General features: G+C 34.5%; 1 protein-coding gene across 1 annotated transcript; it reads left to right on the plus strand.

Annotated features, from left to right (window-relative positions):
- The first annotated feature begins 5,937 nt into the window (after positions 1-5,937).
- Positions 5,938-110,075, plus strand: LOC140752466 (uncharacterized). The gene is made up of 2 exons (XM_073086785.1): positions 5,938-6,190; positions 106,810-110,075. Exons 1-2 carry the CDS (start codon positions 6,071-6,073, stop codon positions 107,521-107,523), a joined length of 834 nt encoding a protein of 277 aa, XP_072942886.1. The 5' UTR covers positions 5,938-6,070; the 3' UTR covers positions 107,524-110,075.
- The last annotated feature ends 34,104 nt before the right edge of the window (positions 110,076-144,179 follow it).

A 144,179-nucleotide genomic window follows, 5' to 3' on the forward strand; every position in this document is an offset into this window, starting at 1 on the left:
CTTTATTTTTCTTAATAGAAAGTAGTATAAGTTATTTCTGTCGGCTTCAAAGCATAAAATACTACTTTGCATTGAATGCACCTTTTGAAGAGGCAGTTTCAGGGTTCTGTAACTATAATCTTGAGGACAAAACCATGGTAAAAGATAAAATAGTCATGCGATTAGCGTATTGAAATTAATATTAACTTCTATCCATGATTACGTATGAGTGGTAAAATAAAATTGATTGCATATATGTATACTACCTTTACCTGATGGTAAGTGGCTATTGACGCCCATGCACATCTTTAATTAACCCTAGATTAGATTAGATTCCTATCTAAAGTCGGGCACAGACGCGCCACTACCCTTGAGAACTAAGTTGGAATGCCTCGAAAAAGTATGTCTCCTTTAACAAGCTCTTCAAACCAAAGGGTTCTGCCATCCTAAAAACATTTTTAAATAACAGCAATGTTAAGCACTGCTGTGTTCTGGGTTGGTAAGGGAGTTTGGCAATGGGAGATCTTCCTGTGGACTAAGTATCCCCGGGGAGCGTACCTACCTTACTCCAACAGTTATATGCAAGGTGTTAAGAAACAACTTTGCTAGGTGATGTGGTAACTTCCCGCAACTCGTCAAGAGATGGCAGCACTAGACTGTAACGAAATATTCCTACTTAACCTTCAGGTGTAATAATGCGTCTGTGACCTTAGATACGACTTTAGTCCTATCCAGGGTTGATACCAAATATCCATGGGCGTTAGGGCCCACTTATTATCAATTGCAAAAGCGTTAACTATTTCATAATTATAAAAATAGCATATCATAAAAGCAAAAAATCGGACTGCCTAAAAATATAGCGTATTTAACTCCTTCCGTAAAAAAACACATCATATTTTAAAATCCATCATGCGGTTTAGGCTTCATAGCACGCCAAAGAATGAGACATACATACGCACGAAAAATATTACCCTCCTTACTTGGTTAAAAAGTGCTGTTTAATATTATATATAAACTCTCGTGTCACAATGTTAGTTACCGTACTCCTCCGAAACGGCTTTACTGATTTATACCAAATTTTATATGCATGTTCAGTAGGTCTGAGAATCGGCTACTATCTATTTTTCATACCCCTAAGCGATAAGGGTTGTTCACCCTTAACATTTTTTTAATTATATGGTAACACAACTTTTGCTAGTTAATCAATAAAAAAAACTATCGGGAACCATTTCAAACTTTCCATACTTTTATACCTTTTCGCAACACCAAATAGATAGACATTCCTGTTTGTTTTATAGCTATAATATAGCAAAATACCGCGACATCTGCCGCCCGCATCTATGTTTTAATGCATATTTATTACTTGCGAAATAGAATCCGTCAGGTGGGCAGATCTAATTGTTCGTAACTCTTTTTATTAACGAAATATATGTGGGTAATATGTTATTAAACGAAGACGGTCGACTTTGAAAGGTTGCTTCAATTCCGTTGAAGGATTTTGGTTTTAATAGCAATTTGTATGCAGAATTATATGATAGGTGGTCTGCCACCCATGGACAACTTTTTTATAAGATTAAAGTGTAGGAAATATCTAGCATCTGTAAGCAACTTCATTATATGAAGAGGATTTTAGGTACATACATTAGGTACATGAAGCCTTTCTCAGATGTGTTGCCTCTGCTCTCCTGGAAACTAGAGGCTAGATTTCATACACTCTTGAAATCATATTTTTGACTCTTAGAGTGCAGATTTCCTCATGATATTTTCCTTCACCATTAAGCAAAATTAGTAATAAGGTTTGTTTAGCATGCACATATCTTTTCAGAGACGCGTGTCTGGGATGCGAACTCCGACACACTGAGACAGCTAATTTCTAACCACTAGGCTATCACTGCTTTTTGAATCGATAATTCCACGGCCGACGTGGTGAGCCGTGACCATGCCGGTCTGATGCGCACTAGGTTCCGGATTCGATTCTCGGCCAGACGGATTTCTAAATGATGAATTTGGGTATCTTTTCCGGTTCTAAGTGTTTGTGTATTCATCTCCCAGGACACAGGGACTCCTTGTGTCCATGTGTGATAGGTATCATGTCAAAATGTGGTATGAAGCTTTCATTGCCACATTTTGACATAAAGTCAGGGTGTTTCTTACGCCATATATCCATGTTAGTAAACTATGTCATCATTAAGTGCGATTAGTCTATCATAACAGGAGTTGAGGAAGCGATAAGAAGTTGCAACAGCATCCGTTTCGTGGAATCTCACTTAATATCCTCACTCACGTGGATTATAAAGATTATCTTAATATCTACACTTGATTACGTTGTTTAACGTGTGATGGGCTGATCGAAATAAGTACTGGTTGGTTCTGTACAACTGAACCCTATAGCTAAATCTGCTTTTTCTGTCGGTTTGTCTCTTACTTTTATAATGTTGTTTTCATAGATATTATTGTTAGAGACAATATTTAATACTGGTGTATGATTAAAGTGAATAAAAAAATCTTTTGAAAAAGCCCTTTCATTTAATACCCACATCATCATCTTATATATAAAATTCTCGTCTCACAATGTTAGTTATCGTACTCCTCCGAAACGGCTTTACCGAATTTCACCAAATTTTATATGCATGTTCAATAGGTCTGAGAATCGGCTACTATCTATTTGTCATACCCCTAAGTGATAAGGGTTATTCACCCTTAACATTTTTTTATTTATAAGGCAACACAACGTTTGCCGGGTCAGCTAGTAATATGTATAAATAATTTGTCTACCATCTTAAGGCGTCCGCCATGTTGATTTAAGTTGACGTCACTAAGCTTATAAATTTCAGTTTAATCAATTGATTTACTCTTACATACTCGTACATCCAAGCTATCTATCACAGCAATTTGAAATAAAAGCTAGTTAAATGTAATTCGAAAAATCAGGAGCGTCGAATTGGAACCTGGAACTCCAGAGTGGGCGACGGTAATTATCTAACGTTATCTAACCAGTAAATGCTAAAGTATGACATAATACTAAAATACTATTTATGTTGGAAATACCTACTGGACCCATTCCAATAATAATTATTTCCCTATCGGAATATGACATCATTCTATTTCTTAATAAACTTATTTTTCTATTCATCCCTACTATAACTCCTTACCTAAAGGTTGTCTGGAAGAGATCGCTGGTTAGCGATAAGACCGCCTTTTGTATTGTCTTTTAAATTAATTGTTTATTTTTTATATGTATCTTCTTTTATTGGGTACAATAAAGAGTATTGATTTGATTTGATTTGATTAGATAGACAGTAAGTTCTAGTCACTATTTAAGAAATCAAATAACGTTTGGGAAATGTACAGATTAAGGGGAAAATAATCATAAAATAATATCTTATTGCGTGTAGCTATCCTAAATAAAAAAATCTAAAATTATTTAAGTAATAAAATACATTGAAAACTGGTAGTTTTGTTTAATAGAACTAACTGATGAGCATGCATCCGATTTATTTTTAGTAAACAATGCCATCATATAGATACGTATCTGTAACCAACCAATCAAATAAAACAAATAACGCCTCGAAAAAGTAATATGCCTGTTCTGACTAATACGCGACTGTCCGCGTATGACGTCTCTTCTACGTCACGCGTGACCGCGAGGAGACATTTACAAGAACAAGGCGTCGTCGGTCACCACGTCTCCATATATTGCGTCGCGTTTCTGATCCACATTCGAGCCCTTTCCGCGCCATACGTAACTTCTGCATGACCTGTGACTTCGGTAATAATATAATAAAATAATATGTATTTATTTATATATTTTATATCTCATGGTCCACATGGTTGTGTGGTCAAAATATTGATATCCATATCTTTATTATTTATGCATTTTATTTATGATTATTATGAAATCACGCTGCTGTTATAAATATTCAATTTATTATTTGCTCCACATTAGTGTGTTAGATGATTTTGGGAATGAAAGGTTTAATGTATATATCGTTGGTTTTGGTATTGTCTGGGTGCTTTATCTCTTGGTGTATATCATCGACTATGAGTGCATAGAACATGCGACTTAATCCGAGCGAAGTCACGACCATAACCTAGTGAAACAAATTGAAACAATAGGATGTCATTAAACTTTTGCAACGCGAATTGTTTTGTAATTTGAAAAACAAACTTTGGCACAGTACGTAAGTACATACATAATGTTGTAAAGAGCATCGAACCTGCGACTTTTATCAGTCACCATCCGTCTGCCTTTGAACGACCTAACTTACGCAGATTAAGTCTATACAATTAGATATGTTTATGTATCGTATTAATTTTATATGTAAGTATTCATAACTAATAAATACTATGAATTTTGAACTCCTACAATAGATGTGTGAATTTGAAGTTTACATAGCCACCCCCGATATTGGAATTACAAATAAATTTTAAATTATTACTTATTATTATGAAATAATAACGGCAGTGATAGCCTAGTGGTTAAGAAACGCGGCCTCTCGATCGAGGGGTCCGAGGTTCAAATCCCAGGCACGCACCTCTGATTTTCAAATTTATGTGCGTATTAGAAATTAATTATCACTTGCTTAAACGGTGAAGGAAAACATCGTGAGGAAACCTGCATACCTGAGAGATTTATAAAAAATCTTAAAGGTATGTGAAGTCTACCAATACGCACTTGGCCAGCGCGGTGGACTATGGCCTAATCCTTCTCATTCTGAGAGGAGACCCGTGCCCAGCAGTGGGACAGTAATGGGTTGATGATGATGAAATAAATTATATGAAATTGGTGATAGAAGCAGCAAATAAGCATTCAGCGACTGATATATGGTCACTGGACTAAACAGTCACCGCCCGTGTACATATGAAATCAACCAGATAAGATTAAAGTTTACCCGAGATTGACTAAAATGCGATGCTATTGAAGCTATACAAGCATTTCAACTTAGTTGTTGAAATGCCTGTGTAACACACCCTTCAAACCAGAACACATAACTTCGTGGAGTCAGATATTCGAGATCGATCAGTTTGTTGCTGCGTGGACTAACATGGAACGCCTCATAATAATCGTGCCTATAAATCATAGCCTCCCATCATATTATAATCTTACTACACGTATAATAATAATAATATATTCTTATATAGCCAGTTTCATGTTTTTTGCAATTATGATTGCAAGACTATGGTCTTGTACTAGGATTACTAGAGTCGTGGGTCTCATGGACACATAAATACTCAGATCCAGAACATTTTTAACATTTTCACTAGAAGTCTTTCCCGAGATCGAACCCAGAACCCTTTGCGTATTAGACCAATAAGGCGACTGTGCCACAGCTTAAGTTGAACAACTTCAAATAAGTTATAAAATATTGTAGAAAATCCATCCCGCAGACATCGTAAAAAGTTTCAGGAGAACGTTAACTTTTATAGCATTCAAACGTAACGTTTGAAACTAACATAATCTGAGCATAGTCGTAAGTACCTACGCAATCATACGAGGCGTACTAAAATTTGCATGTAAAACGTGTACAGTATCAACACAAGTCATTATGGAGATATGCACATGACGCGTGCGGTCGTGACGAGGTCCGCGGCGCGAGTGCGAGGCGGGGGGAGGGCGGGGCGCGTGCGCGCCGCGCGGCGCGGGGGGGGAGGCAGGCCCGAACAGCTGAGCGGTATATTGACAGCACTCTGCACGTTGCCGAGCAGTTAGTAGGTTCTCTGACATTGCGGAGTACAAACGTAGCCGCCAGCGATCCCGATTATGCGACTCGCCCCGCTTCAAAACTGAGCGGACGAGCCCGCTGAAATTATGACTTTTGGACCGTTCGCCGGCGAAGAAGACAGCGGCAGATCGTTAGTTCTAGACCGAGAATTAATAATAGTGTCCAGATATTGGGAGGTTTTCGGCGTAACACCTGCCGAGAGGCTCCGGTCTCGGTACGAGCACAGGCTGCTTTTTTTCGGACTGCAATAAAAACTTTTTGCGATACATTGAACTTGAACAAATTAGTCTTTAGTGTTAAGTGCAAAACGTGAACTGTGTTTTTTTGTGTTTTGGTTACGGGGGTTTTTATTTTTGGATTAACGCAAAATGGTCCCCCAACAAGTTTCGGATTTAAGATCGTCGACGCCGACGTCGAGCGGCGTCCCCGTGTTTGGGTCGCAACTAGTCGACAAAAATTCGTCGACACCCTACACTGATGCTACTCAGGTAAGCTATTAAAGATTAATTACAGTGAAGTGTTTATAAACATCGAAAATTATCGCCCGAAAAAGTTTTACGCGAACGCATAAAATTCGGAAAAAGTTATAAAATTGTCTCAGCGTCAAAAAAATAATTAAAGCATATTATTTTTGGTGAATTTGAATTATAAATAAATTAATTAGAGCATATATTGACAAAAACAAAATTTAAAGAAAATTCTAAAATTATGCAATATAAAATAATCTAAATATGCAGGCAGTAAAATATTCCAATATTCAGCAATAATTATATTTTTTTAATATTCCGTATTTATTTTTTCTGGAATTGTTCGTTATACGAAAATAAATAATCACCATTTCATAAATCCCTAATTAAATTATTATCTAAATTGTACAACAATCAAAATAAACAATATCGTTGATATTATTAAATAAGTAGGTATAAACAAGTATTTCCTTGTACATTGATAACAAATAAATTACTAAAATATTTTTTAAAACCAATATATACACTGAAAGATCAAAATTAAATTGAAGTGAAAAATAAAATATATATTAATGTAAATGAAATAAAAAAAAACTTTGATTAAAAATCTAAACGTAAATTTAAAGTATGCGGTAACCATAAATAAAATCTAATTTGTGTATGAACACAGTATTAATAACGTAATTATTTTGAATTGAAGTAAAAAGATGCGACGGAAATATTTCAGTGGCATACAAAATGAGAGTACCTATAAATAAAAATAACGCGTAGTACCTTTATCACTAGGAAAACGATCAAAACAAGCTAAAACGCATTACAATACTGTAAACATGTTTTCAAACCCATATCTGTCCTTACCGATTTCAATTCGACGAATAACCAATGTCACTTCTGGAAAATCTTTTTTTCTGACGTAAAATTAATTTTGTACGTAAATGCGCCGTATCGATTTACGGCAGCAATTTATTAACGTATATAATTATGCTGACGTTATATATTTAACCAATATTTTAATAGGCTGCACGCTTGTAATTTTTATTCACGAAATGAATAATATTTAATTCATGACATGAATTTTTGGTATTAAGAATTTTCCTTATTACATCAATACACCTTAGCAAAAGGAAAATACATTTGTTGTAAGTAAGGAAAATGTTTGAAAATTAAATGAGTCGCATAAAACACAAAAATGGCCTCAGATTGGTGCTAATAGTATTATAAAGTTTAATATGCTCTGACGTGACCTATTAAAATATAAATCTCTTACAATCGTTACGAATTTAAAAATGAAAATAATGGGAACATTATAACAAAATTAATAACAAAAATGACCCAAAAATAATGTGATCACTTATAATTATTTTTTCAATTTACATTTACTCATTACGAAATATTCGATTTAATCCACATACCTACATTGAAACCTAAAGAAATTGAGCTAAAACACGAAATGAAAATGTTGGCAGCGTTCAATGGCGAAGGGGGAATAAAAGCGTGGAGTTTTTAAAATCGGTGCGAGGCAATAGCTTTTAAAAAAGGGTTGGGTCATTATCGGCCAGATAATCTTAATAAGCACCCATTGGCGCACGCTGCAATTAATGCTATTATACATCCTGAAATTCAATTGCTAAACGGGCTACCCACTGAGAATTAATGATATGAACGCATGCTATGCGGAAAACCCAATGAAAAATCGCTAAAAATCGCATAAAATCCCAATGTTACTACGTGACTAATTTTTATAGAAGAAAAAAGTGTTAGTCATTGCTAGTGAATTTAAAATTATGCGAAGAAGCGGCGAAATATTTAAATAAGTAATATTTCGTTTCTGTGTAACTACGGAATGAATAATAAGTAGATATCGAATAAAACGCAACGATAAAAAAATTATGTTAGTAATAAATGCGAAATAAACAAAAATATAAGTTCATTTAAATTCTACAAACATGTCGGCATATATTAAATTGTTTGAAAGGTACTTGCTGACAGGTTTTTAATATTCAATCAATCATAAATTGTAATCTATACTACTCTGTAAATATTATTTAAAAAACCTTAGAATATTAAACATACATCTTAAACTGAAATATATTAGGTACTATATAGAAAATAAATAAATGTAAGTAAAAAGCGATATTTGCATACATTTCGTAAAATATTTAGATTTGCGGAATGAAAGTGAAGTCAAAGTCATATCTGTAATCTGTAGTTGAATTTCACAAAATATTGTGCAACAAATTATATGCTTCTAATCACGTAGGCTAGATTCAGAGTAGTGCTAACACTTATACCTTCCTGCGTCGAGAAATGATTACTACGAGAATTACATACGGAGAACCGATATCTATTATTACAAGAAATACGAAGCGGTTTAACAAATTCAGCGTTCGTAGCGAGCGGAATCGGAAACTATTAACATTTTAATCGAAATGGAAGGATAAAGTTTTATATCTGCGCTCTTAAACTCTTAGATTAGTCAGATTAGCTGTATTCTCTAAATGAGAACGTAATTTCAGGAAGGAAGGAGTTCTGAGAAATAAAGATAAAGCAAGTGTATGTTGACAATTATCCGTTTTTATGTGGGACAGAAAGTATTTGAGCGGATAAGGATTCCGAGGATTTTCTTCTATTTTCAAGTGATAAATAATAAATCCTATATAAATGCCAGATAAAATAAGAAAGGTGCAAAGTTCTGCGATGATACCCACTCGGTCGCAATCAGTATAGTGACGTAGGAGCTGCGTAAATGTAGGGAGCATTGACACTCGATATAATTTTTTTCGTATTATCGCATAAAACACATTCAATCACGCGATAGCGTTCACAAATGAAGCTATAGCAGTCAAAACAATCGATAAAATAAAAAAAGGTAATGCACGATTTTATTGCGAGTCGAGGATCGAGCGAAATATCCGTAAAATGCGCCGGCGAACCCAGTGAGTGCATTAACATTTCAATGTCAACTCGTAATATTTTTAGTCATCCTCTTGGCTTGTGTGAGTGGCCTTTCTCATGTACACAGCTAGCGGGGTTCATGCGCGTACGTGCAAATGTGTGTGTGATACGCGTTCACTACTAGGAAATGTTAATCTTAGGTCATTCGCGCCGCTGATTTCAACGAGCTTATTCAGGAAAACAAATTTCGTTATTTTTTCTAAAGCAGTTTTTCTTGACTCACGAAAAGTAGTTTTAATTAAATTACCGCACATTCAACACAAAAATTCTAGAACCGCTTTTTTACTTCGATAGGGCAAATTCTTTTCAATTAGCTACGAAGGTGGATTAACCATTTTTTATGTCCAGCTCGTACTTGTAACATAAGGAAGCGATTAATTCCGATTGTATCATTCTGTAACAGTTTACACTACAATGGTGCAAGTAATTAGAACGATTTCAATAGCAATGAGATGATATTGTCTAAAAAAGCTTAATTGTTCATCAGTCAATACGTAGATACGATTGACAAATGGTTGTAATTAATATTTTTTCAATCATTTACGAGTGGGTACTGAACTTGTTAAAGTAATAGCCCGTCTAAAGCGTTATATGGCGGAAAGTTAATCTGGCTATCAACAAATTTATTACCACACTAGGTTATAAATACAACAATACGGCGTGCAATAAAAAATACGAAAAGGGCGGAGTTTCGGACGGTTATAATCCGAACAGGCGAGCTACGGGTTTGTGTCGACTAAGTTTTTGTTGTGTTTTTTACTCGACATGTAGCGAACTCGAGTATGGCAACAGATCTATTTCCAAGGTTGCACCGCGCCTTGGCTTCATTTATTACTGGAATTGTGATTGTAACGTTCTCCAAACCGATTGTTAGATTATAAAGATCGACTGAAAAACTCGCCTCGCCTGCTTTTAATTTACTTTAAACACTTCCTTGAAATAAAAGGCACTTTGCGCGACCAAAGTTAACTTTTTCTTCGTGCCTGTCTGCTATAACGCCGATTACAACTCCTACTCACGAAACCTCCGTTTGGGTATTTAGTGAATTCTCATTAGGTTAGCTTAAACTTTTAGATTAGGTCTGGACTCAATCGATAAGATCGTTCTTGAATTTTCTACAATCAATTCGCTAAACGCGAGCTTATCAGGTAGCTTTAATGCTAGAACTTGATAAAAAGAATAAGCTTTTCTTAGAATTAAAAGCTGATATTTACCAACTTACGCATTAATTACTAAGTTATTCTGAGGTAATTAATTTACCGTTCCTAACGAAACTAAACGAAGCATCAAAAATAAATTAAAGGGTTCCAGACTGACCCCTTTCGAAATCAATTTCGTGTGAAACCTTTCCTCGACATTATCGTTTAAGTAAGGAAATTTATGTACCCTAATGCGATCTTGGCAGCTCGGTGGAAATCAACGTTTGATTGTAAAATACGTGCCTATGTCGGTGAATGCAATTTGCTTTACACTTGTGGGTGGTGTTTTAATGGTGCCATTATGCTGGAGAACGGCGTTTGTTGCACAAGAATTACCTCCGTGCAGACAGATATTACCTGGACGTTTGTTTGATATAAAAAATACAATAACAGTTCTGTTGTTGCATACAAAATTGACATCATATCCTCTACAATCTTTAATCAATTTCGCTGTACGTTATTTCCATTTCTCACTATTTCACTCTTTAACAATTAGTTTTTGTGTTACAATGCCGTCTTATATTATGGAAAACGTTAAAAGTCTCGTACAAATGTTGCGTGTTGACTTAAACTTCTACTCGTAGCTTCAGGAACTTGGAGCAAATATTTTTAATTTCAATATGGCTTTGCGGATAGCACCTTAACTTTATCCGACGTCTGAACTTGCGAAACTCGTGCCGTGACATATGAAAACAGAAAGTCCGGTACAAATAGCAAATGGCAATAAATTCGCTGTAGCTACGTTGACGCCGGCTGAAAATCGCAACGGCCAAGTTCCAGGCGAAACAACAAAACTCGACTATATATCTTTCAATTCCGTATAAGCTTTAGGTTGCTGTTTAATTGCAAACAATGGCTTTAACAAATTATTTTCGGTATCTAAAAGCATACATTCTTACTATATATTATTTTAAATTCGTATCTGATTTACATTTTTCGTTACCTTAGATTAAAAACATTACTTTTCTTTTTACTGGTAATGGAATTAGATACCAATAATTACTTGTAGTTACATCTCTGGTTTACTATTTTAATTTAATCTTATATAAAGTAGGTTTTGGGACAGAAACGGTTTACTGTCGTTAAAATGTACTGAAGTAAATTGCTCGACGACGGTTCGAAAACTCTGGATCAAAGTAATATTGAAATGTTATAAGTAAGTCACGACTCGACTTTAGAACTAAGTCGGAATTACTCCGATTGAAATGTCTTTACAGCTATGATTGTTGAGGAGGCAATAAACGGAATGAGGTCATCAGACACTCGAATAAGCAACGCGAAAACTTATTACCTCTTGATGCTTGCCCTATACTCTGAAAGATCTCATTCACTTCGAATCTTACCCCATTTAGCAATTTATATATTACTGATTGTATCCCCTAACTTTCTAGAGTGGCCCCGACTTTAAGCCTCTGCTGGGTTGATTAGGTGTTTTTGGTAGTCCCAAGTTTATTGTACAAGTTTGATTGGAAAGTAATGGAAGGTCGTAGAAGCATAAAACTCGCATTATCGCTGTTTTCTTTCGTCCAGTTGTTAACAATAGATTTGTTGGTCCAATCGTTTCGGTTGTTTTTCTAACGATTACTGGTCCTTTGGCGTTCTTATAAATAGTTCGCATTCAATTACTTGTCATTGGTTTTGTGAAGCCTATACCTAAATGTTTTTATCGTAAGTGGCAAACAAGAATTCGATCTACTTCTTGTCTACATTTAGCCTTTCTTAAATACCAAACTAATTCTTAACAACCGTTTCATCGTGACAGTGGTACCAATTTCCAGAGAGGAGTCAAACGGTAAACTACCTACTCGTTTGTGTAACGAGAAATTTAGCCTCGCCTTTTATAACAGCTGTCTGCCGTGGAGAAAATATGTCTAGTATTTTTAATACAACGTCGTTTGCACAATTATTTGCTATCTCGCCGGCGAGGGATTTTGAATTCTCATCCATGTAAAATTTATGTTGAGTTTATTATGGTATAACTTGATAAATTGCTTTAGTTTATCCCTCGATTTATTAAAACGTTGTCATTTTATTTTCGCCAAAGTGATACTAGATATTTTGATCACATATTTTAGTATTTTTTATAGTAGTAATAGCAGTAATTTAGTATATCAATTTTAACTACTCGTATTTAATTATATATAGTATATTGTATGAGATAAAAAAGGTAAAATATATATCATACTTTGAGGTAAACTTTCATAATTAGACTTAAAATATTATTCTGTTGACGCGTTACCGTATCAGTAACATCACAACTAAAGCTTTAAGCTCCCATGTAATATGTCGGCGTCGTTTGAACTTTTGAAAATAAAATGTCGACCACCCTATAAACTTGAAGGTCACTTATTACACCAAGTGAGTCAGGATCGTGACAAGCTATGTATTTGTTCCATATATTGAAATTACTGTATGTAATAACGCTTTATATAAGAATTACTACAATAGTATTATCGCAATCAGTTTTATAAATGTAGCTAATCTTGAAAACATTACTATTTAAATTATATAGGAAATGTTCATGACCACGAATACTTGAGGTGTAAAAGGAAGCAGTATTTCATTTCAAATTTCTTTAAATCATAAACATGAGTACGTAAAATCCTTCAGAGATGATCCGTCGTTAATAAACGTCCACGTCCCTTTAATTTGGTGCCACGGAACACCGAAAGTCATAAAGTTTACGACTCTTTCAAATTACAAGACGCCCTGTCCTCTGTACTCTCAAAAAAGAAATTTCTTGTCAGAGATATGTCGGAGATTTTTATCTCCGAGTATATAAAAGACATGTAAAAGTCATCTGTCCATCAACTTTTATAAGTCCACTGCTGCAAAACGGTATCTTGTTGAAAAGGTATTTTACTGTAGTCACCGCGCTTGGTCTTGTATTAGTGACTGCAGTAGATGTACATATTCACAGAAATATAATGTTGCCTATATCGTAGACCATGACGGGAAGGGACCGAGTGGTACTATTCCAACACCACACGGCATTCTCATACTACTTGGTAGTAGCTACTCATAAACTACTATTGATGGGAAAAGTTATAGTGATTTAAACACAACAAAAAAACTTAAAAGCTACGTAGCTACATCGTATAAGTAACACAAACTACTGAATACTTACTTATTTAGTTAGCGTAGTAACATGATTATGCAGTATGCACTGCTTTGGACTTAAATTATTTAATTTTAGCTTAATGTCGCGTGTGCTTAGACAAATTTGTATGAATCTAAAAATTCCCTGAGCGTCAACCTATTTCTCTTTATGGCCCCTTCGTTATCAGCTCCTTGGTTTTATGGCGTAATTAATTCGTTTATACGGCTCATTGCTAGCTCGCATTTTTTTCCGCTCTTAAATAATAAGCTTTAAAGTGTTCGGTTAACTACACCTCTTTTTGTAATATCTTGCGGAATAATTAGTTTATGTAGTCTTACGGCCATAAATCTTTGTGGAACACAACAGCGATAAAATCGTCCTTCTAAATGACAAATGAATCGAGTTTTTATGTTCAAATGTGATGTGTTTTAGATATCTTGTCAGCATGTGTTCGCTACTAAAACATTTGAACTGTAACTTTAGTTTTATTTATAACAGTGACTGAATCTAAGCAAAAAAGTGTTTAAAATGTCGAGAATTGGTTTTTTATTACGTCTTTGTTTTATTTGATAAGTGCTGTTACGAGGATTGGACGTGATGGCTATGTGAAAGTAAATCAAATGTCTACCGAATCTATTTTTATTTATACTCATATTACTGAAATTGGCGTACCGAGCGTAACTATCATTAATCTAGATATTGAAACCGTCTTCAACGTATAGTAACCCGAGTTGCTAAAGAGTACGTGAATTGAACGAAGCCCCCTACGGTTCGGTAGTTACATTATGCTTGAGAAATCGACTCTGACTCTGCTATAGCAACAAACGGGTCCTAGCCTTAGACGAAACCGGTTTCAATTGAACGAAATAAAAGTTCTAAAGGTCATTGTCGACGGAGTCGAATGGATTCGCTCGAACGGAGAAAAAACGGTGATATATCTAATTCCTTTATTAAAAACCTTTTCAATGATTTCAATAAGAGCCGAGTTACCGATTCAGCGTGGGATCAAGCTTTCGAATTGTCTAATATCGCTGTAACGAAAACGGGGCTGGTAATTAATTTGTTGTAAGTCGGCGGAGTTGATAGCTTTATGGATTTAATGAAGTTAATACCAGGAATGGAAAGATTGAGATTAATCTGTTATTATTATACGAAAGCACTATAGGAATCATGGTCAGTAATTTTGAAAATCACACAGCCACTAATAACCGTAACTCACATCATTGTTGATTCGTTTTATAATTCTAAAGAAATAATTGAACTTATTGTGTTTAAACATTATTTGATATCGTAGGTTTCACATTATTTTAGATTTGGAAATAATGGTTCATTAATACTGAGTTGAAAAGTCTGGCTTAGGCCCGAAAGGCAGTTAATGGAATTACTTAATTTATCTCCGTCCGTAATGAGTTTTTAATTTCAGTATTAAAACAGATTGCTATTTTGTTCTCTTTGAAAATGTTCTCCGTCTTTATTGGATATTGATAATTTACTTTACAACTCTATTTAATTTTATGTTAGTTTTGCATTTAGTTAGTTTAGTTTAACATTACGTGGAAATTTATTATAATTGAAAAGTTTTTGAAAATTTTAAGTTCGATCAACACCTGTAGATTATTGAACTTTGGCACATAAAGAACAGATTTTATTAATTCGTTCTTCGATCATCCGCTTGTGTTTCGAAGTCCTTTTGGAAATTGAATTTGCTGAAACAATTACTTAAGCAGAGAACAAACATACCATTTACATCGTCCAATAACAAACATCGTGTCGTCACCGTCGTGTTCGTACTCACGACGCCGTCCAACTTTTCTTGTCCCACAACTTCTTCCCCGATATTCACTCGCTCCCGTAATCGTGTTACCCGTTTAACTTGTGGACAGCTTCTTTTATACAATTAGCCTCTTATTGAATTGGAAAAAAGTCTGCCTTTCTTGCGTTTAGCGAAGTTCTGCTGAAGGGCTCTTTTGGAAACTTTTCAATTAGCACTTGATTCTCAAAACTTAAACCCAAAAATCAACGTTTATTTTTCTCAAGAAAATAAGAGGCTTAGATTAAGAAACTGTATTATGGAATAAGCTCGAGAGAATTATGCAAAAGACAGAAGTAAAATTACAAGTTTCAAGACAATAAGGCATACAAATCCCTGCCCTGTGAGAAAAGGTAGGACGGGCAATGAACATTCATAAAATCCCAGGTAATAATTATTGCTTATCCGCCCTGAGTCTTATACTTTAATACTCTTTTTATGCAGTTCCTTTATGATTATACTGTTCTTTAAGAAATTTAGGGTTTTTGCTAACAGACTGAAAAGGTTTTGGTTTATGAGCGAATTCAAACTTTAATAATCCATATCTTATAAATTCCTTGATTACTGTCATCATTTGACTATTATGACTAACAAAAAGAACGAATCTTTCATTCTGATAAGAGGGATTAGTCTTAACATTCCATGAAGTAAACCACTTCAATTTCAAGATTAAACTTTCAGTTAAATCTTCTTTAATAAAATTGGGCTTGTTATAAACCAAATGTACGGTCCTCTTTCATACATTATTTATTTTAATTAGCAAATAGCAAAGCAAAATGGAGCCAATACAAAATTCTTTGCACCCAGCTCTAGTGGCGTGTTTCGTGCTGAGCATTCCTGTTTAAGTTAAAATTTAAACACATTGCAACTAACTACGAAAAATCCAGCCAGGCGCGATCCTCGAGAGACTCGGGTTCCGTCCATTTGTTTCATAAATTTTTAAGTGCAACGGGATCTGGTATGTGAAGAGAAATCTTAGGACTTGTTCCACTACGTCCGAGCAAAGAGCAAGGAAAGAGATAAAACTAGCGACATATGACACGATTATTGTCAAAGATTAGCTTACAAATACCATGTCTTGGAAAGTACTTTAATTGACGTAAAAAGAAATGAGGTGACTACGCCTATACAAATTTTTGTAAGTTTTGTTCGAACTTTTTGAAACTGCAAAATTTTTAATCGCTTCAGTAGTTATAGTCAGACAGTTCGAGTAAGACGGCGAAAAGCTTTTTGTTTTCATTCTGAGCAAAGTAAATTTCTAGTTTTAATCTTCTTAAAGCATTTGCAGAGTTGAAGGAATTTTATTTAACTGTAACACTTTTGGTGTTAACGTCTTGTTACTAATAGCCTTTAATTATATACTTATTAAAAGGATTCTCAGACTCTGATTCTACAATTTCTATCTTAATAAATTGTACCCAAGACATTTCATTTATCATGTTTTTGTCGTCTTTAAAAAAAGTTTCTCAGATTGGAACGTTTATCATTTGTAAAGAGTATTCTCCCCAACAAACAACACATGATTTTGTTTCTCCAAATTATTTCCGCAACCCCAAATGGCTACGGCATTCGGATGATCTACATCGCGCGTAGCGTGACTCCGAAACGAACGGCAAATCCCTGGATGCCGACGAAATTAATCACCCGCCTCGAATTTCCTTACCGGGTCTCCAAATTCCCTATTAACTGAACCGGCGGGACAATTTTTTAAGTCAATAAGGATCTTGCTTATCACAGTTTTTGGGGCGAGCGTTTTTTGTTGCCAATTGAGGAAAATTGAGAGGGTCATGAAATATGTGTATTAGCAGAATTAAATAATGATATTTTTTGATATATAAATTAAATATTTTTAATAAAATATATTTTGGATACATATTACTTAGTATGTTTACAAGACAAGGCAATAAAGACACACAAGGATTCTAATATCAAGGTTAAATATTTGAGGAATATAACAATTTTAACCACATGATAAATACCATCCTTATAACAATATATAATTTATAAACCGCAAATATCATATTCAAATACATATATAATATTTGGCTTTTAAACACAGTTATTGTCCTACGATCTTTTACTACGTATACTAATTACGCATAAGCTCAAGCCGTGTAAACAAACAAACCACAAGCCAGACTCTTTCCTAATTGATTTGATTAGGTAGAAAAATAAATACAGGATTAGCTACAGGAATAATATTGTCCTTAGGGAATTACGCCAGGCCCGTCACAAACGTAATCATTATGTTTTGAGAATTTAACTTAGAAATGGTTGTAACTTTTTAAACACTTTTTAAGCTTTGTGTGTTCATCCTTCATGTATGTTACTGTTATTTCTATAGATTTCAATTTTATTGGATCGTGTACAATTAGTATAAACTTCATTTATTTTTTATATTATAATCAAAGTCAATTATATTAATTATATTTATTTTATAAATCAAAGAATTTGCTTTTAGACATCTTTGACTATATTGATTTATTCTTCATTTAAAACAATAGCCAAACCGTATTAGACTGATATATTATTAGAATGATATAATAGGTCTGATGGAACCTAAATATGATTATTCTAATGTCAACTTATTGAATATAACTACGAAACTACAAGTAGGTAGCTGACATACCCTACGGAATCTTCGTATTTTATTAATACTCGGTACTATTTACGCGGTACGATGTTAGATACTTCAATTAGAAGGTTTATAGTTTACAGCGAAAGGAACGGTCTAAGTCATTAAGAGATATAGGCAGACAGGTCAATACTATTCATTGGCTGGTTGTTAGCTGAGATTTATTTACATGGCCATTGCTACTGACCATAAAACTACGAACGAAATTGTCGTTTCTCATTTGGGGCCTTGTTTGACTGTCTTGATAAGAAAAGAAATATTAACGATGATATAGTAAAATTAATTGAAACATATGTAAATATTGTTGCAAATAGTAAAAGAACTTTCGCTAATACTAGGAGTACCAATTTCTACTTCTATGTTTATCGCCATGAATAACGTGATTCGAGATAACCGTTTAGAGTTAGTAGAACTCCTTTAGTTCGATTGCAGCGTTATAGGGTGATAAATTCACGTATATCTGCTATATAAGCAGTATTTGCGTTGCCATTTGCCAAGAGTATTTTAGTTTAGTCTTCAAGGATAACATCTCATCTATGATTGAGATTCTTGAGTACTTGTCATTATAAATTTGCTTTTTTTTATATTTCGGTACTAGCATCGTTCGTAGCTTATAGTTAGATCGTCTTGAGTAGGACAGTTGATACTAGTCTCGTTAGTCTAATAGCTGTTCCATCAAGTTCAGTTACAATAACATAATTAGGACGAACGATTTAATAATCATTACGGTTTGATAAACAAACGGTACTATTTGCAATACGCCTCCTAATAGTTTTGGTGATAACAACCATATTTCATTTCTCTATTCTATAATATTTTTCTCAATGGTAAATTGAGAAGTTTAGAATGGTTTCTTTGTTAGGTATCAATAGCAAACATTTTATTATCAATAATACCTACAATAGGGTTCATTGTAAATAGTTATGAAAAAGATGATGCAATTACCACATGCAGCACATGCATAGTTGCATCATCCCTTAAATGATGTGTAAACATTTGTAATCTGTTTACGTTGATAACTCATTTTTATCGCTTCATAAACTACTAAGGTGACATATAACTATGTTAGCTGAGCTTGAATATTTGTAAGCTGTATGTTAATTAAGAATTAAATTATTAAAAGGTAATCCACAAATTTCGTAAACCTTACCTAAGAAAATATTATCTTTAAATAAAAACATCGCCTGACCGCTAAGAGCTTTTAGAATTAGTTTTGGTGGTTAAACTTTATAGACCTAGTAAAAGACTGATCGGTGTTATATCTGCTTTAATTACCTCTTCGTGGTTCTGAACTTCAGTCTTATTGATACTTACTCTGTTCTGGATATCCAAGTGATTAAATCGAAGTAACAGTCCTCTATGGGAACTTCCTTTAAAAGACATAAAATGTTCATCGGATTCCATGCCTCCATTCAAAAGTTATGTCCGGGCAGACATAAAAACAAAATTGAGAGCATCCTTTTAGGAAGTTGGGCAATAAAAATTGCTTTCGTTCTCAAAAGACTGTTCGAATGTTATTGCCTGGAGAACGTATGTAGCATTAAATTCGCCTAACGTGCCATCAAATTTATATAAAATCTATCCATTACCATTAATTCTAAAACTAACTTTAATGTTCGAAAGTTATATCGCATCCAGGGTGAAATACTGAAACGCGCGTACAGTACAGTAAAAATAACTAATAAAAATTATATTTCGTAAACGTAATAATACATGTATATAAAATAATAATTTATATGAAAAAAAAAAACACCATTATAGGGACGATTAAAATATGATAAATCGCGATCAAGGAATCAACATGGATGGATGAATTTGTTAAGAGCAATTAAAGAACTTTTTCAAACAAGTAAATTAAAAGACACGGTTGTATCTTAATAACATAATACCTACTCAATAAATCAATATGAAGGTGTCACAAACCAGTCTGGTAGGTTACAGGAGATAAGATCATACGATGCACTCCTTAAACGTTGATTCATCTCGAAGCATTGTCAGTTCTTTTTTAATCGACGCTGATGGTAGTCTACGTCAAGTTGAAGACAATGCAGATAAAACAAAAGAAAAAGTTGATTAACCTGATGTCTTTAATAGGAAAAAGAAAAATGTTAACGTTAAATCAGAAAAGCATATTAAATAAGTAGAGGAACGTCGGTTTATAATATGCATGCTATCAAAGATGGACACAGATAAAGAAATACTGTTTCATAATAACTTTACCTTTGTTATATTCAGATTACCACTTTAAAGCATATAAGCAGCGATAAATTTGATTAATAAAAGAATAATCCAAAATTTTAAGTTGATCCTCAAAATTATTGACCAGCAAACTAGTTGAAGGTCTAACAGTTAAGCTCTTGGAGTGTGACCAGCAGATGACTAACAGGAACGAGTTCAGACAGGACGCAACATGTCATACGAACCGGTTATACGTTATCGTAGAGGTAAACTTGAGTAGGTATTGTTGGACTGACCCACACTTTTTATTGATAAGTTCGGTTATCTGCGTATGGTTTCAACGTGCTCTGAATACTACTAAACTACACGTCGTATCGGCTATTCTTAAAACTGATTATTCTGGGATCGTGTATTGTAGAATTTAGAACAAAGAGGTTTAATTAATTAAGGCCACAAATGGTTCTCACATTCGTCAAAATTAATAAGTCCAATCATAATCAGAGTCACATCGTAGTCAAGATTAAATTGCTAATAATCATAAATATTATTATAGGTTGTATCACATTTCACTGGTTATTATAATATTAATTTCAAGTAAGGTATAAACATAAATATTTAATTGAAAGTCCAGCGAAAATATCGATAATATGCGTGACACGACGAAAAGGTTATCATTGTGCTTTGCATTGTGATTTCCGGGTTAACAGGACCGTTAACCCGGAAAGGTAAAATCTGAATCTTAAATATTTGCAACCTAATCAACTTTGTAATTGTTCCGTAATTTATATGTTTATATTACGTAAAAATATGTTTATTAATATAAAATACGAATAAAATAAAATTAATATAAACTTAAAGCATGGCACAGAAAATGTTGTACCACACAAAGTTCATATTTTATTGCACATTACAATAGAATTACGAAATGGTTTATACTAAATCATTCAAACAACATTGTACTTTGAAAGCTTAAGTGAGTACAAGTTTAATAATAATGAACTAACAGATATATAGTATTGCGGTAGACCAAGCAACCTGGATTAGCAGCTATTAAGTAGTTAGCGTGCAAACCGCTTATTATAAACAAAAATTATTACATATTACCTCGCGAACAAGTTCAAGCAAGTTGCTCGAGCATTAATGCAAATAGAAGGTATAAGTATTCTAGTGGTATATGTATGACATTTCCGCTAAGTTACGCTTGGCACTGCGTACTGTTTTAGTAATTAATGCATTTAACCGTACACTACTATTTTCATAACAATACAAGTCAATAGATGAATCACAAACCTTCTTAGAACACTTGAAAACAAATGGACACATGATTCCATTAAATCAGAAACTTCAGTTGTAATGTTTATTTTATACGTGCGGTTTAGTGATACACTTTACGTTGAGCGGGTAACTAAAATCAATTTCTTGAACGACCGGGATTTCGTCATAATCCGGTTAGAAGGACCATCTTGAAAAGGATCGAAGGAAAATGATAAAACGTTATACCGTTTTAGGAAGCGATTACGATGCCTGTTATAGTTTCTTATTAAATTTGACTTACGTTGTTAAAAGCAATAAAGCCCATGGTGATATAGGCGTGCCGGTAGAAGGAAGCGTTACACGTGCAATAAATACAATTATATGACCTTGAACTTAAAAAATGTAGTTGTTTGCCTTAAACTGGTGTGTTCTCGCCTCGGGGCGATTGTATGAGGGGCAACTCTCGTCCGCAGCTTGTTCATGACAAAAATATATTAAGAGGCGAGATTTGAGAATTTAAAACCCTATTATTTCACGAAGTGCCTAAAACGAATGGTGCTCGAGTCGGTATAGAATTTTTAACAATATTTCTCACGCGACCTGCCTAAGGAAAGTTAGTGCTTATTCCTTTCACTACACTCCCTTTGTTACGCCATACAAAATCTATTATGGAACGTAATTTATCTAAAAAGAGATTTTCAAAGTTCCGAGCGTTGAAAGAGTTTTTGAAATCGGCGGGAGCAGTTCCCGAAGTTTCTTCTTCGTTACAAAGTTATTATTGTTTCTGACAGTCTTGTTAATGAAGAAAATTGACTGAAAGTAAGAGAAAACCTACATTTCAGACGTTGAACCTTTAACAATTGGATGGGGAATGGTTTTTTTTTAATTAGTGTCTTTTGTTTTCATTTCGTTTTGTATTCGGATTGGTCCATCCGAAATGGTCGGATTTTTAATTTCGATTCGTACGTAGAAAGATTTTATTTGTACATCGCAAATTAATGTTATACAGGCACCTGTAATGAAAGCTATATTACAAATGAGTCTCGCTTTATACTCAATTTTCAATAACGCGAAGCGGGTCTCGCTTTTGGGGCCGTAATTACACATTCACAAGCCGAGAACGTTCAAATTCTGTTCTTAATTGACGTCTGAGACTTCTGTTTTATGATATCAGCAACGACGGCTACAATTAAATATTTACCATTTATTCAAACAACCTTTTTGATTAGAAGCACCGGATTGTTCCCACTTAATTAAGAAAATGTTTCACTGGGAATACTTGTTAATATTTATTATTACACATTTGCGTTAACGTCAAAGGGTGAAATGTTTCTTTGGAAATTATTATCAATAAAGTAGCTCGATACTTGGAAATTTCGTGAAATGGTCCTAAGCAAAGATCGTTTGATTTTCCTTAATTGGGTCACTTACTGGAAATAGGGCCCTAATATAAATACTGCGTACATTTCCAAAATTATATTTTCCTTAAGGAAATAGCAAACTTCGATCATAAAGACATTGCTGATAAATTGAAGACTGTTTATTTGGAGTAAAAGGTAAGAATAGTTTTGTAAACGCAACAACATTATAAAACTGTCTATCTACTGTTTGCACAAGAGAGTTCCTCAATAGAAATGTTTAAACGAGAGCTTTTCGTTTACGAATAATATTTACGAAACGCCTTTTGACAGCTTTTAACATAAAACCAGTTTGTTGACGTTTTTAAAAGAGATAAAGCCAAGGATATGGCTCCAAAGATTAAATACACATTCTGAGCCAAAACATCCATTCAGTCGGAAAATACACGCAGACTAGCACAAATATCTATCTGCCAATATTACTTGGCCGAACGGAAATCGAATTCGAGACCCTTCATGCGAAAGGCAATTACAATGTCTGCTGAGATAGCTGTTAAATACTTGGCTAAGGTAGTATTTTACAGTTAATCTGATTTAATAGGGCGTGGAACAGAATAATTTAAGTCGAGAAAATTGCCCAAAAATTTGAATGCGAAATTCGGCGACCGAAAACCGAGCCAAGTAGCAAGAAATTTCAAACATACTTCGCGTTGACATGATTTTAAAGCAGCGAGTAAAAAAGATAATTCCAAATTCCTGAACGGGCGAGCTCGGATATGTAGATCAGTTCATGCTGACGATTTATGAAGAAAGCCGAGCGAAATATGGCGTCGTCGCGACAGTTTCCATTGAAACTTTTTTTACTGCTCCCCCCTTTCGATGGAAGATAAATTTGCAAATAGAGCACGGAAGACCACCCGGCTTAAGGAATTTATACCCAACTGTATTGAAATGTAAATAACTTGCCGTAAAGTTGTTTTTCTAGACAAGGATACAGGTACGTGTGGAAGCGGTTCCGTTCGCTTTGAATATTTAGGAGCTCCTGAGTGCACCGCTAGAGCAGAATGTGTTGGCTCTGAAAAGGCCGATAATTTTATTCAATTACTATTTACGGCCGTGTTTCCGTACATAACACATTTTCCAATACATTAATCCAACCGGGGAAAGATTTACCTAAGGCAATAACGCTATTTCATCTTGTTGGTTTATTTGCCAAAATAATGTTTGGTTTTATAGTAAAGTACGGGATAATATTTTATTTATAAAGTAAGTTTTTGAAGTATTTATTGCATTTCAAAATCACTCAATCGTTATTGAATATTGACGGGTAAAATGACATCAGCCATTACATAATTAACCCGTCATTATAATTAATGGTTTTATAACTGTATTATTTCATAACTCCTTCAATTTATAGAAAATCATCTCAATAACTTTTTATCGTTGGTAAATATGATGATGATGATGTTGGTAGAGATTACTATCCTTTAAATCTTAACTCATATATATGACTGCATTTTTGAACCAAATCCCTGTGTTTTTCTATCTTTCCATCTTATCTCCGTGCTTTAATACCGAATTCATCTGCACGTTCTCCTGAAATTACTGTTACACGAAAAGTCCAGGAACTCCCAACTCCCTCTTGGCAGATTTTTACGGCGCGGTAAAAGCTACCGAAGTTAAGTTCAGTTCAGAAGTAACTCGTTACTCCCGGTAATACGCCGTCAATATTTGCTCAGTTCCTCTGGGATTCTGTGAACTGCATCTATAGAAGGTAAGTACAGCTTTTTTCTTATTACGCAATCTGATCAGGATTGGTACTTACAGAAACTAGTTCAGCTATCGTCGGGGTTGTTCTGCAAATGATTTTAAGTCGGGATAAGTTGATCTAAAGCAATAGAAACCAAGATTAACTGTGTTTGCAAACTTATTGGCATTCTGGCTTTTATTGATTTAAATATTCAGGAATGTTTTACTCTTTTAACCTTTGGCCCTGCGAGGCGAATTCTTTAGGGGTGCCGTCTGGGTAATTCATGAAACCTTTTTACTGACATATGCCCCGATTGTTTGATATATGCACATATGAGAAAAAAATGAAACTCTAGTTTCACACGCCCAAGGTGCCTTTAAAAAAATGGTCACTTGGAAAAGTGTAACAATTTTGAGAACAAAGACGTTAGCTTTATATAGGTTATCATAGATGTAGACGATACCTAGATACAACCAGATAACGATAAGTCAACAAACAAACCAGCAAGTGAATCCACTACCGACCACCCCGTTCAGTTGCGACTCGTTATCGCTGCCAGTAATACACCGCTAATATTTGCTTTGTATCCCGCCGGGATGCTGCGATGGACCGCACACTGTACAAACACTGTCCACTGTCTTCAGATGCATCTGTTCTATCGGGAATTGTGCTAATAGAGAGCGTAAAGGACTTGAATTCGATTTTCTGTGCAGACCAATATGGTTTTGAAATTGTACACAAATATTCTTGTTTAGTAGTCTAATTTTATTGTAGTTTAACGTTACTTGGAATTCTAATAATATTACTGTGTCTTTTGGATTACAATCTTCGGTATTGCACTCAAGTTCAAATCTCAGACATAGTAATACTAAGTAATTTAATTTTAGTAATGAGTATATTCAAAATAGAATACATAAAAGCAATAGATATAAAATAGTGCTAGTATAAATTAAATTCGAATGATGTGATACGTATATGTATAAATCTTATAGATTACAAAATCGCATGAATGATACATCATAATCGTGTTAGATGATCTAATAATATATTTATATTACACAAAGTAATTTGTAATAAAGTCGTGCATAACTATTATTGACGGACGAATGGACGCGAAACACTCACATTTCAAGCACTTGACTCAATGGTGTTACGAGCCCGTAGATAGTTTTTATTAAGCGCATGTGAGCTATAAATTCTACATTTACAACGTTGAAAACTCGACCACTTTGTTGGTAGGCTATAAAAAGTTCAATTCGCACAACAAAGTGTCGGGTGCGGGCTCACGTTTGGCGAATTGCATCTGCGTCCGTTTTGGGGCAAACTTATTGATTGGGTGCATCGCATCTGGCGACAACGGTTCCCGGCGAGAATGCGCTCCACGTCAAAATATTCAAGCAAGAGAATCCCATGGGATCACCAACTTCCAGACTCAAAGAATTGTCCAAGTCACTCCGAGTTTCGGATATGCTTCGAATATCAACTCCGTGTATTACATTCTGTATTGAACCGTAGCTCCCGCTTCCTGACACGAGTCACGCAAACAGATGATAACACTAATCGGACTTGATTATTGTGACATCGTTGCGAACTGTTTAAAGTCAAGAGTCTGTTTCGAATTCCAAATACATCGTAAGCCAGAAGGTTTACGAGATAGAACGTCTCATCGACCGTTCGTTTCGGTTTACGGAGTCTATTGACTCTGTAATGCGACTCATTTCCCGAACACACCAGCTTTCGGGATAAGAAAAGTTCTGACATCCTCTTCTGAGTGGAAATGAAAGAAAGAGGCCCTTCGCTCGAGTACGGCGGCACTAAACTTAATACCTTTGATCTAACAACCAAAAGTTCGAATTAACTTGAATACAAAGACAGTCAAGGCCATCTGTTCGCTAAGAATCGAGTAACTAATTTAATGAAACAAGTTTAATGAGAATCTCGTTTAAAGCAAAATACAGTTGAGAATAATTTTTGTTTAATTGTTCTCACCTTTTGTTGAACTTCATTATAATGCTTATGTGTATACGTAACTATGGCTATCGAGTAACGCGTTCGAAGTGCGTGATGAATCATCAATCATAATGCCTTGTTTGCCCTTTTCTGTAATGCCGTTATTAATGTGATTGCATAGCACCAGTACGCTCCCTGTCGACTGTTACAATTTCTTTGCTTGTATTCGATCTCGTTCCCCCATTGTTGATTCGCTCGAGTCAGCATATCAAACAATTTACTTACAAGACGTCTATGATTTCTTTATTACGACCCCTTTTATCCTTTTCTCCGCCGGCTCTCGCCCGCTGCGAGAAATTTCCTTTCTACTTCCTTCTGTATCGCTCGGCAGATAAGGAGATATTGAATTTTGAAACATAAGGTTTCCTTTTTATCTCTCTCGCCATGATTCCCTGTGTATTTACAGTACGCTGTGTAAACATAAAGCTGTAGCGAGCGAGTGGCCTATTCAGTAAATTGGCATTCGCGTCGCGCTCCCTTACATTTCGCCCGAAATTCGTTTAGATTAAAAGGGATCACTGTTGAGGTATTCTTAAAACAGATCCGGTGGCATAAGCCGCATTACGGAAAAGAACTGCGTGCTAGTACGCGGTACGGTAAAGCTCTTGCGGTAATGTGTTTATAATTATATGTCTCAGTACGTTTCGCCGGTCGTGACAAGTATGTATAGTCTCGTGTGCATCTATTTGTCGTGATCACAGTAATGGCTTTCTGACCGTGAACTACAACGGGAATCGAATGGCGTCGACGGGAGAGCGGCTGAGTGTGCAATAATGTAAACGTTATACGATATAGGGGCTATTATCTATGTAATTAAATCCCTTGGTAGTGTTAAACGACCGTCCACGGTTAGGCATGTAATAAACAGTCGGTTGCTTGTTACTGCGTTCCCATGTGCATGGGAGATGCACGCTTCCACATTTAGCTCCGTTAGGACAAATATAGTGCGTTGCTCTGGAATTATCCGCGCAATACACGGAAAATTACTGTAGTGTTTACGGAGTCTTTTTTGTTCTCACACTCATACGTCTTATATGATTGCTGTTAATCTATCGTGATGTCATTATGCAATTATAATCAGTTCGCGGATCTGAAATGCTTGTTTCTAGGTATAGTTTTGTCATACTTTAGATAATGATAACTCTGTCGGTGTATAGTGACACTTGACGTTACATCTATTATCTAGAGTATTATATCCTGTACAATAATATGTGCTGAATTAGATTGGAATATTTTTAGTATGACAATCATAACTATTCATACAATTTCTTTATGTTACACATATATTCCTTCAGTTATTGTACCGCAATGTAGATTAAATGGGTTTGAACCTTATTTGCATTAATTTAAAATTTAGTCTCCAACTAGAGCGACAATTTTAAAGTTGCTTGATACCAAGCAAGCAATATCTTGTTTGTATCAAAAGCTTTGTCGAAATCCAATTTAATTAAAATATCTTTTTGTTGAACTTAAATATTTAAATCGAAGCTGTGTTAGTAAAATTTGAAATGAAATTTCAAATTCGACTAGCAAATGCTAACATTAACGATTCAAATGTAAACTATTCAACAAAAGTCATTGAGAATTAGAAGCAATTATAAACATTGATTTAACTAAGCGTTTACACAAACGAGACCGAGTTTTATCATAATCACATGCTGAAGGAAGGATTTATGTTACACTTGGCCAGTTTAACTAGTTGCTGCTATTCGTAGAATACATCTAATGTAGCTAACTAGTTAAAACAAAATTATTGCTTAAATTTCAAGGGATACATCTTATCAATTACTTCTTGGAAATACCATGTTTTTAGAATTTTAAAATTTATTTAACAGAATAAGTGCTACCGCTATTAAGTGCTTATACTTTCTTTAATATATTAAATCGAAAATGTACTTAATTAATATGCGAGTCCTTATTAATAATGATGATGAAATGAGGATATAAATATTAAAAAACTCCAAAAATACTTATCTGCGTATATTGGCAGGTTGCAATCTAAAATTCACCATTAGAAATCCAATGCAATCAGAGCGACGTAATAGTATGTTCTGCGTAGTAAGAGCGGCCACGGGCGCTCAGTTAACACGTGGAACTTCGCGATGTTCTATTTCCGTATGGCATCGACCGTTGAATTTGTAAACTCTTACTGCTTTATTTCGTGGCTCATTAATTAGGTAATTTGGCTCAGCTGCACATATGGTACTAGCATGTATACTCTCTGATGCGTACATAATATTTTTGGTAAATCAAATTCTCTCACTTTGTAATTCTTTGATAAGTTCACGTACCTAACGTTCTCTTTCTCGTACCTAATATTTTTTATCACATTGTCATTAAAACTAAATCTCCTGTCACTGTTATTTTTAAAAACGGTTGAGATTGTTTCACTGACTTTCATTAACGGTGGTGTTGACAGATGCTAAATGGTCAACTATTATTAGAAAATCTTAATGTTTGTGTACAGTTTGCACGGAAAATTGGCTTTCAATCAAAACTATGCTGACCAGACAGACAGACGCCAATATTACTTACTATCTATCGACAGGACTTCGGTTAAAATGCAAAAGATAGCATGCTCAACTAGCTATGCAAGAACGAAAAATTATTTTAACCTTTACCGGATTCAGAGACGGCTAGTTCTTGATGAAATTCTTTACCAATGTTGAATTATTGTATAGATTTTGTTAAACATCTTAAATATTCCGTTTATTCGTATATTTTCAATGTAATGGTAATAACGCTTGAGTCAGTCTTAAAAAGTCAAGCGATCGGACTTGTCTGACACGCACAAGGTTCTAGGATGGATACCTGGTCTAATTGATATCTTAATGATAAATTTAAATTTCTCTCCATGGTCTACATTTACTTAACTTATCCTTTTCTTATCTTTGGCACGCACGATACAGGAAATTATACTAGTAGGTACTATGCTTAAATATTCTAGAAAATATTAATATAAACCATTCTCTTTATATGCAGGTACGGCTATAGTTTGTTAGAGCGATATGGGTACTATATTATATATTTTACGTGGTATTCGCGTATATTTAACACTAACTTTTTAAATATAAGATTTTTCGTCACTTCTTTACTTCAATTCTCTCCTTCATACTTTTTAATCCCGACGTAGTAACCAACTGGTCTACATAACTTGGCACTATTTTTAATAAATTTGCATTGAATGACCCACAGGAATGAATATACGTAACATTTCTAGAATGCTATATGATGGCGTGAATCATAGTGTCAATACATTCAAGCACTACATTATTATTTACATAGACGAGCCACGTTTTGTCATTAATTAAGCCTTTTGTGTATTCATGATCTTAAATCATTGTCATTGAAAGTGTTATTGCTTTTCCTTGATTGGTATCGGTTTATGTTCTTTCCATATTATCGAAAATCATCAAATAAAATTGGATTATTATTATATGCCGCTCTTCTTCATAATAATTAATTATACTATCAAGACTTATTCTTATGTAAACCAATATTTCTTAACAATTTTCAATGCATGGGTAAAGGGAGTATGTTGGTCTTAACACTTTAAATACTTGGCTTCTTTCATTGTAGTTATTTTAAGATAATCAGCTTCTGAAACCATAAGACTAACAAGGCCTTATTAAGTGAACTACATTATGAATATAAGAGCAGTCGTCTTTACTAATTTAATATTATGTAACGTGGCCTCCTTCAAGTATATGAGTAAACATCTGATCGGATTGTTACTATACATAGAGAATTAGTTCCTAGATTTAGGAACTTGTTTCACTGTAGCGAAGACACGAGAAGCTATATAAACCGTAAATGATTGATTAATTAATTGTTTGGTAATGAAATATATACCAATATGATTACCAAAAAAACTTACCAAATGTAATAAAAATATCCATTTTTATACTCGTGTTTTGGTCTCAAAGCAATTTGATTTCTTTAAAAGACGCTATTTAGTTTCTTCTTTCAAGTTGTTAGTGAAACATGTAATATCTTTGAATTCGATTTCAAGAACACTGAAGTCTTTAGGGAGTCTCGAATTCGCTTCGCAGTTCAAGGTACCCTTCGCAAGTGTCAAGATCTGAATCCTCTAAACCCCACGCGTCTAGCCATTCTCAGTCCAATTTCTCGTTATCTCGGTAAAGGATTGGTCGATACGTTAGAGAGGAACAGCACGATCAGAATGCCGATAAGACTGGCTGGAGCGTGCCAAAAGTCGGATTTATTATGCTAAAATTGGAAATCAAAAAGTGGATGCATTTCGAATGGTGAACGTATTCGCTGATTATGCACTGTGAACCATTCGATAACTGAATTATTGCTTCAGACAAGATCTGCTAGTCGGTAAATGTTTTTCATGGCCACATGTAATTACTGGTTTACTATCAAGTGGATATTGAACAGTGCTCTCATAAAGCTGCATCCATTCTGCAGATGCTTTTATGACTACTTCGGTCACTGCATTTATGTCATCTTTCTATCACAGTTTATGTCCGACATATTGTCGATTTGGATTCACCGCCATTTGGGGAAAACCCATTCTATTTTAAACGAGCGGCTATCTTTCGAATGGGTGGTCATAGAGTTTTTACATGCCTACTTTATGACTAAAAATGTTCGTCATTGCGTGGGTACTTTCCCAATTTGTTACAGTGTCTATTGCTACTTCTAATCATTAATAATGTACGTTATTATTATTGAAACAACATCTTAACTTCTTGTGCCTTACTGTAAGATTCAATTACATTAGTTCTTGCATAGTCATTAGTTGTATTGGATCTAACGACATTTACCTTTGATCCTTTCAAAACTCAACGCCGCTCTGTTATTTGAAGGATGAATATGTTAGAGTTAGACAGAATATTATTATACATATTTCCAGTACATTCTAGCCATAAAATATTTTCACATAACTCGATAAACTGCAGGACAAATCCATCATAACAATCGTATCGTTACATCATTACACGCGCTCTCCTGCGCCGGTTTTATTAATAAACAGCCACGTGTGCGATAGACGCTTGCGCTTACGGCGTGTTTATATTGATTAGTTTAAAGCGGATTTAGCGGGATCGTTTGTTTTATAATGATTCGCCAAGTACGAGTTGAACTTGCAAATCGAGGCTTCCGTACCACCAAATGTTCATTATTTTTTACTTATGTTCATTATTTTACTTATTTATATGACGTACAACAATACTTATTTATATGACGTACGGTTTATCGATTTACCAAAAAATACCCGGTTTGTTATTTATATTCATTTTATTTTTAGAATTTCTTGTTATAGCGGTCACCGTTATGCATTCCGAAAAATTCAACAGTCTATCTCGGTTTTAGAGATAGAGCCCTATGACAGAAGGACAGACAGCGGAGTCATAGTAATAGGGTCCTTTGTGTACGGAACCCTAAAAACTACGACTCAAATGCATGTTTATCTTCTGGGTTCGATTAGGTTTGAAATCATAATTGCAGTTAAAATATGCAAGTCGAACTTGTTTTCTGTAGATTATATGAGTAATTTAAGTAATGTTAAAAATAAAGTAAACTACTGTTAAAAGTACCTAAATTTATAAATAGAATTAATGAAACATAAAAGTACAGTCACTGCGTATATATCTTTTAATTATATAATGTAATATACATGTCTAACTAATTCTATAATGTATCTCCAATCTACATATCGATCTATATCGACCTTAGGTACGATTATTTATAATAAATAAAGAAACTTATATTCCAAATACCATTCTTACATAAAAATAACACGTAAATAAAAATCATTAGAAAACGACTACATCAATTTTACCTTCTTATTATGTCATCTTAAATCATTATAAGGATTCTTTACAACTTAATTCGAAGCGTTCATATTTCATTTAAGACATTGGACATTAAATTACATTGTTTTGTTGTTTTGACTTAAAATACGACTAAAAGTTAAAGTTACTACCGCTAAAACCTCCCGTTGTGAAACCGCTGTCTCTTATGGCCACCCGCTGGGCGTGGTAACGTGACCACACGCGATCATATGTTAGATATCGTAGCTTACTGTAATATGATATCCTATATTTAGTTGATACACATTAAATGTTGTATGTCAAATTACACGTGAACTTTTGTAACCGTGTATTGGGTGTTTAGGGTCTAAGTTTAGTCATTTTGCGCATAGAACACTTGTATCATCTCCATCAGTAATTCCAGTATCTAATGTTTCATAAAATTATTTTAGTTATTCATAAAAAATACATACAGATTTTTTATTCTTGGTAATATTATATTTTAGCAAACTATTTTAAAGTTTGCCATTATTGTTACTAGCCTAAATAATCAAAGAAACAAATTTATGTTGATAGTCGTGGCCTTAGATGAAAAAATATTTACCAGTAAAATAATAGTAATATTCTGTGTCTTAAGTGTACTTGCTAAGTTGCATAAAACATTATAATAATATTACGTATAATATAACTCAATGACTCTTATGTAATCTAACAACATTGTAACCACCAGTTAAACAAATAATTAGAACACAAACAAACAGATACAGAAGTCAATATAGGAATAGCAAAACTAATATTTAAATGGTAGCACCAAACAGTGGTTCATTGTAGTGGTATCTACACGGAATCGATATTGAACTCGCTGACAGACAAACATTGTTAGCTGTAGATAAGCCTGACTTTGTAAACCGGTGACTTTGTAAACGATTCCATACAAAAAATCAGCGCACAAATGTCGCAAAAACTGAGTATCAAATTAAAAGTGCAATCAAATTGATCGTTTTTGATTAAAACTTAACACTGCAATTATACAAAGCTCTAAAATCTATTTGAGATAAATTTTCAAAACGATGTAACCATACACTAGCACGAGCAAATACTTTACAATTTATATCATACGATATGAGTCGAGTTGATAACTCGACGCAAAAACATGTACTTATTTTGTTTACATGAACGTAACTACACGTGTTAATTTTGGTAGGGATATATTACGAGCACTTCGTAGTGATGTTTATTTATATTCTAGACACTTTGAATAGAACGTAGATTTGTTAGAAAATGTGGTAGTAGTTTATTTTGAAACATATGTTTATATTATTACATATGACGCTTAGGACGATGCAGTTGCGAATGACGTCTTGAATGATAAACGTGTGCGGTGTGTAGGTAAATTGATGTTCTTCTTATATTGTATTTAATTACAATTCTGATATGATTAAAAGTCAGATAAACATTACTCACAAATTGCATATCCAGCCTAATCGTTAATACTTATATAAATACTCAAGAAATAAAAATTATTTATCGGGGATTTACCGAATTACTTGTATAGTTTAGTGTTTACTGTTTTGTAAAGATACTTGTTAGGTGGTTGCAGCTCTATGGTTAAATAATAATATGGTGATATTAATGTGGTATCTTAAATCCTCAGAAGTGGCAGGATAAAAATTCAATAATTCCAAACATACCTATACCTATAAAATTTAGTTATTGTATTCAATATGGTTTAGTTATATAATAATTGCATATAAAATAATAAATTTAACCTACAAAACGATTTTAGTAACCGTTTTCCTGAATGACTTTTAATGACATCCTTATTTAGGATTCTTCACGAAACAAGAATTGTAACCGAAAAAAATGCCCCACTAAGCAACAGAGCAGGTGATGTTATTGTAGGAGGTAAATTACCTGCTACATTTTTTTGCTTTTATCTATGAGGAAGTGATTTTGCTTTGTGAGATAGAAATGAGGTCGTAAAGTAATGAATGTTAAGGTCTATTGTTGCTGCAATAAAGTTTTAGGGTTCCGCAGGAAGCACGAATGGGATCATATAAACTAGGAGACGTTAAGGCCCCGCTTGTTTTTGGGGAAGATAGCAGGAAACGTTCTATATTTCATATATGTTTACGTGATGTCGTTTCATTTATTTCTATGTGGTTCCGATGTATTTCCGATTACCGTATTTTTTGCTATCTTCTAAAGGAATCTCACCTTTTTTTATTACAGTAATGTAATTCGTTTGGTTGTAGACTAGTATAGCTTAACATTTTCAAGAAATACTAAAGGTCTAGTAGTAAATTCTTGATTACTATTGTAGTACAATAAATGCTTAATGTTTATTACTTTTCAAATGTCGATAGATTTAAATTTAATAACCTTTAACAATCCATTCTTCAAATAAAATTTTCTACATCTAACTTAAACTATTATTGAGTTTAGTTGCTTCAGTGTCGAGCATTAAATTTTAAATTATTCCTTCAATGGCCGTATCCCTAAAATAAGTTACTTCGTCCAAATTAAGTTGCTTAATTATAGCACTTTGTATTTAACTGTAGCCAAAATGTAGATAAATAGCCTTCACGTGGTCATGTGTCAAGTACACGGTTGTAAAAATATTCGTGTTTACAACGAATAAATTAGCTAGCACTACTATGTTACTACGTTAGAATAAAAACTGTTGCCAAATAATGTAAATACAAGTTTGGCGGCTCACGGCTTGCGATATGTTATGACATTATAAATAATTTGATTAACGATAGGAAATTCTTAAGCAACTATTTTACGACAGCGCTAAACTTCCGGATTGTATCCTCTTCCTTCATAAACGCTTTATTGTAGCTATTGCGTGTATTGTCTTGTTATTTCTTAACAACAGAAATATAATAACAGAGAAGGACAAAACATTTATGTTCAAAGGATGTAAACTATGAAAACTTCTAGAATATTAGCAGGAATTTATATTGATTATAGAAATAATATGCGTATTATATATTCATAAATGCATATATCCAGATTAATCCAAGCAGTTGAACAGAAAACTCAGATTTATTTCAATCATGCATTCATCGTTGATCTGTGAAACAGCTGAGAGGCTATTATGGTCGATTAGTGTTCATTGCCTCTTGGACTGATTCTATAAAAAGGACAGTAGGTACCAATGATTCATAACCCTTAATTGAAGCAGTTCATCTAGATCATGTTATTAAACTTGTGACTTGATTTCACATATTTTGTAGCTTAAATTTTATTCTGAGTTTTTCTTACTTGTCCTACTAAGGATTTTTTATGAACAAAGCAATCCATCGAAGTAGCAAATGAGAACTTACATTACTAGCCTTAAACAAGCAACTGATCTTAATAAGTTTTGTTTAAACTTAATCATAAATAGGTTGCCTCTGCCTATCACTAAGTTAATTTTACCTAATATCAAAATTCAACTGACAGGCACAAGATCCAACAGTGCATAGTGACGACATTCATATTTTTAATAATTAATACTTCCTCGATTCCCTGTTGGAAGTGAAAGAAATCCACAAGTCCCACTTTTACTAAGCTCATTTCCATTCTGACGTTACGTTCACTTATCTTGGCCTAAGTAAAATATCTTGTCCCACGACTCGGAAAGATTAAGAAGTTTCGTGGAATTTGTAAGTTGCAGGATTCCGGGGTAAGCCGTGATATTGTTACGGGGTGAACTTAAAAGATTTTTTTAAGTTTCCTCATCAAGGGATAACGGATTTTAAAGTCTTTTGCTTTAATTGTTTGAAGAAGTCCCTTTAGCTTTTTAAGTTACTTCAATGTCATTTATAAATTGATTATGGAAAATACTTTAAATTTATTATATGACGTCTTATCTGTATAAAGTGCTTCATTGCAGATATTTAGCAATACAAGAATTTGTAGACTACTCTTCTACGTATACATGATTACACATCTGTAAATAGTTGACCATACAAACATTTTTGTAATGAATTCTGATCGCTTTTGCATAGTCTACACATCTGTATTTTGTTGCTCTTACTATGTTATGTTTATGTTTCATACAAATTACTGTATAAATATGTACGTAAACTCATTTCTCTATAACGATGCTCGCGCTCAGCCGAGGGTTCAAATAAATAGTTTATCTTTCCTATGTACCTTTCGCAAAATCCTGTTTACGATCTAAACTGCAAGTAGCCGAACGCAACGAAGTGGATCGAGAGCTAATGCAGAACGAAGATATGATCCAAAACAAACGTATCAATAGATTGATCGAACCACGTCTGTTATGAAGCAGAATTATCCTTGAGGTATTGTTAACAGTACTATCTCGACATTAGCTTTATGTGAGCAGATTAAATCAAGTGCCGCTTCATATCGATCGATGGTTAACTAACCGCTGTGTTTACGTCTACATAATTCATAGGCGTCTAGCGGTATATCGTCTTGTCACACCACAAACTGACTAATGTTATCTAAAAAAAATAAAGGTCTATTATGATACTGAATAATTAGCACCTTCGCTGCTGTTATTTGACTTCTTTCACACTGACTTCCATAGTTAACAGGACTTTAATAAGTTGTTTATCATTGTTCGCATATTCAGCTACTCGTTTCTTGGTCGCAGTAAAACAGGTCCTATAGTACCATTTCCATCTTTCATCGTCCCGTCATCTAATAGGGATTCATGAGCTAGAATACTTATAGCTTTTGTGTTTACTGCCATTTGAATATTTTCCTCTCTACCCTCGCTTTTATTACACATACACTTAAGCTTTTACTAAAGTCTGTACACATTTTACTAATACTTAATTTGAAAAGTTACCAGGCAATAAATTAACGTTAAGTACTAAAATATCAGCTTCATACAAATTGTTCTGCTTCTGCAAAATGTTCGGTAACTTAGCCAGCACTACGTAAATAACTAAAGACTAGTTCGGATAGATTACCGGCATTGTTATTAAGTTCTTGCAATGAAACTTCATTAACAAGTTTACAAGCGACGACGTTGAGAAATGCAATAAAAGGGGATTGTAGTTCCTTAGTAGGTTGTGATAACAGTAATAAAGTTTACTTCATTTAACAAGTAGCCCGGTGTTTCTGACACATTTTATTCGCTAGCCGCTTTACTCAAACATTTGCACCAGTCAGTTATACCAAGCAGTATTTGCAGATAGATAAGGGCACTAGCAAGGTTGCAAGGCTCACCACAAATGTTTGCTCAAATAATATTTTCTTGTGAGCCCCCACTTGATGTCGACATCAAATTAAACAAGTTTAAACCGAGACCGCTTTTAGAACTCTGATAAAAGCTTATGGGAGTGATGACAAAACAATCATTATCTTTTTGGAATGAATAGCCTTTTTAAAGGCTCTTTTAACGCAGCGAATAAAAATATTACTTTATTAATTTAGTATTGAAATGATTGACATAAATGATAGGACGAATAGTAACGAAATTCTGACTTCGCGCTATTTTACAAACTTCAAAGTAATAAGACGGTTGAATTTCCAGTGTAATAAATTATGTAAGGTTCAATCACATTACTTTCCCTGTTTCACAAGAATTCAAGAATACCTTAAGTATTAGTCATTACGAAGGGGGACTCCAAATTGTAGGTTGCGAATCGAACCACCTGACTCGGCTTGGATAGCACATTTTTTTACACTTGAGTAACTAAAGCAAACATCTGTTTCATACAGGCGAAATTTCTGAACAGTTGTCCGATGTTTTTACCTTATTTGAACATCTGAATAAACAATTTGTTTTCGTTTGCGAGCACGAGACGTGGTTGCGATAATTCCTGCATCGTCTTTTGCGACTGTTTCAATATTAATAAATTTAATATTTTTTTCTACCTTTCATGTATTCCGCCAGTAAAAAATGCTTCTAGGGCCAAGTACTTCTGCATTTAATAACGTGATGCACTATTTCATACATAAAGTAATAATTATCTGTAAATTATTTCGTGCTAGGGAGAGTAAAATCTTTCTACGTGAGGAATAAAGAATTATTAAAATAGAACATTCTATCCACTCTAAATGGATAGACGTCAGTGTTATAATGGACAAAGGAACCAATAGCGAGAGACAAAAGACCCATCCTTTATTCAAAACTGATTCTAGCTTTGAGGGATTTTATTTATTTACAGCAACATAATAGGGACTAGAATGGCGTGGAAGCCGAGCGAGACGATGAGGGCTGTAAAGTGCGGTAGCGTAAATAAAAAAATGAAGCAACGAAAAATGGTTTTTAAACGAAAACATAGTGAAGGAGATAAGGACGTTTTATTGTGCCACAACATAGGGGCGGACGACAAAACATATGACAAAAAACAGAACAGTAGAGGCTGCTCCCATATCACGTTACGTAAGAAATCTTTCCGAATGTCGATGGAATCAGAGAAAAGGAAAGTAGCATAAATAATTTATACCCAATAAACTTAACAACTGGTAATTTGAAAAACTTTTAGGATGATATAAATATTTAAGGACGAAAATTAAGCACGAAACATTAAATACGCCGTCTCACTTAAACGATCTCAACGTGATCGGAATACAAGAAGAAGTCATTTAAACGACTCCCAAGGTGGTATCAGATGACACGGTGTGTATTTTCAACGCTAGGATTCATGCTGCATTTCTATTTCTAAAGAATTGAGATATCTACTTGCAGTGAAACCTAGCTCATAAAATATACAATACATTATTATCTGAACCAGAGCCCGTAGCATATGAGGCATATATGATATGTATCTAATAGAATAATACATCAAAACGTTCTGTACCTATCTGATGTACGAATGCTTCTACCTGTCTTCATCAATAATATTTTTTATGAAGCAAGTTTCTTTCTAACATTGTCTAATATAGTCTGCCAGTTTGTGATTGATGTATTTTGAATTCTCTGGAGCTTTGAAGGATTCTTGTTCGTTAAATTTCGTAGAGTCCTTAAAATACGTGACAGATAATAGGCATTGATTTTATAGGTACGTCTCATTTATATTTATATGACACTTCTGTTGTTATTGACGTTGATTTTCCTCCAGAAACTATACTTTGGCGATATATTTCGTAATACTCTTAACAATAAAAGAACTCTTACAAACAAGCCCGTTCAATCGCGGATAAACATCAGCATAATCAGTATTTATCACGCAACAATAAAAGCGATAAAGATAATCTTGTAATCGATTTATCTAATGTCGTCACTCGAACGAGAACTAATTAAAAACCGGACATTAAAAAAATGGACTCGTCCAGCTACTGAGCCGACGAAAAATAAAGGAACCGGGCTCCCGTCCGGGCAATCTCGATAAAATTGTGTAAGAGGATTAAAAGATTTATTGTGCAAACCTCTTCAAAGGAAATTTTCGGATGTTCCCGTTTTATTTTGTTCGTTCGCTTCTACGTTGTCTGGTTTTGTACGTGCCGTCGCATAACTTAGTTGAAACGCTTAAACGCATTCGTTTATTTAGCTCGTTGATGTTAATGCCTACTTGTTTACTGTTTATACCTTCTTCTTTCGAGGCCTTATTATTTTTTAAAGCAAAAACGCTTATCGCGGTTTTAAGAGGCCACTTAAACGCATAATGATGGTCACTTCTTTAAGTGGCACCTAAAACACTCAGAGATATCAGTTACGACATTTATGACGAGGCATTTGCGTATTTAATGATATATTTTATTTCGTCTAATAACCATTCGTTTTTAACATGCTCTTACTTTGTAAAAGAGACTACGATTCAAAAGAAACTTGTTAAAATCTGCTAATTAACGTATACTATGCTCTTGGTACGAATGTCTATCTGTAATCGAATAACATCGTCCGGAAAGCCGATTGCCGAGCGAGTAGAGCCACGTACAATTGCTAGTAACGTAATAATGTGCGTGATTGAACGAACAGACGTCTTTAATTAATGTCTTTACGAGAACTTCCAGGCTAATAATAAATTCTCTCTGTTGCAGGTAAACACTAGCAGTAACCGACCGTTCAGTAAGCGAAAGCGAGTAAGTGTTGCCAGATGGTATTAATGGGAGTAAGTTCGTGTATTTAGAGAAACTTTATAACTATGATGATCCAAACTATAAAGCTAAAGTTATAGTAGTATGTACAAAATGAAATGTATTATAGAATATTCGAAATATGGGTACTCGTTTTCGTTTACCTATGATTTTGTGTGTGTTTATGAATTGTTGGTGTTAGCATTCCCATTAAAATATTTTTTTAGTATAAAGTAATACATAATTATAGTTATTTTAATCATATCAGTAATCTTATACAAATTGAGTTCTGTCGATTAAGTGCAATTTATTTTTTACTAAAAATAATTAAAATGTATTATTAACCATACATTTAATTTTCTTATTTATGTTATGATTAAAAACTTTAATAACAATTTTAATATTGGAGACCTTGCGAGTTTTATTACTTGCCTTTCCCACAATTCACCCAGTACCTTTAGAGCTAGCAACACAAACCGTATATCACGGCTGTGTCTCGCGCTGTTTTATATCGAGTCCTTTATATTACCCGTGGAAGCTATTACCTTTCCTAAGTAAACTATAACGATAAATTCAGAGCCACGCCCCTACTCTTTAACAATTCATGTCGGTGCTTAGTAGTTGTTAATAAAAAAATATTGGACTACTATTTCTTTTCGCAACGTTCTCTTTATACGCTTTTAGTTCTAATCTTTGTATTATCTTTAAATCAAATTTATTCCTCAATTGCGTTCTGAATTCACGCATATGTTTTAACTTCACAGTCGGTTACCTTATCAAGTCATTTGAAACTAATTAAAGTAATTCTAGTAGATGTGATGTTAATATTTTAAACATCGGTAACTTAATGCTTCTTAGATCAACGTCAAAATAATCATCACCACCGGAAATGAATTTTGAACTACTCGACGTAAACCAGTTCTGTCTTTAAACCAATTAGGTGTAATTAATCGATGGAAATTGAAACCAATTCTAACTCTTTGAAGTTACCGCTCGACCGGACACCCAGGTTGAAATTTAAGTGCGATAATCCTTATTATGATTATTCAGTATCATTATTAATAATATTCTAGTCACCACTCTTCGTATAGGTTTCTTACTTAGTACTATATAATTATCTCTATAGTTAAATTATGCGTTGGGCATTTTATGGACAGTTGTAACATAACAGGTTTATCGTTAAATATAACATCTAGTATGTAGATAATATGTATCTATATAAGGCTTCCTCCTTCCTATTATTTAAGCATACTACCAACTGCAAAGTAACAAGTCGTATTAATCACAAGGCTAGCGCTTCCAGTCTCCCTTCTCCAGTCACTAACGAGACCTAATCTAGGTTTAGCGTTAAAATATTATTTGTTTCCTGCTCTACTGTTTTAAGTGACATATTAATTCGTTCGTCGACTCTTAAGTAGGGACTTCCTCATTAACTGTTTTGTTATTATTTATTCTGGCGCGTCCACTTAACATCGCTCCAGAAGCAGTCACCTTAATATTTTAATAGGTCCGTTTGTCTCTATTAGGTGTGCCATTTATAGCTCACGTATCGCCGATAGTTAATGACAGTAATGATGGCCATCTCGCACTTGGAACTGATGTCGCTGGTGATAAATTGTTAATAGTCATCCCGAACTCAATATCAAATAAGTCGTAAATAAGATAATTAAGGAAACGTTTACCCGACAGTATAAAATCGTTTGTTCTAATGGTCGGTGACAGACGCGCCTTAGTCTAAGATCGTCTAAACTGATTAAGATAGATGCAATTAAAGTGTCTCTTAAATATTGCAGACAGAAAAATAAAATCAAAAGCATTTTTGAAAGTGTCTGCTCGATAAGGATGAAAGTTTAGGCTAGACTAGACTTAGTAGTTAGCAATATAATGACGCCAATGCGATCCATCAGTAATTGGAACGATACTACGTGACGCGTAATAAAAAACGTAATTTCAACCAATGTTACTTAATGCCTGCGAAGTGTCAGCCGAATTTGTTCTGTTCTTATTTCGACCGCCTTGAAATATTGTGAAATTAGCACAGATGACCGCACTTAAAATCATATAGTAATTTGCCAAGCGGATAAAATTATTAAAATTAAAGCATTTTAAATTCCACACAAATATATTATGTCACGGACGCGGATGAGGATGTATCAAACATAAATAAATAGACTGTCACGAACAGCCTCGCGCAGGCAATTTGCTTTGGGAACTTTCAGAATTTTTATTTTATTCAACTTTGAACATTTCGCTGGCCGGCGGCTTTAGCCTGATTTAAGTGAGGCTTTGGATACATTCGTGGACGTATAAAGCATTTTTAAACTAGAAAATATTATTTAAAGCCCGTCATTTTTATTCTTACACTATATTTTACCGTTTCTGTTTAAAACTTGCTTCATTAATATATTATAAAGGAAAGCTAATTTGGCATTATCACAGAATAAAGTTTAAAGTGAAACTGCGTCATTAGGAAAATTAATGAAGTTGGCTGGGAATTCACAAAGGATAATTATTGAAATGCGAAGTTCAAAGGTCCTTTCGAACATATTTTTTGTATAGTTGTAGATACAGAAGTCACACTATAATAGCATTGAATCTTCAATCTTAAGTAATTAAAACAAGTTGAAAAGTTTAGTTCAAATGGAGGCAAGAATCTATTAATTCACTGTAAGATGCTGAAATAAATCACTCCAACCAACCTCCAGCTCGTTGAGATTTAGATGATACTTCAGAGTTATTCTTAAATTAAAATTATTCCGAAGTTATTAAACTTGCTATTCGAAACGACAACATAATGTTTAGGCTTCTACGAAACTCGATCCGAAGATAAAGATCGGCCCAGACAGTTAAGAATTTATTTAAACCTTTTTAGTTCTTTTTAACATAACAAACGATTTTATAATCTTATTTTCTATAAAAGTGGAGTGCCACGTCTGCTCAGTGAAGTGATCGTTATGAAGAGATAGGGGTAAAAATATAGATAGACAACCCTTTAGATCTAAATTTTTTCCCTCTGAAATTATGTAGTATAATGAACCAGCGGGAAGTAAGTTAGCATTAAGTATTCGCATTTCCAGAGCTGTCTCTGTCGAGGCAGTTAAAATTTCACTTGGCTAAGCAAAATTTTCTGTCCGCTGCAAAAATCTTCCCCTTTTAGGGAGAGGGGAGCAGCGAGCGAATTCTTGCATAAAATTTACATCGAGTGGTCCATACAAATTACCATTTCACTTCTTACTCTGATTAAATGTTGTAGAAAAAATATTGCTCTCTAAATGGAAGAGAAAATTCTCGGTTTTCGACTCATTAAAAATTGATGTTTTGTTTTTTTTTTTCACCCGCCGGCGTCCGCTAAGGAGTGATCCCTTAGTTTTACGTTTAGACGTTTTCCGGCTCAAGGCTGTTTCTTTTCGTGTTTACGTAATTGTTTAATTTGTTTTAATCACTCGTTTAAATGTACTGCGGAATTAAATTGATTAAGGACCGGGCGGACGGCACGTAAGCATTTAAGCTTACATTCGTACCGACAGAAAAAAATAAAAGCTTATTTCTGACCACAAAAGAAAAGGCTGTGTAGCGTGTCCAATAAAAACAATGTAAAACTTGGCAATGGTTGATAAAGATTCTTCCAAAAAAGGTGTGTGTTACAACGTCTTTCGCGCATAAGAGTGAGAAAACAGTAAGAGGAGAGTAGAGATATTTGGCAGGCGTCTACAAGCTAATGATCCCCTTGATTGCGGTTAAGTGTCGCTATAAAGCGCCTTGATGTTGCCAACTAGGAAAAAACAGTTGCTCCTCTAAAGTGACTATTTTTCCTGGCAGCCAACCGATATTATGAGACAATTGCCTTTAGTGGTCGAGAATTGATGCTTTCCTTTTCCAAACACACTGACTTTTATCGAGTGAAATTGTGTATGCTGATAGAAAAAGTTTAGCCCATTTTGGATTTTAACATGTCATTTCATCTAAATTATCTACAGAGACCAATATTGAATGACGTTTTCATCAAAGTTTCTCACAAATAATGTTTATTTATAAACATTTCAGTAAAAGTTACTGTTCAAAATTAATTTAAGTTAAATCGTTTTCAATAATGATGGACCAATAAAACGCTACAACTTTGGCCGTGTAGTTGAGACTAGTTCGATCCAATCTAAACTCCAGCACAAACAGATCCAACAGGCTAGACCATTTATTTATCTGAAACCGCAAACAAGGCACCCACTCGATTTCGCAACCGGTCTTCCGAGAGCTCAATGAGATCAAAATGATATTTGCAGCAAAAACACCAGGAGGAATAGCGAATACGGAAATCGTGACGGACATTAATAAGATGAAATAGATTTTTAGCCGGCAGCTAGTCGTGAAAGTCATCTGCTACTGTCAGATAACTTATTTGAATCTCTGCCCTTCGAAATAGCTTACGGCAGGAGAGGCGGGAATCAATTCTGAATTTATAATTTAATTTAGCGGCGGTCGTTGTTACGAAAATGTTTAATTTGGCTGCCCGATACACCGGAGACATACTTTTGCGTTGTTCTTCCGACTCAGTTATGGAACAAGGCTGCCTCATCGTGACTTTACTGGATTAATCATAATTAAAATTGACTTGTAATGAAATTTTGTATCATTCAAAACGGCTCTGTTGTTTTTCAATTTATAATTCTGTAAATTAAATTAATATTAGATTTGATTTACAAGCGTGCTTAATTTTGGGACTAATTTTAAAAGACTCCTATTTATTATGAAGAATATACTAGATAGCAGACTCATAAGAGTTCAAATGTGTTACTGAAATTTAATAAAAAAATACATTTATATCTCTTAAAGGCTTTTGAAATCAAACAAAATCAATATCCATGAGTATTTACTTCTTAATTTACGTCAGCACTTACAAATAACATCATTAAAGAATCCAATTAACAATAACTTGTTCAGTGGCCACAGTACCCGCGAGTGGGGTTCCACAAGGCGTAATTTTTGGCCCGACTTTATTAAAAGTTGATGCCGGGAGGCGGGAACGTTACGCCACTTTACCAAGTAATATAATACTTTTGCGTTGGTCGAATAAACGTTTCAATATTCAGAGGCTTCATTAATCACAGTAATTGACGGGAAGGGGACTTGGACCGATATCTGGCCCCGCTTCTGTATCGCTCTCTGTTTTTATTTCGAGATGACAAATATTTAACGCGCATAATTTGATAATAGGGAGCTCAGCGACGTTAAGTGTGACTGATCGTCTTTACGCTATCCAATATCAGTATCTTAATACACTTCCCTTTGCAATTGTTTTTTACTGAATACAAATTATTTCTTCATGGGAAACTTTCGAAAGAATTATTAATGTTTGTGCCTATTATAGTTATGTTTCATAAATAAAGATGAGTATTAATGATGTTGTTAATAACAAATATTGCTTTAATTGCACATAATTAAAATAATAGAATTATATTATGAAGTTATATGATTAACGTTACGTTATTTTTATGGACTTGTAAAACACATAATTGAATCTACTTTCAATTGATTTTAATGTATAGATATTTTTTGCTCATTTCTACTTCATAAAAGAGGAAAGCTGAACGTACTTTAAGTCTCTTAGCTACATTTTAAATATGCTTTAAGGATTAACGGGAAACGTCGCTTGCAAACATTTCCATGACATTAATATTTATTCAAAATCTGAACCTTTTTGTATCTCCGTCTGTTAATTCCGTCTCTACTTACAATCTAAAAGGATATTATCACCTCTTAGCGAATTTAATCTCTCGTGTAAAAGCATCCATTAATCATTAATGGGGCATTCATCATAAATCAGGACACCAGACAACCCTGCAGAATCTGTCTCTGTCGTGCAATCTGTTGCTATTTCTTTCTGGCTTTCCACATTCCGGACTAAATGGGGACCTGGAGGATTTGCTTGACAAATTACTTTTTCTCTCTCCTTGTTTATAGGGGGTGGGGGGTGTTTTTTACAGTATCGGCAGAGTATCGGTCTGTTTACGGCGAAGTTTGCCGTAGTCATTTGGGACCGATTTTTATTAACTTTCAAGGCTTTGGAGGAGGAAAGTTTTGTGCGCCTTTTTCGTTTAACTTTACGTTCCGTGGTTTTACGGCCGCACGTTTGGTTTTATCACTTGTTTTTAATACTCATTGATTGGGTATGGGGCGAAATGTTTTGGACGAAGTTTCGAGAGTTGATTGAGAGTTGTCCTTGTTACTGGCAACTTATGAGAAGTTTATCTTCTACTAAACTTATCTTTGTGCTTAGCTCTGAGGGTAGTTTGTTTTTTACTTTAACCTCTGTCTCATCTCATCTTTGTCTCTAAATAGGTTTATCATTTTTATGAAGATCCAAATTAATAAATAATGTGTTTTACTAGCACTATATTCTTCGTCTATTTTTCTTTCATACTAACAATAATCTTTTCAATAAACTTCCCTTAACAATCTAATAACCACCCTAATATTTATGTTAGCTGTTAATATTAAATATAAGGCGAAACACTAAGTTACATCTATAAGGCTTTACTCTAACTTATTTCGTGCAATAACAAAGGTTTCGTAATAATAATATTCGCGTTGTAGGACTGGCTCTCCTTCAGTGTGTCCTAATAAACCTTCAACCATTTTGCCTACACCTGCGGCTACGTAGTTAATAATACCATTCACAAACCAATTTTCTCTGTCATAGCAATATTTTTGTTTGTAAGTCTGTCTGTAGTACAAACTTAGTATTCTTGGTTTCAAGAATAATTATTAATATCAAAAAGATTTTTTTCTTAGTGCGACGGTTTTATGTGATTGTCATAACTAGTATTTATATAGGCGCTTATCTAAACGTAAAGTAGCAGACAAGTACCTGATAATGAATGAATGCCGCCTATAAACTCTACCTTTGGCTTAGGCAGCTTTGAGAACAAAATTAGAACGCCGTAGGAGTCTTCCTTCTTACACCCCTCATGTCAATAATATTAGTCAAAAGTTATTTCAGAATAAATACTGTTATATTACTTCCATCCATACAAATGAATACGGGAACAAGTGCTAGTTATACCGACTTCTTGCCACAACGCCAATTATCCTCGTTTTCAATTAGTGACGATACATTAAAGACGTTTGAAACCCAATCAGTAGCAAAATGTCCCATTACGGAGACGATAATCGTAAAATTACATCTTCATTGTGCCTATAAATTATGTACAGTAATACAAAACCAACTTGACTACAATGGGCAACGTGGTAACACGAGCTCGGGTATCATGTGCAGAGGATTCTCGCCTTTGATTGCAGGGAAAAGGGGGGTAAATGGCGTGAGGTGTTTTTGTGGGAGAGACAACTTTGCGGGAACGTGTATCTTCTTGCTAGATTCTGTGTGGGTGGTTAGAGTAAAGTATTGTACGCAGCACATTTCGAAAGCGTTTGCGCAAGGTATTAAGGCGTTTCATACGGTGAACGGTATGTAACGATTCTGTATATTTCAATTGTGGTTATAATATTTTTTGTTAATGTTTGTTACAATTAAATATTCTGAATAAATCTGGAAATTCTAAAATAAATGACAAATAGCTTTATATTTAAAACAATTTAACTGTTTAAACAATCATCTGTTTGCTTGATATTAAGTTTACAAAGTATTTATTTTTAAAAATAATATGTAAAAGAATATTTTGTTTCATTTTTTACATAATTTAGCTTTTCAGTCATAATTATATTAAACTTATAAACAATTAACAAACTCTATATTTCATAGTATCAAAAAACGCTCATTAACAAAAGACGCCGCGTTTCACCCGCCGCTTGACTGTAGCCCCAGTTTTCCTGATAATGGCTGCGTTGCCCAATTATACAGATTGGAGTCAAATTAAATTTTGCTCAACTCGGGATGTCTCTTGTGGAATCGAGTTAGCCTGATGTAACGTCGCCGATTTAATTACAGCTAAGTTTAAACCCCTGAAAACTCCGTTATGGGGATGCAGGGTTCTGTCACATGTAGGAATGCAGGGGTGCCTTAGGGGTATACAATTTTAATACGATTGCGATACTCTAGTTCAAGTGCGTGAATGATTGTAAAGCTTAATTTAACGTGAGGTAAATTTGAAGTAAAATTGTTAAATGAACTTACTTGTGACCAGTACCTATCATGAGTTTTTAAAACATCCCACAATTTTACGTTACGTTTACTCAATCCATTATTCTGTTCCGTTTGCTTCAGTAGACTGAGTAAACGTAACAATAAGTAGTGCTCAAGTGACGATGAACTTTTTGTCTACCTCACATGTTCGCAAAAAAGAGAGACAAAACATTAAGCGCCATTTTCTCAATTTAGACATTTAATGTTACGTTACTGACACTATTACGTATTTGCTCACATATTTCCAATCAGCGCCCCCACCGGACTGTATCAGAACTGATTGAAAATATATGGGAAATTCGTAAACAAATACAAAACAGTAATTTTCATAAAAACGTTTCAATAAAACTCATACTTATCATACTGTTTTAGTAATAATCAAAACAAATTAAAGTTCATATTTTTGTAGGTTGCGGACAGTAAATAAATTTTTCAAATTATTTTTTTAAGTTTTAGTGAAGATAAGCGTAAAGTAACGGTAGAGAGCAGACCAGTTCGAATTTGATTTAGCAGTGGCCTATATTAAAGTAACCTAAAAATGAGATTTTGTATTATAATTTCAAAACTAAATGAGCCGTTTCAATATTTTAACTACTCGTAGTCGGAATAAATTACCATATTTACATAATTTACGCAATAAATGACCCAGTAAAAATTATGTTACAGTTTTGTCCTACTAAGCTGTCTATACCAGGAAATGTGGCAAAAATATATTTCAGATATAAAAACGTAGCCAAAAAACGAAAATATACTTTCTTAGCTATAATTTGTCAATAATTGGTCAAGTGTGAGTCGAATCGAAAAGAACCCATCGTGGTTCTGTACCACCAAATTTTTATTTATTTTTATTTGGTATTTGTTATCGTAGACGTAAATGCAATGTGAACATTTGCAGGGTCTTTTAATACGGTTGAACCATAGATACAGCGATAAATGCCAAAAAATATGGCCAATTCATATTTCTTGTATGGCCACTTGGTTGTTTTTACTTTTAGAATTTATTTTTATAGTGGTCAGCATTATATGTACTCTATAAAATTCAAGTGTCTATCGATTACGGTTCAAAAAATAGAGCCCTATGACAAACTGACAGACAACGGTGGCTTAGTAATAGGGTTCCGCTTTAACCCTTTTGGGTACGGAACCCAAAAAACGAATATACTTTCTCGGCCATAATTTGTCAAAAAAAGACTCACGTCCGAACATGATATTAATAAGAAAAGAAATATACTGGCAGGTCAGGCCCCGTAATAAATCCCAACTTGGCAGTGACCAGAGCCAAGTTCAGTTTCCTGCATAAATTTTATCTGAACTTTTACGATTCGTCTTTATATCTGAATATAGGATTGGTTTTCTATCGACTGCACTCGTTTTATAATTTTTATTCATGACTTATAAAGATGCTTTATGAAAAAGTGACACGAATGAATTGAGTATAACTAAAAAAAATTAATAAATTCAACACTTACATGCTTTGCATATTTAGCTATATTTAAATCTTTAACGAGGTCAAATATTTTAATATTTATTAATATAATTGAATGAATAATATAATATAATTATAAATTTATAATTATAATTTTCGATCTTTTGAAAAACGTATAGAATCGTTGCTTCATTTTAGATGTCACACTTAAACTATTAGACGCACTTATAACTTTTAGTTTAATCAATTCGCTTGTGTATAGAATATTTAATGGTAGATAAGTAAGCATGATACTATTATAAAGTATGATTCTATATTCCACTGCGTAGACTGGCCTGCCTATGTCAAAATCGGCTTATAATATCGTCATAACATTTTTCATATTAATATTAATCGCGTTTTTATGCGACATCGACCCAAGGATTATTTGTGCATCGATTAGCAACTTGCCCTTCTGTTTAATATTAAAATTTGTAAATGATATGCGAAGAACATAATATAATATTGATTATGTTGTTCTCAATAGCGCCAGGCGTATTAATTGTGTTCTTACTCCGATTAATTTAAAACTAGTTTCTTATTCATAGATTTAAATGTAGCATGTATTATATATGATGCCCTGGAGCCGAAAATGTAGCTGCTGATGAACTAAATAGACTGCTACTACAAAAAATCTTTACGGTTACTTAAATTATTTAGTAGATACTTATTTTTTAGAAAGTAGCTAACGAGTGGCGCGTAGTTATGATCGATGCCGCCTATGGATATCAATAACCCCAAAATAAAAAAATTAGAGCCCAATCTAAAGTCGTAGATACTGCTACCCCTGAGGACTAAGTTGGAACAGATAAAATAAGACTCGTAAGCGTAAGTATAGAATAAATTAAAATAAAATAGCCCCTAGGCATTGTCAAAAACAATATAAACAAGACAAATGGCCAATTTTGTGTTGATTATGAAAATAAATCGTAAATCTGTTATACATATTTCGAACAGTTTGCCTGTGGCAATGTTATGAATAACTAACGATTGGGACGTGTTTTTACTACAAAATTAATAATAGAACAATTTTTAAAAGCAGTGACAGCTTCGTGGTATTAAATTATTCATACTGCCCTAGAAGTCCGAGGTTCGATTCTGAGGCACTCACCTCAAGTTTAATTAAGACCAATGCTTATCAGGTCTTAGTTATTACTTTATGCATGTAGTAAAGCATGTAAGGCATTCCAACTTAGTTCTCATATTCTTAAAGACGTAACGTGACGGTTACTTTGCGTTTCAGCTGCGTTTACGTTGTGATAACGTTTCGCGGATGAAAATCATACTTTATGTCCATTGCTCATTAATGTCAATGACATCAAGCTCCAAAACTATTTGATACCTTTTTAATTTTATTTTAAAGTATTTACATTAAATCGGTTTCATGTTTATAAAATGACTAGCCTTTTCATTTAAAAAAGCTCTGTCCAAGTACATAAAAGTCGCCTAACAACTAAGTTATAAAAACGTAACTCTAGCTATATCGTGTCATGCGTTGTTTTTACCCTGTAATTAAGTGTAATTACATAGAGTTATTGAAGCAACTACTGGTACTCGTATAAGCATTCCTTATTGCGATAATTCCTCTATTTATTTACATTATACAATGCACGCGACTTTACCTACTCTACCTCTTCGTAATTCTACTATATAGGAGTGGTGCTGTTTGAAGGGTGCTCAGGGCTTTGGGGTTTTAAGGGGTTTCTGTGTTGTTGGCTAGATCTATAACTTGGCCTACTTTAACAGAAAATAATGAAATATAAATAGTTTGACTAATTTATAAAAGGAAATATTAATGGTAATTTTAGTGTTATTTGAAAAATTCGAACTCTAAAAACCCTATGGGTACGCATGATAGGCTTAGATAAAGTTCGATACAAATGTTTACAATACAGTTATAAACGAAAAACTGGCGAAATTAAACGGCCCGTAGAATTTAATCACTTAGTATAGTACACTCACTTAATATCCCGTAGAACTTAATCAGTAGACTTAAAGGAGTTTAATTGATATAATTTCGAAAATCGGACTATGGTATGTTTAAAGAACGCCGTTCAGCTTAAAGTTAAACAATTAAACAATTTTAATTAAACAATTATTTATTTTACTTCATAAGGTGTGTTACATTATTAAGTGGCTAGAGCCTCCTTTTAAGCACAAAAGTAGCAGTAGTTATACAACACTGAACTATCGATAACAGCAAACGAAACAACAAAACGAAATCAAATCAACTCAAAGTGATAAAAAACACAATAATACAAATCAAAGAAACAATCCGAAATGTGCACCCATTACTCGCGTTTCGACGTAAAAAAGAAGGTCAAGTTTCTTTGGCGATTCGTACGTATGGCCCTGATTAAGAGGTGTTAGAACGTATAATGATCACGTAATTCGAACATGCGAACGGAACGAATACGAAGGCGGTTTCGTAATTTACACGAGGTTAGCTGATAAAAAATGTATTCTCGATGATTTTGACCTCAAAAGCCTGTACGCACTGGAATATCCAAAACTATCAATAGTTTTGGATATTCCAGTGCGTACAGGCTTAAGCCCTTACTCGAGTCATATTTGTTACAGATATATCACATTAAAATGGGTCTGTGAAAGCTGGCTATTAGAACAATAGTGATCATAGTGATTCTATTATGTTGGAAGAAATTTTGACTAACAACGATAATAAGCAAAAATAATAAGCACATAAAATGGTTAAAGAAATGACAAAATATACATACTACAAAGCAGAATAAACAAGGTATTTTTGTGATAAAACTATTAGGTTGGTATAGGAAAAATGGGAATTGAATGTTATTACTTCAGAAGAAATAATCCAAAACAATAACTAGTATTCGATGATGACCGCTTACGTCACATTATCTGTGGGCCTCATAGATACTTTGAATTTAAAAAAAACGTGTTTTTTTTAATATTATTATTAATGGGATTTTCGAATATAAAGTTTTTCGTTGCTAGTCAGAGACTCATTAGTTCTTAGGTATATTTTGCGAAGTCAACAGATGATATTTAAATAACCTTCCACAATATTCCAGTACGGCAAGGTTACGAAAATGCAATATTTATAGTATTATTAAAATAACGCTAACATTACAAAAATAGTACATGATTATCTAAGAATTCAAATTTATAAATTTACTTAAGTAAAGAAAATCTAATAATCATACAAAATCTTAACAAAATTTGGATGTTTGCCTTAAAGAACAATGAAAATTTGCAGATACCCAAAGTGTTTAAATAATAAATTAAAAATCATGAACTGAGCTTGACTATAAATACTAATTTTAAATATTATATCTTGAATATTACTTCTATTTCAAGAACTATAAAGTAGCAATCATTTACATGTAAATAACTGTTTAAATTAATTGCATGATATTATGATTTAAATTTTAGCAAACAAAGGTCGTTTTGTGGTTGGCTGAGTCAATAATAGATACAAATGAAGCCCATAATAAGAAGTAAGGAATCTGCAAACAAAATAAAACAGAAAATTATTAGGATTACTCATTAGAAAATACATACACAATATATCAGGAGCCGTAACAGATAAAGTCAAGAATGAGATTGAATACTCTTCGTAAAAATAAAAAGTCAGTATAAATAAAATTACATTAAAACTTAAATATAATGAAACGATAAAAATAATATCAGGAAAAAAAACGAAAAAATATAAGAGTATCTAAGATGTTGAATATAATTCAAGAGGACGGCGACTTGACTGTCAGTGATGATATTTGAACGGGACAAGAGCCTTGAAATTTAAATATCATTGTTCCTTTCTAGAGCTGTTCATACTTGTAATGATTGTAGATAAAGACCAAAATAGAGAATTACATAAACACGCGAAAATGTAACAGAATTGACCATGACCTTCAGGGAAATAGCAGGAAGAGATGCTGCAAACAATCATAAGTTTCATCTCTTGGCTAGTGATTCGACAGTTATAGCTGATGTGTTTGATATAAACGGATGGGAATATCGAGGACAGTCCCTTGGAAGTCAGCCATTACATGCAAGGATCGTATAAAATGATGCACCTCTAATATACTAGTAATGAAAATTTAATTGCGATACTATTCGAAAAGCTTTTATAAGTCTTAAACTTATTCTTGTCCAATCATAAATAGTTTTTTGCAAATCGAATTATAGATACTCAGGCATTTGAATATTATTTCGTAATTGAAACAATCTGTTTGATTCACGTGTGATCCAATAATTAAGTGTGCTAACTACAGGATATTGCAATTTAGGTCATTAAGATTAAAATGCTCATAGCTCCATTTGGTTTCGCAACATTATACCTACAAAGAGTATATTATTTTACTGAGTAGAGAAATCCTATAAATATATCCCACACAATTCTAATATCTTTCGAAGAATTTCGAATAGAAATCGTCGAAGTAAAATAAAGCTGAACGCGTCTCGAGCAATAAAACCGATACCGAATCGAGTTGTTGAGGAACTCGACGATTCAGATCACAATGTAGCAAATCCAATAAAATTCAAAAGATGAGTGAACATAAAAGAAACAGGTGGCCAGGTGGAAGTCCGCTTCGAATAGATTGTGAGTCTTATACAATAGAAGGTTGCCATGGAAACGGAATCAAAGGCAAACAACCTCGCTTCTCACGGCTCCCAATATTATCAGCATAACGACCAATAAAAGTCAAGAGCGTTTGCCACACAAATTGTACGTACGTGAGTTGTAACTGCTTAAATTGGATTTTTAGAGAACTATCTTGGCACCATGCATTCAGAGATTAATGTGAAGTCCTATGCATATACGTGATGTGAAAGTTTTAACTCTAACGCTTGCTCTACTTTTTTCAGCCAGATTTATGGAGCTGGATATTTATTTCAGCAAATGAAAACATTACTTTATTTGCCTTGACAATTAACGACAAGATTCAAAAATGTTACAGACAGAGCATTCGAGCTATAAAACAATTGATCCTGCGTCCTCCACCCGTCTCTATATAGAGCTTAAGGTCAATTTGTTTCACTGTATAGCTCGGAGCTAAGCTTATTGAAATTTATATTCTCATTCATTTTACTAATTTCACCAAAGTCCTCCATTTCATCAAAGTCATATTTAAGAGGTGGATTAGGGTAGAATTAATAGGCAAAGCTATTAACCTTGTCATAAATGATGCCTGCGCGTTCATGAAAGATATCTTCACTTAAGCTTTAATAAGAACTTACTTGATTGATATCAAGCTTATAGCTGCTTGGATTTTTAATTATTCCCCTACTTACTATTTTTCACAGATATAAGTTATATGTAATCGTAGCGTTATCTTTCGTAATATACTTTCGTGTATATCGTTTTTACTGTCGCCCATCGCATTAAAGAAACGAGTTGGTACAAAACATAAACGATACACCTGTATGATAACACAAATTGGCCGTTGTAACAGAATAAAATCTAAATTTTCGAGTGCATGTAATGATATACCCCAAACACAATCCGTGTTGAACGTTTCAACATCTCATTTTAACAATCTTGACGACTAAATCGTTGACGGTGTAATTATTGTTCACGCAGCCATTGTTTTAACAAATCGAAAGCCGGCAGAATTGAAAATCCCCCATTTGGATGCCGAGTTCAGTAAAACGCGGAGGTTTGAATTGGTAGTGTTTAATCTCCCCCAAATTTAGAACATGGAAGTAACACGCGAAGTAATTCCATTTAAGATTTTTATCTGTTCAATGGATGGTTATATAGTTACGAAATGAGTTTAAAAAATACGGATCGTGAAGGTTAGACGCCTTCGGAGGCGGACTGAGTAGAGCGGAAACAATTAGAATCTATTGATATTGTTCTTGCTTGCTAATATTAATATTTTACTTAATAGCTATACTTATAGCTATATGAATAGCTTGACTTGCTAAAATCAGATTGTGAGATGATTGATTGTCTTGCATTTAAATACTAAGATTAAGAATAATATTTTTGATTGTCATTTAATATCAGTAACGCTACTGACGACTTGAATAATATTTTTATCGAAAGCAAAGGATTATTGAAATTTGTTTAAAAAAATAAATGATTAAAACCATTTGAATAACACTACATTGTAATGCTATAAGCATTTGTGATAAGGTAGCTATTTCGGTACAGGAATTTTTTTTCCGATAAAAATGTTATAAAATAAAAAAGTATACTCTCTTCGGGAAAACCTCCGAAATGTAACAAACTTTACAATTCTCGGTTCATAAACGCATGAATTGCGTGGACGAAACAAATTTAACCACGTATTTCGCGTTCCTTTACGCGTTCAAAAACAGACCTATGTTTAAACTAATTCTCTTGCTTTCCGCTCCGCTTGTCACAATGCCCCCAGTCACAGTGAGGTGCGTGATTTGTATAATGAAGACTGCTGGAATAATATCGCGTTTCGTGAAATAATAACTAACAAGTGTAGAAACCGATTATTTACATTATATTATTACGTTTGTATGTGATTTTGGGATTTGCGTCTTAATAATAATTGTAAAGTATACAGATGTAGCAAATTATGTCAAGGAACGGTATATTGTAATTTGGAATGATTAATGTATTAAAATAAGTAGTACATGATACGCACGAGGTGTAATAGACTACGCTAGAATATCATAACTTGGTAGGTGTATATTTTAGGAACTAAATAATTAGGTATGATTAGTTAAATCTGTGGTTGAAACGACTTTAAATTATTTTGATTACAAAAGTCTTTTTTATTTCAGTTGAACTAATACGCTTTAAAATAATTAAAGACTAAGTCAGAATGCTATTATACCGCGTACTGTTTATAATATATATTTACTTAACTTGTCAGACATAAGTGATGGTGGTTGAAGTTTGCAGAAAAAATAACTATCATCCTATTCTAAATGGGCATTAATGAGTTTTGATCCAAAGCGATATATATCGTCATGTTCTTAGCTTTTGCAAATATTTATACTGGAACACTACCCCATCGTAATCTTTTTAAAACTTCAAATGAACACCATGTATAAGAATTTAGCTTAACTCTATTCTCAATATCAATACATTTTCGTTTCAACACACAAACAACACGTCGAGATCATCTCACATTTTACTTTTCTATATTCCGTCTACGCCCGCTTCTTTTATTTCCAATGTTTCGATTTCAAGCGAACTCGACGCAGCAAATTGTGAAATAAGGCTGCATTCTGTAGAGAATTTAAAAATGAATGTTAGGAAGAAATAAATAAAGATATGTTTTATCATGCGGAATGAAGAAACCATTATTATGCAGAAGAAGTAGTCATTGTAAGATGCTAGTTAAAACAAATAAATAAAAAGCTGGTATCAATGCCTTTATTGGTAAATATGTCAATAATTAGAAAAAGTTTCATGATTAAAACTAAAGGTTTCGGATTTTTGCACATAAGAAAAAAGAAAACATCGCGAAGCTGCAAACCTTTAAAAGATTTCAGTCTCAACATCAAAGCAATCAAAAACCAGTTACAAAACAACGTAAACGTTTCCTTTTTGCTTCAACAGATGGCGTTGTACCTTAATCCTTTACAAAGTCTTAATGATCTCCTAATTGTGTAAAAACGTTCAATAATGACAGATAGTTATTCGAAGGCCCTCGTGAAGGCAGTTCATGCTTCCATTACACTGCACGCGATTATAGCACATGTCAGGAAGGATTAGAGGTGAAATACGTGTATAATGGAAGCAGATGTACGTACGAATGTTCGTTTGCTTTTTTCAAGTGGCGTGCAATTTTTATTTATTGGACGATAATTTCGTGTAATAGGTGTTTTACTTTTATGAATTAGAGATATGTAGGCACTAGTTTTAAGAATTATTTTTTGTGATACAGATCAGGTATGAAGATAACGTAATAGACATCGTGTTAAACGTTTACTTACGTATGTTTTTTCTTCATAATCACAAATAAGGATCTATGAATTCTAATTTCAGTGTATAATTTATTACCTATCCGCTGGAAGAAGTTAATCCCGGGATTGTTATTATATTTTCATTTTACATATGAAATCCTTTCAATATTCCAATTCATGTTTTTGGGATGCAATAATTAAGCATTAACTGTACAGACTAAACAATTGTATTAGATTCAAAGGTATGTAATTAAATCAATTCCAACCTAACTAATTCGACTGTAACTAATATTTAAATCTTTTACAGCTAATCTTAATCCAAGCCCCGGTATATCACTAGCTAAATCAAGCTTATTAAGGTCAAGATTATATTGCACAGCTCATTTGTATTTGACATTCGATGTACCGTTTGGTGTAAAACTAACACCTACGTAAAACAAGATGCCTTATAAAGTAAGTTTGACATCATCCTGTATATGGTTACGATCAAATTTCAACCGTAAATATCGCGCTTGATTATAATATTTAATAGAGTTGACCTCCTGTACTCGGTAATTTTATGGTATTTTCTTAATTTATCTTAACTTACACGAGGTCATGTAACGTTACTTTTAACTTAAATGTAAACTTCTGTCTTAAAGTTTATTACGGCGGCTACCGATGATCCGTAAACGCAAGAACGTTTATGACGTTCAGAAATTCAAATCCATACATAAATCAAGCATTCCAGTTTAGTCTCCTAAGGACCTCAGACCACATCATTCTCTATAACTCAAACCGTACATTATTGAAAAAGTCAGATATTCTCAAAGCAATAAATCTAGCGATAATGAAGGAGCCGATTCGTTCTAAACGACTTTGAGGTTTTTGTTCGTTTCTTTTTTTGTGCCAAGGTGCTCCGTCTTTCGGTTTTAATACTCAGCGGATCTTGATTTTAAATCCGTTGTGATCGGTTTTAGTCTTGATCCTGTAGGATCCAGGAATCTTTAATTTAAGAACTGTGGACTATTTTTGACGAGGATTAGATACTAGAAATATGATATTAAAGGAGCGTTCTTATAATATTTCGAAGTCTCGTGTTATAAGTAATATTGCCCGTTTAATGGGAAAGGAAACGTTTGAAGATTTAGTGTAAATGACTATTACCATTACAGAATACATAGAATTTGACGCGATTAAAATTTAAATTAAAGCAAATGTTAGTACCATTTATAATGATTCATATACTGTTGGTATGTTTAGGACATTAAATCTCTCGTTTTAGATCGCAAATAAACCTTAAACTTAAATTACAACTTATATGTATAAATACTAAGGTTAACAAATATCCAATCTTACTTCTGACAACTTTTTACGTATACAATGCAGATTATATTTCAGTTGAAAGCACCTAATAAAGGTTGGAGTTTCCCCAAAAATCTACTTTACTTTATCATATCCCGTGTTTACTCTGTGGAAACTTCCAAATGTTTCCCTTTTCGTTATTATGTATATTTTAACGTGTATTATCGTAAATTTCTCTAACGTTTCTCTTTGCAGTAACATTTTCTTTTGCCTTTTGTATAGGGAGAAATATTTAGTAATATTGAGGTCTTTGGAATGGTTTATACTTGCCGTGATAAGTATGAAACGAATATCAAATGATATTTTCAACTTCAAAGTAATTTACTACTTTTGTTCTTGATTTTACAAATATACTATTTTATAATGTTTTACGAGTACTTGTAACTTTACTATGCGGATCCTAAAATAAGTTATCTTTTATTATGACTTCTATTTCATTTGACTTCGCAAGAAAATACGTTTATTAGTATACTTCTTGGTAAGATTGTAATAATAAGAAGGTAGAGCTCGAACAGGAAGTTATTATAAAAAGCCCTTTTCCTGTGAGCGCAGAAAACGTGGTACTTGCTATAATTACCAAAGCTGTATTTTCTGTAATAGATGATGTTGATTTGATACAAATATAACCTGTAATTACCTTGTCTACCTTAGATCTTATCTGCTACAGCGCTTTCGAGATCTGAAATAACCAATTGAGTGTATAGTTTAATATTTAGTACTACGATTTAGATAACCACAAGTCGTACTAACACTATGTATGTGTATGTATCGCATTAAAATTATTTTTACTCCTTACATGGAGACAAAGGGAGTAACTATTTTCATGAATATCTTAGATTATATCGTGACCCAAAAAGGTGACAACTAATAAAAGTAATAATATTTCACCTTGAAGAAATCTCTCGAAAGCATACCAAAGCGTTACTTTAAACACATAACATCAAAGAATAAATAAAGCTTCAAGGAGGACATAATACGAAATCGGAACGAACGGAAAACGGAGCGAAATCAAATCAAATCCGACGGAACCAAGCCATACTACAGAATTCTTCATAACCTCCTCTCGTGTTTGCTTAGAGCGTGTACACATTGAATTTGTTGCTAGTCAAAAAATCACTTATCGATCAGTACAAATATCTTTATACCTTCCTTCTGTACCTATCTATTCTCAATCTTAAAAATTTAACAGAACTACTGTTAAATTTTTAAGATTGAGAACAACTTTATAGTTTGACATAATTTTAGTAGACTTTATATTAGATACCGTACTTAAATACCTAAATTACTACTGTCCATATATTATAGTTGGCAAAATAACGACAACAACGAGAATATGGATATACAAACACTTAGACTCGATTTCGTCCTAAGGAGTAGCAATGAATCCGTAATCAACCTTAGATAAGATCGAAGTAAATTCTTAACCTCCATAACTACACCAGTAGATAGTTCAATAGTTAACGTGTATGTGTTTGTGAACGTAGCCTTACACATATATCCTACCTTTATTGCTGAACGGTTCGAAGTCAACATTAAATATGATGGTCCTTTGTTTGCGATGCTCCCGTTCGTTCGTTCATTGACCAAAATTATTTTGAATGTGGCATCTCAAAGAGGCTGTTATGTAAAGGGAGGTAACGTTTGAATTGAATGTCGATGTACGATGTCACAAATTATATACTGTTTCTACGTAACATCAAAGATTTTCTGATTGTTTTCCCGTTTTCCACACGAAGCGCGTTTATGGTTCGTTTGACGTTTTTAACGATATTATTTACAGGTTAGAAAATACTGTGAACGTTATTGGGTAGTTTATATTCTACAGACTTCTTAAATAAAATTATTTATATAAAAATTGCAATGATCACCTTAGGAATCCTTACCTTAGGAATGTTACAAATATTAGGCAATTTAACACACTAAATTGGAAAGACCAGGATTCTTAAACCGTACTACAGAACTGTAGCAATATTACTGTTATACGCTAGAAATAAATTACAATGTGGAAGTTTTTCCTTCAGACGAGGAACTTTTATTATAATTCACTGTTAATATATTAAATATTCCATTATACGCAGTTATTTTTTATCAACATATGTCAGGACCAATATACTTTCTTATTACACAAACACAATAGCCTCTGAGGCATAAAAGGCTTACCATAACCCTGAAGTCATTTTTGTTACCGTTTTTCACACACACATAAGAATTTATCGCGAAAAATATTATAATATTTCAGTGGTTATACTCCGGAATATTCCAATATACATCGCGTATAAAGTGAGGTAAGCGGAGCGAATTTTATACGCCCTTCGCTCGAAGCTACGTAATTTAAAGCAATAGGGAAGAAACTGGTCATGGAGGTAACCACGGTTGCTCTTAGGGAGGCGCAACCAACCATGCATTGGATGCAAAGCTATGTATACCCATACATATCCGAAATGCTCGAAAAGTTACGTTAGTTGGCTTGAAACTCGATGAAACATTAAATTTGAAAGACGATGTTAAATATAAAGAATTAAACGATTGTAGAAATGTTGTTATATGAATTAGTTAGAAAATAATTAGACGATAAAGATAGTTGAATCTAATAATGTGTTCGTTGCTTAAGAATCCTTAATAAGTCTTTACTTATTAAGGATTCTTAAGCAACGGTAGGAACATTCCTTTTAAATATGAAAGAAACAGCATCGCTACAAGCACCTCAACCAGATTTACCGAGCTACCGTCCGATGCCAACAATTTACCATAAACTTTAATAATACACATTCTTTATGCACCAGAGGCGGAGATAATCAAAATTTAAATATCTGGATCGGAAATATCGGAATACATGAATGGTGTCCACGTGAAAGATAATACACCAACCACACATATGGACGATAAACTATGAATAATGCATGGTTACATACTATTATCATTTTTTGTTTTTGAAATCTGGGTGGAGACTTTATAAAAATTTGGCCGGTCGTTCAACCACGGTGGCAGACGGAATCCCTAAGCAAACAAACTGACGTCAGAACTATAAAATTTACTATGAGATAGTAGCGAGCCACGATTCTTAGTTACAGTGGGTTTTATAAAATGAAGCTTATTATTTTTTTTTTCAATCGAAACTCCTATACATATATTGATGATACATTTAGGATTTTTGTAATATAAAAATGTTTTTTTATATTATCAATTTATGGTGAAATTACTCAACCAGGTTGTTTTATTTTTAGCGCAACTTAAAGCCAATTAGACTAATTATATTATAAACTTTTGCTTGAAATAATATAAAACAGAATTAGCAGCACATTTTGCATACTTTATTAACATTGTTATAAAAAAAGTAATGTATATAAAATTCTTTGAAATTAATTTCAATGCTAATGATGGTACTTTTTTTCAGGTAAGCGCTCATCAGAAGTCATCGAAACCGTGACTCAGAAGGTAACGGTTAATGGACGTGGGCATTGTCCGAACAAAACTCTTAATGCAATACTAAAATATTACTAAATAACAAATAAACTACTAAATTCACAAGCTATTTCTCTTACATCTGACGTTAACTAAATACTTAAAGTTTGAGAGCTATAGTTTAAAATGATAGCTAGTAATAGTTTTGAAGTTAGAATTGATTAGGCTTCATTAGTAAAAATTGTTAAATAATAGACACAATAATAGAAGGTGACAAAGGCATGCCTTGGTAAACGCCATATTATTTTGATTGAAATATTTTTCTTTCGGACATTAGTAGGTACCTATGTTCACTAATAGTCATCTAACCATCAATAATGTACATTTACACCCCGACATATAAATACGAGAAATTACAACAAACGGATTTCCCTAAGCACTTATTTCTCGCGTGACACAAAACAAATGAACGAATATATTTTTGTCACCTCTAAAATCACGCGTCCAACCGTTTCGATTTATTCTCGATAGTGGTGTATACGTCGTACCTAAAACACCGGGTTCAATGGCCTCATTATCAAGCTCTCGCGAATAATATATGGGACAATTTTCGCGTGCGATACGACTGAGCGATTTCGTCATGTTGGCGTCACTCGATCAAATATTCGATACAGATTTTCATACTACTGAGACTCGATTCGTCATTCGATTTATCGATTTAATCCCATACTATTCTGGACGCTTATGCATTTGTGATACACTCTACATTTGTGTAAATCAATTCGGATGGTCTGTAGGCCGACGTATGAACATGAACACTTTTTATAATGCCAGTGATGTATCGTCAATAAGAGGTTAAAGGTTAACAAACTGAAGGAGGACGTTCAGTGACTTTTAATTTCACATTTAAAACAATATTCGCTCGTAGATTAACATACATAATTATATGAATCTTACCTACCCGATTGAAATTCGAGTCCATATTCAGTAAGTGTGACTAATTCGTTGGAGTGTTTAAGTTTTAATGTATCAGTGTCGCAGCAGCCAGGTAAACAACCTGGACTTGTCTCTACTTGAGAGTAACCTTTCGCGACATTCAAGTTTAATACTTTTAAATCTGTTTTTATAATGTTATTGAAGTAACAGCTTGTTGTTCTTTGATTTTTATTATTTGCCTTGTTATATCCCTGTGTCGCCTGAGTAAATAGCTATATTTAATTATTCAGACTGTCACTGAAAGCCTGTCATTGAACTGAGATTTCAATGAACTTCAAAGTAGGCTTGAAGCTAAATCCTGAGAGGTCATTGAACTTCTTATAGTTTTTGCTTCGGAATTAATGAGTGCATTTTTGTTGTTTATCAAAGTTTAACTGTTTAATTAAATAAATAAGTGTCCGTGCAAAGACCTCGGTCGGTTCAAAGTTTCGGGTGCAGTGACGATCGTAAAACGTTGTTTAGAGAAGTAACACGTTTTGACCCAAAAACTGAGAGCCAGTTTATAGTACAATCTTTGTAATAGTATTTTCGTGGCGTGAAACATTTTTTCAACTAGAATCTAGGCGTATGTTTACAATTGCGTAGTCGTTCAAAACAGGTTCGTTGAACTCATTATTTATGTCTTTATAATTGTTCGCAGTTGTTCATCGTTCAAGTTTAACTGAAGATTTTTGTTTGTTTTCCCGCGTTTGTGTGCGGCTGGTAATAAGATCAGCAAACATTATTGATTGATGGTTGATCGATCATACTGCGAGAGTTCACACAAGTTAAGATAGTTCTATTATTAGAACGTAGCAATTAAATTGAACATGCCGTGTTCTCGCAGTCGAATAGTAAATTTGTCAATGACAATATTTACTAGATTGGCAAAAGTAAATATGTATTGGACAAATTATTGTCAACTCTTGACATGTTACAAATTATTTCCTACTAAGATTATGATTTATAAAACTAATACCGTGTTATGACAATAACAAAACGATGCATGATAATTTAAAAGCATAAAGATTTCCTCTGGATATAAATAATGAAAATAGCCGACACACAATTCTCTAAACATTTGAAATGATGTCAAAAGTATCAATAATTCTTAGGCAAAGCTATTATGAATCGTTATCTTCGCGTCAGTAAATACTGTTACTAAATAAAAGTGCTCTTTGATAAATTATTCTGTTTGTATTCCAAAAATTCTTACAATTGGTTTACGTTACACTAATTCTAATGTAAATTTTCTTTGATCGTACTCAAGGTAAACTTAGTTTTATATTTGTGAATAACGGAATGGGTCCGTTATTCTATTTAAGCAACAAATATAGATATTTCTGGAATATTTGATCAAGCTCTTTAATAAAGAGCTATTGGTTACGCTTCCCCGAATTTTTAATTGATTGGAAATGCTCGTATAACGATATCTATCTATTTTATGACACAAATTGTCGGTATAAAGATTTACAGTGTCAGGTTTACTAGCAAGCGAACACAATTTAATAATTATATCGGTCGACCTAGTTGCGCTAAATGCTATTATAAGACCGATAACCTAACATAGACCTGGCGTTTATCTGATACCACTTGTCTATCACTTTCCTTCCTTCACTTGATTTGTCTGAAATTGATCTAGTTATGTCTTTAAGCATGTTTAATAATGATGTAATGTATGGTCTGATTTCGCTACATATAACTTAGTGTAATTATTACGGTATCTGCTAATCACGTGAAGAATGATATACTTAATGTTTGGATCGTTAGTTAAGATGGGAATCAAAAGCATTCAGGTTCCGGTAAAATCATAAATTCGCATGAAGCACTCAAAGCTGAATTTATGCAATAATCCAAAAATCGAACTGTTTCCCTTTATTTCTGTTGTACATCCAGCTTAAATCCTTACGTTTCCACGTCTTTTGTTCCAAAAGGGAGGTATCAACAAACATGATCCCGGTAGCGGCCGAAAAAGTGGAAATTCGGAATTTTCCGATATAACGCATAGAGCACAAGGATTAAGCCGTCCGTCGGTGTTACTATTGACCGTGCCCGCCTGTTGTGCGACGATAAACGTAGATTAAACCGGGATCGACGTCCCAGTAATCCTGCGACGAACTTGATCGGATATTTTTAATACAACGCCGTTTTAATTCCACTACGGATTTTATTGAATAACTCATCTTTTTGGGTTTTTGTTATCTAAATTTCTCGTAAATTGCGCTCTTTATTACTTGTTGTGTATTTTATATGGCTTTAATGACATATCATATCACTGATATTTCGAGATTACCTCAATTATCAAATGTTATTCAAATTTTAGGACGTAATCGTATTATTGAACTATCGGGGCCATAACTTTATATCACCATCGCTGTCAATATTTAGTCGATAGCTCTCCGACATATATCGCTCTGTCCTTAATATTTCCCGTCCAATTTGTATTTCACTATTCGGTGGCAGTAAAACACGTCCGAAGCCCAACTAGCTTTTGCCTCTATTTTCGTGTTCTGTTTATGAAAGGTTGTGTTAATAACGGGTTTGATGGTACGCTCTCGACTATTTTTAAATCGGTTTCTGTTCTATTTTTGGCTTCGATTGTTTTCACATCGCGTGTGTTTTGGTTTGTTTCGGTGGGCGTTAATGGTACAATTGTGACATCAAACGATTTTAGATTACTTTCGTGAAATGGCTTTCAAATGTCTACCACACTGTTAACCATTTATCTACATTAATAACAAAATTCGTAAACGCTTTTACTGATAAGCTATTCTTAGTTTATCATTATGTGCCTTAGTGACATCTCGTGGATTATTAAGACGATAAAACACATTAAGGTGCGTCTTATTGGCGACGGGGTCGTTAGATACATTCTGAACGATATCAGAACAACTTACTCAGACCCCAATTTTGTTCTAGATTACATAGACGATGTTTAATCCTGCGTTATCGGTAGACGCAGTCGCCGCTCGATAAATGTCCTCTACCCTGGCAGAGATAAATGTACCAAAATGTGGAACGAGCTCTTCCGTATAACGAACATCATAAGGTTCAATATCGACTTTTGTGTCCGCAGTAATAACACGGCCAATTTATTGGGGACGTATTTGGTTTGACGTTTTGAGCCGTTCGAGTGTGTCTCGTTTTCGTGATAAATATATTCGTAATGATGTTTAGTTGCACGAAAAGTAGTTCAAATTTTGGCGTCTATGATCATGGACTATTTGGCAACTTTAATAGCTTTCATATTGTTAATCTATAATAGAACGTTTACCGTAACTAATAGTTTAGCGTTAACGATTAACGTTGGGCAATAGATTAGAGAATAATAAACTACAATAAAGAAGGAAGATATTTTTTTAAATAAATCTATAACAATGAAATACTCCAATATTTAAAAGGATATATTTGGTAATAAAAGAAAACTTTTGTCCAAGCAAAGTCGTGACTGAACAATCACGACGCAAAAAATACTTGGATCATCGATAAAAGCTTTCGACTCACTTGTATTACGACGACATAGAGATATTGGCTAGAGATTTATCTATTACAAGATAATATTAAAGGTTTGTTAAAATATATTGAAGGTAATAAATACTTTTTGTGATTTGACGAATAAATAGTAGCAGACAACAAATTGACTGCATGCTACTTTGCTACTTTGTAATAAAACTTGATTGAGTACATTAAATAATTAGCTATAAAAATATATAATTGATTATTGTTTACCTAGACCATCAACACAGTTTGTTTATATAACCCTTTGATTATGATAACCTTGTTATTTTTTTAATTTTGTAGTTTAGTAGGTATTTTATACTTTAAAAACTGTCATTAACCAGATATTGGAGTGTAAACAATAATCTGGAACTAGTTTTCGAGTAAATTGTTTTAAGGAACATCCATTACGCAAAGTGAAAATAAAAAAACAACAAGTTTTAGCTAATGAAGTGTAAATAATCAAGAGAAACGAAGCAAACTAATGTTTGGAAATTTTAAGAGCCCCAGCGATTTAACTCGAGTGCCGCGCCGAAATCGCAAAAGTAATTCTTCCGGCTGGCAATATATCAAGAGAGCACTTAAAATTATTGACATTAGACGCGAGAAATGAAAGATACGGCTGCGTGAAAGCAAAATTATAATATGAAGATGAAGACCCAAAGTCTCGTCGTCGGGCTCCTTATTGCTTTGTGATAGCGACCAATTTGCTGATGAATATTCGAAAACTTGCGCAAATAGAGATTGATCCATCAGAGTTTGCTAAAATTGTTTTCCTCTGGATCAAGAAATGTGTTTCAATAACAGTTTCTGTATATACCTTGCCGATATAGGGTTCTATATCTTGCAAATTTCGCGCTTCACGAAAATATGTCAGATCTCAATATTACAAAGTATCAAGCGTCTTTTTCAGTATTTCTATTCTGAATGAAACGTCGACAGGAATCTGATTTACAAAAATGTTTCTGTTTACATTTACGTCCATCAAACGCTCTGTTAAAGTATTTTTATTTGGGAAAAAAATATCTGTAATTTTACCATTCTCATTTCACCCAACAAGACGCCTGTGAAAGATAAGAAAATTTACTTGGACGCACCGAAGCGTTCGAAATTGATTTCGTCTGCCTTTTTAAAGATCTTTTGTAATTGAGAGACAATTTTGAACCACGCTAACAAGTATTCAGAGAAACAATAAAAAACGGGAGTGCTTCAAACTCCAAACGAGAAAGTGGCTACGAAATAAATAGGCCAAAGTTGTCTGATAATGATCATGTTAGGTGTCTCGACATTTGTGAGATGAAACCTTGAGCTTAATTTGTACATAATAGCTAGCTTAGCTTTCAACGTTGAAAGCTTTTAGATAATATTGTGCCCATTATCTCTGGATATTATATTTGAGTTCATTCGACATCTTAGCGATACACTAACATTACCGTCAATAAGATAAATTGATTTCATTTTCATTAAATTGACGATCTATCGCAAATTCTGAGAAGGCTAATTAGATACGGTCGCTAAAGTTCTATCGTTTCATATGTCAAAATTTGATGATATCTTAATATTGATGTTGTTTGATACAAACTCTGTATTGATAAGTCTTTGTTACACATTTGTAACTGACTTAACTAGATCTCATTAATAACAATTATTAAAGCAATGCTTAATAAATTCATGTAATGTTAATTATAGCTAATTATTTAATAAAGCAATATTGTTAATTCCTCTTAATTTTGTCAATCTTCCTTAATATATTTTTTATCCTTTCTGCATTACGTATTATTCATTCGCCGCATTTTACAGGATTCGGAGTTTATTTAAAAATACTCCGGTCCCCAAATTCAAAGTAACAGCAGTTTTGGTCTGGCGTCCTATACGTATTATACGTACGTGTTTATTGCACTGCGGTAGCTATATTTCGTGGAGCGATCTCCGAAACCCCTATTTACGCCCAGGTATCGTAACAGAGCGAAGTTTTTATGTGTATGTTTTGTATTATTTCTGTGAAATTGGATGCAGCACATCTGGTGCAGGTTGGCCCAGCCCGGAGTTTTTATTGCGATGTTATGACTGCAATTCGAATGGCGGGCCTCGCGATGCCTTTTTTACTTATTTCATTTATTAACGCCCATATTCGGTTGCGGTGAATTAAATTTCGTACTCGCAGCGGTTTGTTTGTTCGCCACTCGATATAAATGAATTAAAAGCAACGCTCGGTTTTAGTGGATTTTTATGATGAACTACGGCTTTGTTGAATCCTGAAACGAGTTGGGTCAGTTAAGTCTATTACGTTAGCACTTTCCATTCTGTATTCATGTTCTCTTTGAACCGTTTCATTCATGGAAACTAGATTAAAATTATAACCGTCTGCATTTATTTGAATATTTTAAGTGGATTTGTAAATTGTCCTTTCAACATTGAAATGATCATTAAGATAATCGGCTATGTCTGAATCCTGAAATTTCTGCGAAGCCAAGAACTCTTGGTTGTTACAAACGTAATAACTAAAACAATCTTTGCATATTACTTAATTAAATTCTCTTCTCATGCATTAGCGTCATAAGGTATTCGCTAATTAAATTCTACTTCTAAACTTGCGCCATCTTGTGCAATTTGCACAACACTCCTAAAATTTCACCCGCGCCAGGCACTTCAATACACGGAATAAAATCGTACTATTCTGTATTAATACCTACTCGCTTATTTCTATTATTTGGTTAATGCGATTGACTTTTGACTGCCATATTTCTCACGCAAATAAGCATAATGGTACCTAGCGGCAACTTATTTATGTTCCATTGCTGTGCAAATGTCCTTCCTTACAATTAGAAATCAGTTGAGATCCCATTTTAATTTCCTGTATCCGACATAGGGTCTTTATACCCTTACGCACATAATACCTCTACAGCACATAATACCGTGACATACCTCTCGTAACATCGGGAGTGATGACTACAGGGTTCGCTTGACTAACATTCATGAAAAATATTTTTGAAGTTCTCCTAGGTTACTGTATTTATATTAGTCTGACCAAAGCACGCACACAAAGAATTCTATTACAGAACTAAGTGTAAATTAGGGCTTTTCACAATCTATTTTCTTGGGCATGACTCTCGGCACAGGTTGTTATTTTGACATAAACACCCACAACAATAACGAACCCATTTGCGTATGTTATTTCCATCCCCGTATCAATTTCGATGTTTAAAGCAGTAATATTTCAGAGACCGCCTAAAATGATTGGGCGGAAGCCTTTTTGACGACGTTTGAGCGATTTCATTTTTCAAAGTAACGCCGAAGAGACGGCGGCGCCCGTCGTAGCGTAGGGTTGCCAATTTGAGAATAATTTAAATAATAAAATTTTATTTTAATAAAGTGTAAATCAATGTGGAATAGTGTGGATCAGTGTGGAATAATAGTTTACAATTCGATCAATAGATTAGCAAAGCACCAATAATATTGAAATGAAAATGTTCCTCTCATAACCTTTTTTCGGTCATTTAACTAAGCTCTCAGTAATCGCTGTTATTTCTACCGCTTTCTTTAGAATTACACTGAAATGGAAAGTTACATACTAATTTCAAATAAACAATTACAGAAAGAAATGACAAATTTTAAAGTTTACTACGTTTTAAATAATTTATTGGAATACAAATTATACACATGACAGCCCTTAGAAACAATAGTTGGCAACCCTATGTCAGCATAATGTGAATGTAACTCGTAATATAACGTGTACTACGCTTTATTAAATTTTAACAAGATTGGTTTTCTTGTTGTAGGGTTGCTTGCCCATTTGTCTGTTAGAAGTTTATTAGTCGTAATATTCTACAATGGTTGTACAAATTCATATGTATTATTTTTGTTAGATATGTGCAAGCGGGATTGAACCTAGAACTTTTCCTGTCACATTTTTGTGACCATTGTGGCGCAGGTTATTAATATATAGATCAGATTATATATTTGTATGAGAGCAGTTTAGTAGAACTGGTGATTTAGCTTGAGCCTCTATAGTATGTGCTGTCATACAAACGGGAGGTCTATGAAAATGGTTTATAAATGTATATTACTTTAATTTCTAAACGTTATTTTAATTAATAACGGGACACTTTTATCATCATAATCAGCTCCATAAGATTATCTATTTAAATGACATAAAAATAATATTTCTAGTAAATAATCACCACTTCATTTACATAAAAAAATGAGATACCTAGTAAGTAATTACTATTTTAGCACTCTAACTGACAAAAATGTAGGTAATAAATTATAATGACTGAAATCCTAAGTGTTCACAGTAGCACTATTAATTCGGTAATTTTTATACGTATAACTGTTGTCCCTAATTACTTTTCTAATTACAATTGTATCTACACAAAAGTAATTAAGATTTTCTCCCGTTTCACATACGGAGCAGTTACTTGAATAAATTTTATTTTTCAAACATAATATAAATTATTGTATTAGTTACTTTACACTTTATTTAACGGAAGCCGCCAATTTATTTGTTTTTATGGACATTTATTATCGTAGTCAACTTAATAACTTTAAAAGGTAACCTCCGTGATCAATTCCGGGGTGACCACCGCCACACCCACACTCATTCCATACCTATTTATATCTTGTACACTATTGTTAGGCGCTGTTTTATTCTGGTTTGAAAATAGGTACATTTAGTCTTTGGAGGTAGTCATGCACTTGCGGTAAAGCTTAGGACTCTAATCCCATCTAGGTTTGATTATAGATGTCCATGGACGGCGGTGGTCACTTACCACCTTATAGACAGCAATCTCATTCGCTACTTTGTTTCCGAACAAACGGTGTTTTAAAAATAATACTCCTTGGTCTTAGATGAAAAACTAACAAAAATAAACAAAATAATTAACCCAGCAAATTCCCACGATGCTTAACGGTGTCTCGAAGCCCCACAAGGCTACAAAGCCCCGTTTAATTGATACCCAAACTTCTCAATCAATCAGTGACTCGACGTAAAGTAAAATCGTTTTGTAAAATCTTCCCGATAACTTTCTATCGACCGTGTTACTGTAGAAGCATTAAGTGGAGTTGGCTATACATAATCAGATAAATTACTTCCTCTTAAAACAAAGAACATATTCTACTTTTTGAAAGGTCAAAGAATTGATAGATATATTTGACCGGGAAGATACACCGTCAAGTTATTTCTAGTGGGAAGCAGCACTGCGCTTCGGTATAAGGATGTGGATGGCTGAATGATTATGTTAGTCATCAGAAGTAATAACATATATGAGCTTTTTTTTTGTTTACGAGGGGAAACCTTCAGAAGGTATTCTATACTGTAGGAGCAGCACGGGGTTATGTGAGATTCTTACCGCACTAAAACCCCCCGGTGACCGTCTTCGGCGCTACGTAGAGGACTCCGGGATCTCCAACCGAAAACTCCGGAGAAACCGGCAACCGGAGTCTTCTTAGCGCGTTGCCCCATCAGGCTCCGACCAGTTGAGCGTGACGCTCGCCACACCGTTTGGTGGGCACCATGGTATATGACCACACATACCGCCTTCCTTCCCGGGGTCGCTAGCCGGGCTCCCACTCTTGCCACTCGCAACCCCGGAAGCCCCTTTTAGTCGCCTCTTACTCGTATGACAGGGGATACCGTAGCCCTATTCTGGTCCCGGAACTACAGGGACAGAGATAACATTTACCTGGAACCCCTGTTCTACATAGAGTTGGTTACAGAAGACCAAGGGCTGCAGTTACCACTTAACATTAAGCGAACTGCATTTTTAGGTTGTAGGTGGTAGCAAAAAGCAACACATACGTATGTGGGCAGCCTCGGTTAGGTCTTAATTCCTCTTTGGGGGTAGATTAGAGACTATACCCTTTTGTGACTTATCACGTGATGTCGTGGACTATATGCTACTAGCAACAAAGTATATATGTGACGATGACACCACTGAACTACGTTCTAGCCCCTACCATTGTAACTCGTTACTAAAATAAGCTTTTACGAGTATCAGCGAAACCATGATAACACCAAGGTTGGTGGTTGAATGAACTCTGATTGAATTATGTATATGAGTTTGTTATTACGAGTGCCTGCGTATATTATTATAAGTATATAAATGTGTTGTATGATATGCACACAAGCAAAGATTTACTTTGTTGGATAGAGGTTCTCAAAGTTTGGCACGGAGGGATCCGAAATAATAGAAGTCGAAGGACGGGAGAAAGAAAATTATAGAAGAACAATTTAGGTTTTTCTGTTTACAAAAACATATGGTATTTTTTAATTGGATTTAATTTAAATTAAACGATGACTTGAAAAAGACAACCCACGTGGTAGTGCGTTCACTATGTGGTCTGAAACACAGTCGGCTCCAGGTTCGAATCGCACACAGACAAATATCTAAATAATGAAAATATCCATTGCACGACACAAGAAAAAACTACCTATTTTTATAAAAAAAACATGTGTAATTTTTTCTATTTTTTAACCCTATACTTGACATTGTGCACTTAAATGCACATTAGAATCAGATTTTTTTTTCGGATAATGCGACATCGAATCTTACTAATAATAACTGAAAGCGAATTAGCAAACGTTTCTTTATGTCAGAAAATGAAATCAATATCTGTTTCGTTCACACATTGTAAATGGTAAACAAAATAGCGAGCCGTCATTCAGCGCCTGCGCAACGCTCTCTAAGAATCTTATTTTATCTGAATGAAATTAAGTTATATGTACGAAATTTATATAATCTTACTTTCTGCAAGCTTTATGCAATGTTTTGGTGATATTTTTTTGAGATATAATGTTTTGAATATATAGTAATTCATGACTTTTGTTATGTGTGCATTAAAATGCACACGGCCAACGACATACAATATTACTGTTTATCAATATTGTGTCTTTAAATGCACACTGCCAACTTTGCTACCATATACTAAGGTTCTGCACACAAGGTAGGGGGTTGGGTGAACAAAGTTCAGACAGAGTTTTTTTTTATAATTCATGACGGAAATTAATATTTCCCCGTTATCCCTCGAAAGATGAATTCCAGATGTCTAGGTCTCATAAAGACGTCCCTGAACTCAAGTCCTGTCCAATCAATAGCGTCTTCTGTCAAAAATGTAAACATCTCCAATAATGATGATTCCAGAACATCTGCAATATCAATCCCAGATAAGACCAAATTCCCACTTGAGGTCGGCTATAGATGCGCCACTAGCCCTGAAGACTAAGCTGGAATGCCTCAGAAAAGTATATCTTCGTACCACATCCTTCAAACAAGTGGAATAAAGTCCAATCATATGCTCAAATTTAATACAACATTCTAACGGAAACATGGATGCAGGTCTAAACAGACAAGTCGCTTTATAGCGTACAAATGTGATAGGCCATTGTTAGTATTGTCCACACAGATCCTGGACATCTTCGTTTGTAATTCCTGGTTGCTGTTTCGTCATGGGAACAGCGGTAAACAAAAATTATTGCCACTCAAAAAGTTTCGGGTCGCTTTATGTGGGAACTGTTTTTGGGAGGAGGTCTTCTAATCTCTCAACTCAACTAAAATATCTCAAAACTTGTTGACATGTCATAATTTCCGAGACTTATCTTTAGTATTTTCAAAATGTATGATATTTTTTATATTTTTTAATTATTTCTTAGTTTAGTGAGTACTTGGCGGTGTGCATTTAAAGACACATATTTTTTTTCTCGTGAACCTGGCAGTGTGCACTTAAAGACACATACTATATTCTGAAAACTGAAATTCAGAGATTTTTTATTTTATTTTTCCTAATATCCTTATAACCCAATTAACGCAGGGAAGTAGCAAAAGTATAATTTTTGTAGGATAAAATTCTCTGCCAAGTATAGGGTTAAGTGTACTCACTTACGACTAATTATCTATGACAATTTGAGAACCACTCTTGACTTTCGCATTAGATTTGTTGTCGAAACAAACGCTTAATATATTGTTACGAAACCTAAATAATAATCGCTAAATTATTTAAATAGCTAGTAGCTACCTATAAGTTCAGGTATGATTTATTCATTCCAAGCCTATTAATAGGCCATCCACATAATAATAGGCTCCATTTAGGGTCTTGTATTTGATTGTTGTTTATATTGCTCTTTTTTATTTGATTAAGCAAACAAGCATGCCACCTTCTTTTATCTATAATATAGGAGTAACAGACGAGCATGCAGTCCACCTTATGGTAAGTGGCTACTGCCGCCCATCGTCATCTGTAATCAACCCCAGATACGATTAGATATTCCTATTTGAGGTCAGCCACAGATGCACCGCTACCCCTGAGGACTAAGCTAGAACGCCTCGGAAAAGTGTATCTGCCTTACCACACCCTAACCACACCCAAAATGAGAAAAGAATGAAGTGGAGCTGGCTACGTATGGATTCGTAGATTTCCCACAACTTTTAACTTTTGAATTTTCCAGAAATTAAGAATTTCGAAGAAGTCTTACGCGTGTAACTTGTTTTCCTTTACCATTCAAACAAATTAATAAGTACACAACTTACTAAAACAAAGATCTATGCCTGGGATTTGAACCTCGGACACCCACTTGTTATTTCACTATGCCACTGAATTCTAATTGCTTAGAATCTACAAGTAGTTTTTATAATTAAATTATTATAAAATAGGTATATTTTAAATTAGGTTAAGAACAAGATATACCTATAAATGTACGTAATTACTTAATAAGCAAAAAATAATCGTATGAATTTATATGTTCAATTGCTAATGTGAATGTTAATTTAATTATACGTTATATAAGAAATTCCTCTCATTAATATGTTATAATACATACGAGTATAGCTAAGGTTATTGTCACGTTTTTTTCTCGTAATTCTAATAATTCTAGTAATATTAAAATAGCAAACGGGCATGTTGTCCACCTGTACTTGGTTACTGCCCATGTACTTCTGTACTTAACCCCAGATAAGATTAGAGTGCTACCTATTGTTGCTACCCCGGAGGCGTAAAATAGAACGCCTTGGATCAACATGTCTTTCTTACTACACCGTTAAAAAAAAAACAGCAGCGTTTAACACTACAGTTTAATACAGAAATAGGTGTGGCAGTAATGCCTTCAGAGTTGAACCAATAATAAGAGAATAAAGGGTTCTATGACCTTCAAAATATAACATAATTAACTTAAAAGACAGATTATTTTTAAGTAGGTATAGTCCTTAGTACTTTCACAAACGCAAAGTTACCCAGACCCAATGCTTTATTATACCCTACTGCTACTACCTTTATTGCCCTAAGTCAATGCATAAAATATACTCGTCAATCCAAAATCAAAGATCTACCCAACCCTTAGCACAATTAAACCGCGATTATATTATTTATGTAAAGTCAACTAAAGTATGCACCGCCTCGCCTCCTCTCCATTGGTATTCTGTTGTCGTGTACACAAACAAACTGTACTATATATGTATAGGAATAATTACCGTCATACATCATTGATACGGTATACGGTATAACCATATCGTAGTTGTTTATTGTGATAATTTCCGTATTATACCGGTTTTTGCTTGTGTTGATTGTAAATGTTCAGTGACGAAAAGTTGCGTCTCGATTCTGAACCCTTACATGTCCATTAATTATTAATCTATCTAATATTTTGATTACTAAAGATTATTTGACAATTTCTTCATACCAGATATGGTTCAATTTCGATTTTTGTAGGTAAAAATTGGGTAGGTTGGTTTCTCAATAGCGAGTGTTAATAGTTTCGACGTGAGCGGATGGTAACTTTTTTGGCAGCTGTTATGAAGGAGGAGCATTGATTTTCAAAGTATATTTAATTTAAGTAAGTTTACATTCTCAACATTTTAGTACAAATTTAGTTAAACTTCTCGTTACCTGTGAATAAATAAGTAGTAATATCTTTGTTTATATTATACGCAAAATATTTTAAGCGATCTGTGGAAATCACGATGCACTTTCATCATTATACGTTTTGGACTTTACTCCTAGGATAGCCTCCTTATTAAGAAGTATAGCTCCTTAAACATTAGTCATTTAGCGCCCGGTTGTCAATTTGCACTTTGACTTTGACTAACCCACAATTATGCGGCACAATATATAAAAATTAAAAACAATACAATGTTTTGCATGACGTTTATCATTAAACATGCAAAGTCATAAGGAAGCTGGTTTCTGTATGTACGTTGTTTTTCCAATCATTATCATAGTGCATCGTACGATACATGAGTCAACCGATAAGTTGTGAGATAGTCTCGGGGCTGATATTGGAGGATGTTTTGAAAATTTCAGTTTTTTATATCTTAATCTCGTGATAAGAATGCTTACCGGGTGGAAAGTACCTAATGTCGTCGCTTGGACATTGAAAATAATAGAACAAGTAATTTCCCTTCTCATTCTGAAAAATAAAAATCAAAATCAAAGTAGGTACTGCAGATCTAATTCGTATTACAATATATATATGACATCGTTTTTACAATAATAATGATAATGATAATATGATCATTATTGCAGATTATGGATATTAATTTCTTCACCCAATTATTACAAGAATTTTTTATTCAGAGGTTCAAATATTATCTAGTGGTCCATCCCGTACATCTATCAACGAAGTTTCGGTACTGTCCTAATGTTTATATACTACCGCCAAATTTACTGATGAAATCATTGTTAAATTCGGGCAGACTTTAATCATCCTTTATCGTGTACCTCCAAAGAAGACATCCGCAAATTCACTAGCGTTGGAAATCCCCGAATCTTTGACCGAAATAACAGAATTCGTATTATTGCTTAAATTACACGGCAAAACTAAATGTGTTTATTAACTATGAATTATTCGACCATTTACAAAGCTACGAAAAAGTCTAACATATTTCACAGAATCCTACAAATACTTCATTGAATCTATAAATAATAAATAATTCCTATTTACTGTCCATTCCAATAAAAAATAACTTACTGATAAAAGCCTGACTAATACCCAACTTAGTCATAAGCCGATTGTAAACCGCAACAATACAGTTGAAATTAATAAACAGAGAACGTTTCGCAACTGTCTGTTGTATAATGTGCGGCTTGCGGCTGCGGCCTGCGACTGCGGTCTGCGGCTTCGATATGCGGCTGCGATAACACACAAATGTCTATTACTACCTTCATAAAGAAATATTAGGAGAAAATTAGCTGCTCAAAATTAAGCAACATCATGTATGTAGTTATAGTAGTTGGTTGAGTGACTGTCAGTGCTTAAACATCTGCTTCTGTGTTTTGGTAAGCTTCTGAAATTATCGGCCCTGTTTTTGTTACTACATAGCAGCTATTAAACTGAGTCGGATGCCTTATTGGTGAAATAGTTCGGACACTAAATCGTACTTTTCCACATATGAGCAACGTGATGATATAGGCCTCCGCCACCTTTGGGAAGAGACTTGCCCAGCGATGAAAAATAAGTGCAGCCAAGCTTATAAGCCACGTCAATAAAATAAACGCAGGTCGTATCCGTAACAATAAGCAGTGTAACAATAAGTCGCATTGAGATCTCCATAAAGCAGAAATGTTCGTAATTGACGAGAAAACGATTCAGTGGATCTGAAGACGTTACCGCAGTAATAGGCTCTATCACAATTTAGCGGAGCTTCAGTATTCTAGTTAAATTCTTGTAATGTATCGTTTGTGGTTTTACATACAAAAAATGTAGCAATTTGACGATGGTAATATTGTTTTAGTGTGACTGGTTGTTTATATTTTTGCTGACTCCAGAAAGGTAGCTTCTCAAAAGAAAGAAATTTATCTATTTAGTATTTGATACCTATATTCTGTGATTATTCGGCAGCGTTTCGGAAAAAAAAATCGTGGCTAGGTTCGAGCATCAGGTAAAAAGTTCGAGCATCAGGAATTTTCCTTAAAACTATAAAAAAGAAAAATTTTATATAATCTTAAACAACTCAAGTATTTGTAAAGCAATTTCAATAGTATTTTTATTTTTGTGAAATTATTATTGTTAGAAGTGCTGTAAAATTTCACGACATTAGTTTCAGTGACTGTTTGAAATTTAATAACACATAGATTTCCTATTGAGGTCGAGACAACATGCTTAATTCGTTCACGACCATGAATCAGTCGAAAGCTTCGCTAAAGTTGCAAACCGTTCAACCCGATTCCATTTTCTATCCGCAAAATTGGCTGGCTTGGTTAGCAAATCCATTCGCGACCGATCGTCAAATCGCTTGCAAAAACTATAGCGTGTGCCATCGCCCTATTGCGAATAAATTGCACTGGAGGCGTCCGCTGCGCCGGTTGCTCGGCTTCGACTAAATCTCCATAGTCAAATTATTCACTTTCGCAATCCAAGCAAAGCCCCACCGAACAACGCCAGTACCGTTCGTGTAATATTAAATTATAGTGGCCCAAGTAAAGCATTTTGAAATGGAAAATTGTACCCAGCTGTACGTTTTGTTATGAACTGGCCTGACGCGTTCATTTTCAATAAATTGCGAAACTTAACAGCTATTAATGTTCAAGTATAAGTCGCTGCTGTATTAATAAATGAATATGCAGCTCTTCTAATATTTAATGAAGTAGGTTACGGATTTTAATGGAAACTAAGATTTGCGTTTAAATTGATTGCATCTAATTTTGTAATATCAACAAACGTAATTATTCTTGGATTTTATGAGATGATTTGAAAGATAATTAACTTACATCGTCATGAAAATCTTTAAACCAAATTGGAACATTGAATTAATATTTACATGATGTACTCGTAAACGACGAACATTTGCATGGAGGGAAAATAAAAATGCCAGTGAAATCTGGACTATCATGCGAGTCTAGACTTGTTATTAATGCGCTACCTTTTAAAGGTCGGGAAGAACGTTCTGAGCGTACATTGAGATAACGACGTGTGTACGTAGCCGGCTAAAACACGAGCCAGTTTCGAAATTGTGAAATATGAGCCGGGATCATAGTGTCCTCTTCCCACTCGAATTTATCACGACACTGTTTGTTAGTGACGTCGACGAGCAAAGTAGGCCCGCTGCGTCCAAATTGAGGTTCCGACTTGAAAGCCCTTTTCAACTTTTCAACTACTTCTTTTGAATTGCTCTTCCTCTCAGGCGTTGTTGAACCGAGTATTAAAGCGAAATAAGATGCAGACAGACGTAAAACTTATTATCATTCCGCCATCCTCGAGCGTAACATCCATTTTTATCTCCAACGAAACACATTTAAGTATTCTTTATGGAAAACACACGCAAAAAGGCGGGAGTGCAAAAACAACAATGGACCGAATCCTTACTTTTAATTTATTCTCTTTCCGTTTGCGGACTGGACGTCATTTCATTTTGCGTTAAAGCAACACGTTTATGCTTTTATTTCTTCGTTCAAATACATTTCGCGTAAAGCAGTTTTGATTTCGGAAGTCTTATATAAGTTGATCCGCGAATTTATTTGGCTTTCTTAAGCAGTTCGTTATTTGTTTAAAGTTTCGGACAGGTCGGGATGGCGGCGATAAGAACGCCCAGAGTTGTCTCGTTAGCACTGAATTTAAGTGAATTACGGAAGCTGCTTGGATGGGATCTCTTTATAAGGTGTACTTCGTTACGACCTCCTTCTGCTCGAATCAAAGTTTCGAGTGTTGAAAACTTTGAAATATAATGCGAAATTGCGGCGCGGTAATAAAGGCAGCCTGTTGTTTATGTACGCCATCAAATGAAGATAGCACCGGCTTTACATCCCGGGCTTAAGTTAGTGTCATTGTTTTGTAACTTACAAGTCTAAGCGACATTTCACAACGGAGCTTCGCTTTAACATTCATGAATATCATTAAACCTCCCCTGTTTTGAATATTGTGAACCTCTTTCCAAACGAACTTTACCCGAGTCTTGTTTACGCTTATTGCCTTTTAGGAAGCTACTTCGAGTTCAGTCCATTATAATATTGGAAATAGACATTGTCGAACGGTTCCCGAAGGAGGTACGTTAAAAGAACAATCCGACGTTCGAAGGCAATAAGCTTCTATTTGAGAAAGTCCCAAACGGTTTGCTCTTAAAACAGACCACCTCGATCGTAACCGACATGCAAAGCGTCGCATTTAAAAAGGAGGAAGGAATAGAATAGCTGTAAGCAAACAAGAAAGTTGGCTGGAGCGAGCGGGCGTTCTTCAAGTCGCATGAAACAAGTTTTCTATATACATTATTTAAGTTGGACCTGAAGCGAGCACTGTATTAGTATCTGAGTTTTTTCTTATCTGTCTCACTACGAATGGATAAACGACTACAATCACTTCATTAAATTAACATTTTCCATTCTAAGTTATTGAATTTAGTTTTTTAGATGCATTTAATAAAGCTCTGGCATTAATAACAAACTGTTGTATAGAAGTATAAAATTTTGTACGGAGTTTCTTTTATGAAGAAGATGAGCATAAATAATAGATTTTTTGAAAATACATTTTATAAGGGTGAAGGCTTGATACATAAATTAACAATTTTTGTTGCCATTCAGTGCTCACATGTTTAAATTCGAAGTTTAGCTCAATATTTTCTTCAAGCAATTTTCGTCTAGAGTTACAATCGTTATATTGACGACCATGAATTTACATCAACTAATTTGTTATTATGAAACTATACCAAACTGTATTTTATATTTCAATTTCTTTATCGTAGTTTCTCGTTTTCCGCAGGCTACGTCTTCGAATTGTATTAAACGTATCTGGGTTTTTAAAGTCGCTGTCGATACGGCCGAGTTGGTAGACCGCGAAACAACCCGCTTTGGAACACTTGGCACCGAACGCCTATTTGAAAAATAAAATGCAGGCAACAGTTTGTTGTGTCAAGTCGTACATGTTCGTGCAACTGAAAAGAATTATTGAGAATGTGTTCGGGAAACGGAAATGTTCTGCATTACGGTTGTGGTTTTAAAATATATTTAGATGTTTCGTTTATTGCTTTAGCGTTTGGAAATGATAATCATGTAACCTGTTGTATCTGCAGATATTACAAACAACGTCTCAAATGACCAATAGTTTTATTATCGGTCATAGACTTGAACAAGAAGGCTGAGAAAATTGACGACGTATGAAGAATATAAAATGTTTTAGATAAGAATTGTAATATATACAAGTGAACTTTACCTTGCTGACGTAACCGACCTGAGTAAGATAAGTATAACATACGAGCATCAAAGTTGAATGGAAAATTCATTTCTCTGAAACATATATGTAAAGAGCATTAACGCTTCAACAATTCTGAACATCATTACGAACGTATTTTAAATTTAAAAGTTTCACTCACAAATTTCAGACATATTTCAACGACCCAACAGTTCGTTGGTCCTTTAAATAAATTGGCCGTTCAACTTGATATTCGCTGAAATTCCACTTTGACCCCTTTGGGACAATTTTGACAAATAGTTGTTGGACTAATAAATTTTCATTGAAACCCCGATAACTTTCCCCGCGTCAGCTGAGTTCGGAATTGGGACATTTGAGGGAGTTAGCTTAACTTAATTAAGAGTTGAATTAGTCGTGTTAAGTATGATTATAACTTCTTAAGTCTCCTTGACTTCTCTATTAACATTATTATCCTCATGCTTAGGCTTATTTGATTCTGCCTTTGCCTCTTGTTTCCCATATACATAAGTAATGAGATATTAATGACACATTTTCTCAAACGAAGACAAATGGACGTCTGCTTTTCCATATTCATGAATTGTTGATGACGATATGATGGATAGCTAACCGTTAGTGATGGGATCTGAAGCGATATATACGGCAAAGGCTAATTTAGGCATTGGTTATGCAATTCTCATAAGAGGTTTAATCAACGTCTTATTTCTTTTATTGGCTAGTGAATGATTGAAGCTTTTCGATTTCGAGTGTACAAAGGCGACTTGTATTCTTTAGGTAATCCCAAGTAAAAACTTAGATAAAACTCTTCCTCCATAAGGTAAATCAGAACCCAACAGTGGTACTGTAATGGTTGACGATAAGAGCGTAGCTGTTCACGTGTGTAATAAGTTCAAGGCTTTGCTCAAAGTTTTGCATAATTACAAACACTTATGTGTAAACGTGTTCTCGCATGTTGATGCTATCATCGCATTGTTTTTTCAAGCTACGTTAGACACGTTACACATGGAGCTCTACGTACTAAGCTTTTAACTAATTTTATACTCGAGAATATGTCTAATGTTTAGTGAGTTCTAAGCTTTGTAAAACAAGCGGTTATGCAAGTGACTTCACCCGTTTTCGAGGAAACCTTTCAAGTTTTGGCTCACGATTACCGTAAAAAGTTTTGAATTTTTTACGCTTAAATTATTTTTGGGGTAAAATTTTGTTTATATAATTTTCTTTAGATTCGTAACTTCCATAAAAAATATGTAGATATTTTTAACTTTACTTATTAATTAATTTTGTTAAACACTTTTATTTAATTGGAGAAAAGTAGAAGTAATATAATTTTCAATAATATTCTCGTGACAAATGTGTTTCGTACGATTTGGTATGATTCTTTAGCGCACATTTGAAGTATAACTTCGACCGTTAACATTAGCCCAATTATTATTAAGTTAAGATTAACAATTTCGTTAACGATTAACCGTCGTAGAGTCCACTTACGCTGATGATGCTCCGTTTTGGAGTGAAACACGTGTTGGTGGTGGTATGTATGGTGGTGTATATTTTTAATTTTTTGCATCTGCACACATCCTTTAAGGTACACATTTTTAGCGGATTGCTGCGAAGTAGTTTTAATCTTAACTTAATAGCATGGATTTCCGCAAAGTAACACTTGATACAATGAACTAACTCAATTATTTGCTTACGTTTGTACATTTTTCTTTTACTGTCCTTAAGAAGTGTAACTTCGGCTCTAAAATAAATTCAAATTATGTTTGTTGTTTGTGTGCGTAGCCTTACCTAACATAATTATAAGGAGATTGAATCTCAGGTGGCGTGCTCCCTTATGTAAATTGTTTCGGATTTTTTGCACTCGACTTTATCGTTTTAAAGCCTTGGCTCTGTAATTACACAGTGTGAAATCGGCCTGAGTAATTATGGACTAATATATGAGGTTATAAATTTTTGTGTGAGGCTGCTAATATTAGTGGAGAATTGAGAAATTAATAGGTCATCAAGGACTCGTTTGGTAGAATGGACCTTACCGATGTATCATGCAAGAGTCTTTTTATAACACTGAAATAGCATATAAGCATGCAGTTCAGCTGTTCCTACTGTCGCCCGTAGACATCTGCAATTTACCCTTTTAAATAAGTCGTCAGCCAATAACCTTGACGAGACTAAAATTGACCTCAGTTATAAATTCAGTCTTAAAGCATAAATTTCATAAGTAGACAGTTTAAACTACGATTTTCTTACCAAACCCTAACTAGGAAGGACTAACTTAGTATACCAAGAGGTAGTCTCGTAAATTCACTCGCTGTCGATGTCTCGACTTTTAACTTTAAGTTTAGAAAAATTCCCCGCCCAAGACGAAGCAACGGTGGGCGGGCGGTCTCAATATGAAAACTTGGAGCCGCCCAAAACACTCAGCTATTAAACGTGTAGATGAAACTCGAGTTTAACTTTAGAACTACTTTAAGATGGCACGTTAGAATTTTAAAGTTAAAATTCTAAAGTTAGAATTTTAGTGGGAAATTTTAAGTTACCTTCGAATTACTAAGCGGAAAAAGTAGGTAAGATGTTACGTTGCGGAAACTAATGCATGTTTTATTTATGTGGTCATAAAATATGAAATTTAAAATCATTTATAGGTTGTTTTAAGAGTTTATTGAGTATATATTTGTATGAATTAAAGTGTATGTTCTATTCTATGTTCTATGTTGTGTTGATTTGTTTGGGACTGCTTAAAACCTGAAGAATGAGGTTTCATTAAATTTGTTCTTATCAAAAGTTTCACAGGTTTTTGAAAATAATACTTACTATAAAAATCATTTGATTTAAAAAAAAAAAAACAAGTAAGTACACCAAGTATTATCGAAGTATTTAATAATTGTTTAAATTTTCTTCAATTTTCTTACATAATTTTATTTTTACTCATATCTTCTAAATATGCAATAATAACAAGCCAAGCGTATTATGATTGTAAACGGTCAATGACCTTCAATTATTTTGGACGGAATAAAAAATATTTTTTAATTAATGCAGTTTGACTTCATTATCATAATATCACAATTTGATACATTCATAATGAGACGGTGATATTCATAAGCAAAGGCAATATGAAAAATGCACGTTGTAAATATACAAATTGGAATGTCAGTGCCAAATTATGTATATCAAATGGCCATTTTTAAACTTAATGATACCAAAAATCAAAATTACACTAGATCTCTTTTTCAACAGAATTTAAATTTTACAATGTCTCACAAGTTACTTTTAGTACCGAACTATCTAAACTTGTACTTGGAGATGAATAACGCAATTTTTTAGATTTTTTTATCAAGTTAGGTATAGTTTTTTTTGTAAAAAATAACTACACTGAGTCACGGTCCTTTGCAACCGGTACATAATACCTACGTAGATTAGAAAGAGTTGCGATAAAAAATAACCTTGACATTGCACGTACAGTCAGCAAAAACGCTAGCAAAAAACATGAACAAAAGTGACTAAAAATGAGTAAATTGAAACTTGAAAAAAATGTTCAGTTAATAACGGTTTTCGATATTTACGTACATTGAAATACTTACAAAAACTATCATAATGTAGTGACAAAAAATTCCTATTTTGAATTTGGATTAACGGTTGGTTTTATTATAACGCGGAAGTACCAGTGGATTAAATTAAGAGTAGTTTTTATTTTATCTAATAGTTATATGCAGAACTCATTAATAAATTAGCTATAAACTCATTTTTGTACAGTTAAGTATATTTCTGCTCCCGATTTCTTAATTAATTGTAGTTTTGCGTGGGTATTCAAAATCGATTTAACTATTTTCAAGATTATCTCGTACGAAGAGTATAGGATAGCGCAGGAAATAAGTTTTTTTCTAGGCATCGTATACTCGTAAACGGCTACAATTTAAATCAAAAACAGGTCTGAATTATAAATCAAAGTGCTAATTTTAGATGTTAGTGGTGTTAAATTTAATTGCTTGAACTACAAAAATACTTGCAAGCAAATAAAAGAAAACAATCGTGATTAAGTATTAATTTAACTATAACTCATAGCGCATTGTAATTAGAAATAAACTACAATTTATGTATATCATACAAAACTTTTTTGAAAACTGTAGTAAGGCGTCTATTTAATATTAATAAGTTACACAGTACCTCAAAAGCTCTGAATAGTCTGAACAAACAAAACATATCGCGCGGACACCTCATAAAGGACAGGCAAATATGTATTTTGTTTTGTCGCTACAGGGACTAATATGTTGCCGTGGCAGCGCAACTTTGTTTCTGTACACAAGTAGGGACAACAGAAACATTATATTATTTGGAACTTTAAATGTAGCTAAAAATTGCGACACTAGCGCAACGCCTAAAGGTAGAGCCCTATGTAAGTGCAGCAGCGGTACTGCTAAAGCTATATATAAAAGCTTTTGCGTTTTGCTTTAAGTTTAGAGTAAGGCTTATTTATTTGAAACATTTCAACTTACATCTCAAGGGCAGCAACTGTAATGCAATTTATCGAAGACTACTTCTGTATAACAGTATTTATATTTGTAGCAAATAAATTTACGTCGTAAAGCACGAATAATAAAATAAATCGAAGCAACTGAAGGCGAAACGATTTTAAATAACAGTTTAACATTGAATATCATAAAAGTAACATAAAACCCAGTAGCCATAACTTTGCAGAAACTGTGTTACACAACTTACATTTATTTGCTAACCGTACCACGTTTATGTTAAGAACAAACGGAGTATTTACGGAGTATCCAGACGGTAGGATCAACAAAGTCTTACAATGTTTTATGAGGTAGAAAATTTTAACTCTATCCCATATTTTGCTCTATGATAATAAAGCCATTTATTACGCATGTAAAACTCCAGGATTTGAACTCTTGAAATTTGAAACGAGCAAAAGTTTCCGTAAGCGTCCACAGTCAACAGAACTATGGAATAAAAGGGGTTTGTAAAGTGAGACTAATGACTGAATTTTAATGTTGACTGAATTTCATTGTGAGCTTAAGACTTTTGAGAGCAAATATTTTTGTTCGTGCATTTTGTATTTGTATTGTAATACAAAAGCGTATGAATACAAAAGTTAGTATTTATAGCTATATTCAAATATACTTTGTAAGCAACATTGGTGTTTAAAATCAAATCAATGAGTTGATATATTGTAGTGTACTGATTAATCTCAACATAAGAACAGAAAATAAATTAACTTGTCATAATTATGAACAATTCTGAAACTTGTACTATCAATACGCTATTAGACCGTTACTCCGTTCATTTCAAGTCCCCAGAACATATAAAACACATAGAAGAAAAACTTCCAGCTTAACAGAACTCATATACAAAGTAGAATCGCGGTGTCTGCACTTAAATGTTTGTTCGCAGCGTTAATCTGCTCCGGCGTCTGCAATAATGACAATGCAAATTGCGTTGCCACTGTTCGCCTTCTTTACATCTACAAGTTCGTTCATGGCAAGTAGAAGTTTAATGGGAACACTTGAAAGAATTGTTTTATAGCTACGAAGTTTTCTAGCTTTGGTGAATGCACCTTTGTTTGTGTACATTGTCATGATTGAGCTTTTAATTATGTATGTACGAAATGTGTTCTGTAGTTTCTTATAAAGGATAATGTACTTAAAACGTGACAATTAAAATATATCAACGATTATCTTTTGTGCAATTAAAACTTACGTTCATTTATATTCTTAGCCCCAATAGTGTTGTTAGAATTTAATCTCCTTATGATTTTTTTGATTATTGTATTATTTTTATTATCTTAAATGTACACTCAAATCACTTTATGCTTGTGTTCAATTTAGTTATTGACAGTTTAATCGCTGTCCTTGTCCATAACAGTAATATATCTAACAGAATGACTATAACAAATTTCATTAATTACACCAATGAAAACGACGCGTCGCGCCAGCGAACCAACATTGTAAGGTCACTTATAATAAAATCGTCTAAATCCATTAGCCATTCACTCTTTTCAAAGGAGAAACATAATTCATTGGAAACGTGGACAAGCTGTAGAAAATTTATTACCGTACCTAGCATAATATAAACAAAATAATTTATGTTTCAAAATAAAATCTATAAAGAAGAGACAAGCAAAGGTGGATGCACCCATAAAAGTAAGCTCAGACGGACTCTATTATATTTTTACATGGACATAAATTGAAAGTAAAGAGTATCAATACCTCCTCAAAGTCTTTCTGATTCAAATCAAACATTTGAGCACAATCTTTTCAACTCTCATAAAGATAGTCATAAGAATATAGATCTGTCTGACTGTTGAAATCACTGGACAAGAATCCGCATTATATTGCTCCGATAAAATTTTAGTAGTTCGACGGTCAGTACAAAGTTTTACGTAGCTTTTATTAAATTATGAGTTATTTACTTGACGTTTTAAAGGATTTAATAGTGCGCGTATTGCTTTCACAATATCGTTATTGAGAGATTCGTTCCAAAGTTGAGCTTTAACAGATATTTGTGTGTATACAAGTTTAATATCAATTTCGATTTGAATGTTATTTTCTGTATTGGTTCGTACATTACTTATTCGCTCCAGGTTATTATTAAGAACTCATAAAGGTTTGAAGACAATGGTTTCTAGAGCTTACGGATATTCAATAATCGCGTCTTTATCATTAACCATTCTAAGGTCATCACTCGTGCAAGTCAAGTTCCAGGGTTTGATCTACGCAACGATACAGGATTCAATAAATACTGTGTGGTGGGGCATAAAAAATCACCTATTGCCAGTCCGCACACATCGACACATTACGTGACGTGGGTGCTAAGTGTACACACAGACACGTTATACGTAGTTTTGATATTCTGCCTACGTGGGTGGAACCTCTCGGAATAAATTTACAATAGTCTTTTAATCGGCTCTTTGCATTTCATTGGCTTCGTGACTGTTTGTTTTATTTTTCCTTATTAGATTTTTTGTACGTGCATCCGAATATGGTCACCTGTCGATTTTAATCAGTCATCTCACTCCCATAAAGTTATGCTTGTGTTTTATTATGATGTGAAAATAACTTGTTATTGTCATCCTGTCAGTCAACTTGAGTAGTATGATTAGAATTAAATGACATAGGTGAATAGTTACTTGTAATATACTTTGTATGGGATAATATAAGGAAAATATGCAGATAATATATTAAAACCATTTGATTCGATTTTAAATATATTCCTTGTTTAGTTAACGCCACAATAACTGTTCTACGCTGCAATATATTATTTGTTGCACATTTACCCACTAGCGCTTTTTCTTTAAGGAGAAACTTGTTTGTCATTACCGCTATGCTATTAATTTTTCTCTTTATAGAAGTAGTAACATTTATATCCGTCATCAATTCACTTTTTATATCAGAAGGATAATAAGCAGCATATTAAATAACGTTAATATCATTTCCTTTATCATATTAATTTTCATTTACTGGTTTCTCTGTTTTATTTTATTATGCATCATGTAATAATATACTGTCAGCCACATTTGGATTTATTGATAAAATTAATGATAATTGTATGCAATGTGACGATCGGTATTAATGTGTACTCGCTAGGGAGTCTACAACGGTAACATTTATATTAAAATATCTAGCAATTTCTTATGCATTCATATCATTAATATATAAACAGTCTGATGGTTTTTCTACCAATTATTTCGATCTATATATGACTATCTATTGATCATAGGTCGTTATTTATAATTAGACGATACTTACTATATTTAATAAGATATTCTGCTTCTAGCTTTGCTAAAGTTTTCTTCTCATACTTAAACCTAAACTTATAGGGGCTAGTCATAATTTTTAAATGTTTTTAACATTATTTAAGAGTGTTATTAAAATCAAATGCAACTAATAATCATAAAAAAGTTTACAGGCTTATACTACATTTATGTACCTACTTATGCGAGATTAAATAGAAACTGATGATCCTAAATCACGCATAGATGTGGATTTTGTATTTGGACTTAAAACACACAGTGTGATCGAAAGTAATATGATCATATGTTGAAAAAAACTGCTCTTAAAATTACTGCAGAAAATCACATGAGCCCCTTGTAAAACTCAATTTTGTATTCCGTACGCAAGTGACCTGTCTGTTACATCGCTACTCTATGACAACCTTCGAAGCTGGGCAAGTCGACCGCTCGACTCGAATACATTATAATACAGGAAATCACAAGCCGGTCTAGTATTCAATTTATCTTCCAAAATCATAAATTCATTGTAATGATATTTGCATCCTCTATATTAGGAATTATTCTCTGTTGTTTTATTTTTGTTTATTGTATTTTTTCTGGCTATAAATTATATAAAAGTAGGTATGATTTAAAAATAAACGATGTTTTCAAACTTTGTATACAATATACAGTAAATATATTCATAAGCATTACAATTATTAGCTTCATTATATTTGCTTATGAAATAAAATAAGTTAACTTAAGACATTCTAATTTAGATAAAGCTGTAATTATCGAATTAGGTTTTATATACAGAGTAAACACAAAACGTGGGCAAGAGTGTTTAACTAAGAAAAAGATTGGTTTCCATTCGGCCTCCAGAACCGTACCTTAAGTAATTGTAATGGAATTGAGATCTTGGCTTGATTTAATGGAGGCAATTGCTAAGGAATCGTTGAATTCGTTGACCTTAAATCTCATCAAATGAAATTACTCCTCGGTCGAAGAGCTGAGTAATAAGTTGAACAAGATTTAACAAAATGGCCAGGGCATGCCCTTGTTGTATCAATAAAAGTTTGAACTTAAGTGCATATTAATGAACTAGGTTACAGAGTATGCTAGTGTGAGCTTCATGCGAGATCCAAAAGAAACCAGTAGATACTAGATGTTAAGTGGTCACTGCCGCTTCATGGACATCTGTATCCTAAAAACAACTATTCAAAGGCTGCTTACTATAACGGTAGACTATCTCATTAATAATATGATTCACATTATTTAATTTACCAAACGCAAATATAAATGGTAGTAATGCCGCCGCAATTATATTACTGAGGCCACATTTAATATTCGTATGACCTAATTATATACATAACTTTGTCATGCAAATTGTCTCAAATTATATTTTAGTAACGTTAACGAATAAATTAGTTATCTTCTATCTTTTTAGTATACTATGTAACTTTTGTAGTATCAGAGAATATTTGAACAGACTTACTGTTCAAATATTCTCTGATACTACAAAAGTTATTCATCAGCTTCAGAATTAGTTATTCGACTATTTGTAAGCTTTCTTGGAATTTCATTAAATTTTGATTAAATAGTAATTGTTATTTAGATTGGCTTGATTGTTTCTGAATTTCCATTTACAATGTTTTAATTACTTAGTTCACAGTCTGTAACTAATTCATGTTTGTTTAATTTAACTTTTAACAAAATATGATTCACTGAGCACAAGAGGTAAATTGAAAGAGTAACATTTGAAACATCAAATAAAGTGTCTAGCATTTGCAGTACTTGCAGTTTAAAGTTTCGTTTTAATTTATTTGCTTCTATCTTTCACATTATGAATATAACATATATTCGTAACTTGTTAAATATTATCAGATTTATATATTTGTTTTACTTCATTTTTTATCTGTAGTACAAACCAAATCATTTTCAAGCCAATCTGGAGGGAAAGGCGATTCGATCCAGTCGCCGTCATAAAGTTTCACCTCAGACTAAGTGGTTAATAATCGATAATTGTAATGTTTCGTTCGATTCCTGTTCTGAACACGTTTCTAACTTGACCCAGTAGCAAACTGGATTATGCACTCATTACCTGCACCACTAAGCGTGCATTTACTTACTCGTTTATCTAGTGGGTGCATGATACGATGTTATCATGCTGTGGGGAGCGAATCAATGGTGTAAGGGTTCCGGTTTTTGTAGCTTTTTCTGTTCTTTACTTAAGTACTCGTACATCATTATCACGATAACCTTATCACACGAATTCTGCTGTAGTGCTCTTACACTAAACACTTTTGTGATTATGATTTTTATATTATCTATAACGTAGGGTAATCCAAACGAATAAGGGAAGATGGATAGTTTGAAAAATTATAGTTAATAGCCAGGTAAAGTGATAATACGATAATAATTAAAGAAAACGGTTTTTTTTGTTTAAATGTCCTTATTGTTAATTTTAAAAATAAAATAATCTTTACCTTAAATTATATTCCGATGACGGAAAAAATGTCCATGGAATACATACGTATGTTTGCAAGTACACACACAATCGTCTTACAATGTAATGCTTTTACTACAGCTTTGCCCGAAACAAACACCTCAGATTGAATTAAATATTAACATGTTTGGTAACCAAATGCAAATACATCACCACTTCCGAGTCTAAACCTCTTATGTCCAGCACTGTAACTTAAAGGTCATTAAGAATTTACATCTACTTTAGCTGTGTTAGACTAACGGCGAATAACTGACGAGCGATAAATTATAAAAGCGTAATAATATAGTTTGTAATATAGCTCAATTCACAATTTGTATACATTAAATAAATGAGTGTCCAAGGACTATTGCAAAGAAATTTCGAAACGATGTCAGCGATGTGAGAAGTATTTACAAATGAAGTAAATGTGACGGTTTATTATTTACTTAACTAATTGACTCCAGATTTGTTAGTAGCCTTCATAAAAATATTTTCGGTTATTTTATGGTTTTGTTCTTTATTATCATCATTGTCATCGTTTCATAAGACCAATTAGTATGCTGCTCTGTTTGAGAATAAACAGTATTTAGTCCATCACGCTTCTTAAATACGATTTGGAAGAATCCAGATAACTTTAAGAACACGAAGAACTGTGTTTGCTTTGTTGATGGTCTCATTAATTAAAGGACTACATAAAATTACACATGAAACTACACAATGCAGAAACTGTCGTTTATAGTTACGCGGTTTCAGTTAAACAAGCCCTTTAGATTCGCTCCACATACAAGTGTATTTGCTGGAGAATCCGTTACTGTTCCTTGTTTATCTTCTGGATTAGTTCCAAGAAGCTACAAATTCGATTCTTGCTCCAACTAAGAATTTGAAAAAGTATTTGTAAAGCAAACTGTACGTGCAAAAAGCTTTAAAGCCACTAAATGTACAGAATCCTTTGGTCTTCTAACCTAAGTTATGCTCTTGATGGAATTTTACGTCTATTATAAATACTTGTATATGACCTTTGTTAAAATTTGCATCGTTGATTTATCCAGTTTTATTAGAAATTCAATTACATTTAATAGTTTCGACACAATTATTAAATCAGCAAAAAGGGCAGAGGTCATGTTATTAGTTTATTTCCGGGTACGCTTGTTATGAGTCTCGTGATCTACATAAGCCCTCTGGTCGGTTATTTTCAATATCAATATTTTTTTACATTGTATTACATTAATACAAGATAAATACAGTTTATTTATTGTGGTCGACACTATAATAATCTTATACAAATTCTAAATAAATATCGAGCGTCCACAAAAAATTGGATCGACTGAGGTCCTTTATTTCACCTTCCACGACCAGCATCTGGCCATTATTTGTGAGTTGACGTAAAGCAAAAAATATATAAGAGTGATTACCTCTCGCGGACGTGATTAGATTGAGGGTACCGTTAACAAAAAACATATTTTTTATAAATTTAATTTGAATCGTGTAATTAAAATACATACACTGGCGGTTACAATTCGTAATTTTATTCAATATGTTTATTTTTATATTCCACATGTAAAAGTCTCTTCGAATCTAACCCGAAATTTTGACAACTAGCTTGGCATATTAAACTTTTTTTGTCCCCACGCGATTATGGGACCCTATTCACCCTGCAAAATAAAATGTAACCCCCGCTGGGAATCAAATTTGGACCCTCGAAAATACATGTAGTAATAATACCACTGACAACTGGCATGACTACACAACGAACACAAACTATGAATTTCGATTTGAAATGTTCATTTACAACAACACTTTTACGTTTCCAATTACATTTGCCGGTAAAAATTTTAGTGTCAATAAAAACTAAAAGCACCAACAGTAATCGAACAAACAAATCCATTTCGTAATCAAACAATTTGTTTTTACAGTTTAATTGTTTTCTATCGATTTTGCCGACCTTACTCACGAAACGTGCATATCAAGAACAGACCGGTCAAAATTATAAGTATGATAGTTATAAATTTCATGCCACTATTAAATGTAGCCCGGAGCGTACACTTGACCTTGCCTGTTTATCTTGGCGATCGTAGCTACGAAACTGGCCTATGAGACCTATTATAAAGGTTGTTACTTGTAATGTATATAATATAACTTGGATAATCATTACGAATGTTCCGTGAACTGAAATGTTAGGAACGAGGCATGTATTTTACATTAACAATAATCATCGGAGATGTTGTGACATTGTCGTTACTCTGCCAGTACCTACTGACGTCTAAATTAGCTTTAATAACTTTTTCAGATTTTTAAGTTATAAAAGCTCCCTCTTAGTAACCTAAAATTAGATGATGAATTGACCTGTTTTCGTATTTTAATGTCGTAGGTAATTAGTATAATCAAGATGAATAGTATAAATAAGGGCCGTTAATGATAATGTCAAAAGCTATTAAAATCTTGCAAACTTACTTATTCACTTACTAATAGAAAACAATCACATATTATTGCAACATTATATTTAAACCTTGAATATTGAGAAACATCCGCCCGTCATCAGCCCGTTAGTTGAATTATCTTCTTATTGAATTTATGCTTCAATGGCAACATTAACAACATTATTTCTTAATTAAATCGATCCCTACTAACTTTGAAATCGTATTATATCCGGAGGCGTTACATCCTGAGACGCCAATCGGTTATCGAGTTAATCGAAACCATCATGTTGGCAACAGCCTCTGGGCTTGAGATTTGACAAGCTCATTATGTACAGATATGATCGTATGACGTCATATTATGGTTTGTATCTGCGGGTGATTTAAGTGCATTTGGTTATGGCACGAATTTATTCGAAAAGCAATTTACAATTTTTATTTTATTGTGATCGAGTGGTAGCAAGTTAGGATTTTAATTAACAAACATTAAAAGTGAACTAATAATATTAATGAATAATATAATATATAAATAAATAATAAGGAAGCAGTGATAGCCTAGTGGTTAAGGAACACGGCCTCTCGATCGAGGGGTCCGAGGTTCAAATCCCAGGCACGCACCTCTGATTTTCAAATTTATGTGCGTATTAGAAATTAATTATCACTTGCTTAAACGGTGAAGGAAAACATCGTGAGGAAACCTGCATACCTGAGAGATTTATAAACAAAAAAAAAATCTTAAAGGTATGTGAAGTCTACCAATACGCACTTGGCCAGCGCGGTGGACTATGGCCTAATCCTTCTCATTCTGAGAGGAGACCCGTGCCCAGCAGTGGGACAGTAATGGGTTGATGATGATGATGATGATGAATAATATTAATATATTATTACTTAGTTAAGCAACACTAAATATAACAATAAGCGAGTACTATTTTTGACATAAAACATAAATAAGTAGGATAAAAATTATAAATAGAACGAAAAGACGAATTTAACTTAATTCCTATGACAGTTCAAGACCTTACGCCTTTGAAATCCCACGTAGATTTTTCTCGCCGATAAGAAACTAGTACAACAACAATGCCTCGCAAAATTACCATCGACAGAAAGAAATTAACATGATACCAATCTTCTGCCAATAACGAAAACGGTTCGAGGGTGTCAGAGTTCAGAGAAATTCGAGCTTCAAGATGAATAGGCCCAACTGACCCCGAATTCAAATCGACAGTGTAACAACACTATCGGCAGAATTTATCGCCCGTACACGTTTAGAACCAATGCGTGTTATACTGACTTCAGAACGGTAAATGACAGGCGAATAAATATATTTCGCGGAAGGAAACAAATTATTGATGCTAATTCTGTTTATTGGGATGGAAATAGGAATTGATGTTTCGCTGACAGTGTCATTGTAACGGAAAAAGTTGTTATTTTGTGAATCTCTGCACGATTTGTGGTAAACAGTGTTTTGTTAGTGTTTTTACTGCTCTTGGTGTCAAATCTATTGAAGGAATAACATTTGATACAAATGATATCCTCGCTTGTATCGCTTCGTTTCTAGTTTCTAGTGGGCCCGTTCCTTAAAACAGTCACGAGTCAGGAGGCCTTTTCTAAAGATATGTCAATTTGACCCCTTTTCGCCATAATCGTCTATTCATGTGAGCACATGACGTGAATGCCAACTAGCCCTACATCATGGATGCAGATTATCTATGCACGTTCATAACACGATGGGAATATGTATTGGTTTGGTTGTTTCTAAATGTGGGAGTACGAAAAAGGGAATCTGAGGTTAGGAGCTATGTGACAGTTTTCTTAAGCGAGGAGAAAGGTGAAAGGTTTTGGAATATGGTCAAATCATTAGTAGGCACTGGTCTAGATGTACTGGAGTTTATTCGTAGTAGAATATAGTGGTTTTATACTTTGCCTAAAAATATAAATATGAATGTTTTGTTTTAATTCATTCTCTATCTGAAGTAACCTCATTTTCCTACGCTTCGATGTTTTTATCAACAAAAGATAAATTCGGAAACATTTGATACAATTGATTCAGGACACACTTCATTAGGATTATGCAGTCTTAAGAGTTAATAATCAAGCCTTTATAAAAATAAAGTTTCAAAGTACGTGTAAGATTAAGTATCGCTTTAGCGGCGATAACATAGTTCTTTATAAAATTGTCATAATTGTGTGAAATCTACCAATCCGCTTGACCAGCCTGGTGGAACACAGCCTGTTAAGTAGAACAGTAATAGGCTAGTGATAAAAGTGAACACTGATTGAATAAACAAAGCAACCCGAGCCAAACACTAGTCACTTTTAAATGTATGTCGGTCCCCATTTATGTGTTTACCAATTTGGCGCTGCCATATATAGCTGCGGATTATTATTGTTTCATTGTACGAACGGCAACAAATTTGAGGCATCCATCAATTTTATGTATGCCATTTTACGTTTCATTACGCTGATATAAAATCCAAAATGGCGTGTACATTTTTTAACGCCGCAAACGGCGTGGGGAGCTGCGTACGTTTGTGTTACTAACGCGATAATGTATGAGCGATAATTTATTACAAGTAACGCCGTCTGTGGTTGAAGTTTTTTATGGGCATGAAGAAGCAAACGAGCGTTTAGACTACCTGGTATTAAGTGGTCACTGCAGCACATTTATATTTATAAGTAACGCGAGATGAGATTGAGTCTTTTTATGTAATGAAGGAAGTGTGTAGTCCACTACTGACCGTGGATGTCTGCAATAGGTCCCAAACAGAGTAATCTTATACTCGAGAAACATAATGACGCATTCCCGCTTCTGTGTTTGAAACGAATTCTAATTTTAGGAAGTCCACTAGGAAAAGTCTACTAGAAAATCTGATTAAAAAGCAAAAAAAACTTCACTTGACTTTTGCTTGTATAAGAAAAGCTACGGGCTATACGGCTTAGTGCAGGAACCAGAAAGTGGAACAAATTAAGAGAATCTCAGTCTTAGTGGTAATAAAACTGTATGCGCCAAAGATCCAATAGTATAGTTTGTTTGTAAAAATAAATGTATGTAAGTGCAAATCTTAAATACAGCATGTACTCGTGTAGGTGGATTGTGGTCCCACAAATATCAGCGGTTGATAGCAACCTTGAACCCTCAGAAACCTTGGCATACTCCTTTTGGTTTCAAAAACGTTGAACCCAAAAATGAAACAAAAAACAACTTGGCAAGCAAATTGTTGAATGCTTTAGACCAAATTTGGAATCGCCGTGTTTGAAAATTAATTATTTATTAGCAACGATTTGCATTTCACGACCACTTCTAAAACTGGTAGTATGAGAAAAAATTAATAGCTCTCATTATATATTCATTGTGTACGCCTACTTTGATTTAGCTAATGTGCTTGCAAACATCAGGAAGATAAACAATATTTGCATCTGATCTAGATTATGTTAAATATATGCTAATCCTATTGCAATATACTGCAATGATCATAACAACAGATAATTATTTTGTCTAAGCTATTTCAAAGGCAGCGACAATATTATTGTCAAGTATGACTTATTGAACACCCGTTAGACAAACTAGGTTTTTAAATTTCAACAATTGTCTACGGTTTGAATACAATACAAGGTTTGAATACAAGGTTTAACGGCCCTCAGATAGCAAACTACGAAAAACTGAGCGATAATTTTAATATATTACTAAATGTCTGCTTTTAATTAAATCGTTCTAACATTGATGTATGTAACAATATGTATTAGTAGTTTTCGCTCCATTAGATAGCTTAAGATCTTTACTATATTTTAGTTAGGCAAGGCCTTTACTTGTTTGGATAAGAACTAGGAATTCAATCAGCATCCGTTATTGAAAATGAACCTCTCTAGAATTTCAATGTACGCCGAACCGTCCAAAGATTTATTGCTAAAACCGAATAAAAACCTTTGAACACGAGAGCGTACGTGATGTTACATATAACAGTGTTATAAGCCTTGGCCTATATGTTTCGCTTTGTGATTTCAAAGGTGAACTCTTAAATTTTGATTATACGGCTAAAATTTGTATTTCTTTTAGGCTCCTCTTATATACTTGTGTTGATATCTTCAGAGTGTCATCTTAAGATTTAGTTTCTACTACTTGTTTGTTGTTAACTTTCTTCTATCCTACTTTTCTTCTTATATTTAGTAATGGCTTTTAAATCTCGTATTGTTGATTTAAAATCAATATGAAACATATGGATCAATTTGCATACGGTAATTAAGATGAACAGGAAACATTTCGCAACAAGGGAAATTACACTTCCTGCCAATTAATTTAAAAGCTTGTTTATTTATTTGAGAAATTCAACTTTTGAAGGTATATGGTCGTATATGCTTAACCTAAATGTAGTCTTACATGTTAATATGTGTGAGAATATGCAAAATAAAAATATCATCACCTCAGTATCATAAGCCTTTGGTTAGTTCTTCAAAAGATTTATTTATTTACTAGCTGACCCGACAAACGTTGTGTTGCCATATAAATAAAAAAATGTTACGAGTGATGCCTTGTTACTTAGGTACGACAAATAGATAGTAGCAGATTTTCAGACGTACTGAATATGCATGTAAAATTTGGTCAAAATCGGGACAGCCGTTTCGGAGTACGATAACTAACATTGTGACACGAGAATTGTATATAATAATATATAAAATTAATGTCCATTAAGTCAAATATAGAAGAGTATGGCATGATCTCTGACATTCAATATCAAAGAGTAAATTTGAGGAGATCATTTCGGTGAATAGAATATGGAATTTCCTAACAATACCCAGCAATGATTAGAAGTATTGAATATTTGATTTAGTAACCCTGTATTTCAAAATGATGGATAGACGTTACGCCTACGACGAACCGACCTTAAGTACTTGCTTAAGTACAATCGAGTAACGATATTTAAGATGATTGAATAAATCTAAATATATATAACTCAAAGGTGACTGACTAACGTAGTGATCTATCAACGCACAGCCCAAAACTCTGGACGGATCGGGCTGAAATTTAGCATGCAGGTAGATGTTATGACGTAGGCATCCGCTAAGAAAGGATTTTGATCAATTCTACCCCCAAGGGGATAAAATAGGGGATGAAAATATTACTTCGTAACGCGAGCGAACCCGCGGGCAATAGCTCGTTAACAATAAATACCTTAAAGTCACAAGACAGTTCATTAAAGTTCGAAGATTTCAAAGCCAATTTTTATTAAACAAATGTAAACCTAAAAAAACGCCAATTTTTCTGTTAATACAACGTTTACATTTTAAATTTCTTGAATTATTTTTATAATCCATTAACGATAACACTTTTAGTCTTCATCGCTTTCTCATTCACGGTAAGACATATTGCTAAAGTAAATAATAATTGCGTCATTTTGTATTCAGATCATTTCAGATGTCAGTATTGACAATATGAATATTTTCGTCGGATTACTTCACGAGTTGGCATTTTGAGTAACAATACTTAGCTTATCACGTCTTTTATTGTCAGTATCAAGCCTCAAGCCTATTATTATTCATTACATCACATTTATCTTTAAAAATACAAGATTAAACAAAATAAAATCTATAAAAAAGAAACGTTTAAAATAACCTTCAAAAACAGCGATACTTTTAACATTGACAAGTTCAATCCTGTATGTTCAAGTACATGCAGTATCGTGCAAACCATAAAACAATACGTCAATGTACTACGCACTTTACAATCCTTGACTTATAAGTAATTTATATTCTCTTCCTAGTGTGCCGATATCCCACTGTATTATCTGTGGTCCTTCATTCAATATTATGTACCAGCTTGTTTTTATAAGAATCAAATAGCCTCTTTATATCTACCAAGTGGTTATATTTTTATTATAAACATCAGGAATCTTATTTTTAAGTGGTTATTGCAATAAAGGCAAAAGTTCTTATTGATCTTCGTCACTTATATGAACTATGTTCTTTAAGTGAGTAGGTACTTAGTTTACCACACCCTTTATTCCGAATAATTTCTATAAAGTATACATAGATTAGATTGTAGTAATTAACATTTAAATCCTGCACAAACAGCTCACGAGAACGTTTATTAAGAAAATGTTATTAATAACCAAATTATATAGTCGACGGTCATAAATTAGAAGAAAAACAATGTGTTACTAAAAATAAAAAGATAGATAACTAACCTTTCTTTCCATTAAACACTAAAACATGAGTCTCTTTAATGTTCTGTATATTTTTCAGACTAAGTTCTTTTACGCTGCTTACTTAACATATTGTGGCAACGTCCTTTTATACCGAATCATGTAAATTTTAAACATTTCAATACCATTGAGATGTCTGCCTTTCTGTTTAGAGTAGTCTCTTTCATCTTCCATTATCTTATGGTTCGCAGTATGTTCCTATTATAGGAAATGGTTTTATCGAGGAGTTTTATTGAAATCTTTATTATCTGTTTATGATATATGATCTGGTATAAATTCGTTTCAAATCCTATTGTTTTATGAAGTCATTTTGTTTTTTTTGTTTCATAAATGATACGAAACAATTTTGATTGAGTTTTGTATAGACCACTGCTTGTACATAATATCGCAATAATTTATCGAAAAGCTGCTAATTGTAATAAATTGCAACGACTGGTCTCCAAGTATTTACCTTCCCAATATAAGCAATAATGAAAAAATAGATATTTAACACAGATATAATTCCAAAAGGAAGGAAAGATTCGAAATCCAACTCAATAAAGCGCAAGATGTCGTCTGAAAAATTTCATTTTTATTCTCAGACGGATCCGATCAAATTGCTTCAGTAATAAGGGGTCTCGCTTAATAAAAAGAACGGTCAAGCCCAACTCCAATGTTCTGGGTTCTACCAATAGCTTAAAACTTTTCAATTTTGGATCACAAATTACTTATTTATGTACTTTATTTTCGATAAATTCTTTATTTTATCTAAACTGTTATATTGTTATAGTTAGTTTTACGGGAATGAATTATTAATCGTTGGGAAATTAAACGTAGATTTTTGAATAGGCATTTGGGAATGGAGACTGTCTGAATAAATTAACTAAATTCCCGGTTTATTCAAGGGCGGAACCCTGAAAAGTTTCATTTTGACTATTGTAACTCATTATCAGCAAACACAAAAGGCCTCATCTGGTGAAGCCCCGTTACAATGAGCCCCGGCCTAATCGCCATCGCCTTTGTTCAACTCAAAAGGACTTGGATTGTCAACATCTTCATTAATATTTTCGCCGAGATCGCTTAATATGCTAACACATTTGTCTTGTACGTACAACCCATTATATTCATCGTAAGTACCCCACGCATGATATAAACAATTATATCTAGATCTAACATTAAACTATACATGGTCAACAAGTACGTTGTTGATTATTAAAATGAACACTCATACTTGTTTTATCTCTATTTATTCATTTTCGACTGAATTTAAGGGTCCTTAGAAGTATCAAATTCAGCAAAGCAGTTATTTTGTTCTCAGTTTGTTTGTTTTAAGACGCTCGTTTCACTTTGCTGTAGTTTTTCAGAGCGTCAAAGGCTCTTAATTCAAAGGACAATGCAAATGCGATACGCAAAAAGCATAACTTTTTATTGACACTGCTCTCTGTCTAGACAATGTACCTACATCAATAAAAACAATTTTATAGGACCATTTTTTAGCGTTTTACCTGACCTTACAGGTTATGTAAGTTAGACCATTTATATTCTAAATAGCACTTATGAGATCTTACATGATTAATGTTAATAAGTTGAATGTGAAATAAAATAAAATGAAGTTGCTCGACAGGCAATATAAGTTATTGTTTTTGTAGTCAAATAGAGTTATTACATTTTTTCCTAATTGGGAGAATATGAATAATATTGTTTATACTGTATACATAGGTGTTACAACACGTTTAATATAGATGGCGTCATTATTTATGACTTCAGCGAAACAAGTCTTGTAAATTAATTCGATAGGTTGACGGAGAAAAAAATATATCATACTCGTGCAAAATAAATGACAACGTATTAATAAACTCGATGTAGGCCTCGGAAACACGGCAAAATTATGTTTGTCTAAATCTGTTGAGGAACCTGTTCCCATATAGGTTAGTATAACTTCCTCGTAGGAAGTGGCAGTAACTCATCTTTGCGAAACCGGTTACATGCTGGTCTCGCGTTCAAGGCTCTATACCAGCAGTGGTAACTACATTTATATTTATTTGAGTGAAATATAAATATTCCTGTGTAAACATGTTTATACTGGTAAAGGTCATAAAAGGCTTAAATCTTTTTTGTTGTATTAATGGCAACTTCGATGAGTGACATTTTCTATTTTGTTCAAAAGAAAGGTCAATTAGCCTCAATTATATTGGAAACGAAGTACCAGATATTTTTAATTTCGCGAAAACATTCGTATGAAAATAAAAACAGTTGTTCATTAATGATAAACAAGGCAATAATGTAACGTAAGACGAGACGGAAGGAGGATCAAAGATTTCCGTTTTCGATTTTTGAGATACAACCATAACCTTATCAGTGGCCTTACGGCGAAAACTCCGGAATTGAACAGAGTTTTATTAACACGGAAACTCAATACTTTATACGATACAACCAATTATTTTGCAGCTTGTTGTATAGCGGATGGACAAACGACATGCGATGGACGGTTTGTTTAAGGTCATTTGAATCAAAGCGAATGAAATTCTTGAACATTTTTGACTTAGGCCAACCTACTTTAACAAATTGTCGCAACAATAGAAGCTAGAATAATTGTAAGTCAAGATTAACTAAATGCAATGTTACTTTGACACTAATGGCTAAAAGTAGTTTTGTGTTTGAAGTTTCATCGAAGATAGCATCCAGTTCTTTACTCGTCAGTAGTAAGACATTATCTTTATAATCGACTACCATTTCGATTCGTAAACAAATAATTAGCGTTGCAAAGGTTGGAACGTGATCGTTATTTAACTCACTTTATAGGCTGAAGAAAGAAAATTGTTGAGATTGAATTATGGAGTATAAATTGTCGGAGAAATATATTTCCTTGAATTAAAGTCGTGTATACAATATGTATTTTATCTCAATACAAGTTATGGGTAATTTTCATTAGGATGTTTATTGACGTTCTCTTGTTTAATTTGTATATGAATTGTATAATCAGGGTACTCCAGCCTCCCACGCTTTTGATTCAGGTTTGTAATGAAGATAAACTTTATGAGGCAATCCACAAGCTTGAGAATTATCTTTAATGTAGCCAAAGGTTTTTAGGTTTGTAGTAAATCAAGTCTGTTTGGCTGTAGTTAAAGCTACTTATCCTAAATAAGAACACTAAGTACTTGAACTCTAGCCAGTCCAAAAGTCTGCCGCGTCAAATCCAAGATCCGTTCGACAGATACATGTCGTTCAGGAAATGAACTGGACGCCCTTGCGCCGCATAGACAAACGCGTGTCACATGTGGACGATCCAAATAGAAGGTTGTACTGCCATATACGGCTCTGACGTCACGCGCATGTGTTCCTTGTTGGGGCGTTTGAACTATGAACCGGCTTAGATATCCTAGTTTGTTTTTTATTACACTTTACGATTTGTTTTTGTTTTAACATTCACTTTGTTCGCTTGTGAGCGTGGAATATGCTTGTGTGCTTGGAGTTCTACAAGGCAATGTTTTTAATGTTTGAGTTCATGTATTTACTTGTAGTTGTGAATATGTATTTCAATGTATTTCAATGTATTAGTTTAGTATATATGTAATTAATGAATGTAGTATTATATATTGATCTTAAAACGTCATTTTTGTATCTTACCCATTCGTAGTGTTATCTACGAAACAGTTGAGCGTTTAAAAGTAGTTTTCGTTAACATGAAAATAAAAATCGCCTTATAAACTCAACACAGCATTAAACGATGTAACATTAAGGACGCTTAGCAAAAATAAATGGCTGCTCTTACTGGATCTTGCTTAGATTACAGGTACGCTCGATTAAGCAATTCCTTGCCGAGACATAGGATGATTATCGTTTTACCTGCAATTTCTTTTCAGAACCAGTCTAGCGTATCTTGCAGAAAGCCTTTCTCAAATTCTTAATCACGTCGCATACCACCTCTAAGATTTCAGTAATATGAACACTTTTAGGGATTGGTTTTGGTTTCAAATCCGTGGCTTTATTACGGCTAAGCTAGTCTCGTGTCTTCAGAATATGTTTTAGAATATTTTCTTTTTAGATTCTTAGTATCTTTTACTCGATGTAGGGTAATATTTTTCGTGTATATGTATGTATGGCTCAGTCTTTGGCACGCCCAAACGGCTTGACGGATTTTACATATGAGGTGTCGATGGATTCATCTAAATTTTGGAAGTAACACAGATAATACTTACAAGCAGTCGAGATTTTTTATATCTTTTATTGTTTATTTTTCTATAGATTCTTTATTTTTTCTTTTGATGTGATAAGGCCAATAGTATAATATATAGACTTAAAGAGCGTGTCCTGTAAATAGGAGATAATCTTCATACGTATTGTATTTACTATTTTATATACGTATTACGTATATATAATATTTCTTTTAATACCTGTTCCGTGTTCGTGCCCTATAATTAAATATTGCTCTATAACCAATTATAATTGATAATTACCAATACACAAATCATGTAGGTGTTTTCATTTGAGTCTATATCTTGTTCATTACTTAACGTTATTCTCATCAAGGATTAAGTCAATAAAATATGTACCATTAAATATTCCGGGTGTTTAAAAAAATGCGAAATTTAAAGAAATTAGTGCAATTAAAACATGCAGCCGAGTTTGTAGATATATCCTATCGTAGTAATAATTTGGAAACGGATTTAGACAAAAACATTCAAGACCAAACAGTTTGCTTAATTGAGTTCCGTATATTAATTAGTTAAAACAACTCATATACCTCAGATAAAATAATAATATAAAACCATAGTAAAACGTAAGTCAACATTATATTATACAATTTATTATTATGAAGTGTATGCATTTTAGATATAATGTAATAAATATTATATCATTCATAAATAAATAATTTTTAAATTTCAGATAGTTTGGTGCTTAAAATGTTGTACACCAATAAATTATATTTTAACAAAATATTTCTAGTTACATAAATCCATTAGTAATTCATTACTATTATAATAAATACGAGCATATTTAGGCATGTTTATATTGCCGATCGCTAAAATATATATGTTAGTAATATTAATAACATCGGTAACCTGAATAAGTTAGCGGCGCTACAAAAAACCGCCTACCTACGTTCACCTTGGAGCCGAGTGGGCGTACCGAACTTGATTTAGTTGCCATCTGACAAACCCTTTTTTTGTCCTGAATATAAATAAGACGAGCAAAAAATATAAAGTCGAGATTTTTTCCCCTTGCCGCTACCAGAGAGACCGGAGTTTAGCGAAAGTAAGATTTAAATAATAAAGGAGATATTCGCTTATGTTCCCTATAGTGGGATCTTGTTTTTACGTCTCCGCCGAATTCGGGAGTAAAGTTTTCTTTAACCCATATATGTATATTTATTCATCCCGAATGTGGAAACGGGTTATCGGCCTCCCTTTGATGTAAGGAAAATAGAGATAACCCGTGCCCTTGGATCGGAACGTCCTCAGCGCTTCCTACATGATTTGATAATGACTTCCTGCGTCCTTAAACATCCTCGTTAGTCAATGTTTTTTAACATTCGATCGAGATGCGGAAGCATCGCTGCACTTGGAAAGAGTACTCGAACTCTGCTTACTATCGAAACGTTCGAAATAGAATTAAAATTGGGTCACGCATGACACGAACCAAATGCGCAGGAATCGAATTATCAACTCCATTACATATTCGAATTGCGTCCATGTTATAAAATTTTCCTGAATCGAACTATTAGAATAGATTACAATTTGACTTGTTTGTAATAATAATAATTCCTATGATAACAATATCATTAATAGTAAGGACGCAGACTTAATGGTGCAACGTCATGCATACTAATACCGTATAGTCAGCTCTTTGCTAGAGCTCCGCAGATCGGACATGTCTGAAATAATAATCGCGCTCCCCACAATTAAACTGATAACACTGATTTTCTGCTCCCGCCATATCTGTTTTATTTCGATGTATGTTGCCAATACTGAAGCTCATTAAACGCCATTTAACATTTACTTTTCTTTGTTCACAGACGAAAAAGAACAATCCCAACCACATCAAGAGGCCCATGAACGCGTTCATGGTGTGGTCGCAGATCGAGCGCAGGAAAATCTGCGAGCAGACCCCAGACATGCACAACGCGGAAATATCGAAGAATCTGGGACGCGTTTGGAAAACTTTGAACGACGAAGAGAGGCAGCCCTTCATTGATGAAGCGGAGAGGCTCAGGCAGCTACATATGCGCGAGTACCCTGACTACAAGTACAGGCCGCGTAAAAAGACAGCCAAGCCGGCGCAACGAACCGGCGCCGTGACGAAGCAAAAGCGTAAGCAGCGGGCCGACTCCAACAACAACAGGGGAATGTCTAGACGGCGATCGCGACCGGCAACTAACGTCCGGAGCGTGCCGATCGAAACGCCTGCCCCGCCGCCTCTCCCTGCGTCGCCAGCCGGATCTCCGGACTCCCCCGAATCCGCTTGCTTCTACGACGACAACACGCGTCGCGAGCAGGCCGATTTAAGCGAGTTGTACTCTATCACGGACCTCCTGCCGCTACCTGCGGACTGCGAAGTCGACCTCGAGGCGCTCACGACGGACATGGAGTCGTTCGAGACGGCGTCTTCCTCGTCCGGGTCGCATTTTGAATTCTCGTGCACGCCCGACGTATCGGACATGTTGAGCGAGATCGGCGTGGCGGGAGATTGGGTCGACCACACGTTTTCGTCGTACCTCACGTCGTCTTAGAGCGGTGCTCATGTCGCCACGGCCCCTGGCCGGTACCACTGATCTCATTTTCGAGCCGCCACACGGGGGCTGACGACGCGGCGACCGCTCGCCGCCCCGCCTAGAGAGTGCCTACATCCAAAATGACGTGTCGACATTTGGATTCAATGTACAAAGTTATTTAATAAGGTTCGATGGTGAAATTTTTGATTTCGACGTCGGCCGGTCGTGAGACCGCGCTCTTCTTCGGTTCTTTTGATTTCTCGTTTAGTTTAGAATGCGAACGCTCAGTCGATATCGACGCTCCGGCGTCGTGGAAGCGCATCGGGTTTATAACATAGGCTGTGAGTTGGTTCTCGTTTAACCGTATTGCTTTCATTGAAAATGTTTACTTTCGACACATAACGTAATCGGGGTGATTTCCAAACGGCACGTCTCAGACGCATCTCAGTAAATAATCCGTCTTACTCTCCGTCGCCTGGTTAGCAAGCCACGGTCCAGTCAGGTCTCGCCGCACGCTCGCACCGCGTTGTCGCGTCCGTATATTCTGTACGTGTACATTACTCGACTTGGCTTCTAAATAGTAAGTTCGCAATCCTATGTCGCTCCTTTATCTTACTTTATTAACAATTGTACTGTTAGGACGATTGTCGTCACGTTTATGTTCAAATGTCTTAGAGAAACATGTATCATTCGATTAATAGAAAAATAAGACTAGGTTATAGTCATGTTTGTCTTGCGTTCTATTTACTGTACGTAAGTTCACTTTATACTTTGATGCACACATAGTTGGTAGTTCGACATTTATAATTTTACTGTCGGAAGCTGATCGGTATGACATTGGAGGAATTTCGGAGTGCGGGAATTTCGAGTAGGTATTTTTGGATTGAGTCGGGCCCTTGCCGTGATGAGTTTCTCTTTTTAAAGCCGCGGGCACAACTCGGCTCCGCCGCTTTTAACCGTTTGTCGTTGTGCTCGTGTCTTTTTCGGTTTCACTCATGAGCATCGGCGAGGGATTTGTGTAGGTGTTTCGAGTTGAATACGTTTTGCTATAATATACGTTAGGTTGTTTAAGGTAAGGTTATATCCGTTCAATGGTAAAGTATGAAAAAAAATTGTAAAGTTACGACGGTACCTCAGGATCGATGCGAAGGGACACTGTTCAACTTTCTCGTTACTTTCTTTACATCTTCACGCTTCATAATAACGTCTATAGAAAGATACATATCAATAAAGGGAATGTATTGAATCGCGGGACGGTGGTCAAGGGAAATAATATTCGTATGAACAAAATACTGGTTCGGTTTCACGCAATGTTTTGCTGTTTCAAACTCTGTGATTTACTTTATGGATTTTCTAAATTGTAAGGTTCTAGTGGAGACTGATATCGCATAGATTAGTTTTAGCAGCGCTAGCTTCTCTAACTTTTTTAATTTTTAGAACTGGGCATAATTTTAATGAAAAACTATACTATCTATTTTTGATAATTTGCTTCACTGTGGAGATCGGGGTATCATGTCTAAAAATACAACTAGAATGATTTTATTGATGAAAAAATATTCGGCATATAATTGAAATTAAATAAAAAGTAATTCCTCACACAAAAAATAAGAATTTTGGTATTGATAAAAAATCTGTAAAACATATCCTGAATTCCACAGTAAGGCATAAGCTAAAGTTGTATAAATTTCGCAAAATCTGTCAATTCATTGAAAATGGTGTCAGTTAGTTAGCGGGGTAATGTTAACATGGATATTACCTCAATCATTAAGATATATAATTATAAACCTTCTAAAATATACTGTTTCAAATAAAGAATCAATATTTGTAGATATCTGTGTCCCTATAGTTCATAATATTAAGGGATCCGTTGTGCTCCAATTGATAAAAGAAAATGCTTTACTTATATTATTATATTCTTATAAATATATTATGTAAAAAACTACTTCGTATAATACTTAGTGAGTGTCTATGAAATCCAATTATTTTTAAAGAAATGCATAAATTACACATTATCTATACATTATTGTACTGCGAATCTGTAAGTAATACTGTCTTGTGTGTTGTAGGATGATATTATATGTATACATATATTGACGGTATATTAATAAAGTAAATTTGTGCCTAATAAATAACTTGAATTTCTTCATAATATGTGTATTTTAGTGATGCTCAAGATATCTTCGTAAGCGCGTAGTGGTTACTTAGATGCTGTTTAAAAACTGTAAAACGCTAAATTTAAGTATGATTTGGGTGCCAGATTTGCATTTTGTATTGATTTCGCTTCCTTTATAGATTATTTGTGTTATCAAAATATCAGTTAATGATACCATTTGCGCGGTAATAAACTTAATTGCTCCGATAAGAGCATCACCAGCAAATACGATTGCATGTTTCCTAATATTGTAACCTATTTAAAGCTCAGCTATAATAACCTCAGCTTAAGATTCAAATTTCAAGGGATCTAATTGTCATTGTAATTGCTGTGTACGTAAACATATATCAACATGGCAGATGGTATCATCAGCTGTTATTAAATTACTAACATTAAATCTATCAAGTTTATTTTTTTTCATCTTTGGTTTTGATGCCAGAAATATCATCATCACTTTTATCATCGCGTATGTTTTCAAACTTCGACAATAAAACGTCTTGTACGCTTTTGCGAGTTTAGAGAAGTTGTGGAACTTCCTGTGCGTGTTTCATTTGAATATTTCGCTTTTAACCACTTGGGTTTTATTTCTATGGCTTCGTACGTGTTAAATTGCGCTTTACCTGGAAACTTGGATTCATCAATTAAAAGCAATATACTAATAGAGAGTCCAACGCTCAAATTAGAATTAAAATCTCCTCTAATAGTAAAAATTATATGACTGAAATCTTTGCTTTTACTGGTAGATTTAAAACTGCTTATGTCAACCTATTACAGTCGATACAATATAATATTTTATCGGTAGTTGAAAGATACTTTTGAAATTTACCAAATTCTGAAATAGATGTAGGAATATATATTCAACGGCTTTTGTACATTTAGAGGTGTATTGGTAGGACTTGTATGTTTTTGGTCTTTGCAATTTTTATTGGTGGGGAGACTAGGAATAACCCCAAGTATTTAAGCAACATCGAATTTAATGTTGTATAATAATAAATTAGCGCTTCTTGTTGTGGTTTTTCAATAATTGGAATTATCAGGGTTTCGATGTTTTGTTTAAAAATTAGATTGTAAAAAGTCCCCATTTTAAATTTAAAAACGTTATTCTAAGCCTTCCTTGGTGTAACCTGTCCCACAATGTTATGTGATCCTTTGCTTGTAAACTTTTAGGCTTTCTTCCTTCGTAGCCTTCGGTAGATGTGTTTTTACGAAACCCGTGAAAGTATTTTTAAATGTAAATAAGTATTGAACCTGTTTATATGAAAGAAGTCAAAATAAAGCGAACTGTGACAAACATTAGAGAATATAATATGCGTCTAAAAGAAAATAAATATCATAGAGGACGTAGTTAGTTGTTGTAGGTTATGTATGTAATTAAAATAACAATTATATTATGATAAAAAGATGTTGTGTACTACATTGTATCGGGCTCTTTTCCTGTTTGAACACTTTATTCCAGCTGTATGTGTTGAGGTGGAATCAAGTTTTCAAAATTCTACTTCTTTTAGGCTTTTGATTCTGTATATTTTTAAGCTTGTATTTAAGAACATACCGACATTTAGACCTCTGAAATCCTTATCCATTCTTCAGTTCTTAATGAATGAATGGAGTAACGATTTTTTGAATTTAAATTTGGCATTGCTATTGCTGAACCATTTTGCTACTGAAATTGTGAATATAGGTATTGTTATTAATTCCTATTTGCTACTTTTCTGTGCATATCAATACTCTCGAAAGATGTTTTATATAATATATACAAGTAGATTAAAATATACAGAATCAAGAACTTAATCACATCTGTCTGTGCTTAAAACGGCTTGTCATAATAGTAGATGGACATTTTTCGACAAAGACATAGCAACTGGTAGGCTTTATATTTATATTACACGTTTAATATGTATAATGTATGCGTAAGTATTATAAGTCTTATAAATACGGTTCAATTGAAAAAAAAATGTTAGTGAGTAATTCACAGAACTGAAAAGTTGATAATATTCTCGTTATGTTTAAAAAGGTGAAATTTTTGATCGTAATTTTTAATCTGTGTATCATATGTATCTATCAGTTGTTGTTTTAATCGATAAGCGGTTCTATCATAAGATTTACGTGTAATTCAAACTTCACTATACGAGTATAAGACACAACGAATATTTCCTTTATATAGTGCCCGATTGTTAATATCGTTGGGAGAAATGGATTGATCTTTCAAAGTTGTTTCTACTGCGTTTGCAAGATAAAGTTGGCGTTACAAATAATCTGTTACTTGTTCCCAATAAGAAATACTAACAATAGGGTACTGTATCCTAATTTGCATTACATTAAATACATAAATAATATTAATTAATTGATATAATTGGTGTCTATGAAATAAACCGTAATTAACCGTGTATTGTATATCAAAGTCAAATGTAGTGGATGCATATTATAATTGTATCTGATTTGTTTGTTGACGTAGCTGTCATTAATTATTGGTATTATAAAGTTAATGATAATGATAAAACAAACGAAAACTTCGCACAATATGAATCGATAATGTAAAATAGGGGTAACAATATAAATATTAATAAGTTAGTAACTAATGATGTTACAGAAATATGTGTGATAGTTTTTTTTACGTTCCATTTTATTATCATTTTGGGATAGTTGTCCATTGTGTCCTGCTGCTTAATAATTGTTATATTTTATCAAATACAACATTTATCTGGACCACCAGTGTAAATAATTTCTTACACTTTTATTATAAGGTGATTTTTGTATGTATGCTTTTAAGTATAACCTTCGCTTCTTTTACCACGATTTTGGAGTTTAAATTTTGAATTTATTCCAATTATTTTGTAAATAAGAATTATTTTGATCAAATGTGTAAGGAACAAAAATTATTGAAAAAAAAATGGTCCATTAAATCTATCAAGTAATGTTAAGGAAAATAAAGTAGTTGCATACGTATACTTTGAAAATTGTGTGTGCTTACATTTCGTATTAAAGGAGTACCTAACATGCCAAACGTTTCCTACTTTCGAAGCTAATTTGTATGGCTTTAAGCATTATAATGGGACTGATATCATTTGTTTTGTGATCACCCTCCCTTTTCCTTGTACCATTGGATTTTGTAAATACGTTGTTTATATGAAGGCCACATTATTTAGGATCATTTCCCATTCTAATGGCATGTTCCGATTCTAGTCTTTGAAAGATTTTGGGCCGACGTAGTCTTTTCTACCTAATCGAGTTCCAGCCACATCTTCTACTGCAACATCCGTAGTGGCCTTTACATCATTGATACCTGATTTTTATTAGTGTTCTTTTTTCAATTTATACCAAAAAATGATGAAGCTCTTAAACACCGTTACCGATGGATCTCTTAGCACTAAACAATTACGGTTTTCGGCTAACCAAATAATGGCAGCACTGTCGCTGTTACAGCTGTTTTATTTCCCGATGATGTTGTTCGGTTTTCGATTTTTCTCGCTCGTGGGAGTCATGAGCGTCGTCTTCGTGAAATGGAACAGCTATACCAATTGTATAATCGGTTCTAAAACTTGTACATATTAGACGATCAGTGTTGGTTTAAGCGTAACGCACGTTCTCTTGAACGAATGGAAAATTTACCCTGTACTGGGATTATTTTACTAAAAACCTATTATCTGGCAATAGCTTAAGGGTTTTATTTGTATTGATAAGTTATTGAAAAATCGAGGATAGTGGTTCTGATTAGTAATTATCTTTCTCCTCGTCCGTTGTATAAATTATTGACTCGTATCTCATAAGGTACCTACTATAATTGCATATAATGTATGTAGTTTTTTAAACTGTTAAGTATGAAATAATAATACTGTAGTTATGGAGTTAAGACAAACGTGTACATTTTGTAACGTAATTTGTTTCAATAATGAATATATATTATTATATGGTAATAAATCATCCAGTTTTTAAAAAATAACCAGATTTTTATTAACCTTCCCGATATTCCTTTGATTCCTAATGAAAGGATACACACACACAACTATTTTTTGACCAAATTCCAAATAAATTAAATAATTAAAAAACGTTAAATCATAGAAACACTTGTTGATATTATAATTTCATAATTTTGACACTGCTTAGGCGCAGGAACTGAATGAAAAACATGTAATGAACATACCTACATGTACATGTTGTACAGTACAAGGATCAGTAGGAAATTTAAAAGCTCACATCTATGGGTTGAATTATTGTCTCCTGATGATCTAATTGCTTTGACCGACGACCCGCGTGGCGGAGAGGTCACCATGCTGGTCTGACACGCAGAGGGTCCCGGGTTCGATCCCCGGCCAGACAGATTTCTAATGATGAATTTTGATTTCTAGGTCTGGGTGTTTATGTATTTGTCTCTGTGTGTGTCCATGCCACCCACGATACAGGGAATCGTAGTGTGGGGCTGTGAGTGTAGGGTCTAATAAGCGTCTAATATCGATTAAAATAATCGACATTTTTTTTTCCTAACTGCTGAGGTTTGGGTACGATTCCCTGAAAGAGTTTTTCAAGCACTAGTTGCTTCGTCAATGCGATTTAATATTAATTTTGATTCGTAAGATAATTCATTAACTTTTCTTTAAAAGTCATGATATATTTTTTTTAATAAAACGTTAATTAATATTAAAACATTTATGAATAAAGATTTTCTCAGATAAGTCATTTCCACAAAGATTTTGTACCTGTCTAAACAGTTAAATCGCTTATGAATATAAGCGTATATATATCACTGCATGTCTATACACTAAAATATAGTTATCTATTACTACCTACGCTATCCTAGTTAGAAGCTTCAGAACAACGACTATTGTTATCCACTATTAAACCACGTATGATAGGCCCTTTTAGAGAATAGTCCTCAACTATGACAGTTATTCAAAAAATATATTCGTGGCATTTTCAACTAACAAAAGATACTCGAATTTACGTACCCTCATGGAACCACCCTTGCGAATATTTACGAACCGATAAAGCCTGCGTTTTCGAATTCACGGGTGGTAGAGCCTATAAAATGTCGCGTCGTATTCATACATTTAAATTATGTGTGTGCTATTATATCAGTTTTTTATGATCACACACCGAGCTGTGTGTGCTTTGTCGTTGTTGAAGCTGATCACAGATGGGGCCTAATTTGGAACGCCTTGCGCTTTTTGAACTTAAAAATAGGTATCGATATGTAGTTAAATACACTTTTATTACCTACCCACTAATATACCTTAAATTAGATATATATGTATAGATGTTGAGTATCCCATACATTTCCAATCAGTTCTGATACAGTTCGCTAGGGACGCTTATTGCAAAAATGTAAAAACTCATACTAAGGTTACAGTACCTACATATATCTGAGAGCTGCTACATTTAAGTTTTTATAATGCTGCAGTGGCAAATGACTATGCAGGAACCTGGTGGAAAATTTTCACTGTTGCCTTTAGATATTTAAAAGCAAAGTCATATAGGTGTTTTACCTAAAACCAAACACCTATAAGTTGTGACTCCTGATGATTATGATCACAGAGTTGTATATTAAGATGTCACCTCATGTTATTCAGACCACACACAATCCACACCCTTTCATCGATACCCGAAACGAAAGATTAGGAATTATTAATTTCATTATTTAAACTCTTAAAATTAATGCGGAGACACCACCGCCACATCTCATTCTATTTACTAATTGGAGTGTTAAGCTCTGTTGTGTTCTGACTTGAAGGGTGTCAAACAAATTTTTTGAGGCGTTTTAACTAGGTTCTTAGAGGCAGCAAAGCATCTGTGACCGACCTCAGATAGATATCATATCTCGGATTGATTACAGATGTCTATAAGAGGCAGTAGCCACTTACCATTCGGTGGACTACACTTTTATATTACTTTTATAACAAAAAAAATACGCTACTTGTAAATCTGCTTACCAAACATCAAGTATCATTGACAAGGTAAATTCTTTGTATATTTTGACGTTGATTCATAATAGATGGATTCTAAATAGAATCACGCATGCATGGATTCAAGTAACATTATTATGCATTATTGTTATACTCTGAAGCACTGAAGAAATATTGAAGAATTCTTTCAAGGACCAAAATATGATACCGTCATCAAAATGAGTAACGAGGTAATGTAATAAGCATGTTTCATGACAAGCGATACGCGATGAGCGATATTGTATCTGTTATGTTGTGTTAATGTATATGTTGTTAAGTATCATAACAATATTCATTTATATGAGATACTGCAACACATGAAAATGTTTAAAATAAAACACATTGATAAGTATAAAACGTATATGTTTAGAAAAATAAAATTAAAACACATCAAAATTGTACTCATTTATATTGCCCCGTACATAATAAATAGGTACATTCTTATAACTTGTAAAATGTCACTTCAACTATTTCTTAATTTTTTGCCCAAATTCTTGTGAAGATAAATATGTCTGACAATAGTACCATAAAAATCGACCTACCAACTTGATTTATTTCACAAATAATAATGTTAGCGAGAATTTATTTCATCGCATGGTGTCAGACAGGTCTGTCAGGAGGGCATATAAAATTAAAGCTATAAATTTGAATAATAGTCAAAGACCCTTAGGGCACTCGAATCTTATTTGTGAGTTTGCTTAATTAAGGGGTCCTTAAGAGGTCAGTGTAGGTAATGGTAGTTTTAGAATTTACGGCCATAAAACAGCTGAGGTCATGTCAATGACTATTACAATTTATTAAATTTGGATACTTGGCTTATTGATAAGTCGATCCAATTTGACTAACACTAGTGGTATTGAAGAATGGTATTGACATGAAAAGAGGCCACGATAAATGGAGTATAATAATAACAAGACGATATCCCAGAGAAGGTAAAAGGAAGAGAGGTAGACCGCGTAAAAGATGGGATGATGACATAAGACAAGTGGCAGGAGTGATGTGGAACAGAGTGGCGCAAGATAGAGTGGAATGGAAAAGGTTGGAGGAGGCCTTTGCCGATTGGCAAACAGATCTGCATAATACGAAGAAGCAACAATTACTAGACTAATTTATTTTACAAATATTATTAGGTTCAGTTGATCTGAATAAAATACTGTATTTTATATAGTGGTATTGACCAAGTAACTTTTTACTTATTTTTATTTGTCTGCAGAGGGCATAGATTAGTAAAGATTACTCACTCCTAACAAGAAAACGTAACCAGTTTTGAGTTGAATTGAAATAGTTGCGTAAAAAAGTTTTCACGTCTCCGTGCTAAATTGTTTTTTTATTTGTTCATAACTGAATAACTGACAAATCAGCCTTCATTCAATTTCAAGGCGGCGAAGTATATTTCCTTATCAAAGGCGGAGGGTAATGTTTTTCGAGCGTATGTATGTACGGCTTAATTTTTGGCACGCCTTATCGGATTTTCACATAGTATGTTGGATAGTAGTGACGTTGGATTCATTTAAATTGTAGGAATAACATAGGCTGTTTTTAAAGTAGTCGGGTTTTTTTCTTTTTATAATTTATTTTTCATAATTATTTAGTTGTAATTTGAGAATTGTAGAACTCCTATTGTTTTGGCTTTGGCCCGTTGTCATACCTACAGCTGTCATATTTCAGAAACAGACACTTAAACTTTGCTGTTTTCAAAAGGCCACCAACATTTCGTAGTCCTCAAAAGCCGACATATTTTAAATCTGTTGTCAACATCAATTAAGATTTTTTCCGAGTTAATTATAGATGTTTAATGGGCGGCGGCGACTCCATCACGTGGACTGCATGATCATTTGCTTTAAAATTTAAAAAAGCAAATCTTAATCTTAAAGTCGTTTCAAACAAAACAAGCTTTCGTTAAGAGACAGTCCTGACAAATTTCCGTTGTCCAAATCCACGAAAAACCTAACCCAGCAAGACGTTGCGACCGGCCACACGATTATCCGGCTATACATAAAACATGAGGACCAAGCGGTCCCTTATAAAACCTCTTACACGAAACCAAATTAATTTGGTCTCGACTATTTAGCATTCATTCGAACGGACGGTACCCTTGTAGTTGCTTTAATTCGAGCCAACTGAATTAATCAGCCCAGATAAAGACTTTATTGGTTACAGGACGGAAAACCTTTGATAAGGATTAGGGCCCGTGCACATAACAACCGCGACGAAATGTTTGCGATTAGTCATTCCTTATAAAACCTTCGCTAAAAGGTCGATCGTCCAATGAATATCGTCTTTCGTTTCCTAATTCAGTGAAATAGCACCTAATTGTGACATTTTGATAGTCACGTCAAATAGACGTCATGGATCGTAATTGATAAATTAACTTTTATTTGATAAAATTAGTATTCTTAAATTATTGTGCCGAAGATATTTAAGTACGCTAAGTGTGCTACTGTGTTTTAATTGAGTATACGAAGGATTTTCTGAAAGGGTCTATATGTTATATAGCAAATGTTAATTCTAATTGATCACTGCTACAACTTGTTAGTTCAAGGACCTTTATTGTCGTACACCTGGAGAGTTATCATGAAACCTATGTCTCTTCTGCAATTTAGACCATTCAAACGATACCTCATATATTGAAATCCATATACTCTCCACAGTCGGATAAAAAGAGTCTGCTTTATGGTATTGACTCGTCAACTCTATTTATCAAAACACCAAATTTTCCAAGATTAGAGGCCATTGATCAGCTTGTATCGATAGTAACCGTGTCACCTTTTACCACAAATCGCCGGTATCAGGGAACACTCCATTTGCTAATCGTGTGTGGCAGACAATCCGTCGCACCGATAAGATACGGAGTACCGTCATTGTTATTTTTAACTTTGTTTTCTTGTATATCTTTCTCAGATATACGTTCTGCATCAATGTTACCTGCTGCATTAGTAGGAGTGGAGTTTCTTTTTAGTTTTTAGTAAGGTTGTGGTCATGTAAACTATACTGGACTTCGTTGGTAGAATTTAAAAGATTTTGAGTTTTAGAATCATTGAGAGTATTTTTAATATAGACTTATGTTATAGCTAACTGAAATTCAACTACTTGATATTAAGAAGTCAATACACCAGATCCAAAAATCACTTAGTGCAAAAAGGATAGGAGTCCTGCTATAAGGTGCTAACGTAAACATAACAACGAATTCTTTATGTTGGACATGATGTTGATGCAGACAAATAGTGAAGAATTTTAACAAATTCAAAACAAGTTTCTTCGAAATATTCCAAATTAATTCCTACAAAAACATAACAACTAAGAATATTCTTTCTTATCTTATTGGATTCCTTGTGTCATCAACCCATTACTGTCCCACTGCTGGGCACGGGTCTCCTCTCAGAATGAGACTTAGGTTATTGGACCTTACCACTAATTAAGTCTTCTCGGGAAATATACCAATGGTCGACTTTGCTTATAATCTTCTCGTTTAATCAGGGATGTTTTACATGTATGAAGTCATCATAATATCACCAGAGCTTCATGCCCGTTTGCAAGTTCTATAAATCATTCTGATTACAAAATATAATCATATTATGTTAATCGATGAAATTGATAAACATTATCACTTTTTGGTTATGTCATTACGACCTTGAATGAATTTTAAGAAATAAAGTAGCAACAACCATCATTTCATCTAATAATAAGTAGTTACAGCCGCTCATAAATAGATAGAAATTACTGATCACTTGCTTAAATGGATCGTTGTGAGGAAACTTGTATACCCGAGTTCTTTCAAAAATGATCTCAAAGTATATGTGAAGTCTACTAATACGAACTTGGCCAGCTCGGTGGACTATGCTCTAATCCTTCTTATTCTGAGAGGAGACTCGTGCCAAGCAGTGGGACAGCAATGGGTTGATGACGGCAAATAGATATCTGCAATGAATTCCATATTTAATAATAGACTGAATGTGGGCTACAGAATACTTCTTCTAAATAATTCAATGAAATTAAACAAAGTGTTTGTGGTCAACCACGCCCCATAAATTATCCCTCAGCAATAAACTGACATAAGATAGATATTAGAGCTGGAGCAGTAGCAAACGTATGACAAAGAGTTCCACATTTTTCCATAACAGTGGAAGCGTAGAAATAATTAACAACAACATCAACTACTTTGATCATAACAATATCACCACTCATTTAAAATGCTTTAAAATGACACTTAAAATTTCACTTCGATATTTCAAGTGCTGATTATGAAACGCGATAAAAAGAAATGGATAAACAAATGTTATCGTATTATCAGGTGACGTAGCCACGACCTTGGATGTCAGGATGTGGGTTATTGACTGGCAAGGTTAGAAGAAGATGGATGACCTGGTAATTAACATTTGTAATAATATATTGTGTGTATGGATTCAAATAGTTAGCAGTTGTATATAATAGCCTAATAGATGTGATGGATTATTGTATCGAAAGAATATTATTTCTTTCGACTGTGTGTTGAAAGGTTTGGAATAACTTACATAGTTGTCGCTAGATGGCGTTATTCTGGCATATAGGGTAGTCATTAAAGAAAGTTAATTAAATACTTTTATGTGGTGCTTAGTTTACAAATGTTAAAATCATATATTTTTTATAAAGTATTCTGTAATAAATATTTTATAAAATGTTATTTTATTACTTTTGTCTGTTCGTAAATATGGCGTTCTTTAAAAGCTAGCGTCAATGATGTTTAACCAGGAAATAACTTCCGTGATCAGCACGTAACGACTCCGTAAGTTGCTGAAAATATACTTTTGTGGCGAATTCCCGCTACTCGTCAAGAGATGGCGCTACACTGGCGTACACACTGGCGTACTCTGAATCACGCTATCGAAGTTTTCTTAATATCTTGCATATATACAAGTTCCGAACTGAGACTGTTAGAGCTCGGCCTATCCCCGGATATGATCACTTAGCCCTCCTCTCTCACAGAAATATCCTTATGCCACATTTTAATCGAATTCTCATGACACTTCAAAAAAGTAGAACTTCCAAACCGCTTCCTAAATAAAAAAAAAAATTAAAGAAAAGAACTAATTAAAAATTAAAGAATTTGAAGTTGAAGTTGAAGTTGAATCATGTTTATTTGAACTACATGTTTCTTTTCCACTTAAATATCAAATTATACACAAACATCAATAAAACCTATGAAGTTTAATATCAATGTGTCATAAAGCTTAAAATATATATTTGATGCATAGAAAAAGATTGTGAAACTATTTAATCATACTGTAATAAAACTTCTTCGAATTAATTAGATAACAGTGCTTATAACACAATTTGCTACCGGTAGTACTTCCCCTGCTCTATATTATACATACATACTCCTCCTATTCGATTGTACTCATATATATCTATTATACATATTATAATTACGGCAATAATCAGAATAATCATGATAAGTAACGTATCTTTTGACTCATATAGTGTATTTTTATAATATAAGAGTAGCAGATGAGCATGCCGTCTACCTTATGGTAAGTGGCTTCTGCCGCCCATGGACATTTGTAATCAATCCCAGTTAAGATTAGAATCCTACCTGAGGTCGACCAACTATGGACTATGGAGATGTGCCGCTATCCCTGAAGACTAGGCTGAACACAACGGAAAAATATGTCTCCCTTACCCCACCCTTCAACCACAACATAGCAGCGCTTAACGCTGCTGTTATGAAGCAAAAATAAGTGTGGCGGTGGTGCCACCGAAGACGAACCACAAAGAGTTCTACCATCTTCACAACAACAACAAAACAAACAGACTTTGATAACAATAAAAATAATTTAGTACTTTCGTCTCTGTCTCAAGATTATTCTATTAGCCTTACTTCCAGATGAATCATCACAATTAAACCACATTTTGGTACAGACCAATTTACAATGTTTACGATGAATTACGATAAGTTTAATGATACACGCACGTGTTCTAACTGGGTCATTGTCCATAATACAGATGCCCTGTTTGGCAGTAATTAAATATTTAGGTTGTAGAAAACGAGTGCAGAACATTTGTTTTGGTGCTCATTAATATTAGTAATGAATACTTGTGGTAGTAATGTTAGCTTCCTTTGGAGATTTGAGTTCGAATTGAAATCTTTGTTTTTCCCTGAGTGCGGGAAACAATGTTTTTTGAATGCATATATGTAGGTATGTCTTTGGCATACCCTACAGCCCGAAAGGCTTGAGGGATTTTAACATATGAGATATCGTTGAATTCGGCAAAACTATCGGACTGGAATAGACTATATTTTGAAGAAGTCATGTTTATTGTCAAATATGTTTTTATGAGAAATAAACTTCTTTAAACCTTTAATTGTCAAGTAAGGACATGCCCTTAAGTCTTATTTTTTTTTAATTGAGCTGCATTGAGACTCTTAATCTGAGTTTGTATAATATAAGTGTTGAAGTTTAATAAGCCTCTCTTATTACATTGTATTGACGTTTAACAATGCCTATAGTAGCAGTGTTAAACAGAATAGCAGTGTTAGGCAGAGTTTTCTTGCCCCTTTAAAATAAAAACTACTTCCTCTATAACGTTATTTATTGATACTTCTTCGGTGAAATCATATTCAAATTCTTCAGGCTCTGAATTATCCTTATAAGCACTGAACTTGACCACGCACCAAACAATTAAACTTGGCTTCTTTAAATTGTATGCTCTATTAAACACCGAATATATTAGCAATTCATTAACCAATTTAATTTCATGTTGTATCTGGGCCAATGCGATTTCCGATGATACGATTAGTGATGTATTATTATAAGTGAATAACATTGAAGTTGCACGATTTTCAGTATTCTAGATGCTGGAAGTATGTCATTATCAATTTATCATCATTATTAAGTTGTTGTATTTAAGCTTGGCATTCCGGAGTGCGAATACATAGTTCTGATTTTTAAGTTTTTTTTTTTTAATATAATATAGGAGTAGCAGACGAGCATGCAGTCCACCTGATGGTAAGTGGCTACTGCCGCTCATGGACATCTGTAATCAACCCCAAATAGGATTAGATATTCCTACCTGAGGTCCGCCACAGATGCGCCGCTACCCCTAAGGACTGAGCAGGAACGCCTCGGAAGAGTCTGGCTCCCTTACCACACCCTTCAAAACGGAACACAGCAGCGCCTAACACTGCTGTTATTAGGTAGAAGGGGTGTGGCGGTGGTGCCGCCGGAGTCGAATCACAAAGAGTTCTACCACCTTCAAACTAATATTATTATGCTGTGTTAGGGTGTTATTTAACAAATTAATTAATATTATTAAGACATGTTCTTGTACGTACTATAATATATGTTTAAATAGTTAAATGAAAATACGGGCTATTATCTATTGAGGCTCTAATCGGACGTAATTAGATATTTAGATTATGTGTAGCATTGATATAACAATACACGAAGGGTATGGAATTAACCAGAAATCTGCAATATGAGCTGACTCATATTTAGATAAAGTACAAGGCTATATGGGCCGACTACTGAAACTGTAAACCTAGGTTTCATAACCTAGAATTATTTAATTTTTTTACATATATTTTTTTTTGCTATTTTTTTAAGAAGCAAACAAGAGTGCTTTTTACTTGTTACGTAGTTACTACTGTGGTATCCAGTCAGCAACCCATTATTTTCCCACAGGTGGGCACGGGTCTTGTCTTAGAGTGAAAGGGGATTTTAGGCTATAATCCACGCTGGCCAAGGCTTAATCCACGACATGAATTTATACATAGATTTTCGTTTAATATAGGAGTCGCAGACAAGCATGCAGTCTGCATGATGCTAAGTGGCTACTGACTCCCATGGACATCTGTAGTCAACCTCAGAAATATTTCATATTTATTTACCTGAGGGCAGCCATAGATCCGCTGCTACCCCTGAGGAATAAGCAGGAATGCCTCTGAAAAGTACGTCTTCCTTACCACACCCTTCAAACCAGAACACAGCAGCGCTTAACACTGCTGTTAGGTAGAAAAAGGATTTGGCGTTGGTGCCGCCGGTGTCCAACGATAGAAAGTCTAGATTTATAAAAAGTTTCTAAATTTATTTAAATTATTTTTACTTTATATGAGTAGAAGCCGGTTGCATTATTTCTTATTTTTATTTTGATACAATCCACTTGTATTTGAATCCAAGCCTAAGCCAATCCTAAAAGTGTTAAGTGTCTCAACTCCACACTATCAGTGTTCTATTTACTCGCTATGCACTTCCTACATAATTTATTTTTACTTCGTAGTTACAGAGAAGTCGGTTGTATTTTTTCTTATTTTTTTTACAATCCACTTGGGTTTGAATCCAAGCCTCACCCAATCTGTGTTAAGTGTCTCAACTCCACACTATCAGTGCACTATTTACACGCTCGGACACGCGAGCGTTGAATCACTCGCTCTGCACTTCCTACATAATTTATAATTTCATGGAGCGTTCAACACGTATCTAGGTTAATTGTTTTGTGTGATTCACGGCCATTTTGTATTTGTTTTAGTTTTTTTAGTTTACATTTGTTATAGGGTGCGGCTACGGCGTGCGGCTGCGGCGTGCGGCTACAGCTATATTATGTTAACAAACAGGCACCTATTCATCCTCGTCTCTATGAAAAACTAAAGGAACTAATGAAGTATTACAGAAACAAAACGAAAGTTTAAAAAAAATAGCCTATGTCAGGTCCACAATTTAAACAATACAAATTTCACTTTATAAATTCAAATTCTCAAACCTTTTGGGCTACAGGGTATGCCAAAGAGACAGTCATACATACATACATTGAAGGTGGTAGAATACTTTGTGGTTCGACTCCGGTGGCACCACCGCCGCACCTATTTCTGCCTAATAACAGAAGTATTAGGCGCTGCTGTGTTCCGTTTTGAAGAGTGTGCTAAGGGAGTGTGCATACTTTTCCGAGGCGTTCCAGCTTAGTCCTCAGGGGTAGCGGCGTATCTGTGGCCGACCTCAGGTAGAAATATCTAATTCTATCTGGGGTTGATAACAGATGTCCATGGGCGGCAGTACGCACTTACCATCAGGTGGACTGCATGCTCGTCAGCTACTCCTATAATATAAAAAAAAATACATACGTTCGAAAAACATTACCGATAAACAGCGCGTAAAAATAGTTTTCGCAATAATCCATACAAAAACTTCATAAATAATGCTTTAGGTAATTACCGCAAAAATATCAAAGAAGTACTTAACCACAATAACATTACAGGCCAATGACCGATTAGCGACTCTACTGAGAGATTTGAATTAATTAACAAATGGAAAATTAATTGAAAACAGCAAACTTGACCTGTGCGTGACCTCTGAAATGCCCTTAAGGCATGACCCTTGCTAATAATCGATATCGGTATCAATTATCTGTGGATTAAGATATGCGGTTATTGACGTCGGTTCAAATTTGATAAACAAAACGCCTAGAAATTGTCTTGATAGCGAATTACATTCAATTCAGTGTTCCTTTTCATCCTGCATTTGAAATGTACATCCTTTTAATTTTAATACGTTTCTTCTTAAAGATCGTGGTTGTAGTGGTGGTTCTTCTACGCCACCACTGCTACATCTATTTATGCTTGTAACAATTGTGTTAGGCACTTCTTGAAAGGTCTGGTAAGCGAGGTATCTGAGGCGTTCTAATAGATTCTCAGGGATGGAGACTCTTCTTTAGCCGACCTCTAATCTCATCTAGGGTTGATTACAGGTGATGAGATTTCATGGGTAACAATAATCAGTAGCTGCGTGCTCGATTGCTACTGCTAAATTACAAAATAAAACTATGATGTGACGGTCAGAAAAGACTCAAAAAGAACTCAAAGTGCAAAAGTTGCAGTCTTCTCGATGGTAAATGGCCACCGTCACCACTATCTATAGCCAACTCCGTATATAACAGTGGTTTTACCTAAAATCTATCACAGATGCGTTGCCATTTCTGAGGACTGAAATCGTCGCCTTATGTGTAAGTCGCCAGCTGACTTCCATCCAAATATTTCACCGAAACACCAGTACCCTTAGTATAAGTTTTACGTTTTTACAAAAATGACTGTTATTGTATTTGTTTGCGTATTTCTTATACATTTCCAAGCAGTTCTGATACAGTCCGCTAGGGGCCCTGATTGGAAATGTATGGGCAAATACGTAAACAAATACAAAAACAGTCATTTTTTTAAAACGTAAAAACTCATACTAATTGTACTGAAGTGCTTCACGTTAGAAATAGGTCATAATAATATAGGTATGGGAGGCTACTGATGTGGGTGTGGGTGGGTTGTATCCTCCTTCCCTATTCATAAATCTAGCGAAAGTATTACACAGAGTTGAAGACCCTAGAACAATTTACTCGTAGATAATAAGAAAGGTGATATGGCGCGACAAAAAATAGCTAATCGGAGTTCATCGACCCGTTATCAGCGACCTACGTATCACCGATATCTGTTATCAGTACCTGAACTTTGCTACATATGTGTCAACTGGAGCATGCTCGTGTTTAGTAAACAACAATAGAAATCTGCGTGAAATTATATGGCATGTGTTTTTTTAACCTTTTTAACCTTGGTGGTCGCTAAAACCTATTCCTGGGTTAAAAAGACGCTTCTTACTAATAGCTCCATACTAGGGTTCCTTGTGTCGTGGTTGCTAAAGTGACCATGTTTCATCTAAATGTGTTCTGTTCTGTCGACTTTCTTAAGACCTTTGTACTTAAATTAGATGAGCTTTTGCCCGCGGCTTCGCTCGGGTTCGAAGTAATATTATTCACTAAGAAGATTTATACAAACTTTCAACCCCTATTTTATCCCTTTGGGGGTATAATTGATCAAAATCCTTTCTTAGCGGATGCCTAAGTCATAACATCTACCTGCTTGCCAAATTTCAGCCCGATCCGTCCAGTGGTTTGGGCTGTGCGTTGATAGATCACTATGTCAGTCAGTCACCTTTGAGTTATATTGTACTTAAATTAGATATACGGACAAAATCACCAAGGAAATATATCCCAAAATATAATTTTGAGAAATTCCAAGTGCTTGCTAAGTGCGTATTGATTAATTATTAAATTAAGTTAAGATAAGAATTATTAAGTTAAGATTATTAAGTTCACAATTGGCAACTTTTTTGTTTAAATCTCTCAGTTACGCAGATTTGTCACAATGTTCCCTTCACCGTTAAAGCAAGTGATAATTAACTTTTAATAGACATAACTTTGAAAAATCAGTGCGGGTTTCGTTCTTCGGATCTCTAGAGGGCGAGTTACAACCACTACATTATCACTACTGAAATGTATGGAGGACGATTATTTTGTAGAGCGTATAAACTCCTAATCTCCTAATCCTATTGTAAAAACAAGTTCATGAACCACTGAGGTAACTATCGGACAGAGAAAGGTCAGAGATAGGAGCGCATTGATCTCCAGTATTTTGTATGTTATCAGCGTCTGTGTCTAATATACTTTATCTGATACCTTTATACCGAATGAGTTTGAGCCTAAATGTTATGTGAAGTATTGTTCGTTATTAGGCTGAAATGTTTTAGTTATGTTAAGCATTGACTCACGTTCGTTTTTAATAATTAATCTATCCAAGTTACCTACCAAAAATCAAGATTGAAAAATGTCTAATAAACTGATCCGGGGTTTAAATCCATTGAATTTAGTGTATTTAAACCATTTTTATGTACAAGATAAATGAGCAGATAGTTTAGATGCCCGGGATCAGATTCTTATTTTTCGAATTTGTACGCAAGCCGATATTTTGGTAGCTACGAGAATAAGTAGACTCTTTAGGTCTAGAGGTTGAATACCTATTACGGCGATGTTTCGAAAGTAGGTTTCGTTTTCCAAAAATGCATACGAACAAACAGACAATATTTTATAAAGTGTTACACTAACTTGAAATTAGAACATTTTAGTTATTTTAAGTCACTCAAGTCTACCGCAGACATCACTGTACAGAAAATAGTTTCAACTCAACTCGACATCGAGTATAAAATATCAAACCGTATCAATATTATTTTATCCGCAGATGTCAAAGAAAAGTAACCTTCATAAACAAATATCCCTCCCTCATGACATATGAAGACCGAAAAAAATTACATATTTATAGAAGGTAGCTTTATAAATGAATTTTCCTTCAGACCTCCATTGAAACAACTATAAACACGACCGCCCTAAAGATAACGTTATTTGTATTTAAAGGGTCCATCGGACCTGCAAACAAAACGAACGACTACTATTGTAACTCGAAGTTTGGGTTAAAGTCGACTCCTTCTCACTCAAAACTCGAATCAACACTAGTTTCTAACTATGTATTAAGAAGCACTTATTTAGGCCTTTTTCACATTTAAAACCATAAGATTTTTGTTACTGTAGATTGTTTGTTTTCTACCAGATTATAAAGCCTATTTTGGAATCTTGTCAATGAAATCTTAATCTAAAAATTAGATACTAAAATTAATTTATTTAATTTTCTACATACATTAAATGTTAACTATAAACTAAAAATGGACTTATTTACAAAATATATACAAGAAAATTTTAAATAAAATAAGCCATCTAAAATAAAACTGATAGAAGACGAAGATACTTAATTACGAGTGCCTTTCGAAATTTGCTTTTTATATCAAACATTTGAAATCAAAATGGATTTTAATACAGGCCTAAATTATACATCCGAGTACATTCTACTGCCAAATCCATGTTCTGTACCAAAGAACATAACCTAAAATAAAAACAAAGGATTTAAAGATTAAAAATATACGACTTGCTTTTATAATTTGTACTCTACCTAGTTAAAATAATTGTCAGTTATGACCCCTGTTTAAAATATAAATGGATCATAAAAAGTCAAGTCGTAAACGTAATTGTGAAGTACATCTTTATAACTGCTTTCTACATCTGATATAACATCTGTATAATTATCTTTATAATAAAACATCGTTCTTTATTTTTATGGTTAATAAAATATTTCTATATTATTTGGCCACACATGGCGAAAATAATTAGGTTGTGTATTTTAATTACTTCTCCGTATTATCATTTATGTATATATAACAAGCTTATCCCGTATTTAGCTTTGTTAGAATTGATAATTGATGATATTTGGCGATAAATTATTAAAAATCTTTTCTTAGTGCTCAATAATAAAAAAAGGTACAACTTCAAGGTTCAAAAACATTTTATCGTTCGACTCCGGAGACTCCTCCTAATAACAGCAGAGTTAAATGTTTATGTGTTTCAGTTTAAAGAGTGATAAGAGAGACATACTTATTACTTATACGAGGCATTTCAAGTTATTCTTCAGGGGTAGTGACGCTTCTGTGCCCGACTTCAGTTAGGACGCTTATCTTATCTAGGTTTGAATACAGATGTCCATGGGCAGTACTAGTCACTTACCGTCAGATGGATTGCATGCTTGTCTGCTACTCTTATTGTACCGTCCAGCTCGAAAGCCTGACAAAATTGTAGATTTGCGGACACGGCCACGCGTTTATAACGGGATTTAGTAGACAGTATGGTGTATGATTGTAGGAGATTAGGTTAGGTTAGTGTTATGACCCAGTCCTCGTCCCAGCAGATGAGTAGATAAAACCACCAACCTTGCCTTCCACGTCAATCTGCGGGCTCGAATCGTGTCAGAGGTGATGCGCACGGCGCTGTCACGGGGCTCAAGGAAATAAACACGCCCTGATCTTCCTGAGGAGCAGTCTATTTGCACTTCACAACACACACACAACACACATGGTAGCACGGCTAGTCCACGTCGAAAACATGAGCGAAAAGGCACATACAGAACGTCTGTACACAAGACGCACACTGGTCGCACGAAGCGACATTGACAAGACCACTCTGGTGGAATATTTACATCTACCCACCTAAAGTTGACAAGAATTGAACAAAATTACAAAAAGGTGAATTGTCATGATCTATCGCTTGCCACGTTTCAAAATTATAAAAAAATAACCAAGCGTGAGTAGGACTCGAACATGAAGGGATCCGCGAAATACTTATTAATATTTAACTGAACATTTGTTTAAACATAATCGTAACAACAACTATGATTACTGATTAGTGCTTTTACCTACAACATTACTTTAATTATAACACCTTTTTAACTGAGAAATAGAAGAACAGAAGTAAGAAAACCCTTAGTAAGGGCCAAGGGTAGCACACAACCCTTCCGAAGGGCATGGAAATGAATAAATAAGTGCTGTCAATCAAACCAACAGGCACGTCTTCGTGGAAGGCAATAACAATTTCTTAGTCTTTGTTCATATATTCACGGCTTATATTATTTATGTTGTAAGGAGACTTATATAGAATAGTTTCAGTTGAAGTACTTTTGACGGTTACATGTAATGATGGGTGGGAGACGAAATTGAACTTTCTCCTTCGTAATATTTTATGATTGACTTACGCTGGCTTACTAACTGACTTATATATAAGGCCTTACCTTATATACTAGACCTTAGTGATCTGTGATCAGTATACATCTGTAATATGCCTAAATAAAGATTTCCATATCTATCTCCATCCATCCATCCATCCATCAGCCTTTTGAGGTCCACTGCTGGACATAGGCCTCCCCTAATTGGCGCCACTCCAACCGGTCCCGTGCCCTTTGAAGCCAGCGGTTTCCCGCCGTCTTCTTCAGGTCGTCGGTCCACCTGGTCGGGGGGCGGCCTGAACTCCTTTTGCCTACGCGTGGTCGCCACTCGAGGACCTTCCTTCCCCACCGGTTATCGGTCCTCCGAGCGATGTGGCCGGCCCATTGCCACTTCAGCCTGCTAATTTTGAGAGCTATGTCGGTAAGCTTAGTTCGTCTACGGATTTCATCGTTGCGAATCATGTCTCGTAGCGAAATACCAAGCATAGCCCTCTCCATAGCACGCTGAGCGACTCTGAGCTTTCGAACTAGGCCTACAGTAAACGACCACGTTTCGGCGCCGTATGTCATCACTGGCAACACACATTGCTCGAATAATTTCGACTTCAGGCACTGAGGAATTTTGGACGAGAAGATACTCCGTAATTTCCCGAACGCAGCCCAGCCGAGTTGGATTCTTCGAGTGACCTCCCTCTCAAAGTTGGACTTACCCATCCGGATCGTTTGTCCCAGGTAAATGTACTCGTCAACAACTTCGAGAGGAGTGCCATCAACAACTACCGGTACGGGTGTGACATGGACATTTGACATGATTTTCGTCTTGTCCATGTTCATCTTAAGACCCACCCGTTGTGAGGCACTGTTGAGGTCTCCTAGCATTTTACTGAGGTCCCTCAGCGAATCTGCCAAGATGACTATATCATCGGCAAATCGAAGGTGTGTGAGGTGTTCGCCATTGATGTTAACGCCAAGACCTTTCCACTCCATCAGCTTGAACACGTCTTCCAACGCAGCGGTGAACAGCTTTGGCGATATAACATCGCCCTGTCTAACTCCCCGCTGCAATTGGATAGGGTTCGTCCTCTGATCGTGTACTCGGACTGACATGGTGGCGGCTTTGTATACACACTTCAACACCTCGATGTACCTATAGTCGATCTGGCATCGCTGAAGGGACTCCAGCACTGCCCAGGTCTCGATAGAATCGAAGGCTTTCTCATAGTCCACATAGGCAACACATAGCGGCAGATTATACTCCTCGGTCTTCTGTATAATCTGCCGGAGCGTGTGTATGTGGTCCATGGTGCTGTAGCCTTTTCGGAATCCGGCTTGTTCGGGAGGCTGGAAGTCGTCAAGCCTGCGTGCAATACGGTTAGTGAGGACCCTCGAAAAGAGCTTATAAACATGGCTCAGAAGCGCAATGGGCCTGTAGTTCTTCAATAGGGTTTTATCGCCCTTTTTGAAGAACAGTACCACTACGCTTCTGCTCCACGCTTCCGGGGTAGTTCCGCTATTGATCACGGAATCAAACAACTTTTGGAGCGCCACTAGTACGGGTTTTCCGCCAGCTTTTAGCAGCTCTGTTGTGATTCCGTCATCTCCCGGTGCCTTGTTGGTTTTAAGCTGTTTGAGAGCCCCTCTAATCTCGTACAGGCTGACTTCCGGGAGGTCCTCGGTGTAGTGTCGGGTCAGCTTAGCACGTTTGTCGTTCACAGTCTTACGGGCTGGAACTCGTGCAGAAGTATACAGCTGTCCGTAGTAATTCTCGATCTCCCTCAGAACTTCGGGCTTAGACGAAACTATGGTGCCCGACTCGGTCTTCAACCTCGTCAACAGACTCTGCCCAATGCATAGATCTCTTGCGAACACTTTAGAGCCTCGGTTTCGCTCAATAGCGTCTTTTACGCGATTAGCGTTATAAGAACGCCAATCGCGTCGCCTACCTTGGGAGATCTGTTTATTAAGCAGCCTGTATTTCGACATTGAGGTTGGAGACTGCACACACAGTTCTCGTCTCTCCCGCATAAGACCGAGAGTATGCTCTGAGAGAACTCGAGACTTACCACTGGAGTGGGCCTTGAAGTACTTAGACCCTACCTCGTGGACAGATGCTACAACCTGGGTGTTAATATCGTCCACGGAAACGCAAGAATCGAGGCACGCGAAACGGTTTCGTAACTCAATCTGAAAGCCTTCGGAGCCCTGGATTTGGACAGATGTTGGGCGGAGCGTAGACTTCATCAGGCGTGACCGTTCGAGCTTAACGTTGATATTTAATGTGCCTCTTACCATCCGGTGATCACTTCCGGTTTTCACCCTGTTGATCACAGAGACATCATTAAATATGTGCCGTTTGTCTGCCAAAATGAAGTCTATCTCGTTCTTGACGGTACCATCGGGACTTATCCAAGTCCACTTTCGCTGTGCCTTCTTCTTGTAGAAGGAGTTCATCATAAAGAAGTCTTCCCTCTCCAAGAAGTTGGCAAGCAAGTGGCCTCGGTGGTTCCGTTGTCCAACTCCAAAGGGCCCCACCCTCAGTTCGTCACCATTTCGCGTGCCTAGTCTTGCATTAAAATCCCCCATAACAACGGTAAAATGGGTTTTTGAGGTATGTATGGCTCTACTTATGTCCTCATACATAACCTCAACCTCATCGTCTGGGTGTGTCGACGTCGGCGCATATACCTGTATGACCTTCAGCGAATACCGTTTAGATATTCTGAGTATAAGGTACGCTACCCTTGCCGACACACTGTCGACCGTTACCACGTTGTTAACGAGGGATTTGTGGACTAGGAACCCGACACCTCCTTGAGACAGGTGTTCGCCCTCCCGGTGATAGAACAAGTTGCCGGATTTAAGGATTACCGTGTCCTCCCCCTGTCTTCGGACTTCTGATAATCCCAAAATACTCCAGTTTAACTTGTCTATCTCTTCTTCCAGCTCCTGTATCTTCTCGTCGGTCCTCAGTGTCCTGGTATTGTATGTTGCCAGGTGCAGAAGTCGTCGTGTGTGGTAGCCGACTCTCTTCCGGGGATTCTTAGCACCCCCTGCCCCGCCGTTACCTTGGCCGCTACCATAGCCCGGAATAGCGGGGCCGCCGGGGACTGGGGGCCGTGGCTTTTCTGCACCTGTCATTGGGGGTTTTTGCCATAGTCACCGCGCCTGGCATGCGTGTTGGTGACCGCAGTAGGTGTTATTCTTACACGGGAAAATGCTGCTGCCCATCTCCTGGTATTTGTCCCTTAGTCGGCTCTTACGACATCCACGGGAAGAGAGGGAGTGGTGCTATTCGAGGCCGACACCACACGGCAAAAATTCTTAGTTTATCGAAAGTCAGAAATGCGAAACAGTCCTCATATATTTACAAGTGACATCATAAAATCAGAACTCAAATTCAGGAGGAAAAGTACACGCCTTCACCGTATCTAGTGTTGTAAAATCTCACAAACGAAGGATTTCTTAGCAATTACAGCGAAACATCCTCTTGAATTTTTCAGACGTTCTCTAGGAGACAGGGGAGAATTGAACCGTTGTTTTCAAAATGTATTAGTGCATTTATTCGCGCGAGACGCCCCTACTTTCGATCCTCTACGATAATATTTTAACTTTATCTCGGATACTGTTACTGGAGTCATTGTGTGGGGACACAGTCTAGATAAATGCAGTATGCTGAGCACGTTTTCTTCAGATCATAGATGAGTCCTCTTTTGAATAAAGGTCCTTACAAATATAATGTATGACAACTGTATGACAGTTTTTACATTTAGTTAACATTAAAATAGAATTTAGTAAATCGACATTATTATTAAAATATTTACAATTATAGTAATATGTAGTGTTTTTAAAGTGTATAATATGTACCACTGTGTAAAATTCTATATTTTGAATTTTAAATTGGATTAAAATTTTCAGCGTAAGTAGGTGAGGTATAGACACTAATGTAAAGTTTAAATCTTAAATTAAATATTGTCAAAACTATCTGCTCAAATTACCGGCCATAAAATTCTATATCCACTTATACTCATATCTCATAGACAAAAAATAAATGTGATAGTGACTTGTAATAATGCAAAGTCATTACTAAATTTGGTCAAGTCATTGTAACGTCGCATAAATCGTGTTTTCTTAAAAAATCCTCATAATAAAATTACCAAAATATATTTTAGTTTAAGCGAAATGTACCTTCCTTCCTTATTTCTTCAACGGCATAGTGAGTAATTTTGTATTTACTCGCCTACGAAAGGTATTGTTTTTAACACATGAGGTATCGTTGGATTTGTCTAAATCATGGGAGTCTAATAGGCTTTATTTTTAAGCAGGGATTTTTTTATTCCAACAATAATTATCATTAACCAATAACGTTTGTTTAACTCTATCACTCCTCACTATTAAAGGATTTGAACACATTATTATTATTAATAGGTTGTTGTATAAAAAATATATTACTTAAAACATGATTTGTTTCTTTCATATGTGCTTCAAAATATGAATAAAATCATTTCTTGGTGTACCGCCAAACATTTCCTTTTCGCTGCACTACCCAAAATACGTAGAACGATCCGAAGCGACACTCGGCATGTTTATATCCGCTGGAAATGCACAAAAAGTGCAATGTTCCCCGGTTGCCTCTTTAACATAATAATAGATTTCGGCTTCAGAGAATTTATTTTTAACTGGCTCTTCGGTGATATGTCGTGAAGCTCTGGTGAATACCAAGGAGGAAGATTTAGAATTGTTCTCGATTGGATGTTGCCTTTTATTTTGCGAGTATGAATAACTCTCACATTGGAATTAATTTGAAGGTATTCTGATATATCCTCTCGGGCCATCGGCGGAGTAAATAAGCATACATTTTACTTTTTATTTTTACTTGATACTAAGTCAAAATAAAAATATCATATGGAACACCGAGTCACAATCGCAATCATGAGACAGCTTTGACAGATGAGAGATTGGCAGATTCACTTCTTAAAGGCATTTTGTTTCAGCAACTGCCTGCAACCGTCGGACCTAGATGCCAGTGAAAACCGTCGCTCGTATGTTGTTCACTTTTGCCTAAGGAGTAGCGCATTTGTAATTAAATTCACCTAGAACTCTTGATCTATTGGAATTGGTTACAGATGTCTATCAGCGGCAGGAAAATAATATCAAGAAGGCTATATGCTCAATAGTCATTACCTACTCTTATTATAAAAAAGGTACGTATAGTTCCAACTAATCAGCCAAAGATTGAAGTAGCTCATAAGTCTACAGACTAAAAGACTGATGCTTTCCAACCGAGGTTCTTCCTATAAATTTTGAAATTTCGAAAAGTAGTCGCGTCAAATCGATATGCTACGAGTATTTTCATGCCTCATAAAGTTAAACATGTATAGCCACGGCATAATGAGAATGTTCATCAACTTGTAATATGAGTTCCTTTAAAATATTCTTCACATTTGCTCACTTTTACGACACATCTTTATAAGCATCAGCTATATACATAGCTTTATGGTTACGCTCAACTTTATGCCCATTTCATCTAGATAAGTCAAACACGTCTGAACCTTAGAGACTCGTTCTACGAACAGACGACAGAATAAGAACGATACTTATCGTTATCTAAATGTTAATATGTTGAACGAGATGGATGTTCTCTAGCTTCTAGCATTTCTGTTTTGTAAGTTATCAACAGATTGTTTTCTTTGTTGTTGTTTATTTCAAGAAGAAATGTAGTCGGCAAACAGTTTTTTACTGTAGTACACGGAATACTCTGAACTACTAGTACTGAAATACTGTCGTCAAGTCAACCGTATTCCGCTTCGACCATTCCACTCGAGCTACTTCTACTAGTCTACTACCACTACTAGGACTAGCCCTGTATAGATGGCCTGTATATATCTGTTTAAATGTCCAAACGAAGGTGGCTACTTACCATTAAGCCTTGTTTACTTAATTACTACTTTCGAAAAATTGGTAGAGTCCTTTCTTATTCGACTCTAAAGGCATCATCGCCACATCTATTTTTACGTAATATCAATAGTGTTAAAACTACTGTATTCCGCTGTAAGGGAGACGTACTCATACGTGACGTTCCAATCCTCAGTTCCTCATCATCATCATCAACCCATTACTGTCCCACTGCTGGGCACGGATCTCCTCTAAGAATAGAAAGGAATAGGCCATAGTCCACCGCGCTCGCAAAATGCGTATTGGTAGACTTCACATACCCTACCTTCATCACCTATATACCTTCATCACCCTTTGAATTTTTTTTTTATAAATCTCTCAGGTATGCAGGTTCCCTCAGGATGTTTTCCTTCACCGTTTTGCAAGTGATAATTAATTTCTAATACGCACATAACTTCGAAAAATCAGAGGTGCGCCTGGGATTTGAACCCCGGACCCCTCGATCGAGAGACCAAGTTTCTTAACCACTAGGCTATCACTGCCAGTTCCTAATGTAGGAATCTAATCTTAGGACTGAATAATATTTCCATGCGCAGCAGTAGCTACTTACCCTCAGGTGGACTGATTACTTCAATACTATTACAGACTTATTAATTTTGACGACCCCCGACGATTGGTTCGATCCCCGGCACGACAGATTTCTAATGATGAATTTGGATTTCTGTTTCTGGATTTGGGTGTTTGTGTATTTGTCTCTGTGTCCATAGCACCCACGATACAGGGAATCCTGGTGTGGGGCTGTGAGTGTAGAAAGCGTCTATTTAAGCGTCTATTATTCAAACACTAAAAAATTGAAAGTTCTTCTAAAACACTATTACTTAACGAATGTCTGAGCTATAAGCTACCAATTCGCTAGCAGTACTGCACGTCCCTTACCGCGTCCGTCATTTCGGCTTTTTACGATCGCGCCCAAAACTCCAAGTTAATCAACAGCGCTCCAAACGCTTTTAATTAAGCTTCATTACGCATTTCTTTTCACTGTTAAGAATTTTACAACCCAATTTTAACGTTTGACGGGCCTTTATGCTGCAAGGACACCAATCTTTGCATATGAATGCGTTGTATAAAATAGGGATGGCGATTCTTTCCGAAAGAGACCGTCTTGAATCGATTTGAATCGAAGTGTAATCACAAAAAATCGAGGCCCAAAGAATGGATTATCTAAAAATCGATCTTCGATCTTTTCAGTTAAAGTGGTCGAAGATAGCGAAAAAAGGTCATCGAGGCCACAACAAGCACTGAAATAGGTCAACAAAAATGTCTATAACACATTCAACCGACTTCGACTTTCAAATTCTAAGATGAAAGATCGATGCATTAAATCGATCTATTACTGGAAATCGAATAAAATAATCGATAATTTGGTCCCAAAAGATCGATTATTCGATGAATCGATCTCAGATCACCATCCCTAGTATAATTTTATTCGCGAAAAAATGTTTTATAGTTCTTGGAATATTGTCTTGTTCCTTTATGAAGCGTTGTTCCCGCTTCCTATTGTGTTAGCTGTTTCGAGTCTAAAATGGGTGCTTAGGGTACCGTCTTGAAATGAAGACATAATGAAGGATACTGTTTTTTATGGACTCGTTTGTGTTTTTGTTATTTTTTTTAAATCCGAGTAGCAAGCTTTCATGCATTTTATTGGGTGGTAAATGGCTATTGCTACAAGAGGACATCTGTAATCTACTCCATAGAATAGGTTGTAACTGAAGGCGACCACGGTGCATAATTTTGAAAACTAAGACGATCGCCTGATATAATTTACCCAACATCCACCTTCCTTTCCCAAAACGCAAGAACTTCACGATAGAAATAGGTAAGGACTTGGTATCACCTCGATTGAACTATAGGTACTGACTAACTATAAGCGTTACAATAAATACGCAATCACTCAGACTAGAACAGAAATCTAAATGGATGTTTTGATATCTAGCTGGCAAGGGATCAAACCCAGAACCCATTGCCAGTCTGGTATGCAGACCTCAGTTCGTCAAAGACGCTTTAAAAAGACGCTTTCTACACTCACAGCCCCACACTAGAGTTTCCTACTATATTCCCTATATAAATCCATCATCCAAACGTCTGTCTAGCCGGGAATCGAACCCAGAACCCTTTGCGCATCAGACCGGTATGGTGACCGCTCCGCCACGCGGGTCGTCAGATGTAGAATCAAAAAGTCAAGTGTAGAATAAAAGCTTAAAGGCTCTGATCCTAAAGATTATTAACATACCAATTTGAAAATATCACACACAGGCGTAAGCTCGGTCGATCGGAAAGCTGTCAGCGAGCTTTTCAATAGTAAGACTAGCTTTTTACAAAGGTTTTCAACGTTTTCGCGTGTAGAACAAAATTCTGCTTCACGCCGCTGGCGGAGACGGGTTAGGGTAGGGTGACCATGATTATCTATTGTAATACTATTTCCTTATTTTAAAGCTTTTTTTAATTATTTTTAAATTAGTTTGAACCCAAAATATTCCAGAGAGAAGTGATAGTTACTGCAAGTTTCTTAGACTTTTTAAATTTTTGAAACACAAATTAAGGTCTATGCCTAGGTCATCTTTATTTACACGACATTTTGACTTTAGCATTAAACCAACGCCTCCATGATTTTAATGAAAGGAAATCATCTCGCAAAGCATTAAATATTATTCCTTGCCGCATAAAAAATGTCTTTCTATATTTTTTTCAGTATTTTAAAGAAACTACCACCCACTAAATAAATAAACTTGCTGATGTATAAAAAACATTTGCCTAAAAGTAAACGAATAAAAATGATTCTAAAAAGTTTATCTTACAGGAAATCCGTAATCTTCTAAAAACCATTGCCACCCTAGCATTGTCAACGAATAGTTTTGCAACTGTCAGTTGTGTTTGAAAGGGATTTATTATTTTTATTATTGTTTAGCGGAATGCAAACTCTGGGCTTACTTCCTAACTAGCTTGCGCCTCGGGTTTTGCTCACCTTTAGACATAGGAAAGTAATATTTTTATTTATCACAGATAGTCACAGATATTTATAGTCTAGATCACAGATATTTATAGTCGGTATATCTTGTGGTTGTGTTGTGTTTGTGTATGTGATGTAGTGTGAGTTATATTGTACCTACCTATGACGAAAATGTCGTTTTTAGAGAAGTGTGGTAAAATATAGTCAAGCATTAGTTTAGTTGAGAGAAAATGAATGAATGAAATAAATATTTTCTTTATTTATAATACCACATCAAGAAACCACTTTTTGGGTACTGTAAATACATACAAAGGCTCGGAAAAACAAATCCAGAAGAAATATACGAGTTTAAAATTTAAATCTTTCCTTCTACAATTATCCAACAATATTTTCCCTGAATTCTATTTCATGTAAGGACAATAAAATATTCAGACATCGAACAAATATTTGAATCTAGATACCTGTCCGACAGGAAATCGAACCGGAAACCTCTGCTATAGTACAATAAGATACAATATAATGTTTTATATTCCTAAGGGACAATATTCACAAACTAATATTATCTTATACAATGCTCGACCCTTATGATTTTGGACGAACAGAGAATACTTTTGAGGAGGGTCATTAAGCCCTTTCAAGCCCTTCCTTGTTCCTCAATCCGGGAGCTTCCGACTTATTCAATTTTGCCGCTGAAAATATTTTTCCTCAATTCATGGAATTATTTGTTGAAGTTTTGGCAATAAGTAAAATATTTTTAAAGCTTTCTTGGAGCAATGATAGCTCAGTGGTTGAAATGAAACTCAGTCTCTCAGTGAGAGGTTCCAAGGTTTTCAAAATTTATGTGCGTATTATAATTGGTTATCATTTGCTATAACTGTTAGGGAAAACATAATGAGAATACATACAGTTCTTAAAAAAGTAGTACTTAATTATGTGTGAAGTCTACTAATGGAAAACTGGCCAACAGGGTGAACTATGGTTCAATCCCTCCTTACTCTAAGAGAAGACCCATGCCCGCCTGTAGGGAAGTAATAATTTGGGTATAGTGTATACAATATTTAAGAAAACTTCGATAGCTTGATTCAGAATACTTGTAGCGCCATCTCGTGACAAATTGCGGAAAGTATACCAAAATCACCCAAGTGCATCAATATTGCAGTAGCCAATTTAGCGTAACTTAATACAAAAAGCCCCACGAAGTGAAACGACCAAGTTCCCGATCCGTCGGCTCTCAACTTCGAAACGACATTATTAAAATTCAAACTAGCTAGAACTTGTTATTGGTAGCTTTATAATTTTAAACTCCAACGTTTTGGTTCAAATATTTTCAAGGCGATCGTTCGTAGCAGACGAGCATGCAGTCCACCTGATGGTAAGTGGCTACTGCCGCCCATAGACATCTGTAATCAACCTCAGATAGGATTAGATATTCCTACCTGAGGTCAGTCATAGATGCGCCGCTACTCCTGAGGACTAAGCAGGAACGCCTCGGAAAATTCTGTCTCCCTTACCACATCCTGCAAAACGGAACACAGCAGCGCCTAACACTGCTGTTATTAGGTAGAAATAGGTGTGGCGGTGGTGCCGCCGGAGTCGAACCACAAAGGATTCTACCAACTTCCAACACGTTATTAAAATCTAAACTAGCTAGAACTTGTTATTGGTAGCTTTATAATTTCAAACTCCAACTTGCTTCAAATACTTTCAAGGCGATCTTTCGTGGTTTATCTCGTCTCGCGAAAGGTTGGTGTTTTGTAATAAATGTGCGGTGGACTGATTTTGTTTGGTTAATTACAAGATGCGTGGCATCCAGTGGAGATTTAAGATTTTCGAATGAGAACCCTTAATATAAAATGTAGCTACTGTACAGTTCTAAAATTGTAATAATATTAATAATAAGTTTCGACCTACAAATAAAAATAATAATAATAATAACAATTTTATTTCAGATTATTAAAATCCATTTGAACATGTTATTAGGCACATTAAGAACTATGTTAGTAAGGTTACCAATTATTTACGTTAAATTCAAACTAATCTTGAACCGTATTCAAAATTACGGATTATTTAATGAAATTAATTCAACATCACAGTACAAGAAGTAATTATAAGAAGCAAAATTAAAACATAGACTATTTAAATTTGAAATTGGCATTTGTGATTACAGCGGGTTCGTAATGAAAGTAATATAATTTGCAATTTTTTGAACAAATTAATGAAACTACGTGTTTTAAAGTTGTTGCTCAAAATGTGGCGATTCAATACATAACATTAGAAAATTTAATACGGAACTTTAAATTTAATTCATTTTTTCCCTGCAATTATATGAAAACGATTAAAAGTCAGAAGTTCTTAAACCTTTTATTAATACATTTACTTGAGTATTAAAAAGAAATTAGGCTTGTTTTCTTGTTTACCCAAAATTAATATTGGATATATAAAGTTCCGCTGATTGATTATTCAAAGCCAACGATTATAGGGCCCGTGTCATTAATCACGGGGTTACGGGAACTTTGGCAATATATTATTTATAATTCCGTTTTAATTAATACAACAAAGTCATCAATTGCGATTATTCTGTAGTGAAATAACCATTTGATATTATTTCGTGATAGCATTTGTCATGTTTGGGGTCTATTTTGGAGGTTTACGAAGTTTCGGTTCTGTTCGAAAGTTCTCCGCAGTTTCGGAAGTGTCCGAAGGAACTGGCAAATATATTTTCCGCTCGAGCTTAAATCCATGCAGATCAAAGCTTAGGCATATATTTTAAGCTTATAAAATACTATTATAGTGTCACTTCAGTTTGAGTTTTAAAAATGTACCAAACGATACAATTGTTTGAATCGTTCCATCTTCGCCATCAGGAGCAGCAATGTCAGTTTCATATAGGATTAATGTGCTCTATGAAGTTGGCTAGTAGGTGTGCTGCATGTTAATTCATACCTACTAATACTTCTTTTGCGTAAATAGATAGGGCGACACTTTATATGAAGTCTAGACCATTATCATTGACATGAATAACTACGGTTCATGTCTAAGTAGAGGAGAGTTAGAAAGTGGGAAGAAAGGGAGAGAAAGGTTCATGCCCAACAGTGGGACATAACGTTTCTCTTACACCCTGAACGAAAAGCCACTTAAAAATAAATACCATCACGCTTGGCCCGTTTCGGCCAAAGTTCATTTTGTCTAAGTTTATAAACGCTTCCCACGGGACTCCGTTGTAGCGAACTTGGCAAAAAGTTTAAAAACTCGAGCCAGTGTAAAAAACTTAGAGTCACATAGTTGTCCGAAACGAAAAAAGGCCGAAACGTAATTGAAAATACCTAAAATAGCAACGCGGCAAGCATTTTTGTCCACGAAACTTTTAGGTAACAATTCTGATAATTTCTTTCGCGTTATTGTCATTTTAACTTTGTGGATGGGAGTGGATATTGCATTTTTCAAGTTTGAGTTGGTATGAGGTGTGGAGAGATTGAAGTGGTTGCTTGTAACCGTTCGATCGTTTTAGATTCGGCGAATTTTGATGTATTTTAAGGTCTACTTTGGAGCGCCACCTATAATTATATTATGACTTGTAAAGTAAACTACAGTGTTTCGGTTGAACCACCAAGTATGTACCTACGGTGGTACTGAAACGCAGCAAAGGCATATTTTAATGCCGATATATATAAGTCAAACCAACAAATTAAACCTTTAGCATTATTAGTTTTCACGAATTACATATAAATAAGGTCGATTTACTCGTAGTGTCATTATTACAAAATTTGTTGTAGATACTCGTATCTATGTTTTCACCAAAACGTACATTTATATAATTAATTATTTACTAATAAGAATTGTGTAAAAATAAAAATAATGTTACACTAAACCACCTGAGTCTCCGCTAAGCCTTACGTTTCATATTTCCCAGTCTAATTTAATTCTACGGAGTACTATAGTTTGGAGAGTTATCTAGAAAGCTGAATCGCTTTTTTAGCTAAAATTTGTAACAAACTGGCCAACCGTGTGATGGATTTGGGCTTTCGCAATTGTATGCTATATTTATGTTAGGTATGTGCATTGTGCATTGACGAAGGTATTCCCTTTATTTTTAGGTCGACTCACATTTGGCATTTTTTTAATTATTTATAATTATTGATTGTGATTGACCATGTTTCTAGCAATGCTGTGCACACCTATAATTTAAGTACATAATATAATAACTAGCTTTATATAGTCTCTTTTTAATGCTGTTCATGTATTTAGTTGGTTTGCCATTTTTTTAAATAAATAATATATTTTATATTTTGGACAATAAATACACTTAATTTCAGAAAAGAATAAAATGAACCATATATATAATATATTCGTAATTTAATAATCCCCAGATAGAATTAGAGTCCTGATGGGCAATTTTAGCTCAGCCACAGATGTGTTACTGGAGACTAAGTTGGAATACTACGTCACAGTGCATTGCCGTTACTACCTTCAACCAGAATATTAGCGCTGAACGCTGTCATTTGTCAGAAATAGGCGTGTCTAATAATGTCGAAAGCGTTTATCACTGGAGCCTCGTATCGTGATGCTCACGACCGTATCAGCGACATGAGGCAAGCACGAGGCCACTATCCTAGCGTTACTAAAACAAACAGAGTTATCGTTCGTTCGTCGTCGGCGAGTCTGCGAGCGCGACTTGACAGTTGATCGCGATACGCGTATCGGTTGCGCTATCTCTGCTAAGCGCAAGTTACAAGCGGTAGAGGGTTAGCGATAGATATCGCTTGACGCTTATGATGTCTGTACGGCGATGTATTTCACTCTGCTACTCACAAGATGATGAATAAATACTTTTTAATGGAGCATTTACAACGATAATTATATCTTTAGTATATTTGTTTTACTCGAATTAAACTCCGGCGCAGAGCCATTATAATAATGAATATGGCGTAAGGTATGAAACCTATGTCATCTTAGTGTATTACTAAAACAAACGAATTTATCGTTCGTTCGTCGTCGGCGAGTCTGCGAGCGCGACTTGACAGTTGATCGCGATACGGGTATCGGTTGTGTTATATGAGCTAGGTACGAGCGATAGAGGTTTATCGATAGACATTGCTTAAGTGTCACATTAGTGTACGTAATGACTATAGATGATGTGTGGTAAGGCAGATCTGCTAATCCGAGGCATTATTTAACTTCTTAGATTAAATCACTCAATTGGAGAAATAAGAATTAATTGAATGGCGAAGAAGATGCTTATATTATGCCTGATGCAAGTAGCCAGTATCTTATGAAAGATAGTCTATTTTGAACATACTAATCACA

The sequence above is a fragment of the Epargyreus clarus genome, unplaced genomic scaffold (genome assembly GCF_041222505.1).
Source record: "Epargyreus clarus isolate Ecla_fem2 unplaced genomic scaffold, WU_Ecla_fem_2.2 ptg000024l, whole genome shotgun sequence".
Taxonomy (NCBI): domain Eukaryota; kingdom Metazoa; phylum Arthropoda; class Insecta; order Lepidoptera; family Hesperiidae; genus Epargyreus; species Epargyreus clarus.

Excerpts from the sequence above, each read along its gene's own strand:
- LOC140752466 (XM_073086785.1), top strand. The coding sequence starts at position 6,071 with ATGGTCCCCCAACAAGTTTCGGATTTAAGATCGTCGACGCCGACGTCG. Across the intron at positions 6,191-106,809 it reads CCTACACTGATGCTACTCAG|ACGAAAAAGAACAATCCCAA; the intron begins GTAAGCTATTAA and ends CTTTGTTCACAG.